Source organism: Lepidothrix coronata, unplaced genomic scaffold, assembly GCF_001604755.1.
Source record: "Lepidothrix coronata isolate B3197 unplaced genomic scaffold, Lepidothrix_coronata-1.0 Scaffold31, whole genome shotgun sequence".
In the NCBI taxonomy this organism is placed as follows: Eukaryota; Metazoa; Chordata; class Aves; order Passeriformes; family Pipridae; genus Lepidothrix; species Lepidothrix coronata.
In genome coordinates this window covers 8,519,341-8,643,942 of record NW_016690211.1, presented here as the reverse complement: position 1 = coordinate 8,643,942, position 124,602 = coordinate 8,519,341, and the positions used below count along the sequence as shown (strand labels likewise).

At 40.3% G+C, this 124,602-nt stretch overlaps 2 protein-coding genes and 2 long non-coding RNA genes across 4 annotated transcripts; 2 read left to right on the top strand and 2 right to left on the bottom strand.

Moving 5' to 3' along the window:
* Window positions 1-2,946: 2,946 nt before the first annotated feature.
* RNF180 (ring finger protein 180) lies at window positions 2,947-37,098 on the bottom strand. Its single transcript, XM_017811369.1, is given in 7 exon segments — window positions 2,947-6,641; window positions 10,780-10,995; window positions 24,090-25,003; window positions 29,753-29,833; window positions 31,635-31,761; window positions 32,412-32,550; window positions 36,850-37,098. Coding segments are annotated over 4 exon segments (1,290 nt in total). The 5' UTR covers window positions 31,737-31,761; window positions 32,412-32,550; window positions 36,850-37,098; the 3' UTR covers window positions 2,947-6,641; window positions 10,780-10,802.
* A 7,391-nt stretch (window positions 37,099-44,489) lies between these two features.
* HTR1A (5-hydroxytryptamine receptor 1A) lies at window positions 44,490-62,715 on the top strand. Its single transcript, XM_017811118.1, has 2 exons — window positions 44,490-44,552; window positions 61,393-62,715. The coding sequence occupies exon 2, from the start codon at window positions 61,459-61,461 to the stop codon at window positions 62,698-62,700; it is 1,242 nt and encodes a 413-aa protein (XP_017666607.1). The 5' UTR covers window positions 44,490-44,552; window positions 61,393-61,458; the 3' UTR covers window positions 62,701-62,715.
* Window positions 62,716-92,346: 29,631 nt separating this feature from the next.
* Window positions 92,347-102,464, top strand: LOC108495444. Its single transcript, XR_001874125.1, has 4 exons — window positions 92,347-92,436; window positions 99,376-99,420; window positions 100,111-100,302; window positions 102,356-102,464. It is a non-coding gene; the product is annotated as an uncharacterized LOC108495444 (long non-coding RNA).
* LOC108495443 lies at window positions 101,594-104,671 on the bottom strand. Its single transcript, XR_001874124.1, has 4 exons — window positions 104,642-104,671; window positions 104,290-104,336; window positions 103,294-103,501; window positions 101,594-102,508 (listed from the first exon to the last, which is right to left on the bottom strand). It is a non-coding gene; the product is annotated as an uncharacterized LOC108495443 (long non-coding RNA).
* Between the last annotated feature and the right edge of the window lie 19,931 nt (window positions 104,672-124,602).

Here is a 124,602-nt window from a genome sequence, read left to right as displayed (position 1 = left end):
TGATTTAATAAAAATTTGATCACCTTTTCTTGCTTATTCTCACATCACCTTGAATGCTTTTGAGCTTCCTGTTTTGACCTTCATCCAATTAAAATTTCAGTTTTGATTTTCAGTTTTAAGGTTTCCACAACTCTGCATTGACCAAAAAAAATGTTGCTTAACTTTTTATAATTATGCTACACAAGCACCATATTCCTCCAGAAATCCTGGCAGGTTTCTGGCCAATAAATGCTCTAGGATCAAACTAAACTTGTGTTCATGTCCAAATTTGGAATAGCACAGAGCTATCTGTGTCACTGGTACAGATCTATGAAATAGAAATCACACTCATGTTAGGTAGCAGAAACACTGTCCTACTTCCTTCTCAATTAACTCATTGATAGTGATGACGCTAACCAACACTTCTACAATGTATTATCAGTAAAAAATTCTTTGTTATTCTTATAGTAAACAGGATTTCTATGAGGCATCAGATCAAAGGACTGAACACCAGGCAAACTTAACTTTCAAGTTAAGATATGTTTATGCCAGCAGAGTTGAGAGTCTTTAGGAGCTACTTCAGTACAAACTGCTTTTCATTTCAGGGCTGAGTGGATCTGGGGAATGTGCTGGTGAAGTATGTCAGACGTAAACTTTACTAAACATAATAGTTCACAGCTAATTAAGAATATAACCATTTTTACTGCTCATTGCTAGTGACCATGATCTACCTTTTTGCCATTCTATTTGGCACGGCAGGCAAGGATCATTCCCCACTTCCACTATAACTCATAAAAAGACACTTGCTAATTCCTGCCAGTGATGAAGACAGAAGGCATCTTTGCTTCTAATTGTTCACAGAGACCAACCATAACCTGAAATAACCACAGGAGAATTTTACACAAAACATAAAAAATTAAGGGATATTTTATGCTCTAAACAAATTCTATGATGAAACTACCACTTCAAAAAGCTAGTAATTAAAAATTTACCTAGAGTGGTTTAACTAGGATTATGTATTGTTCTCAATTGTCTTTAGAGAGCAAATAGTAAATTTTTTTGTGATCTTATAAATGTAATAAAATCCTTTTATGATGCCTAGATTAAAATTGTAATGGAAGACACCATTGTAATCAAATTGTAGGACATCTCATAAGACATCTCAGGCATACTCAGGCATACTGAGTAGACTAAAGGTCTTCCTACCTGTCATTCTTCCTCTGACAAGTCAAATTACAGCTGTTGGACCATGGCTGCATAAGAGGTCCAAGATGTTCTTAGTTTGTCTTACTGACCAGTATGAACACTTGGTTCCCTAAGCAGAACTAAAGATGCCAATCTAATATCCATTCAGGGACATGTCAAGAAACATACAGGGAAAGGCTATAGTATGCTTTTTTGCCATGGCCATTCTATCACCAATCCTTGGTGTTACATAATTACAGCTATCAGCATCCCTGATACAGCAGTCTTACAATATCACAGCTTAATGGAAACAAGCAATCCTGATGACACATACAGATTAGCTAGAATTTGATTCACTTCAGTGCATTGATGAACCAATAGAGACAAGTAAGCAACCATAATTTCTGAGTAGTAAATTACTCTCCTACACAGGCTAGTGCTTCAGGACTGGGAAAAGGTTAGGGAACATCCTTTCCAATGAGAGTCTGACTCTGAAGAAGTCTCTAAAGAACAACCTCTGCAAAACAGCTTAAAAGATAAACAAGGCTATTGATACTTACACAGTGTTTTGTATTAGCACTCTTGGAAAATAGCAGGGACGGAAAGTGGCAGTCCTGAAGCTGAAGACATCTTTGTGTGGCATTGACCTTTGTACCTTAAAGTTGCCTTTCCATTTTATTTTCATTTCCTTTCAGATTGACTTCTGCTTGGTGAGGTGCAGAAGGAAAGGCATAAATGCTAGTTAGAGCTCGGCTGCTCCATGAGACCCAAGGGGGACCTTGGAATCAAGAAATCAGTCTTGCATTTTTTTACCGGTTGGAGCCAAAAGGACTTGTAGGCAAGGAAAATAGGTGGAAAAGTTAGGGTCTAAGTGCTGACAAATCAGCAAAATGACGAAGTTGCTATCAGTGCAGGTGACCTAAGAAACACTCAACCAGCCGTGCTTTTTATTAAGCCCCTAAACAAATGAGATCAATAAAGAACCTGCACAGATTTCATTGTATGGAACACTGGGGGAATGTTTTCTAGATTAAACATGTAAAAAAAAATGGCAGAAATAATTATTCTATTTTTAAATAGGCTTTCAATTTAATCCCCATATTTTAAATAAAAGCTTTAGCAACAATAAGAATTGGAAGGAATTTCCTACTAGCCTAGGAATAATTATAACTTTAAATAGTCACCAAAGGCTGCAACTCAGAGGTTTCATAAGCCCCTTCTCCCATTCTGAACACCTCACTATTTACTTATCTTGAGCCATATCTACAGCCTTCCTCTATATGCAGGCGGTCAGCACCTTTCTAGAACACTACCATCACTAGCTTAACTACTGTATCCTGTATCCCTTCAATGTGTTTCTATCTCAGATTTATGCAAAAGCTTTTGCATAACACTTTCAGGCCCACTGCACTAACTGTCTCAGTAATTTTTAATTTTTATAGTTGACTACATCACAGTCACTGTCAAGTATTGTATTTTCAATAATAAGACTTACCCTTAGTTTGTGAACTTCCTGTGACTGTATAGTGCTGAAAGAATGCAATTCTACTTAATGGCACACGAAGACTACACTTATGATGTTACTACACTACGAATATATGACAACAGGATCCAATTGAGCGTATTTGCTATTTAACTTTTCTATTCAAACTACACTATTTATCTATCTTAAAATCTATTCAAGGAAACCATTACTTAAGATATTTCTATTGTACAATTAAATCAAATAAAAAATCAAATAGTTTTTCCTTAAAATTGTAAACAAATCACCAAACCCATAAATATCTGTTTCTATTAAAAAAAAACAACCCAGGAATATTATGTCAGATTTTGCATTACTACAAATTTACAAGTCCAAATCTGTTTGATTTCCTACAGAACTTGTATTGCTTTCCTGGAGATTTTCTCTAAGTTGTAAAGGACACTTTTAAAAGTAAAAAATTATTTAATGTTAAGACTCTAAGAGCCATCAACAACAAGAAAAACAAGACTTCTTTCTCCATTTTGATAACACAATTATCTGACTCGGTAAAACTTGCAGTTTGTAGTCCATCTGTAGTAGACATTTTAATGCAAAGTTAAAACAATAAGCTACCAAGATACACACGTGTTTCAGATGTCTTCATGCAGCAATAGAAAAAAAGTCCCTGTTTTTGATTCTTTTCATGCAATCTTTGGAGACTGACATTGAAATCTGAACCTGCGCTGTTTAAAAATATAATCCAGGTGAAGCAGTAACAAAATGCAGTCCAAGTGTTCTCTATATTGTTTTTTCTGACAAATAATATCTGGATACCCAATTTGATTAATGAATCTCTTCTCAACTCCTTTTCTTTATGACACTTTATTGAAAATTTATCAGAAGTTTTATTATAAACTATGGTGCTTTATTGGCAGCTATCAGCAATAAGCACTACATTCTTTACTTGGTGTTTTATTCAGTCATATCCAAAGTCAACCAAATTGTGAAAAAGCTTTTTTTCCTCAAATTTAACTGTTCGATGCTTCAGTCTGGCACTACTGGACATGGATGTATTCAAAGGGGTCAGCTGTCAGTATTCTGACAGTATCTTTCCAGATACTTCATTTAAGCTGCTGTTATCCAAATCTTTTCTGTCTGATAAACAGAACAGAAACAAATGATGGCTTATTTTTTATTTCATAGTATAAGTAAAAAATTTTGTATGCATTCATGCATCTTTGGGTGATCATTAGTAATCTCCTGTATATTTCCATAAATATTTAATTTCACGCAGAGCAAACTACACTCCCTGAACAGGTATTAAAATATTCAGACTTTATTTTATGCAATACTTGAATTTTCTGTATTGTATAAGGAAGATATTGTACTGTACTTCATTTTCCCCAGAAGTTATTTATGAAGACGGTGAGGCTGTTTTAAATTTTAGGGTGGCAACATTTGTCATGAGCCTTCCTATAAAAATCTTGAGGGGTCTAAATAATGGCCTCTGGAGATTTCAATCTTTTTTCTCTGCTACAGTTTAATACTGCAGATTTTTATTCTAAGGAAGTATCTCACAGGGCCTCTCAGAAATTGAATATGAAAATCCACCCTCCCAGAAAAAAAAATAAATCAGTGTTTAAAGCTTTTCTTTGGAATTGCAGGAAGCTGTAATAGAAAAATCAAGCTGAACATCTGCTATTTCACATCCCTCTGCCTGGATTAAAAAAGTAGGATACAACTACTAATGTTGGTGCCACACATTCACCAACAGAAAATTGAATCTTAGCAGTAACTTATCTTTTGATGAAGACAATGTTACCATGAAGTACGATTTGTGATCCTTAGATGAAGGCAAACCTTTTGTTTAAGGGTTAAATTTTTTCAGAAAATAGCCTAGAAAAAAAAAATCCACCTTAAACATGATCATCCTCTCACATCCAAAATTAATCTGAAACTTTGGATTTAGCTTAGCACTGATAAACCTTTTCTAAAAAGTTTAACTTCTTGTGCAACAAACTAATATATTCATTATACATTAATTAAAATTCTCAAGATAGATGGATTTACTGAAGTGAATATATTGCCCTATACTTCACGTATTTGACCCAACCTAGATATATGACATAATGAATACTTGGATCTAACTATGATAGCCAACATACAAAGTAATTAATCATCAATAGACAAGGCATCTCAAAAATTTCACAGCTGACATCCTGAAAATAGGACAGGATGTCTGCAAGACAGACATTAAGAAGATATAAAACAGTTTGGAAATTTGTAGAAATATAAAGAAAACTGAAACACACAGCTTACAATGTTTTTATGTGACAAGCAGTTCAAAATAAACACAGGAAGAAAAGAACATCAGGAAGAGTTATTTCAGACTCATTGTTCTAAATGATGTAAAATGAGCTACAATTTATTTTTGTGGCAAAGTACTGTACTCAAGTTTGATACCAGAATATATATCCTCTTTTTGAAAAATTCAACAGATTTCTAACACTCTCCACTACTATTAACATGTTAGTTAAAAATGGTTTCATTTTTAATTATCTATACTGACAGGAGGAAAAGATACTATTTCTTACTTAGCATCTAGTGTAATAGTGAGGGAAAAATTGGAAAAACTATAAAAATAATCCTACTAGACTTCAGTAGAGAATAGATCTCACACAGGAGCATCCCTCATAATCCCAGGACTCTCAAGCGAGGTCTTGGAAACTTTCCAAAGTTAGCTACTAATTTTGATCTCCTTAATGTGGGCAGCATCCTATGTCCTAGTTTAGCAGAGCAGAAAAAGTCTTTTCTAATGAGGAAACATAACATGCAAAGACAAAAGACTCTATACAGTGAAGCACACAAAGGAAATCCATGCCATTTAATTTTATTGTGCTGTGTTGGTTGCCTCCTTAATGTGAGTTTGTAGCCGATAAACTGTGAGCATTTTTAGATGTATTATTTACGTCAGTTCTTCAGGCGAAAGCAGGGCATGTTTGGAGCAGCAAAGCTCACTTTTGCACTGTTCAAAGACCTGCCTATCTGAAAAAGAATGAAACTTGTTTGGCTACAAACTTCTTGTTTTACGACTTACACAAGTGGGAGGCTAGGACTTCATTTCGGATCTTAGAGGATGCAAGCTAAAGCCCTCAAGGACAAGATGTAACATAAAGTCTTTGTGAAGGGTACAACCAGCACAAATTCTTAAAGTGCACATGACAAATTCAAATCTTCTAGCATCCAGCATTTTGTTACTAAAAAGAAGTCTTAGTCCCCATTCTGCAGATAAACCTTTGAAATTAATAAAGTTTTACTGATGGAGACAACCAAAAAGAAAAACTCAGCGATGCGAACTGTGTCCTGCTTAAGCCTGAGTGCAGTCTTAACTCGGAAGTCCATCACTGTCAACTTTAGTTATTTAACCACGGATCACTTGGTGGATACATAGCATACGAAATGGCAATGAAACAGACTCAGATGGGAACTGGAGAGGCCGCTGGGGAGAAAATGCAGAGAAAAATCAGGAAGGTGTGCTATAGAACTACTACCAATGACAGGAATAAAAAAATTTCTTCATATGTAGTATGAAGATACATGGCATAGATATATGGGTTTGCTTTGTATTTGTAGCCAAAACAGTGCTGATAACACACCCGTGTTTTGGCTATTGCTGAACAGTACTTCCTTCCTTCAAATGCTTCCTTTTCTCCTTCACATAAGCTGGGGCTTGAGGCTGGGATCTGATAGAGTCAAGACAGGTGATCCATACCACAGCACTCAGCAATAGGTCCTCAGGGAGGTGCAGAGGAAGGGTGGATGTCTGTGATTATGATATTTCTCTGTGCAAGCATGTGCTTAGGTTCTGCTTCCCTGGAAGTGGTTGGACAACTGCTGATGAGAAAAGCAAATAAAGTCCTCTTTTTGCTCTGCTTGCACACAGAGCTTTTACTTTCCCTTGTTAAACTGTCTTGATCCACGAGTGTTCTCATTTTCTTCTATTTCCCATCCAAACCTGCAAGAGAGAGGACTGAGTGAGGGGCTGGGTGGGTGTTCAGCTGCCGGCTGGGCAGCCCATCACAGCCCTTAAGGTAGAGAGCAGATATTACTCATCATGGCTAGGCTTCGCGAACGAAGATTTGGGAAGGCTCTATCCACATTTGCTACAGGCACCCTGGTGGCTTATGAGGCCAATATGTGACAGACATATCCGATTGCAAAAGGCACAGCAGAAAGACTCCTTAGATGGTGTATTCTGCAATACACGGTTCTTTCTGCGTTGCCTTTTTTCCTCAAGAGTGATCCTGCGTGTGTTCTCGAAGGAGACAGCTGTGTTATAGATGGTGTGTCTCCAGGCCTCCCGACTGGAGGCCAGAGTAGACCAGTTATGGTGATAGATATTACTAAGTAAGTGTTTAATTATTCTTTCAAAGACTGTATCTTGTCAGGAATAAAGAGGCATATATAAATAATTTTATTTTAAAAATCCAGGAATTTTTGGGAATACAGTAATTATCTCTGCTCTCCCAGAGTATATCTGTTTTAACTTCAGTTTTCAGTGCAGCAAAAGAAATGTATGTTACCATGATGAGTAATTATGCTTACAGACAGCTAGTGTTAAGTGTGAATCCATTTAACCCACTTGACAAAGATTATTTGCCAAATGTTCAAATAAAATTACTTATTCCAAAGTGATTTGCAACAGTTAGCCAGCAAACAACTCATATCTTAAAACTTGAAATCTATTACCTAAACTAGAGCCTCTTAAGCACTTCTGATAGTATTTTTAGTTTCAGATTATACTTTGTTTTTGAGCATACTAGTTTATGCATACTTAACATTTCACAGATATCTTTCAAATGTAGGTAACAGCTTTGTGAAAGCATGTATCATCATTTATAGTACAATCAATTAAAAACTAATTTACCTGCCAAATGTAACTAAATCAATAATTCAAACTGTTCCATATTACCACAATCAATGCAGCACCTTTTAATGCAGCTGAGAAAAACACTACTACATAAAATTATGATCTTTCAAATCAGAGATGATTTGTGGTTTGCACCAGGCATATACTTACATATTTATATACCTACATATTTATATACAACAGAAAGTTTTTGCAACTGGGTAAGATGGTCATGCAAGAAAACAAAAACCCTCCAATATTTGAGTTTTTCATCATTTTCATCCCTTAAAACACCCCATGATTCCTAGTGCTCCAGATGAAGTACCTACGCTGTACTTAGTACTCTCAAAGAAAAAATTGCCTGGAAAATGTGACATGGTTAGTTTTGCATTAATTCAAAATCAAATTTGAATTAGGATACCTATTGGTCTTATCTCACAGTCCCTGGTCTGCTAATGTTCTAGCCTCACCATAGCATGTTATTTTTCTCACACAAATCTCTAAAATCTTTTTCTCCCACTGTAACCTCACTGAACTATCTAACCACTGGTCTCCATAGTACCTATTTCAGAGACAGTGAGTAAAGTATACACTATTTATTTCTAATTTTGTTAAGTAAATTCAGGTCATCATATGCTTCTCCATACACACAATATTTTTGAGCGCTTAATTTTTGTTTTACTTCATCTGATCTTCGCCATTCTAGCTGGTTGTTCTCTCCCACTGAATAATTACTGAAAGTAAACTGCATGCCCTTGAGGCAGGGATTATTGAGTTCACCTACACTGAAAAAGCACCTAACACTTCTGAAGTTCTCTGAAACAAATAAAGATGCTAGAATACTCTACCACCTAAAGCTTTCATTGTCAATGCTGCAAATTACTTCTACATAAAAGCTACTAAACAAAATGTTGCTTACAAAGCAAATGTTTAGTATGAACTTAGCAATATTTAAAACAAATGGTATTGCAGTTTTTATGGGGAGCTCTTATGGGTTTTATGTTCTTAGACACCATCACTGTGTATTTAGTGTTACTGTACACTATACACTGGTACACTTCTATATTTAACATCAATCATTCCTGTCCTTCCAGTATGTGACGTTCTTCCTTCCAATTTTTCACTAATGAAAGCAATCTCATGTACCTCAAGAAGTAATATAATGTATAGGCTGCAAATAATCTGTGATGATGGCTACTGCTTAGACAGAGAGCAGTCTTTTCCAAAACAACTCTACCACAAAAAAGAATATGAAATGGTTTTTATATGCTTTGTAAGGACTGTTTAATGCTGTATGATGAAACTCCTCCTCATGGCAACAATGAATCAAGCAAAAAAATGAGCCTTCAAGTACTGGCATGCCTTTTGCTTTCATTTATATAGTTATTGGTACCGATATATTCGGCATAATTATAATATGCCATTATTGCTAGAGCAATACTCTATGGCAACTCTGCAGCATAGAAGTAAGTTTGCTGTATAGCTTTTGCTCATTTATCAATGTGTTTACTGCAATGGACCATACTTCCAAAATTTTTTATTCCTAAGAAAAAAAAAAAACAGGGCAAACACTCTGATTGCCTGACAGAATACGTGAGTACAGCACGCTAATATGAAATATAATTATTAATGAGGCAGTGAAATACGTTAAGCTATGCTAGTCTACCCAACCTGGAGTATGGTGTTCAGCTTTGGGGCCCTTAGCATAAGAAAGACATGGATCTGCTGGAGCAATTCCAGAGAAGGGTCACTTAAGCTGATCATAAGGCTGGAGCACCTCTCCTTTAAGGACAGGCTGAGAGAGCTGGAGTTCAACCCGGAGAAGACAATGTTCCAGGAGACCTTACAGCACCTAATGAGGGTCTACAAGAAAGAGAGAGAGGCACATTTTACAAGTGCATGTAGTGATAGGACAAGGGGGAAACAGCTTTAAATTGAAAGAGGATAGATTAAGATTAGATATTTGGCAGAAACTGTTTACTGTGGGGGTGGTGAGGCACTGGAACAGGTTACCCAGAGAAGCTGTGGCTGCCCCATCCCTGGAAGCGTTCAAGGCCAGGTTGGATGGGGTTCTGAGCGACCTGGTCTATCGGAAGGTGCCACAGCCCATGGCAAAGGGTTTGGAAATATATGATCTTTAAGGTCTCTTCCAAGCCCAAGCATTCTATGATTCTATGATGATCCACAGAACACAGTCTCTTTTTCAGAGTGTATTTTTAATTTTCAGAAATTCAGACGTGACATTAAAAATTTTCTACAGAGATAAAATTAAAATGCCACTGGACTTTTAGGTCATTTAAGTTCTCTAAAATATGGCTGGACAATTTTTCTGCTATCAGATGATAGAAATATAATTACTTCTGTCATTTTGATTCAGTTTTAAAAATACATGTAGAGAGTAGTTAATTCTGTAGTTAACATGCTTATGATGTACTGTCAGGTCCACTCTGGCCAAATTTAGTACAAAAGCAAGGAGCCAAACACAAGAGTAAAAAAACTGTCTTCCCTAGAATCAACAGAGGACTAAATTCAATCTTAGAGTATATTTTCAGATTTTGGTTATCCAATGTCATCAGCATGCAGGTCACCCAGGCACAACTACTAGGTAGGATGCTCCTTTTCATTGTTCTTGCATTACTGAGGGGAAATTAAAATGTGGCCCCCTTTGCCTCCACCTCAAATTAGATATGTTAGTTTCTTAGGTCAGAACAACTAATAATTTAAGTATGGATTATTACATTGTCTCAGTCTGATGAGACTAGAATGTTTGCTAAAGAGGATGAGTTATGAGATAGACCAAACTTCTCTCTCTCAGCAATTGTAAATTCAAAATTAAGGGGCTTTAATCGAGAAACTGTGGAAAAAACAGAAGAAATAACAACCCTTTATTAAAAGATATATGTATGTTGGCAAGAACAGTGACAGAACACAAAAAAAACCTAGACAATAGTCCTGTACCCAAAAGTCCCCTTCAAACAAAAGAAAAAGTCTGAATACTTCTCTGTCCTTTAGCGCAGTTCTAATCACGGTTGGTGGGGGCACTGTTGGATCGCCGGAGGTGCAGAGTCTGCAGTTCTCTGTGGTGACCTGCAGGGGGTACTGTTGGGCTCTGGCGGTCACTGTGCAGGAAGGGGGTCTGTGGGTGGTCTTGGGTCACGGGAGAAGCCAAAAAAGAAAATGGGGGACCCTTCCCTCAGTGGAAGAAAGGGGGAAAAGAAAGCAGTCCACCCCCAACGGAACTCACTGTTGTTCCCAGGTGACGGTGTCTCAAGACTTCTCTTCTCTCTCCCTCAGTGGGCACAGAGCTCTCCGATGAAAACACAGTAGGTCCTGGCTGGAGTCACGAGGCAGTGTGCAAAGCCAGCTGAGACCAGTGATCGGCTTCACCAGGACGAGAAGCCAGAAAAGCCCGGCTTCCTGGCTTTTTTCTTCAAAGAATGCCCGCACACAGACTCTGTATCTGTTCAAGAGAGAGAACTCAGCAGTCTGCCCCTCTCCCGTCCAAGCAGAGCCAGCCACCCCCTCCCAAAACTCCTCCCTTCTCCCCCCAGTCTCTGATGGGGCATCAGCTAGGAATGTGGTCCAGCAAGCTAGACCCTTTGTAAGGCAAATTGACCCCTTCCTCCTTTCCATTCAAACTCCTTCTTTCCTACAGTGGGGGGGGCAGGCGGAAGAAAAATTCCACTCTTAAATTTACAACCTATAACATACATACATTAAATACGTAAGGCTACAAAAGCTCAAAAGCAGATACAAAAGTCCATCTTCAAAATTTATGGAGACAAAAGCTGGATCAGTTTTTATATTCACACTAGGAAGTCAGGGTATCAATACATGGTGATTATGTTCTAGCCCTCAACTTAATTCTATCTGCAGCAAATCAGTTCTTGATAATGTCTCAGACATTTCCACCTAGAGTAATTACATTTTTATAGCCATCATAAGAAACATCCATCAAGTGAAAATGATTTGCTGGTAGGAAACAGTCTGACTGCAAACAACCAAAAATCTAACACAAGAACATTTTTCCAGCAGGATTGTTAGACTATGGAACAAACTAATAGTTAGCAAAAATCATAAGTATAAAGCCATGTTTTCATGTTATACCTCATCTGATCTATCAGCTAACATTTGTTTATCTCCAATGACACAGTTTCAACTATACTCTTATGCTGGCTACAGTAAACTAGTGAACCCAGCATGACCTGACATGGCACAAAAAACAACAGAGAGGTATTTAGTTTTAGTCTTTTTTCCTCTCTGAATTAGGGCACTGTGTAGTCAGATGAGACAAGAGAAGTAGACAGTTCTGGTCAGAACTGTATGTGGATGCCTTTTCACTCACATGAAACCACCAACTATGTTGCCTACTCACACTATCATTTAAACTAAAAAGGTAATCAGGTACCGGTATATTTTGGCACTGCCAAGTGGTTCTGTCTATGTCAGTATTTTTAACAAAGAACTGCAAATTGCCCAGAACATAATTCATAAAACTAAGTTGCAATAGCATATCACTGACACGGTGAGTCATATACATTTCCTTGATGTTCACATTTGGCAAAAGCAAAACATAATTCCTGAAAAGTTCTGATTCAGTCACAAATGCACTGTGCCCATCCACAATTATGACAGGCTGGTGCTGTTCAGAGAGTCACTAGTAGGAACCCTGCAGATGGACACATAATTCATACCTTCTTTTATTTGTTTTGTTATTTGTTACGCCAAAAATCTAGTTTCATTTGTAAGCTTTCCAAAAGGGCTATCCCATAAACTAGCAGGTACCTTGAACTTCTAGTGATCTTCTAGAAGAACGTCTCATAAAACATGCATCTCGCACTAACAGGCTCTAAATCAGGAAAGATGAACCATTGGTGTTGATAAGAAGTTTGTACTCAGCACAATTTTTTGTTGAAACAAAAATTTAAACAGAGCACTGGGTTTTTCTGAATAAATTTGACACTAACCACAAAAAATTTCATAAATACAAAGAATTTAAACATTATTGCTCTACACTAAGTTAGGGAGGTGGGTCCTTAGAACAACTCCTTAGATCAGAGATAAAAAATGGATGAAGTTCTTTGGCAAATGATGGAAATGGCAGCACTTTGTTTTCTACTAATATGTCTTATCTTACTTCTTTCTTAAAAGTAAAAACACAGAGCCAAATGAATAAAAGGTGCTCTCCATCTTGTGTGTTTCACGTATAGTCACAAGTCCTGATCTCTTACTTCAACATTCAAATACATATGAGTTGACAGTCACCACTCTGTCTCTGTTTTCCACTTAGATTGCACTTGTGTCATAGTCTCCTGAGACTCTGATCTGTTTCCCCCCACTCCCTTTTCTTCTCTAATCCAGCTTCAAAACAAAGAACAGGAGGAGCAGGGAAGGTATGTGCATTTGCACTCCAACTCCACTACCCTTTGTTCCTTCAACCTCCATCTGCAACCCTATCCAACATAGTGGGAGCATGACAAGAGACAACTGCAAAAAACCCCCTGTATTTACTTTCTTAGGCTAAGTGGTCTCACTCTTGGAATTGTGATGCATGGTTTGTCAATCACCTTCCAGGCAGCTCTGTCTGTGCCAGGTTTCCTCCCTCTGCACACAGGTTTCCTCCCTCTGTCTGTAAGGACCCCTTACACACTACTATCTGAGACACAAAGGAGAGCAGAAGGTGACATGAGCTACGTTTGGGCCATAGTTTACTAGTTGAGGGGTCTTGCTGCATAGTTTTCAATACCTATGTTACTAAAATGTACCTTTTCAGTTCATGTTCCATACATCATGTATAGGGCTAGGAAAATACTGGCAAGCTTTTTTAGAGTAACCAGCTTGAGGTATAAGAATTATTTTCTTCCACTGTGCTCAAAATCTCACTTTCTGTCTGCTTTTCCTGAAGAATTGCTTGAAAAATTGAGCTCTCCCCACAATAAAAGATGACAAGAACCACACTGCATGCAAAAAAAAAGCAAGTCTGTTGCCATAGAACATTCACACCCATATTTGAAAAACAACAGAAGACAAGTGGAAAAACTCCTTGTATTTTAAAGTACTAATAAGAAATTGAAGATAAGATGCTGAGGAGACACATGCAAGTTCAAAAAAGCAGCTCCAGTGGTTCAAGGTCTTTTGATACAGTACCATGTTAGTATGGCCAGTCTTTGTGAGCGAAGATTTGGGAAAGGTCTTTACCCTTTGAGCCTGCGCAATGGATTTTTTAGGTGAGACACAGCGTGCACTGAAGTGAGCCCACCCTTTAATCCTGAGGTTCATCTGCCGGGGCCGAACGAGCTTGGACAGTGGCAGTGAGGTCCTCAGGACGTAGGTTTGTTTAGAGTGACCTTCTCTTTGATGGATGGCCTTACAGGGCTGACGAGCTCCATCTGCCCGGGGGAGTTTCCCTGACTGGGAATCGAACCCGCGCCACAGCGGTGACAGTGCCGCATCCTAACCTCTAGACCACCAGGGGTCCCTGCAGTACCATGTACAAAAGGGCAAAAAGGCAAACTGCTGTTAAGAACATAGGTAGAATATTAGGTAGAGACATTTAAGACAGATAAACTGATACTCTGAATCTTATCTAACCAGATCACTGGATTTGTTGAGATTCAAAATGTTGAACAAAATCTGTGCTAAAAGCAAGAGAAAAACCTATCTTTGTAGCTGAAATTGATGAAATAGTAGTATAGATAAAGAGAAACAGAGAATACAGATAATGTGCTGCTACAGACAAATTTCTGTAAGATGTTACACTACTACTGCCACTTACGGGTCTTACAGAAGTTTGATCTAGAGAAAATGCAGAGAACAACTGAGAGGCCATCTCTGCACTCCGGTTAAGCAACTACCTTCTAATGCATCTCTCCATTATAAAGTAAGATTATAGTTTACTAATAGTGGCTCAAGTTAAGCCCAGGAGATCCTCATAACATTTTGTTACCCACTGTGGTGGGTCACATACTGTACTTTTCAGCATATATCCCAAAAATCCAGTACTGCTCACACATTTGCATTAAAACAGTTTCCCTGCACTAGTCAATGCTACATTTATACTTAAACTAAAGGGAATTGGGTTACTTTCAGAACAAAAGGAATCCAAAAGACAGACATCCACACAGTGGTTAACACCATTCTAAATATGGATATATTCCATAGATTAAGAGATTTAAATCCAGAAAGATTAATCTAATAGTAATTCTAATGTATTATTTCTAACCTCCTAACACATCTTACTTTTAGAAACCAGATTGGTCTGTTGTGCTGTGCTGCAGATGGAAACAGCAGCATATTGTCACAGCAACTACAAAAATGGTGTTCTGCCTTTCAGTTTAGTAGTTCCTTGATGAAGAGAATTGATCATCTAGAAGAAATCTCTTTCTGCTCAGCATTTTTTCTAAGGCATAAATCTCAATTTCAGTTTGCTAATATACTAAAACCAGTATTACTCTTTACTGTAACATAATTAACATGCTCACTTCAACTGGATTTTGGACCCAGCTCAAAAGAAGCACTACTTAACAGTACAAGATGCGTCATTATGCAGCCAAGAGGAACCACCAGGTCTGTCTGTATGTACTTTTTAAACAACCTCTCATGTATCTTTTCCTACAACCTTGTCTATCTTGTAGAAAGATGGAGCACCAAACCCAATTAACAGCTGTAAAAAATGCAAATAATATAAACCATACACATTTGTCCATATGCAATGCTACATTTTTCTCTTTACTATTCTAGAATCCTATTTTCTAATGTTGTCAATAAAACAAACAAGTAATTCTCTAAACCATTGATAAGTGTCTTTGGTATGCACCAGACTTTAAGAATAAAAGAAAATTAATCTGACAGAAGAACGGCAGCTTCTATCTAGGACATGCTCTTCTGGATGTGCCAGTGCTGGTTGGTCTGCTACAGTGGGGTTGGTTTCTACAGATTTTTGCCCTGTGAATGGTATCTTTTCCTTTTGCAAAGTTCAAGTACAGCATTTCATACATTAGAGCATTTAAGAGTCTCCTATGTGTACCTGACTTCTTCAAATTTCCTAAAGATTAGAAGTTACCTGAATAAAATTTGCCACATCATCAATTGTGGCTGAAATGCATTTTTCTTCCTTCACTATGTATGAACCTTTTCATGGTTTAATGAATGTTCTTTGCTCTGTTTTTTATTAATTAAGTGCTTTCTATGACTTATTTTCTTAAGTAGATTGCTTGGCATGAAAATTAATATGACAAGAAAAACAGCAGAGTAAGCACACAGATGGGAGTGGCACAGCAAAATGCACAGTAAAATGCATTTCAGAGTTGCACTGCAATTCTAGCTCTCCTCTTCCTGAGACATACTAATTTTAATCTGAAAATGGAAGCTGAGATATTGTAAATTACATCTATTTTCATCTTTTAATTAGACTTTTAAAAAAGTCCACGGAATTCTTTTTTCTTACTCTGTTTTTGGTTAGACATTTCTTCATTTTCTATACAGCTTTTACCAAAACATGAATTAAAATTTTTGCATTTATGGAAGAAATTGAGAATCATCTTTCTTCACCAGTTGCTTCCGCTCAGTCTCCCTTAGATAAGATCACATTCTAGTTCTCAAGCTGCTAGCTAATTATTTTCAATTTGCTTCAGAATTTGTATTAGGAGTGCACTTTAGCAAAAACTCTTAAATCCAAATCGAAACTCAAAATAGCTTTTAAAAGCCATTGAAGAGCATACAAATGAAATAAATAATGTCATTAAAAGTTGGGAGAACTATGAAATTATTTATTTCTTTGAGTGTTCATAACATCATTTGATGCTGCATACTTTTACTAATCATACAAAATTGATTAGTCCAAGTAATGCAAGCTCTCCTCACTCTGTACACAAAAGAAAATGAGATATATGAAATATGAAAATGAGATCACTTCAAATTCAACTTTTTGAGCTACAAAATATTAAGATTTTATTAACCTTTTGTCAAACTGCAGGATTTCTTTTATAAAGACTATAGGGAGAAAGCCTTGTGTAATGAATATGTTTCTTCTGACTGACAGCATTTTCAAAAATTACTAACAGTGGGAACTGGCAGATTTCTATCATTCTCTCATAAAGCAGACATACTCTTGAAAGCAAATGAAAAAAAAAACGCAAACCAACCAACCCCACACTCCACCCCCCCCCCAGTTCTGAACTGTATTAAATGTGAAGTATGTTTTTAGCTAAGTCATCCATAAGGGAATCCTTCTGATGTGTAATCATTTTAATTTAGCTGCTGATATAAAGTATTTGGGAATCACATGATATCAGAAAAAGCGCTGTACTGAATAAAGTCTTGGCAGTAACTAGCTTAAAAAAATTATGTGGTCGCAGCTTTACAGTTGTAAGGATGCAGGTCATAACACAGAAAACTTTTGCTTTACCTAACTTATACTTTGTATGTGAAAAAGACATTCATATGCCCAAAAGACTGCCAGCTTCTTCAGCTGTAACAGTAGGTGCTATCTGTCCTTACTTTTGAGTTATTTCCTTAATTCTGAAATTCAATTACCATACAACACCTCCAGTATTTTACAGTACTATACATAATAATTCATTTCACTAATTTGCTACTTTAACTTTGCCATTTCCTACTAGAATCATTGGTTCCTTATCAACTTCAAAAATAGTGTTTGCATGAAATCTAATCTGTTCTGTTAGCATGACATCTTTTGAATGTGTACAGTGATTTCTCAGTGACTACCTGCAGTTTCACCTAATACAGTGAAAGAAGGATAAAAAAAAATATTTTCAGATAGCATTATTTTTTCTCAAAAGCAGACGAGGAAAAAGTGCTTAGGAGCTAGATACCATAAAAGTTAATGGGGGGTCATGGATTAGAAACATTCATAGATACATTGTCTGCTACAAAGCATGAAGAAGTAGTTGTGGTTTCCTCATCCCTGGAAGTGTTCAAGGCCAGGTTAGATGGGGCTTTGAGCAACCTGGTCTAGTGGAAGGTGTCCCTGCCCATGGCAGAAGAGTTGGAACCAGATGATTTTAATTTCCCTTCCAATTCAAACCATTCTATGATTCTGATTCTATGAAATAATAGAGAGCTGTAATGGTCTCATATTATTTTCCCGAAAAAAATTGATTTTTTAATTTTAAGAACCAAGACCAACATTTAACATAAATCTTCATGCAAGTCACATTTAATTTATCTCAGTTTATACGTATTCAGAGAGTTTGGTACCATGAAAATCAAAGAGAAATAGTCACTGAGACAATAATAATTTGTAAAAATTTAGAACTAGGGGCAAAAAATTCTGTCAAATTTATAACAATACATTATTTTCTTTTGTAAAATTCTATCTTAAATTTTCTCCTTGCTGTGTATTTGATGTTGTTCTTCTGGTAATACACAGTAACACTCATAAATATGAAAATACTCTTGTAGTTTTGTTCATGCCATTGTTGAACTTTGATTTTCGTCTGCCACAAGGTATCTTTATAACTGCAATTTAGTCGGCTCTTCACTCTACCTTTCTAATAAAAATCCCTGCTAAAATTAGGGGATTGACCTAACTGCACAATACTGCAACCCACCTCCACAAACAGGTCATTGTCTTTCTCAGCTGAGGGACTGCAAGTCTCATAAATTCTTATGATTTAAGTGGTCTGTGAGCTTCTAGAAAACTAAAATAATAGTTTCTAAACCTTACCCTTTATATATAAAAAAAAGCATACAGTGTTTCTATAATTTTAGGCTAATCATCAATATTTTCTTGGAATAGCAATCAATATAGCCTTGGAACAGCAACAATCATTCTGTGGTTATTTATTAAAGAACATTTTTTTTTTTTGGCAAACAGTCAACAATAAAATATGTAATTCACTTAAATGGGCTTAGTTTCTTTCTTTTGGGGTTTTCGTCCAGTAAGATACATTACCACAACTATTGATCTTTTGGTTGTAGGACTATTAGTAAAATATTACTATTTAAAGTAGAGGTGGCTGCAATGTGGAGACTTCGTGCGTCCCTCTTGAGAAAAACTACACATTACCAAGAAGCAGGAAAAGCAAAAATATGTCAGTGAACACTACTGTCTTTTCTTAGCACACTAACCACCAAAGGTGGCCTGGAACAGGAAGGAGCAGATGATCCTCTCCCTCTTTTGCAAGACAGGCACAAAATGCATAACAGCTCATGGAATTCTGCTATGTTGAGATCATTCTATAAAATCAGTACATTCTAAAAGCAGTTATAGACAAGGAACTTATTAACATTTATTTCACTTGAATGAAGGAATATGATCACAGCACAGCCAGCTATTTTGGCCTTCAGTAAAGCTATTATCACAGTGCAGTTACACTGTAGTCTAGTCTGTATAATCTAGCTTCAAGATGATCATAAATATATTAGATTACATACAGATACACTGAGACAATCCTGATACAATGTATTTATCCAGTAGCATCCTGAACAATTTTTGCTCCTTTCCAACACATGAGTTAAGGGTTAAGTAATTTACAACACAATTCAAAACACAATGCAAGCAAAGTTTCTTCCTGACGAATCCCTAGCAAATTTGCAAAGCTCTCTATCCCACTGGTTATTATTAGCACCAAATTGTGTAAAAGACCTATTAAACACTATAAGAGGTCAGGTCAGACAACAGCTTTAAAGCTGAAATCTCAAATAACAGCATAAAAAGACTGCAGCTAAAAGTAATTAAACTCAAAAGTGTTGGAGTTTAAAGACTTGCAACAGGAGCTCCAGACACATCTCAGAAACCAGCAGATGTGCTTTTTTACTCAGATACAATTGCTACAGAAACCACAACTGCAATTTAACAAAGGTAAGTCATGCATTTGGATATGAATCCATTACTCTTAATACCTTCTTCTTAATCCAGTTTATAATAAGTGACAGAATTAATGTGGTAAGTACAAAATCACCATGCAGTAACAATAGTTACAGCCAGAGCAAAAGCAAAGATAAGACAAACTCATGGCCAAAATTTCTCCCCTCCTTTTATCAGCAAGTCAAGAAAGATACTGCTCCTTGTAACTACATAGCCCTGTAATGCTACGTTCTGGGAACAGCTACAAGCTCAACACTGAACTTCTGAGGCATCAGGGCTGATGCTGGTCATGCTTGCTCTGGCTGAACTCCCTCTGCCCTACCTGCTGCTTGGCTTTAATTCATTTAGCTGTGACAGCAATTTTTCTAACTGACCAGATGTCTCTGGCCAATTTGTTTTACCTTTGCTATCTTTGTATGGTGCAACCACTGACAGCAGTTGTTCCATGTATAATTAGATAGCTGCATCTGTAATACAGTGATGTAAAGAAATGCAGGCCTGCTAAAGACAGCAGAGGTCTTAAGAAATGGAGACCCAGGATGCAACATGGAGGAGTACAAGCCTAGGATCACATGAAAAGGGGCACTGGCTTGGCACTGGAGACTACAACAGCTCTGAGAAAATTCTCAGAAACTTCTCTGTTAAAGAAATGCAGACTTGGCCCTGCACAGAATGGTTTCAAGGATAACCAACAGAAAAAAGTAACTGTATCTCACATGAAAGGAACTGCATACAGTAATTTGGATGTAGCACAAAGCTGGAGATCAGTAAACAGAGAGTGAAGGTAAAGAAATTTGTAACCAAACGCACAAAAATGACCACAAATAGATTCTGGGGTAAATAGAAAGAAACAATCAGCTGCTCTCAGTGAAGGATTTAAACATAAGAATGCCTTAAACATAAGAGCAGGAGTGGTTCTCAAACTCTGAAATTAGAGTTTCCCTCTTTCACAGGTTGAAAAGCTTTATATTAATATTTAATCTTCTTTTCTCTTTAAGTCACTTAAGGAAGATATAGTATTCCTCCAGGTCCTCATATTTCCCTAAGAAAAGTCTCAACTGAAACTTTGTAGATACTGCTTGCCTACTCTAGCTGTGATTTTATTTCAACTCATTCCCTTCCTGATTTACTTTGGTGCTGGCACTAAATAATGCTTTTAGCCCTTCAGCAGCCAGTTGAGAAATCCATAAATAGTTTGAGGATAATTCTTGTAATGAGTATCATCACAGAATGAGTGACTGAAATCCAAGTGCATAAATGCAAAACTAAACTCTTGAAGCATTTACAGTTTTAATACAAACATGACAATGCAAGAAAAAGAATTGTACACCAATTTATACATGAAAAAGAGACTTGCATAGATTAAGTGAACTTTGGTCAGAAATTAAGCCTTTGAAGCCTAACACCTTCACTACAAGACTGTCAGTTGCTAGAGGACATGATTACGGACATGAAAACTCAAGGCTGCAGGCTGAGATAACAGAACCTGACAGTGTGGATAAACTATGCAGTAAATCTTACCTGTCTGTTTCTCCTAAGTTCAGATTAACACTGCGAGCATGAACACAAACTCACTTCTTGGAAACTGAGTTTCCAAGAAAGCATTAGTCACCTTTGTAAGACAAACATTGATGTTTTCAAAAGATACAAAAGAACCGGTGAAGTGTCATTAAGAAATGACGCAAAAAATGCCAATATTTTTTTCCCCAATGAATCAGGATCATTTCCAAGAGGATATTGCAGTTTTGAAGCTGACTATATAGCCTTCCTCTACGTAAAATGACTGTGAGGAGAAAGGAAATATAACTGGAAGAGACACAAATGGTATTTTTGTCTGAGATCTTTCAGAAAATTAATACAAGCTTCATGCATTAACAAACAATGTAATATATAACAAGATATACCCAAAATGGAATTTTTAAAAGAAATACTTCATCTTCCTAGTTATAGCAACAATAACAAGAACCATTACTAATACTGGCAATTCCTAGACTTAAGTAGTTATTGTCATACCCTAAGAATTTATATAATTATCATGCACCAACAATATGATCATACCCTAACAGAAACCTAAAAATCCCCTGTGAACACAGATGTGCACACGCACACAAAATGCAAGCATCCCCCTCACAGGCATTAAGAGTAGTCCTTGCAGAACAGACAGAGGAAGCTTGGGTCCCTCTGCTGTTGGATAGCTGCTCAGGTCTGTACCTACACCTCAGAATCTGCACCAGTGCAAGCCTCTGGAGACAAGTGCATTTCAGGAGCTCACAGAATTGCTCCTATTTACAATGCAAGGTGTATATACTTGAATTTAATAAAATAGTTGCAGTCTGCCACAACACAACATTTATGGCCACACTTTGGCTTTCTGAAGGACAGAAAAAAACCCTTTAGCAGATAAGTTATCTCATAACAAAATAAACTTAGAAGAGCAGCCCATGCATTTAACAAAGAAATTCCAGAGGCTGAACAGGTCTGCTTTCTTCGACTTGCTTTCCAAAAAAACTTTAATTAAAGATAAAAATGAGATGCACAATACCTTTAATAGCATAGAAGATATTCACCTCAAATCACTACGTCTTAAAGGAGTGCTTAAATTATATACTTCCAATTGTCATTTATCAAAATTCTTTCACTTCATATCCTCAGAGGTTTATGCGTTTTTCTCTTCATGAAGTTTTACTGATTGCTTAAGAATACATGGTAAGTATGTTAGAAATCATGGTTATGAAGTACCACAGATCAGCTTCCTATTGAAAGTACCACAGCAACAAAATGCACATTTTGACAATGAGGATTGCTAGAATGCTAAAGAAAAGCAACGGCAAGTAGAACTTACAAGAAAAGGGAGGATACTGACACCAGAGGTGAGCTGCTGTGAAATGGAGTGTGTGGTGGCAGAGGATCATCTCTATTTGCGACACGTCAGACTGTACAGAGGATGTGATTTTCTAGATTCACATATTCCTGGGAAGATATCTCAGTGATCAGAAACACAGCTGCACTATTCACACATGCTGCTTGACACAGTCTGAGAAGTAGACTCATTTAAATACTCCATGCCATGACTGCAGATTCTCACCAAGGTTAAAGAAATCAATGCAAATTCAAAATACCTTCTTTTCAAAACTACTATTCAAACCCAGATCATTTAGTTTACATACTAATTTTAATTATTTTTCCTTTGTAAACCGTACGCTTACTGATGAGTCTTATCAGATTTAACAACTCTATATAATTTGCTATGTAATGTAAATAACTGAAATAATGTAGCATTTGGTTAAGTAAGTTTTAACAAGAATAAGAGTTAAAAGTATTTTCTTTCTTACATATCACAAATTTGGAAATTTTGTATAACATTTTACTCTTGAAAGTAACATCTAACAAAGGTTAAAGTGTCTGGAGAGAATGCAGATGACACAACTTTGCAAATACTCGTACACTGTTCTTGTGCATCATCATTGAGGCCTGGACTTTTTAAAGCCATTTTAGGGACTCAGATACCTAAGAATCTTTAGACATATTAGAAAACCAGTATTCAGTATTAAGACATCCAAACCTTGGAAATGTTCTTTACTCTCAGCTTCAGAGATGCATTTTACAAAATAAGAACAAATTTTGTTCAAAAGGCCACAATGTCAATTTAAGTCTTTGGGCAAAACAAAAACCCTTCCAAAAAATGAAAGATGAAGACTCTTCAGTATGCATACCATATTGAAAAGTCTCATAGCATGTCCCAGCCCCATTACGTTTTCAAGCTAGTTCTCACATTTAACTGAGAGAGAGACAGCCTCAAACTCTCTCTCTCTCTTAATCTTGAATTCACAATGACAAACCTACCCAAAGCAGGAAAACTTTCTTGAACAGATACTACTTATCTGGTTAGTATGTTTGCTCTTGCTAATCACACAGTATTTATGATGACCACACAGAAATTTATGATGAGAAATCTTCTTTTAAAGGCATATATATCATTAGTCTTTCTACTAAGTTTCAGAGAAAACAAAAACTGTCTTAAGCATTTTGAGACATATTTCTGGCCTTTCTCCTTTGCCTTCCACCAAAAATTGCGTGACTATCTGTGGCCTTTAATTTTGTTCTGATTTAGATGGTTGAAAGAAGGAAACTATGGTTGTACAGTTGGTAAGAATACGTAATATTTTATGTTAGATTTGTAGACAAAATATTTACCTACTAAAGACTAATATTTTAAGTAGCAACAATCAATTCTTTACTCACAGAAAAATATTTGTGTTATGATAATAATAAATGCAAACATCTTTTAAAACATTCTTAACCGTGAAGTTAACTCAAAATGACATCAGTTAAAACTTTGGTAACACCGAAATGCTAGAGTTTCTCATTTAGAAGATTTAAATGTTTAGTTTTTCTTTAATCACTTAATCTGATTAAATTTCAATGTATTTCACTGCCTTTTCCCCCTCTTCAAATTTATTATTACATCATAAAACAATAAGAAGGCCAACTCACTGTTGTTGGATTTTGCACAGAAAAAAATGTGATTTAATTATCAAAAAAATACATGTAGGAAGGGGTCATAAATCCTTGTTTGCAGGATACCTGACTCTGGACAGTTCCACATTATACTAGTATTAAGAGATAGCATAAAAAGAACGCCAGATAAGTATATCAAACTTTACCAAAAAAAGTAGGATAATCAATTTTCATCACCTACTTGGTTCTGTAGCCATCGTTCTCACCTTCTTTGCTTTCTCCTCAGGCTTCTTTCTCTCTTTCTCAGCTTTTGGTTGAAGGAAATACTTGTAGGCTGCACAAGACCAACAGGTGTGAGGTACTCTTTGTCTTCTACAGTCCTCATAGGTGAAGAAAGTTTCAGCACAAATGGTGACTTATCAGCAACGATACTTGCAGAAGATTGTCCATGAGCTCCAAAATCACACTCACTTTCTGTTCCTCTGTGCAGTAATGTGGTAAAGGATGTAACTTGAAATTGGTTTTGTAGTTTGGCAGCACTAGAACTACACAGGTACTGAAAAGAACTACCATCTTTCCTACTGGACTCTAATTGCAAGCCACCCTGTGCGTAAACAGGTGGGTTTTCATTTTGGCCATGGTAAATTTTTCCCATACTGCAAGTTTCATATAACACAGGTGACAAAAACAGTCTCTTTCTGATATGTAAATCCAAACTACGTGATCTTCTGTGAAAAGGTTTTACAGTGCATGCATCATTTATAGGATAGGAAGAAGAGAGATTTCTATTCCGATTTAATGCCCTTAAGGGAAGCTTTTTACTTTTCATCTCATATCTTGGAGCTTTTACTTCTAGACAAAGCGCTTCTGTTAATCTTCCAGGACCATTATTATTTCTGGCCATGTAGGAAAGTCCTTGACTTTTGATTTGCAAAGTTGCAGTTAACACTTTGTGGCAGGTATCCTTACTAAAACCAGACTGATTTTTGAGGACAGGCAAATGTTTTCCTCATGATTTTGACAATTTAACAGACAAAGATGGTTGAGAGTCAGTCTGAGCTTTGCAGAAATGTATATTTACTAACTGTTCACAGAAATATCTTTTGTTGCAAACAAAGTTAAAGCCCACTAAGCAGGCCTCACAGAATGGACAGTGCGGTTTTCCAATTGTCCACTCTGCCTATTGGGGGCCCCTGGTGGTCTAGTGGTTAGGGTGCAGGACTCTCACCGCTGCGACCCGGGTTCGATTCCCAGCCCCCCGGGCAGATGGAGCTCGTCAGCCCTGTAAGGCAATCCATCTAAGAGAAGGTCACTCTAAACAAACCTACGTCCTGAGACCCTCACTGCCACTGTCCAAGCTTGCTCGGCCCCGGCAGATGAACCTCAGGATTAAAGGGTGGGCTCAGTTCAGCGCACGCTGGGTCTCACCTAAAAAATCCACTGCGCAGGCTCGAAGGGTTAATGACCTTTCCCAAATCTTCGCTCCCGAAGACTGGCCATTATTATTAGTCAAAGGGTGAGAGACTTCACTGTAGAAAGAAAATGCACCACAGATAATCTTCTGGTCAAAACTCTGCTTGCTACTGTTAACTAAGAAATCTGTAACACACATTTCAAAATGCAGGAGCTTTGAAATATGTTTAAAACTTGTCCAGAGATAGAATAATGCTGCAATACTAATGAAAACATTAGATTCTTAAAGCAGTGAAATCAATTTGCCATTTGTTAATCTGGAATTGGCAAGCACAGTTTCTCTGTTGAATTTTCTGAGTGCTGGAAATCCATAAACTTGCATACTAAGTAAGGTGGAAGGAGATAGCTTACAAAAAGAATATAGTTTTTAACTTTATTTACCCCACAAAAGCTTGAAATGCTACTTGTATCTTGGTATATGTAGCTTTACAACACAATCTCTGTGCAGAGACCATGACAAATCCTTAATACACTACATGGACACAGTTATTTTCATTATTTGTAATTTTATGAGTTTAATTTCAATCCTGAAGTCAACTTTTCAAAAGCAAATATATGTAAAAAATCTTTGAACTCCTACGTAATTACACAATTATTAGTACAACATATTTACACAACTATTAGTATTTTCAGTAAATATAGTAATCTGTCAAGAGAGACATTGTTGAGGATTAAAGTTGTGTAGGCGTTTTTAGGAGCAAAGACCAGATGAGAAACATTATCAACTCCAGTCACACTTTATTCACTAATGTTTCTAAAGTGAGGTTGAGCCATGAATACAGAAGCTGCCCAGCATTTCTGGTTTAAGCACTGCTTTCAGTTGCAAATGGCTTTCAAGGTAATTTGGGAAGATTGATGACTGGTACTTGTCTGATTGAAAGCTATACAAAATTTCAAAAATTTTGCAGTTTCAGGAAAAACCTCCCATCAACTTGTGTGAAAAAAAAGGTTATTTTTCACACACAGTGCTAGAAAATGTTCTGGAAACACTTATCAGAGAAACTTACTCCTGCCTTGTGAGTTAAAACCTCAAAATTACATGAAGCACCAAAGATGTGCCTTGCATCACACCTATGAGAATCTGTTTAAATCTGGACAGGTTTTTAACTTGGAGAAAAAAAAAAGATTAGTTAATATATAACCAAAGGCCAGTTTACATATGAGCAAAGGCTTTCAAATCCTTCAAAATTCCTTGAACATGCACAATCTGTCAGTTTATGAGGCTGACCAATGTATGCATATGCCATTACCAAAGACAAATTAGGCTCGTTCAGAGATTTACTCTCCAGAACTCCATTTTGAGATCACAGAGCACATAATCTCAGAATATGCTGAGTTGGGACTCACAAGGATCAAGTCCAACTCCTGCCCCTGTACATGGCCATCCTGAAGAGTCGCAACATGTGCCTGAGACTATCATCCAAATGCTTCTTGAACTCTGTCAGGCCTGGTTGCTGTGACCACTTTTTTGGGGAGCCTGCTCCAGTGCCCAACCACCCTCTGGGTGATGCCAAGGGCTAGGCACTAAAATTAAGGGAATAGCACTTTCTAGTGACTTTATTGAGGTTTATTGGCATGGAATAGTATCCTGGATTTTCAAATGGAGAGGAGGAGTGATTCCTGAAGATTAGGGAAGAAAGCTAGGAGCCTGGTAAAAATGGGAATGCAAGAGACAGTAAGGAAGAAGAAGGACATATCTATGTCCCTTATGCACAGAGACTGAGAGATGAGGTGTGGTACCAAGGAGCCTGAGACTGATTTAGCATGAATTTGGCAATGGACTGTGAAAGCATTGACTCAGTAAAAGAAGTAACAGCCTACCATTGGAGGAGGTGGCAGGGGAAAAATTAGCAAGATCTGAAAAGGAGCTGAAGGTACACAGATTTAATGTTGGACTGCATAAAGACGAAAAATTTGGAATGGTTAGAAAAAGAAGCCAAAACAAGTGATAAGTGATGGGGAAAAGAAAATACAATAAAGGCCACTAGCAGCACTAGGTATATATGTACAATTATTGAAGATTATCTATACACTAATATGTGCATGAAATCCAAGGAGATCAGTTAAGAACAGGGACAGATGGCGAAAGAGAACCGGCTGGGAACTAGTGGGTTTTTACAGCCTGCAAATAGACTTTGCGCTTATGTAAAATGATTTAGCTTTTGATTCAGGAGTCATACAGGAGAAAATAACACATGATCACAAAATTATTCAGAGCCCAGGAGGATCTGAAGATAACTCAGAATTGTTTAAAAACCGCACACATTTATCCATAAAATCACAGGATCTTGCCAGAGAAGCCAGAGTTTGAGGCACGAGTTTCTAGGATATTAAATGACAAAATGAAGACAAAGATGTTGGTGTTCACAGAGAATTATGTTCTCTGCCTTTTTCACCAGAGGAGCACTGCTCCTCTGCAACCTTGAGTAAATATGTCAAGTCTTTTCTGGGCAGTCTATGGGTTTTGTATTTCCCTGGTCTCCTAGCTGACCCTCTAAGTTTTCAAATGCAGAAGGTAGAGGTAAATAGAATTCCTTTACAGTTAAGTATGAAAAGAATAATACTACTATCAATATTGAATCTAATTTTACTGAAATAATATAACAGGCAAAGTACTGTCAAAAACTGCATCCTTTTGATTTAGGATTCATGATTAGGTAATTTTGTAAAGTGAGAAAATACCTCATGACCCATAATTTTCAATGCACCTCCAAGATCAATGTTTCTCAAACAGATACACCATTCTGTTATTCATCATAGAAGAAAAAAAGACTGCTAATTTTAAAAATAATTTAATTAATGTTTAACAAAATAAAATGTAGAGCAATACAATGAAGGAAGAGAAAATAATTTTTTTTTAATTTTTAAATGCTTAGTTTTACAGTCATAACATTTGTTTTTTCTTTGTGCATCAATTTCAGTGTGGATTTGTTAGAACAGAAGTTACTTAGAATATAGTAAAACTTAGACACTGAAGTCTAAGCAGAAAAGAATGCAGATGTCATTTCCTTATCACAATCAAAGACTCATCAAAGAAAATCTGTAGGGCAAAAGAAAAGCACTGTTTCTGCTTATTAATATCTATGCAAAAACATTAACTTCCAGACCTAAAACAACTTAGAGAAAATACTCAACTGAAGCAATCAGTACAACAGGAAAGTTATGAGATGGTTTGTAATCTCAAATGAGCAGTTAAAACTCAAAAGCAGTGACACTGGCTTGTCATCAGACCTTCGAGTTTGTAGGATGGTACCTATTCATATGACATAATAGCACATTAAGTATAAAAGACAACACATGAAATTCCAAAAACTGATCTCTTAACAAACCCTCAGTCCAGTTTTATGAGGAAACATGTTTCTTACTGATGCCAATTTTATGCCCCAAACAGGCGCGGAGAAACCACTCAGAGACAGAGTTTAGGTCTTTGAGTAGCGAGGCATTTATTGCAATACAACATTGGGGAGGCTCCCAGCTCACGCTGGACAAAAGAGCTCCAAAGTAGTAGTGAACATCTGGATCCTTTTATACAATTTTTGCTAAGCAATTGCATCATTATTCATGAATATTCACAATATTGCAACATCTAGTTTTAATGTTCATAACAGGAGAAGTTAAGATGGAGTTAGGGGCACGGTCTTCAGTTTGGGGAGAAACATGGTGGTAGTTCCTGTTCTTTGGTCTCCTGAAGGGTCTTTTTCCTCCTCTTCATTGCCATAAACTTTTGACCTTTCCCTACTTTGGATGGTTTCCTTGTGCATTTGGCAGAAGTTCCTGATATCTGGCAAGAGTACCTAGGCCTCGGCTCATCTCTTTTTCCTTATCTTCCTCTGTCTCCCCTCCATATGCCTATTTTATGTGTATGTTAGCATTTTTGGTTCTCTCTGTTTCCCTGTGTACTTACTTTATGTCCTTTGTGTCAGTGTCCTGCATTCCTTAATGAGTTATTATCTCTGCTGTTCCTAAGACTTAGTTCTCTATGCTTTCGCTCAGAGCATGGATTCTAAATTAACTCTCTAATTCTCATTCTGCTAATATCACATTCATTTCTCAGGCCTTGCTCTGCTTCATTACTGTCACTGTCAAGATATATGTTAGTACTACAAGATATAGCGAGCAAGACAAAGCAAACCCCAAAACCTAGATAATAAATATAATATTAAGCATTGACAAATATGCAGAGGTGCCCATGACAGTTTTTTGGACAAACAATACACTCATCTATAAAGGAGCAGGAAACACAATTTATCACTTGTAGCATTTCTGCATACATTAAAAACAAAACAAAAGAAATCAGCATTTAAGAGGGAGAAAAAAAAATCTGTAAATGGTAGTGATAGAAGTTACTGAGAAGAATTCCCTCAGCTATAGACCTTGGCAGAAAAGTGTTCTTGAAACTTGATCCCCTTAGTTATTTCACATTTTGAATGTAAAGATGCAAGAAAAAAAAATCTACCTTTTCAATGACACATTTCACCCACTCTGGAATGGCATCTAAATTGCAAGAGTCCTGAGCAGCAGCTGAAGTTTGTGATGTCTGTTAAAGAAAAAATTACTGTATTGATATTTAACATTAATGTGAGATCTTTTTCTTTGAATACAGCCAGAAGTCAGCTTCCCAAATTCAGTAAATATTAACAAAAGATTAAACTCAAATATGTTTATGTATTTTTTATTCTAAAAATCACGTAGATGCTGTCAATAATTCTCTATTTCTGAATCTAAGGACATTGGACAGACTCCACAGTGGAGATGTAGATGTCTGGAGGTGGTTTTGTCTTGTTTACAAGAACAGAGAGCATGCAATTACAGCTTTTCCAAGAATATTTGTAAAATGATTTCAGAAGCACTATCAATGGGCATAATTTTCCAGTTAAATCTGAAAAATGTAAGTTATAGTTTATAAGAAGACTGTGATCAGTACTGCACAAAGGACACACATAGTTTCACATTAATTTTCTAATGCTGTTTAGAATAACTAGCTGAGAAATCAGATAGTCTTATCAACTAGAGTTTTTACTGATACAATGTGATCAACTAAATAGAAAAAAAAATAAATCTAACACCCTATAGCATTTCACTAACTCATACTAAAATAAAAACAATTACCTAACTAAAGTAATAAAGATGGCTGAAAATATAAGGAAATTCTAGTGAGAAAGTCCTAAAAGCAGCTGTTAAATTTTATGAATATAGAAAATGTAGGCTCCTATATTATGGAATATAAGTTTCATTCTGATAAAAATTGAAAGTGGGACTATACACAGAAGATAGAAGCTTTTAGAAATTCTCCAAGTATTAACAGCAGACAGGTCCATTTACCATGTCTACGCTATTGTCTCCCTCCTATCTGTGGAGAGTACCTGTACTTCAATTTGGATATAATTCTAATTTAAAGTGCTTATACTATATTTGTAACTTCAAAATTTGTTTTAAAATCTGTTCTACAATTTTCTTTTTTACTCATATTTCAGCTGTGTCTTTGAGTGAAGGTCTAAAATTCATCAGGAAGTCAACATACTGAAAATATCATTCTTCTCATCATAGTACTATCTTTGCCTCCCAACACCTTCAGATATAGTGTTAAAACACACTTTTTTATCTTCTGTCTACATAATCAGAGAAAGAGCTACTTCAGTTAATGATGGTGGATCTCCACTCACAACTAAAAGCATCACCATGGGGCATGGACAAAGATACCTCCTTCTTTCCACTAGTAAAAAAGTGGATACATTTTTTTCATTAAATGAGTTGCAATTCCCACATCCCTCCCTAAAAATCACTTCAAACCATTCACAAAAAACACCCTCAAGTATAAAGCATGAAAATTATTCCAGGGCCTCAAGCTCTCTAAGTGGAGTGATTAAAACAAGGTTTATTAACAATACTAATTAAAAATGATCTTAAAAATAAGTTTGTTTCTGCATCTACTGGTTATAACCTTCTCCAGTGCCAAAAAGAATGTTGTAGCATTACTAATGTGTTAATAAAAAACACCAAGACCTTCTTTTCTATTTGCTTCTTCACTTTGATTCAAGATCACCAGATGTAAGCACAGTCTTTTTGGCATATTTGGAAAGACTCTAGGTCGTTTTGATTACTAACTTCCATCATAAAACAGTAGGAAATACTCTGTCATAGTTTTATTCTGTATAATTATATTTCTGTGTATTTTAATAAAGAAGATATAAATTACTAAATTGTATTTTAGCCTGGCAGGGCAAACCATACTTTGGACATACAAGATTAATTACAAAGTGAGGCTAATACTTCTCCTTCATTTAAAACAAACAGCACTGGAGAAACTTACAAACTCACTCTAAAGAAGGTATACTTACTTCAGATAGTTCTTTTCCATTGCATTTGGCAAGGCAAACAGAATTTGCTATGTATTTTCTACAACTCCAGCAACACAGAACATCAGCCTCTTGGTTATTCATTATTTCAGCTTCTGGTATCTTGGCTCTGCATGTCAATTTGTAAAGACCACAAAACATACAATTTGGTCACTTGCTGACACTACCACTTGTCTCTTGCTACCTTGAAGTCTATAAGCATTCTCATCACTGCAGAAGAGACTAATACTTTATTCACAAACATTCTTTGATCTTGTATAGCATACTACCTAGATGCTTTTAATAGTAAAGTGACACAGCTGGTTTTATTTCCAGGTTGCATAAAAGAATTAGAAAGCAACAACAACAAAACAACTAAAACCAAACCAAACAAAAGCAAACAAACAAACAAGCAAAAAACCTGTCCAATATTTAGACAAAAGACAAGGAACACCCTTTTTCACAGAATATGTCCATAGAAATAAATCATTGCTATCCTAAACATTAAATAAGCATACTCACATCTAATACCACATAACAAAACTGAATGCCAACATAAAACCATGCAAGACAAAGACTCCTTTTACAATATGCCCCTGGAGGCTTGCTCCTTAGAAGTTTTTTTGTGTGGACGGATCAACACTACTGGTGGCAACAGACTTTTTCACAGACCTGTATCGACCTCCCTGTGAATGACCTAAATTCACAGAATCAGAGAATATGCCAAGTTGGAAGGGGCCCACAAGGATTATCAAGGACAAAACAAATATTCTATTTTACTCTGTGTCTTGCTGTGTTCTCTGGTGTCTCTCTGGTCTTCTCTACCCTGTGTCCAAAGTCTTCCCTTTTTGTTATGCTTTCTTCAAAGGTCCTCCAGCTCTTCTTTCTACCCACTTCTGTTTTTATCCTCTTGTGCTAGCTACATGAAAAAAATAAGAAAATCTTTTTCATCTACATCTCAATTGAAGCCCTATACTAGTTATGCTTATTCACAGTGCTAAAGTGCGCAGTGCTCACTGATGGGGAAGCTGGAGTATAAAACTAAAAATCAGTATCAAGAGAATCTCTGTTCTACCAGTCCAAACATCTGATTTTGCAACTATTTTAACTTTTAATTTTTATTTAGTTTTCACTAAGGAAAGAAACTCTGAGGCCTTCACTATAGGCTGTCTGAAGAGCAGTTTGCCTTACTGAGTCATATAGACTTTTGCATTTTCCCTATTTCTACCTTTCTTTTTCTGCTTTGTTTTCTGAATCAAAGACTATGAAACACACAGAAAGGTTACTCATTATTTTTCATTTATGTCTGAGGTCTTCAATCAGCAGATTTTCTACATTTTCTACAAATTTAAAGAGTCTGGAATACTGGATGAACAGAAATGTGTGCATAATTTAGACTCCTGGCCCAGTGTACATGCAGCTTTTAACAACCAGATCCATTCTAGGCTTAAAAAGTGAAATTAAGGCAAACATCAAATATTTTCTTGCAATATCACAATAAATAAAAATAAATTTTTATTTAGAATCCATTAATGTATTTTAACATAAGGTGGCCAAGCAGAAGGCCAGGGAAGAGACACTTAGGTAAAAGGTAAGAATCTATACTAGTAACCCATCTTGTTCATGACAAAACATGATGATTCAAACGTTTTAACTTAAGCAGGATATCTCTCAAGTTTTTACTACCCTACTTGTGTCAGTGCTGCTTTCTGTACCAGACACATTTCAGAACTGGAATGCATAAAATTATGAACCCTTCTATGAATATTTTTTTTAAAAGTAAATCCACACTGATAAATTTTACAAGTACTTTGTATCACTTTGCTATGATAACATTAGGCATCATAGGGTAGTAAAAGAATGATTATCAGTTATGAATTTCTTTATATCACTCAAACACCTTAAACCAGTTCTAATTAATTCTTCATAGCTTCTTAACACAATTCTAGAATTAATTAATTTTACAACAGCCCAGTGAGAGCCCCAAATCTAAGTCCAACCAGAAAGGACTGAAAGACTTTATGCACAAGGTTAGCTCAGACATTCTTTTCAGGTACAGCTATATTCTCATCTATTCAAATATATTCTAGAAATGGTCTACACTTAGTGATATACACCTTACATATCTTTATATGCTGCATTTGTGTATTCAAATGGTATATTGAAGTCTCTACATACATTCTATTACCCTCAGAGAAAAAGATGCTTTGCTATCTGTTGAACAGCTGCTTCATTTGAGGCTGATGATGCTCACTGGAGCAGGGTAAAAACCACTTGGTGTTAGACCCCTCAACAATCAAATAAAGGACTGATGAATAAATGCACTTGCTATATTTAAAAGACAAGGTTAAAGTAATGCAAACAAAGGCTCTCTAAGGACGACTGGCATTTGAAGTGATTTGAACATCCCTCTTATCTATATATCTTCCAAGCATGCGTTTTTTACTGCAAAATAGTTTTTTTTTCTAATTTATTTTTATGGTTTGAAAGGTTCTTAGTTCAGCATATACTGTTGATTTAAAGCTACACTTACATAAGAGAAATTAGTCTATAGCACAGGTTGTAATTTGTGTAACCAAGAATGCTGATAGTGAACAACATGGGAAAAAATCCAGCTCAAGTGGATACTTTTTAACACTATGTTACAGGAGGCTGCAGTGTTTTTCTGGCCCAGCAGTAATTAAAAAGGAAAATTCCTGTAGATCTATTAAAATTCTGCATGCATGTGCCTTTTGCAGTTCTTACAAAGGACAGAAGAAACACTACAAATGCACGTTAACACATCGCAGAGGTTTCTGTTAGAGAACAGCAAATGAGATGTTTCTGATTTATCACATCAACATTTACTTCTATTTTTATTTGCACATAACTTCAATTGGAACTCAAATAAAAGCATATGAACATAGGATTTTGAAGTGGGTTTGTAGTTAAATGCAGTTCAAGTTATTTGTCTTTCAGCAAAAAGTGCCAGCATAAAGATAGAAGTTTTCAATTTGGAACTCAGAAAAGTGTCACCCTGACTGGGCCTTTTCAGCTTGGCACTGGGCCATGTGTGTTTTGTCTGTACTGCTTCCAGATCAGTTCCTTTGTGTGAGTTCATGTTTGCCTCCAAAATAGCATGTAGACATATCTGAGTGTTAAAAAGCCTGTGCTCCTTGATGGATTTTGTTTGATGACCTTTAAATCCTTTCCTGTGATTCAGGACCAGTAAAACCAGTACCAGAGTCCTAAGACTTCTTTTCCAAGTCACTCCCAGTTCCCTTTTTTGAAAATCATTTGTCTAGCCTTCTTTTAGAGATCTTTGATGAAGATTTCACAACTTTCCAAAACTATTTCATTACCTTCTTATCTTTTATTAACTTTTTCCCTTGCACCTAAACTATATTTTCCAGTAATTTCCATTATTTTCTGTGAATACAGAGAACAAAAAGGCTCCTTTTCTTCTGTGCAAGAACATTTAACAACTTTAAACACTTATTATATATTATCTCCCCTTCAAACTTGTCTTTGAGCTAAATAAATCTTTCTCACTTTCCTCATAGATCATGCTTTCTTGGTCTCCAACTGTCACTGTCATTTTGTGAACTCTTTCAAATGGGTCAGCCATTCTTGCTGAATACAAGATGGATGATGAACTCTGTGAAGCTTCACTAGCACTGAGGAAACGAAACAGATTATATAAATTTTCAAGGGAAAAAAAGAATGAAGGATGCCTATTTATATCTAAATTTCTTGTAAAATTCAAATTGCATAATGTATTAAGCTTTGGACATTTCTTCTTCAAAAACATTGCTAAAAAACTCCAATTAAAAATTTTTGAATGTTCAAAGCGAAGAACTAAAGAAAACCGTCTAAATTTGTGTTGAAATTTTATCTAGAATTTCAACTTTCTCGCCCTTCGTTACCAAATACATAAAAATGAGAGAATGAGTACAGTAGCATAAGTGGTTATCAAGGTGTTTTTGTTCAAAAATTACCTGTGATCCCTTCAGAACACTGCAGCCATCAAAATTACAATAATAATTGGGTTGCAGAGAGAAATTAGGGCACAGAAACTTAAGCATTAATTACTGAGAGTCTTGAAAAAGGTAGATGAGTGTCAGCTTTGAAGAAGCATGACAGAGAGAGGCTAGATGAGCTGTCCTAGCAAACAAGAGTCCATACCATAAGTTCCTGCTTACAGAAAAGGAGAAGCTGACACTCCACCAGATAGAGAAACCTTCACGGAAGACATTAAGGTACACATAAAAACTTGCTGCTGATTTCTCATCTCCAAATTATTCCTTCTTAAAGAAACACTTGAAAAAACCCTACTTAAACAGTGTTTCTCAATAAAGTAGCACTTATACGGGAAGACGGAAAAGAAAATGTAAAGAACTGTCTCCAGGCTGCCAAAGAAGAAAAGCAGCAAGATGCATGAAGAGCTGTGCCATCTGCTCCTGTGCCAGCTCCTTCTCGACTATGAACTGTTCTACCAGTTCTGCTACTGTTGTGTGATCAGCTTCCATATCATAGACCAGTAGTTGATTACAGAGGATGGACAGCGTGTGATACTCTTGTAGCAAGACTAACCCATGTAATTAAATGACAGTTAACAAAAAAAAAAAAAGGAAATAATGCTACTTGCAAGGTATTGCTTAACTTGCTAAAACTGCCTGCTGCATGATGCTGAAGTCAACAGGTCTTCAGGAACAGCTGGGATGTGGAACGTATAAACAGCTGTGACAGGGAACCGACCCAGCGGGTCTACAGACACAAGGGATGGGCGCCTAGCCGCTTTCTTCCATGAGATCCCATGAGACCAGCACTGCTTGTTTCATGCTCTTGCACGTACAAACATTACCCGTTTCACAAAACAAAGGATGAAACAAGCAGGAACACGGCGCCTTGTCCCAGCGTAACGCGAACTCCTGGCCGCAAGTCACCAGGGGGCACCGCCGCAGGTGCTGCAGCTGCCCACGGCCGCGCCCGCCGGTGCCCGGACACCCCTGAGCCCGCCAGGCCAGGGGCGGCGGTGCTGAGGGGCTCCGGGGGAGCGGCGTTGTTGCCGCCGCCGCGCCGGGCGCCCCCTCGGGCGGGCGCTGGGGTCTGCTCGACTCGGGCGCTCCGGGGAGGTGTCCCCACACCTCCGCGCTCACTCCGCAACCGCGCCCGCCCAGCCAGGGCCCGGCTCGGCCCCACGGGCAGCGGCGGCGCGTCCCGGCCCCACTCAGCTCACCGGGCAGCGCAGAAGAGGTGGCGGCGCTGGAGCGGGCGGGGATGGGGTTGCGCAGTAGCAGCTGCTCCTGCGAACGGGAAGAGACGGGAGACAAACGGCGTCGGAAAGCGCTCCGGGAGCGCGGCCCCCGCCCGGCCGAGGGAGTCACCCCGTCCTCCCCGGCAGCTGCCACGTCCCTCGTCTCCCGGGAGCCTGGGACTCCGCCGGCTGAGGGCCAGCCCTGCTGCCGCTGGGAGGAGGGCAGTGCCCGCGCCCTGCCGAGCCCTGAGGGGGCACGTCCCGTCGCCTCCTGAATGGCAGGGATGGAGCCGGGGTGGGGTCGGCCCTGGCGTCAGGCTGTGACCGTGGAGAAGAGGGATTTGGGAGAACTAAACCAAAACTTTTCAATAGACACTGGGACAAAAAAATGCTTTCTCTCAGGCCCGACATGGTACAGTCAAAGAGAGGGACTAAGGACATCAGAGACACCGGCAGGTGCGAGCCAGCCGGTAGTGCTGGGTATCGTCAGTAGCCCCTGACTGTTTTAATGGGCAGCAAGAAAAAGAAGGAAGCTTAAAATGAACTGAGGTGGGGGAACAAAGGAAACTTATGAATCGTTGTAGGGAATTTCTGCGCGTCACGGAGGACTGCGTGGAAGGAAAGGCAGCACGGCGGCCCTTTCGTGAGCGTCTGTACCGCGGCAGCGAAGGGACACGAGCTGGCGAGTCCCAGGGGCGGTTTTTGCACCTCCGTGGTGTTTTGCCCTCTTGCGTTTTGCCCTCTTGCGGCGATACTGTGACTAGAACGGGAGATAACATGTCCTCGTAGCTCACGGTCTGTTGATGTTTGCTGCACTTCAAACAGAGAGTAAGGAAGGCTGGATTACTGAGGAAAATAAAATTAGAGTCCGTTCACCTGTTGGCCTGTGGGGGTGACTGGGTACTCTGAAGCCTCCCTTTCACTCTTTCTCCTACATTTATGGTATATAATTTCTGTGATTTTCCTTGCATTTCAGTGTATAACCCCTGCATCTGCCTGATGCAGAAATTAAGTTCAAGGTAGGGTATATATGATATGCTTTTTACTGGGATAACCCCTTAAGTCACGGTGAGCATTTAAAGGATCAGCGCCAAACTGGCACACAGCAAGTCAGAAACCAGAGAGTATCTTTGCTGTTCTGTGACAGGGATTGTATATCAGGAACACTATACTGAAGGCTGTATGCAGGGCATAATTGAACACTGAAACACACTGCAGGGCTGTATTGATTTGTGCATATACTGTTTTCATGTTCATGGCACATGGACAGTATATCCAGTTCACAGGCACTCTATGAGCATCTCTAACAAGTGGTATGTTTTCCAGTATTCACACCAGGAATGCATTGTTTCCGTTTCAACAGTGTTGATGTAGCTGCCTAGGAAAAGGGATGACCTGATTGTCATTCCTGTAGAGCTCCTTTCTTTACCAAAATGTGTCACCTTCAATAGAAAAGGTTACATTTTCTGCAGCTATTCAGTAATGCACTAATGAATACCCCAGGCATTAACCCAGTTCTGTAATCCCTCATTCTTTGACCCATTAGGCTGCTCCACTAACTGGGATCATCTCCAAGACCTATTATATATTATATATTATATCTATTATATTATATATTATATATTATATCTATTATTTGGTCATCTGTTCTCGAGGAAAATATTTTAGAAAATGGCCAAAGAGGGAACATTAGAACAATTTACTGAAGAAACGGAAATTGTTGGGTAGAACTTTCGGGACTTGATACTGAGCACAGGAGGAAAATTATTGTTGCCACTACCCATTTTGTTTGTTTTTTTTTTTTCCCTAAGCAACTTGCACGCTTAAACAGATTTGTAATTTGGAGAAACCCAGTGAGCAACACCAGCCTGTTTCACCCTTCACTATGGGATTAGTTGCTGGATAAACTTTGGTAACAGTAGGCACTACAATAGCCATAAAGAACAATATTTTTACTGTATGGAAATTATCATATTTTTGTATTTCATTATCCTTTTGGAAATACAGCCTGACTTTCAATCCAGCACATCATTGAAAAGCTTTTCCAATTACAATGTAAACTGTAAGAAATGACATTTCATTCCCTTGCACTTGAAGATAATGGTTTATATTTGATTTGTATATATATTTGATTTGTAAACCCACTAATTTGAAGTACAGCGGTATGATAGGAAGTTTACAGAAGTTAGTGGTGGCACTTATTTCCTTTTTAATCTTACACTTTCTATGAAAAGAAGATTATCCTTGGTAATAAATTTGTAATGGTTTGTATTTCATTTGTGAATTCGTAAATTCGTACTTCTACAAGAAATCTAAAGCCTGTATAAAATATGCATCAATTAACTAAACATTTGCTTTCCTTTTACTTCTTTTTGAAAACCAATCAAATCCATCTGAAATTACTCTGTGTGGTGATAGGGTGGAATATAGTTAGGGAAAACATTTTTTAAGTCACTTAGGACTAGATCTAATAAAGGAATTTTTAATATAGTTTTAGCTTGTGATTGCTTATCCCCTGGAATGGAATCTAGAACTGTGTTAAATGTAGAGATCCTTTCTATGCTTCAGAACCCCACCGGTCAAGGAATCTTCCTGTCCTGAGAGAGGATAAAAGAAAACACCATAAAGAAGAAAAATAAAGTAAGTCAGTGAACCTGATTGTTTATCACCTTTGGGAGTTAGTTCCTAGAAGTAAAACTAAAATGGAAAAAAGACCTAAAGCCACTTCTCTCTTCAACTTGCTTATTTATCTCCCATTTTGCATAACTTGGGAGAACATGCTAGTTATCTAGCTAAAAATAAAAGCACATATTCTTTTTCTCCATGGTGGCATGGCTTCAAAGAATTTGTGATCTATGGGACTATATGGGATGGAAAAGATGCCCAAAGAATTGTGGAGCTCACATGGGAGAGGGAATTCCAGGGATTCTCAAGGATGAACTTAAGTGTTTTACACCAAATAGACATGTAAAATTACATTAACAACCCTTTGAAAAGAGTTTTTTACTATTTTATATTTAGTTGGTGTAAATAATAAGGACATTACAGTTAGGGCAATCATAGTAAATTTTAATCAGGACTTTTGAATAAGTTGATTCATTTTAGATTATTTTTAAAGAGAAACAAAAGTGTGTCTTCCAGTAAAGGGCTTGACTTGAAGACTGAGCTTAGATAAGCCAAAGAAATTCATGCAGTCTGAACTACTAAGGAATTTGGAGAGGATATCTGAAAGTGAAGTTAATTTTTGTTAAAGTAACAAGAATTTATATCCAAGCAGGGAAAATGCTTTCAGAAATAAAGCTAGAATGAAATGGATAGATAATTAAATAAGTATTTTAGACAGATCTTCAAGGAATAGAAAAGAACAAAAAGGAATTAAAAAAATTACTGATCAGCAAATATAATTTTTTTTTTTTTAGAGTGTGGAATGGCAATTAAAACTGCTCAAACTGAAGTTGGATTAGAACTTGTGAAGAATGTTAAGAAAGTGCTTTGTGTGATTTATGTGCTATATGAGTGTGCACTTGGAGACTGTTGGCAAGAATTTCTGTTATCAGCTGGGGACTCATCAAATGAAAACAATAAGGAGGTAAAGTATTAGAGTGTATTAATTGGTCACAGATTGTCTGTGCATTGGCTGTGTGATGTAGCTCTGAAAAGACAAGACTGTGCCCTGGACTGTGGGTATATTTCCAGTACATAAAGGAGAAAATCAATACTCTGGTAATTCCTTATTTGAAATAATGCAGGGAATGATAATAATATTTTTTTTAAGAGATAAATTTGGACTAGACTAGTGTGACAGTTTGAGCCACATTTAGAAATCCAAAATCCAATTTCCAGCCTTCCCCCCACCCCTTCCCACAATTTATCCTAACACTGGAGAGAAACTTTCAGACCAGAGGCTTCTGTAGGGAAAGAGGGAAGTATATACATTTATTTACACAAATAAATACTATACAAACTAAAGGCAACTATATATATATATTACATTTCTATCAATCAGTCCTTTCAAGCCCCTCCTTTAACTTTAGTCCAGGAGCAGCTTTTCAAGGCTGATATGTAACACAGTCTTTTGCTGTGGGACTGTTCTGGGCTCCTGAACACTCCCTCCTCACCAAGTTCCAGTTTGTTGCAGTTTCTCTCCTCACGAAGTCCAAGAAGATAGCTTTGAGTCCTTGCTCTTCTGCTGCTCGTGATTTCTCCCTCTCGGTCTCATACCTTGGTTCGTAGGCTGCTGCAGTGTATCTTATCAAGCGTACGCGTCCTGGAATCTTCATTCCTCCATGTCAGTTCTCGGCTGCCCCTGGTCAGCTTTGGCAGGCAACTCCGGAGCTCTTGGCTCGCCTCCAGTTTCGCCTGGGATTCTTCTCCCAAGCGCCAAGCTGATTTATCAGCCCGTCCACTTGGCTCTGCTCAAATGCTGAGCCTTAAAATCCACCCCCCACCAGGCTAAATGCAGTGGGGGGGAAAAAGCCCCCTAGCCTTGGCCACAGGCAGCTCGGTTCAGTTATGCACTGTCCCAAGCGTCCCGCAGCTGCAGGGCGGGGGAAAGAAGACCTAGCCTCCTCCCTCTTACCTCAGGTGCTGTGAAATTCTTCTTTCACAGCACACACTCCAAATGCTGACTCTAACTCTAGCCAAGGCTGAGTTGGGGGATCACAGGGCTCCCCTCCCCGCCCCCCCCGAGGGGAAGAGAGGGAGCCCAGCCACCCCCTGGCCTTGTCCACCTACACGCAGCAGACACCAACAGCAAAACAACCAAGACAGAACTTGCCAACCCCTTCCGGTGCTGTGATATATGATTTTGAGCAGAAGCGAACAACATGGACAGTGATTGGCCCTCCAGGGAACACTGCCCTGGCACCCAATCACCTCTGAGCCCCCCCAGCCTCTCAGGGGGGCCAATTTCAAACTATGACAACTAGGAATGAAAAAGTAATACTAAGATGATAAAACTGAATAGAGTCTGCCTTATGGAAAGACAGAAAGAGCTTTGCTTATTCAGTTCAGCAAAACAAATGCTGAGAAAGGTTTTCCTTGATAGGACATCAGTGAGGAAATAAAAGATTATTACAGCCTCATATAGCCAGGAATATGTGTATATGTGGATGGCTGTCTTTATATGATAAAGAATGATGTACGCTCTTCGTGAGGTGGAAATCAAAGAGATTTTATTTGAATTTCGTTCCTCCTTTTATCCCCTAAAACCATGTGACGTTCTAACCAACAGGGTTGTCTGTCCCTGTGCATGTCCCTTGGTTCCCCTGCCCCTTGAACACGCCTCCTACATGTATATATATAAAAAAATCAAATTAGGAATGAATTTGCCAATAAGAAATTTTGAGTGGAAATTGAAAAGTTGTAGTTGTGCTACCAGGGAGATTAATGAAAAAGCTTCCCAAGAAAAGTGTTGGGGAAAAACACCAACTAACTTGAAGTACAGCTCTATGATATGAAGTTTACAGAAGTTGGTGGTGGCACATTTTTTTTTGATCTTACACTTCCTGTGAAAATAAGATTATCCTTGGTGATTTGCTACTTTATGACTGTTTCTCTGTGTTCTTAGTCCTGATTTCTTGTCCCATGAGAGGTACTGCCTTGTCAGTGCTTAATATGTATGTAAAAATAATATTTCTTAACAAGAGTAAAAATATCTTTTATATCCTTCAGAGGGAATGTAAAAGAGTTTGTTTTTTTTTCCAGTGCTGCTGTCATTCAAACAGTCGGAACAGCTCAGCACAGTAATTTCTATTTGGTGAAATTTAATCTTTCATAACACTCTGGAATCATCTGCTGTTTTACCGTTGTCTAAATTAAATCTTTGCAAATTTTTTTTTATTCCAGTGTTATATAGTTTATGAGAGCAGTTTGAAATGCATTCCTTTTATAGATTTATCAATTTAACTTTTTTGGTAGGAATGGGTAGAAAGCAGTGAAAATTTCTTTCACTCATTAGTGCTAATCCCTGCCTGTACCAGGCTTGTTCTCCAGCTGAGATATAAATAAATTAATCATAGAATGGTTTGGGCTAACCTTAAAGATCACCTGGTTCCAAACCCCCCTGTCCCTTCTAGTAGGAAGGGACACTTCCTACTAGACCATGTTGCTCAAAGCACCATCCACCTGGCCTTGAACACTTCCAGGAATGGAGCATCCACAATTTCCCTCGGCAAACTGTTCCAGTGACTAATCACCCTCACATGATTTCTTTCTAATTCACGTAATTTCTTTCTAATATCCAATCTAAACCTGCCATCTTTTCAGTTTAAAGCTGTTACCTGTGTCCTTTTACTACATGTTCTGGTAAAAAGTCCCTCTCCAACTCTCTTTGAGGCCCCCTTTAGGCACTGGAAAGTGCACTAAGGTCTCCCTAAAGCCTTCTCTTCTCCAAGCTGAACAGCCCCGACTGTCTCAGCCTGTCTTCACAGCTGAGGTACTCCAGACATCTCATCATCTTGGTCTTCCTCCAAACTCATTACAACTGAATATCTTTCTTGTGTTGGGGACCCCAGAGCTGGGTGCAGCACTCCAAGTGGGGTCTGAGCAGAGGGACAGAACACTCTCCCTTGACCTGCTCCCCAAACTGCTTTTGATACGGCCCAGGACATGGCTGGCTTTCCGGGCTGTGAGTGCACATCACGAAGACATGTCCCACTTCTTGTCCTGTTACTATCCTGTTAAACTAAAAATTGCTTTCAAGTTTAACTTTTAAGTAGTGTTTTTCTTTTATATAAATATATAAACGCTATGCCCTTTTCACCGATGGCTCCTGGTGTATTGTAGGGAGGAGTCGGAAGTGGAAAGCAGCTGTATGGAGTCCCACCCGACGAGTGGCGGAAGCCACTGAAGGTAAAGGCGAATCGAGTCAGTTTGCAGAACTCAAAGCAGTCCAATTGGCCCTAGATGTCGCAGAGAGAGAAAGATAGCCAAGGCTCTATTTGTACACTGATTCGTGGATGATAGCCAATGCCCTATGGGGATGGCTAGATCGGTGGAAAGAGATGAATTGGAAGCGTAGAGGAAAATCCATCTGGGCTGCTGATCTGTGGCAAGACATCGCTGCCAGAGTGAAGAAATTGAATATGAGAGTCCGCCATGTAGATGCCCACGTGCCCAAGAAACGAGCTAATGAGGAACATGCTAATAACATACAGGCAGACCGAGCTGCACAGATCAAGGTATCACAAGTAGACCTAGACTGGCAGCAGAAGGGAGAGCTGTTTCTAGCTCGATGCGCCCATTACGCTTCCGGTCATCAGGGCCGAGATGCCACTCATAGATGGGCACGAGATCGAGGGGTGGATTTAGCCATGGATATCATCTCTCAAGTTATCTGTGACTGTGAAACCTGTGCTGCTATTAAGCAAGCAAAAAGGTTGAAGCCCCTATGGTATGGTGGACGCTGGGAGAAGTATAAATATGGGGAGGCCTGGCAGGTTGATTATATCATGTTGCCACAGACCCGCCAAGGTAAACGCTATGTGCTTACCATGGTGGAAGCAACCACCGGATGGTTGGAAACATATTCGGTACCGCATGCAACAGCCCGAAACACAATTCTAGGCCTCGAGAAGCAGGTCCTGTAGAGACATGGCACTCCAGAGCGGATTGAGTCAGACAACGGGACTCATTTCAAGAACAGTCTAGCGGCTACTTGGGCACAGGAGCATGGTATTGAATGGGTATATCACATTCCATATCATGCACCTGCTGCAGGAAAAGTAGAAAGGTGTAATGGACTGTTAAAGACAACACTAAAGGCACTAGAGAAGGGAAAAGGACGAAAAGGGATAAAGACCAAACAAGTCAACCAGCCAACTGAAGGTAAATTAGCAAAATCTCACCACTTCCCTTTGAACAAGCAGGATGGCTCGACACGGCCCAGGGCTCTCTCCTCACGCGTGATAACAGCAGTCACTGTAGGCCTCCGCTCCAGATAAGCCAGACCGAGACAGGGACCCACCATTCTCGAACCTCACCGGAAAGGAAGAGAGGGAGGTCTCTCCTGCTGGCTTTATTTATACCTCAAGTTACGTAAAGGAATAGCATGGAATACTTCTGTGATCACCTTCCTAGTTCCTTCCTGGTTACAAGCTGGTCTCCAGGAAGGCCTGAGTGAAACCATTACAATATAATATATTTAATCTTATGCCTTACAAATATTAAGTAGACAGGAATAGAGAGAATTAGTAATTTGTCTGACTGCTGAAGAAAACAATGTAATCTGTTTTTCATTTTAGAAGACACTAGCCTTACCTTTTTGAAAATTGTGTTAATTTATATTTCACAGTTTCCAAGTTGAGAATTGTGGTGTGACAGATTCTGTATTGAGCTTGGTATTTGTATTTGATGGCAGAGCAAAAAAAAATGGAGCACTTTGAAGCTTTATAATAGGATACTGTGTTTCAATACTCTTTTGTTGTAGTCAAAAGAACCTCCTACACTCATGCCTGATATGCATAATATTTTCATTATTACTGAAACATGATGAATATGAATTCTCCTGCCAGATCTCATAGAGATTCAAAATTCTTTTCTTATCATATAGTAATCTAAAATGTGTAATATAATACGATGCTACAATAAACAGTGTTTTCACTTTAGTTATTTATCTGTTACCATATTCTACATAAGTTGGTTACCTCACTGCTTTTGCCATGGAAGCCCTTCTCTAATTCTTAAATGTAAACTTTCATTTTTTCCCAACCAAGGGACCTGTTAAAGTGACCATTTCAACTGCAAAAACTAAGTGCTGATATGCTGAAAGGAAGCTCCCTGATTTAGCTACGTGTCTTGTAGAGTCAGTGCAGAGAGAGATTCCTTAGAGGGTGATTCTCCAGCATTGAGCAGGATGATGCCAGAGCTGTGAGTAAGAGCATACAACCATGTAACCATGACTGAGCTCTACGCAGGAGCACAAATGCCACAAACTAACACAGCAGTTGCTTTTACAGGTTTTGACATGGTTAAGTCACATCCTCACTTCAGGCTCAAGCCACAGAAGGACAAAGCTTAAGGTCAAAGCTATGTAACTACATTTTCTGAGCAAGACACCAGGCTTAAACATTTAGAAAATTTTGTAGTTTATATTGTATTTATATTGCAGTTTAAGACCTGCTTGGTTGTGGAAAGCTGGTATTCTGAGTCTTTCTAATGACTTTGATACAAAGCTTCGTTGAGATACCCACACATATGCCTTTAGTGCTACTTAAAATTCTCATGTGTGTTACAACCTGCCCCAGAAGGGGAGGGTAACACAGGTTCTTGTTAATAAATGCCTCGGGTGGATTAGAGTGAAAAGACACTAAATAATTGATGTTTGTAAATATACATATATATATATATGTGGAGTTTATTTTAGAACAATTTTTTTTTCAAAAGAAAACAGGTATGTAGCCCTTTTAGTTGTTGTCAGCAATATTAAAGCATAAAAATAACACTTAAGGAAATTTATAAGGAAAGGAAGAGAAATATAGGATAAAAGTGGAAAGATATACATACTCACTGTCTGCCGGATCCAGTGATGAAACTTGGTAGTTGCAGCTTTGAAGTCTGTTAATTGAAGTGATGATATTGATCCATTGTGGGTGGGAGAAGCCCTCGCCAAAACTGAAAGATTTAATGAGTTATTATACACTTCAAACTCAGGTGGGAACACCTGGTACCTCCCCTGGGGAGGGGAGTTTTACAATGGGTGATGTGACAGGACATCTTCGTTGTTCCCTGGAGGGGTTTTCACAGCAGAGTCATCATGAAGGAGGATATTGGCATGGTAAGAAGGATTATCCCACCTCACAGGATTTGCCTCTTACTAGCCTTTTCCCTTATCTGGAAATCCAGTTTGTAGCTTCAGGTATGCACACCCTTCTGCACCTAGGATACTTGGACAGTGGCACCTATTTTATCTGAAGGTCCTTTACTGGTAGGCATATTCAGAGAGGGTGAGCAGCTGTTTCTTTTCAGTTTGCTACAGTGGACAAAAGTCTTTTGGTGATCTTACAATGTTTAACCCATTAATTATTTCAGTTTCTGACAACGGTGTTTATGTTGGGAGATATGACATGACCTGCTAGAGCAGCACCTGCAACTTTGCAAACCTGTGAAAGTGGGATACGTGCTTCAGCTGAATCCAGGGCATTTTCTGCGCAAACTGTGCCTTTGCTTTTGTGATTCATAACATGACTTCTTAGGCCCCATAGACAAAGCCTGACCTGGTCTAAGTGGGATTGCTTGGGAAGTGCTTGAGCCATGGGAAGCTAGGAAGGCCTCCTTCCTGAGGGACCCAGGCTTTTCTTCCTCTGCTCCAAGGAGCAGTGAATGATGATAGCCTCCTCTGCTCTGCAGTGTGTGACAGTGCTGTTGTGGTGCTAGCAAGCGGGAGCAGTTCCATGTTCTCAGGTCTCCCTAGCCTGCTGCAACAAGCAAACACAGTTGTGCAAACAGAGAGGAGCTGTCAAATCTGTTGTGATGCTCATGATAATGCTCTGCTAGTTCTGCCTGGGATGCATTGTGTGGTGGCCAATTTGAGGAAACCAGCATTTCCCCCTTTTCAGACAGGCTGTCAACACTATCTTTTACTCCATGCGGTATATGGAATAAACAATTTTTGGAAATGGTTTTTCAAAACCCCTCATATTCATCTGTTGCCAGCCACCAGGACAAGCAGGGTGTTGCGCGGCCACAGCCCAGGACTTACGTGGGTGACTTCCAGTCTGAGGTCTAGGAAGGCATTCTCTGGGACTGGTCCTTGCTTCTGGGACTTAAGGCCCTGCTGCCCTGGCTGAAACAGTCACTGTGCTGATGGGAAGTGGCTTCAGCACAAGACACCATCTTAGTAAATCTGTGATTCTGTGGGCTGAATGAAGAGGCCTTGGTCTGGGAGCTGCAGCCCTGTCTGTAAAACCAGTCATTCACCTTTGTGCGTCAGCTCATCAAAATCACTGGAGACAAGTGCGCCCTAAAGAGGAGGGCCAGTGGCTCCCAGAACACTTTAGCCCTCAAGAGGTCATGCTGCTGGCAACACTTGAGTGCCCCAGAAGATAGCAAAACCATGGCCAGGCCAGCAGCTGGGGCATATGCTAGCCCTTAAGGAGACCTGGAGGCACTTGTAAAAGAAGAATATATACAACTATGAAAACTGGAAGATATTGCTATCCCGACCTATGAAGGTTTCTCCTTTTTCCCTTGGTGCTTCCCTTCCCCCCCCCTTTTGTCTGCTACAGCCTGAGGTTGATAGGGCCTGTGTGGTGTGATGGGGTGCAGCCATGTACACCATTGCCAGGGTGGGGAGATCTCCAGGTCCAACCTACATCTCATTGCTTGTTAGACCTGGCCTCTTCCATGCCCCACTCTGCTGATGTTTTGAAATCCTGCTCTCCTCCAGCCTTCACTGCTCACTAGTCATGGTATGGTTGCACCCAATACTTCACTTTGCACAGAAGCAGAGCTTTACGCTGGTCTCCAAGCAGAGCCATCGTTGTACTCTGACAAGGTCAGCAGGACTGCCATGGAAGCACTGGGGCTGCCTAGTCAGCAGAGGAAGTGCTGTGGCAGCTCAGACCAGTGACAGCCTATCTCCAGGCTGGCCAGACCACATCCTGGCAACTCATGCCTGAGCAGCCCTGTCTGTGAGGTCTTGAGCAGACTCTGCAGAGCCTGTGTCCTGCTGCCAGCAATGGCCGTGGGCTGTTCTTGTGTTATGGAGCTCAAGGGTTGGGGTGCCGGATCTCTCTCCCAACTCCAGGCATGCGGATGGCAGAAAGGGTGAGGCTCAGGTCCTGGGAGGAGCAGAGGCACATCCCATCTGCTTTGATTTTCTGGCAGAAGGTGGGAATTACTTAAACCAAACTCTTCCTCAGGAGTGCTCGGGCTTTAGCAAAAGCGCTCTTCACTGGAAACATCTTCATTGTGTGACCTGGGTGTGTTGCAAGCAATCTGAGGAAGTCTGTGCGGAACTCTGGTATAGAAGCACTTTGGGGTGTGTCAAATGAGAGCATTTGTAGCCAGGGATTTGGCAAGAGCTTCTGAACTTATAGGAACTCAGCAACTGCAATCAGTCCCTGCTGTCTTCTCCCCAGTCTTTGCAAGTGTTTGCGTGGCCTTTTATTGGGAGAGATCTGCTGTTTCCATTTTGTTTTTCAAAACCAATGCCTACATCCAGAAATCCCATGCTTGGGAGCTTGTTCTGTCTGATCTGGTGGTGGAAAAACTGCACAGCTCAAAAGCAATGGTAGTTGATCTGTGCTATTGTTTGGTCTGTCCCTTGTGCCACCCCCCAAAGGTCTGATGACTCTCCTACCTACCTTCTCATCAGGAGTGAGAACACAGGGACTCTGATCTCCCCACTTTGGAGCTATTGACTGTCTCAGTTTGAAGAGACTGGAATGTTTGCCAAAGAGGATGAGCTATGAGACAGACCAAACTCCTCTCTCTCAGCAATTGTAAATTCAAAATTATGGGCTTTAATTGAGGAAGTGTGGGGAAAAAAAGAAGAAATAACAACCCTTTATTAAACTCATTCATCACTGAACATGATTTCCAAGTAGAATCCTTGGTCCAGTTTTCCTGTGAGGGCTGGGAAGAGAATGATATGAGACTAGAAAACATATGTGAACTGAAACTTTCCTTCACTAATGCGTGAGACTCCTCTTTTGTGAATAATGTGAACAATAGTTATCTGAAAAAGATTACAGAATTCTTTATCACAGGATACAAAGAATCTGCCATTTGAATTCATGGTAAGAAAGGACGAAGAGTGGAGCAGGCCACTGTCCTGCTTACACAATCCCTAAATCAAAGAAAGATTCCAGTTTATTGGACAAAATCTGTTCTTGAGTAGAAAAAGGAGGGGGCATTGGAAGTACATACATATGTATACAGGAGAAAAGGTGACTTGATCACCTCCTTGCAGTCCTAAACTCTGTATAATGGGAACTTTTCCCAGACTTTCATGGCAATTCACATCAGATGTCAGAGTTAAAAAAACAGTGAGACAATTGTACCGCTGATATCTCTTTAATGGCTGTTGCTTTGAATTGTATCACTCCAGAGAGAGACTATAGTTTCAGTTATCAATACCAAAAAACCTCACATTATTGAATCATTCATTTGTAGAAAATTGATTCAAATCAAGCATACAGTTTATGTCTGTGTTTATATTGCTTTAGCTGAAGCACACTGTGAAATTCATGACTGGTTTTATGCCAAAAGCCAAACACAGGAGGTCAGATTATATTGGTTTTATGGTACAAAGCCCATCAAAAGGTGTGAAAATATCTCAAACTGCCAATAATTTGTGCTGTATCAGTGCTTTTGTGTCATTTGATGGTACTGATTTTGATCTAGTAATGGGAGCCCTAAAGCCAGACCCAGTGTGTCATGAAACTACAGATTGATGCATAGTTGCAGTTATTTTTGCAAGTACCTCACAACTGGTAAAAAAATCTCCCCCCTGTTTTGCCTGTGGATGTGTCACAGTTTAACCCCAGACCTAAGTACCATCCAGTTACTTGCTCACTCCCACACTGATTGCCTCCCACCCCAGTGGGAAGGAAAATTGGGAAAAAAGTGAAACTCACGGGTTGAGATAAGAACAGTCACATAACTGAAGCAAAGATAAATACTGTTATTATAATAACACTAATGATAATAATAAAAATAATAATAGTAATGACTGTAATGAAAAGGGGAGAGAGAGAGAGAGAGATTGAGAGGAATAAAATCCAAGAGAAACAAATGACGCACAATACAGTTTCTCACCATCCACTGATCAATGCCTAGTCCAGCCCAGACCACAGATGTGATCAGCCCCTCTTGGCCTAAATCCTCCCCTATTCCAGTTTATATACTGGGCATGACATCTATTGTATAGAATATGTCTTTTGCCTGTTTGGGTCAGCTCTCCTGGCCATGTTCCCTCCCAGAGTCTTGTGCACCTGCTCACTGGCAGAGCATAGGAAGATGAAAAGTCCTTAGTTTAGGGTAAATACAAATTAGCAACAACTAAAACATCAGTGTGTTATCAACATTATCCTCATATCGAATGCAACACTGTACCAGTTAGTAGGAAGTACATTATCATGTCCAAACCCAGGATACAATGCATGTTCTTATTTCTATATTGCAGTTTGTCGTCACCTCACTTTTGGCAGTGCCAGAATGCATGAGCTGTGCTGCACCCTGGGCCAGGGAAAGTAAGCATCCCCCAAAATGCTGTTATTTATTTATTCCTTTTTAGACTGGGCAATCTCAGTGATTTAGGGATTAAATTTGCAGATTCCACCAAGCTGTACAAAATCAACTGAGGATTGATACTTTGTGGTATGAGGTAGGAATGAGTAGTCACAGACAGAAGTCACTTGGGTTACCTTTGTCACTTAAGGAAATGTGCATAGCACATAACACAAAATAAAACTAAGAAGGTCTTCTGGACAAAACAAGGTTTATTCTGGAAGAAGGGGCAAACCAATACATAACGGCTAAAATTACCACTGAAATAAAAAAGGAACGGGGCAGTGAAACATACTACTGATTCTGACTGCAGCCAAATTCTTGGCTTTGCCCTGAGCTACCAGTTCGTGAATTGCCTCAAATGGCCAGTACTTTGCAGATGACCCATAAGCCTGTGCTTTGCAGGGGAATCAGCAGAAATGAATTACTGAACTTTGCAGATTTTTTTTTAAATATTCAGAGAAGTACTGTGTATTAAATATGTATTTATCATGCCCAGCCAGTGTGAATATAATTTATGAGTGATTATAGAATCACAGACTGGAAAAGGCTTAGTTAAGGTTGAAAATATACTATGTCTAGATTTGCCTTAAAAAAAAAGGTGATTTTGAATGTTTTTATTTTCAAAATGGGTACTTTAATGTTCAAGAAATGAATCGGGGAAGCAGCTGAGTGCTTATGAACAGATGTGAATATGATTCCTTATGGGGAAATATAGTAAAAATGTATCACAAACATTTAAAAAACTTTTCAAAACTAGCAGAGATGATTACTCTGAAAGTTACTGTTACAGGTTTACTTGTTCTAAAAAAAACAAGCAGGAATTATTCTTTCCCCTGTATCACTGTAAAAGAAATACACTGACTGAGGGAGGGGGAAGCAGTTTGCCTAGGGTAATTGACACACACAAAAGAACTAAATAGCAGGCCTGAATTCCATAGTGATGGCTGTCAGAAGACTGTGTGTGGCGGGGTGAGTTGTTTTTTCCCTCTCCTCGGAAATGTCAGGGACTTCACTTCTGCCCTGACGCAGGGAGGGGTGTGGGTGGAAAGGCTCCAAGGTCGCTTTTGGTTTTGGCCTGGTCATCTGGCTGTCTTCTGGCTCTGGTTTGCCTTTGTCTTCCTGAGCCCTGTTCTGCCCCCAGCCTGGACCTGCTCGGACTTCACCGCAGAGGTTTGACCCACCTGCAGAGGAACTTTCTGGGGAGGAGGTCGCCTTCTCCCTCCTCCGCTCCTGTGTTTGGCAGTGGCGTGTGTCCATTGATGAAAGGGGGGAATTCCCAGCCACAGCCAGTGAGTTTTGTGGGAAAGAGCCTCCTTTCATCCCTTTCCCCCTTCCCCTTCTCAGGATGTGTGTGGGGGGGGAGGAGATCTCCATTTTCGGCTTCTCCCACGTATTGGGGCCCCCATGCGGCAACCACCAGAGCCCAACAGCACCCCTGACTGACTACCACCAAGCACCTACAGGCTCTGCACCTCCAGCGATCGGACCCCTGCTGATTGTTGTTAGAATTGTGCCAAAAGGCAGAAAGTCCTGAACTGCTTCCTTTTTGGAGGGGATTGTTTGGTATAGGGTTATTGTTCGGTTGGTTTTGTGTTCTTTTGTTGTTCTGCCAATACACATATATCCTTTAATAAAGGGCTGTTATTTTTTCTTTCTCCATACTTCCTCAATTGGAGCCTCTTAATTTCAGGTTTACAATTGCTTAGAGGGTTTTCCTCATAACTCACCCTCCTTAACAAAACACTTCAGTCTCATTAAACTGAGACAGTTACTATAATCCTTTAATTTTCTTTCTGTGTAATATCCTACAGCTAAAAACTGCCTTCAGTATCTATAAAGAAAAAAGATATTAGAAGTGTAATTGATGTAAATTAGAACTGGAAGCTGAAATGAGACTAATTCAAACTGGATCTTAAGCATGGGCTTTAACAACAAAAGTTTGAAATATTGTAATAAACTACGAAAGTTTATTTGGTTTTTTAATGACCAAAGGCCTTCAAATGAAAATTGCATAATAAATTACCTGGATAAGTATTGGAGTAAATGGCAGAAATAAAATAGTCTGTGCCATGTAAAAGACCAGGCTAAATGACCTTCAGAACTTAATTTTAGAAATGTGAAATTTTTTTTTCAGTACTGCCAAACCTGCCATTTCACTAGCTGAGGGTCCTGTTTAACCACATGTTGCATATTTTCTCATTTTATGGATATTGCTGATTTCAGCAAGATCCTATTTCAGCAATCCTATTCTAAGCCTGCAGCGTAGTTTGGTGCCAATGTGAAACAAAATCAACAGAAGAAAATCTGGGTGTTGAAGCAAAGTAGATTAACAAAATTTAGAACTATATGGAATTTGTATCTTTTTAGATAGAAGAGCAATCCTTTTTCTTCTAGAGTCTGGGCAGTTTATCACAGAAGATTCTTAAAGTGTGCAATTGTTCAGATGTGCATGTGGGGGGGTGTGTGTGTATCAGACATGAAGTTAAAAGTGCAGCAATACGCTTGAATTATCTATCCCTGCAGTTTACAGCTTCCAAATTGCTAAACAGTAGCCAAAATGTGCCCAAGCGCTATTAGCTACTGTCTCTGAGATGCCTTCATCTCTGGTCATTTGCACTTCCAATCTATTCCTGTGCCTCCACTGGTACCATTACCAAAAGACATATTGTATCCATTACCACCTTCTGGGTGCTAAGAGAGTTTGTAGCATAGCTGTGGGCCTTTCCATGTATTTCATTTCGGTGCCCAAGAGCACTTCAATTTAATTGACTGTAACAGTGTACCTGCCTTGGTCTATACTGTATATGGTTACAGAACTGGGTGCTGTCAATGGCTGTTTAAATTATTAGCAGAAATTAATAACTGAAGTAGTAATTAAATAAATTAAAATGCCTACTTTTTCTGTTACTACTTTCTTTTGACTAGGTAAACATTTTTAAATGTACTCAGTGTTACTCTAATTTTTTCCTCTGATGTCCATGAAATTCCCAGTCCATAAAAATGTGTGTTTTGCTTTATATTAAGTGTGACCCCATATCTCAGAGTGATAGTGGATATGTGTAGCTAAAAATTGATCAGGCATATTTCTGTCCAATTTCTTATCATTTATCAAAACCAGTCTTGCTTCCTGAGGGAAGATGGTCCTGGAGAGTACATAAAGATGCAAACTTGCTGTTCCTTGGTCTTAGCACATAGCCAGACTCTACAATGTTTGACCTCTATGCCTATAGGAATGAGAAACTTACTAAGTATGAGCAGAAAGAGTTTCTGGAGAAGAGATGGTCTGTCTGTTTTTAACTCACAAGCTCCAATACTTGTATATATACCATATATGCAGCTATGACTCTTACAACCTAGATAGAGTAATTTTATAATTTGCTTTTAAAGGAAGGATTGTTTTTTAAACTGTAACTTTCTTTGATGCTGGATTATATTAATTCCAGCCAATATTTTTTATTGTATTTCATTCAGCCCTAGCTTTAAAATGCACATAACGTAAACCCTTGACGAGGGTATTACAAGTTGAGCTACCAGTAATTTAGTGACAAAGTTCTCTCCAACTTCATTATGTTATGCTCCACAAACCTATTTGCAAAAGAGATTAATGTCTTACTAGCTTTTATTTGTTCATTATTTTTTTTCAGTATTTCCACTCTGTGTACATGAGGGACATTTGGCAGGTTCCCAGCTAAACAATGACTTTTATCAGCTCAAGTCAGCCAGGACACTGACTTCTTTCATCAGAATGATGATGAGTTGTTTCTTCTACAATGGGAAAACTGCTCTTGCTCTTTCTATTGTCTTTGCACAATTGACTTCCTGAAGCCTGTAATCAATTGGTTATGTTCCTCTTAAAATATTTACTAAACTATATTCTCTTGGCTCCATATGCATTTATTTCAAATGTAATTGTTACTTCATCAACAGAAAAATCCCATCCCAAGCCCCAAATAAACAAGAGGTCCCTAGACAATATGATGTAAACTGAGCTGATTTGTTATTTAAAGTTATTGCAATGTATTTCACAGCTACTGTATTGCTTGGATTACTTATGTTAAAACAAAAGCAGTTTGTGAAAGTTCCTACATCGGTTTCAACCTGTTTTGGTGTTTTCAGGTGTACATGAGAGTATTGGCAGCATCTCTGGCAATTCTTTGTATTTCACTGCAGGCCAGGCAGCAGCTGAGATCTGGTTTAATTTTAGAATTGCCAACCTGAAAGGCAATGATGACTAAGACAGCAATCCCTATAGGAAGCTTATAAAATGCTATTTGCCAAGCTCAAAACTGAGTGGTTTCATCCTGGAACTGCTGAGGATTACGTATTATATATACTCTAAGGCTTCTTGTATTTTACCTATTAACTGATTTCTAATCACAGGTGGCTGAAAGAAAAAATTAGGGGTATCTGTCTGGAGTACCACTACATGTTGGTTCATTGTACATATATATTTAAAGAGCACTCTCACCTACTTATGTTTCAAGACTGCATGCTCTAGTAATTCCCTCTTGTGTCCATATCACCATTCAGTGTGTTGATCTGATTTAGAAATTTGACAGATTTATCTGCTTTCCTAAGGCAAAAACACTGCTGAAATGACTACAGTGTACTGCTCTGTAACCTCAAGCAAACATACAGCTATGTGATCTCATTCAGTAACACTGAAGAATGTAAATGCCTGCAGGTTCCAACACTTTTATAAGTATTTTGCTGAATCAGGAGTTAACTCTAAGCATTCAAATAGTCCCACTGATGTCCCTGGAATCACTAGAAGTTAAAGGATGTGTTTTGCTGCTGTAATTGTGGGCTTTAAACTCTTCACGAAAAGGTTTGATGGTGATTTATTTTGCAAACTTTGGTTGAGAAAAACTTTCTTGTGAGCTAGTGTTAATAATTAAATTGCCAATATCAGAATATAGTTTTTAAAAAACCATGCAGGCATATTCTGGTTTCTTGAGACTGTATTGCACTACACAGGTGATTCTTAACCAGCTACGAAATCTTTCTTCACAGAGACCAGCTCCTAATGCACCAGTTCTGTGTATTGCTCTCCTTTGTCTCTGACACAGATGTGCTGATAAAAACCCCAGCAGAACTGGTACATTGCTCTGTTCCCCCCAGTGTGCTTAGAGTCGAGTAAGCAGATTTTCCCAGAGTTTCTCTAGAGTCAAATCCATGCTTAGGAGCTTTAGTGTCAAGAAAATGCACAAATGGTTAAAAGACAATCTCCCAGCTCTTTCTTCATCACAGCTGCACTGTGTAACAGAAGGGGTAAGACAGAAAATATAGCCTAAAGTCAACTTTTTCCACAATGCCAAAATTCTGATAAGTTTCTGCAAACTTATGAAAACTTATGTTTGAACAACTATTCTTGAAAGTCTCTTTACTTCACAGAGGAAGAATATGAAAGCAAACATCTTTAAAAATTAATCTTAAACTTCTAGAGTCACATAAAAGCTGCCCCAGGATTTTGATAGCAGGCATCATTAGTAACAGTTTCACTTCAGTGATGTTCCTTGAATATACATAACACTTATTCATTCTTGATGAAATGTTCACATACTCTTCTATTACTTCTAACACTGTGAGGTGGAATGAATTATCTCCTTTTGTGAGTTCTGCTGAGTTCTGCTGTAATTTTACTACTGCAAGCTCTTGGCAGAGAAAGATAGAAGCAGCAAATAAAAATGTGTGTATTTTATAAATAATTAGTTTCTATCCTTAATAAAATTGACTAAAGTAAGAGTTGCGGTAAGACAACTGAATGGCATGAAAATAGGGCACTGAACTTGCCATTAGCTCACTGTTTTCTATGATGACAGTGTCAACTGGGATATATCAGGCAATGGAAACATGGTTAATACCATGGGAAACATAATAGACAGGCATTCCAGTTATTCCTGTTTCTTCCAGGAAGAACTTCCAGGGTTATCAGGCCCAGATTACTGATATGGTTCTAAATATGCAATGAAGAGGGAACAGAAATCTGACTGGGATAGGTGCAGAGCCACCAGAAGCTGATTTAGCAGCATGTGAACCTAGCTGTACCATTCCCAAGACCTCTTAAAGACATGCTTTTAAAGCACTGCTACCTTAGCATGTCTGGCATAGAACTGACAGATTTTTCCAGGCCTGATCTTGGGTGCAACTGTTCTGTGTTTGCAGAACTGGGAGTGTTAAGGAGAAGCTTGAGAGATATCTCAGTACCTTACAGGACCTAACTCAGCCCTAAAGCTGAGTAAAGTGCTCATGCTGTAGCCTCTGTTAACCCCCAGATGACTTGCAGAACTACAGGAATGTCTCAGTGCTGCACAGCTCCTAGTGGGTCATGGATAGCCAGCTCCTGGCTCTCTGGACAGGACAGCCTGGAGAACTACCCAGCCCACCTCCATGCCCCAAAAGAGAAAAAAAAGTATTGAAATGGCACAAAGGTGATTCAAAAGTAGGAAATTTAGGCTTCTTTGTTGTGCTATTGCACTGGATTTGTAGTGTATTTATTCTGAGTAGACTAACTGTAGGATTCAATTGAGAATTTTTTGTCCCTCTTCTTTAGTATGAGTTGGATGTCCAAGATTTCACAAACTGGCCATAACTAGAGATAGGACATGGGGAATAGTTCTGCTGCTGTTACTGAAAATCACTTAGTTTCCTGGTTGGTTCATCTTGTTCACAAAGTCATGACTAAACCCTTTGCCAAATTTGGACTCATTTTGATCCAGAACAGTTTGTTGAGAGCTATGCAGCTTCAATACTAGCAATGGCCTTAAACTTTTCTGTCACCTTCTTACATCTTTCAGTCTTTTATAGGATAAAGCTTATTTTTTTTTAAGTACTGTGAAACATTTTGTCTTTTATGAAAGGTGGAAGCAGATATCTTGAAGTGGATCTTGTACTGAAATGCATGTACTTGTGTGAAAGGAATGGGTTTCAATGATACAGTCACTTCAGCCATGAAATTCTTGTTTGCTTCTCTGTATTTTAAATTTATATGTGTTTTTCAGAAGGTTTCAAACAGTGTGGAGTAGTGCTAATTCCTCTTGACTGTACTTCGAAGATGCATCATGAGAAAATTCAAGGGGGCTGTAGTTGGATAGGTTGTGTCCTGGCACACCTGTTTGGAATTTCTCTGACAGAAAACTGTACATACTCTATTAGTTTCAGAAAACTGAAACAATTAATCTCCTTAGCTCCCTAGTCTTTAAACCCATTGGTTTTGAAACCAATACTGGAATATAAACTCCCGAATATCACAAATGCTGTATCTTATGGTGGTGAATAGCAAAAAAAAGCCCAAGACTCAAATCCTTTTCAAACCAAAGTGTAACATGCAACCACATGAACAAAATGCTGCCATCAAATTGTGACATTTCAGTTTTAAATTGACAAATAAATAATAATAATAATAATAATCTGAAAGCATCAAGAATATGTAGGTCTTTTCTTTTTTTGAAATGGGTGGAATGAAATTGCCAAGAAAAGCATCTTCTGCCACTGTTGTTAATGCCTTTTTTTTTGTACTTAATGAGGAGCTGCTTGTTTGCTGCAGCTGTATCATAACTAAATAATATTAATATTTTAATTTGACTTTTTCAGGTTGTGTGGTCTTAAGGATTCATTTACTCTCAAGTCAGGTTGGATTTTATGAGGGTATGGTTTTATTTAAGAATTTCCCTAAGTGCTTCACCTAGGTTATCTAAAGACATTAGCACATCATTTAGCTGCTAGAAAGTTTAACAGGAATTTCGGTCTTTAAATGCTTAGCAGGATTAAAGACACTATCACATCAAAAGAATGAATTTTAGCTTCATCTACATCTTTCACCTCCTACTCCCTCCTCTTCCTCCATGGTTGCCTAACTTACTTCTCAATTTAATTAAAAGTGAAATGACCTTCAATCTCTAAAAACAAACAAACAAATAAACAAACAAACAAAAACAACAAAAAAGGGCCAATTTAAAATATTTCAGTTGAAAAAGGACCCTGTCGACTTTTTCCGATTGGATTTCTCGAGAAAAAGTGTCTGGGATTGACTTCACTTGGCCCTGTCAGCGCAAAATCTTGGAAACGATTTTCCCAAGAGCCATTCTGGACTCCTAAACCCCCCATCCCCCGTGGCTTTGAAACGCTATTTTCAGGCTAATCTAATTAGCCTGATGGCTTGCCCACCACCATGCAAGTAAGATGGCACAATCTCCTTGATGTTTCCCTGCCTCCCAGACTTGTACCTTTTTTTTTTTGTTAATCAGGCTGACTCTAAACAACAAAAACAAACTCATATTCACTGAAGGAAAACCTTTTAAGAGGCAGCTGCTAAGAAGCTAACCGTTCCCTGCATTTGAGGAGACATTAAAAAGAAAATAGGTGTTGGTAGTGAAGCCGTACTGCATACTTAAATACCGATTACATTTAATCTGTATTAAGTCTTCATTCAGTAGCGTGTAAATGTTGATGCGATGGGCTGAGACAACGGGCATGCAGGGGTGAAGCTCTGATCTGCTTATCTAGCGCATCTCTACGTCCCGATCAGATAGAGGAAATCGCAAGCCTAGGGCTGGAGAAATGCAGTCTGGACCCGTCGTAAAGAGAAAGCGGCCGAAATCTGTACAAACGTTTTGAAGCTATGAACTCAACTTTAAGTGTTGACTGAGAGAAGATGAAGGAAACCTGAAGGTGTGCAAACCAGGCTCTGTGAACCTCATCTCAAGTTTGATTAAGTTAGAATCAGCAAATCTTCTTGTTAAGCAATCACTTATTCGGCTTTCTGCGTTTTCTGAGTTTGCAGAATTACAGAGCGGAATGAGAGAACTCCCATCGTTCAAAATACAGAGCCGCAATATAGCAGAAAACGTGTCACAGAAGTTGTGTTAGGGATTTTCCTTTGTCTTTCAGTGACAGACAGTTAGTAAACACCACCACTTTTTTTTTTTTTTAATGATAGATTCTTCCCAGGATTGTTAGTTCTATTTACTGGATAATAACTGATTTACTTATGATGTGTCAATTTGACACACTTTTTTATTCAAGATTGTTCCCAGTGATATTTTTCTCATTTCACTTTCAGACACAGCCTTTCACCCTCCTGTCGAAAGGAACCATAACGCTTTTTTTAATCTTTTTTTTTTTTAACCACTTTTTTATTGTTGCTGCCTCTGTTGCTACTTTTGTAAGAGAACAGTGATTTCAACAGCGTGCTGCACTGCAATTCCCGTCTCGGGAGGGCCGGGGGGCAATGCCGCCTTTAAGCGGGGAACCGCGGGGGCGAGGAGGCGCGCACTGGAGCTGAGCCCTCGACGGCAGGACGCTGGGCCGATGGCATGAATCATAACGAATCGGGCTTTCATCGCTACAGCACTCGTCAGCGGTGAGCGGGAGCCCTGTGCGTCTGTACAGCAGTCCCTGCCGAGACACGACGGACGCTGCTGCCCGTGCTCCCGCTGTCCCTGCACCCGCGGCACCTCGGCTGGTGCTGCTCCCCGGGCAGCCCCGGCAGCGCCCTGGGGAGGCTGGGCGTGGGGCGAGGGTGCCGACCCGCACGAAGTCTGCCCGGTCCCGTGTTCGCGGTTCTCGGCCGAACCTCGCCGAGCTCCAGGCACTCAGGCGGCCGCCGCCTGCCTGCAGGTGGCGATCGGCACCTCCGAAGCCACTCGCCTCGGCACTCCCGGCCCGTGGGCAGCCCGGGCGGTGCGGTGCCCTCCCGCCCCAGCCGGCACTGCCTGCTCACAGAATGCTATCCCCTCGCCTCCCTTCCCCTCCGTCCCGGCACCAGTCCCCAGGGGCAGCTAAGAGCACCGCTGCCGGGGCAGAGCTGCGGCGAGATTTGGAGAGGGCGAGGGCAGTCGTGGAGAGTTTCTCCGCGGTGTCCCCCCAAAGAAGAGGGGGCAGGAGGGAGTGACAGACACTTCCGCCCGCCCGTCGACGGCGACCGAGCGAGACCCCCCCGCAGGAGGGCGGGAGGGACAGGGGACGGAAGGGGAGGGGAAGGAGGGGAGGATGAATGGGAGGGAGAAAGCTAGGAGAGCGCGAAGAGGCAGAGCAGGGAGGAACGGCGCGGGAGAGCAGCAGAGCAAGGGGCAGCAGCTCGGCGAGCGGCGGCGGGAGGGCCGCCCCCACGGCCCGGGGCTGCGCGCTGGGCAGAGGCGGCGGGGATGGGCGGGAGCGGGGCGGCTCCGCCAGCCGCCGTCCTCCGAGCCTCGGCCGCCTCCCGCCGCGCTATATAGGGAAGGGAGGGGTGGTTGAGCGGGGGGTGCCCGGCGTGGCCAAAGCGCACGGGGCGGCGATGCCTCCTGCCAGGGAAGCGCACAAGTGACCGGCGCCTCTTCCCATGCCTGTCTCCTGAAGCGACCCCCCCCGCCCGGCATGGATGTGGCCAACAACACTACCTCCCCAGCGCGCTCCCCCGAGGGGACAGGTAGCCTTGGCCTCGCCGAGGTGACCCTGGGCTACCAGGTACTCACCTCCCTGCTCCTGGGAACGCTCATCCTGTGCGCTGTGAGCGGTAACGCCTGCGTGATCGCGGCCATCGCCCTGGAGCGCTCCCTGCAAACCGTGGCCAATTATTTGATCGGCTCGCTGGCCGTCACCGACCTCCTGGTATCCGTGCTGGTGCTGCCCATGGCGGCCCTGTATCAGGTGCTGAACAAGTGGACACTGGGGCAGGTCACTTGCGACATCTTCATCTCGCTGGACGTGCTTTGCTGCACCTCTTCCATTCTGCACCTGTGCGCCATCGCCTTGGACAGGTACTGGGCCATCACGGACCCCATCGACTATGTTAACAAGCGGACTCCCCGACGGGCGGCCGTGCTTATCAGCCTGACCTGGCTAATCGGCTTCTTGATATCCATCCCGCCCATGCTGGGCTGGAGAACGCCGGAGGACCGCTCGAACCCCGATGCCTGCACCATCAGTAAGGACCACGGGTACACCATCTACTCCACCTTCGGCGCCTTTTATATTCCGCTTCTCCTCATGCTGGTGCTCTACGGTCGCATCTTCAAGGCGGCCCGCTTTAGAATCCGCAAGACAGTGAAGAAAGCGGAGAAGAAGAAAATCGCCGACACCTGCCTCACCCTGTCTCCGGCCACCGTGCAGAAGAAAGGCAACGGGGAGCCCGACAAGGGCTGGAGGCGAACTGTAGAGCCCAAGCCTGGTGCCTGTGTTAACGGCGCTGTGCGGCAGGGCCAGGACGGGACTGCCCTGGAGATCATCGAGGTTCAGCGCTGCAACAGTTCCTCCAAGACTCACTTGCCGCTGCCCACCGAGGCGTGCGACTCCCCACCGCCCTCCTCCTTCGAGAGACGCAATGAGAAGAACACGGAGGCCAAACGGAGAATGGCTCTGTCCCGGGAGAGGAAGACTGTCAAGACCCTGGGCATCATTATGGGCACCTTCATCCTCTGCTGGCTGCCGTTTTTCATCGTGGCCCTAGTCCTGCCTTTTTGTGACAGTAAGTGCTACATGCCCGCGTGGCTAGGGGCAGTAATCAACTGGCTGGGCTACTCTAACTCCCTTCTCAACCCCATTATCTATGCCTATTTCAACAAAGACTTCCAAAGTGCTTTTAAGAAAATTATCAACTGCAAATTTTGCCGTCAGTGAAGCCCCCCGCTACGGGACGGGGCAAGCGGGGTCCTCCTACTCGCTCCACCCGCCTGCCGTGCGCCGCAGAGTGCCCCCCCCAGCTCCTCTCCACCGCCGTCCGAAGGGCGGGGGACCCCGCCATCTCCCCCGCAGCGCACCGTAGTCCGTCGCTCCTTCGCTCGCCGGACAAGCCCCGCGAGGCAGGACGGGGCTCCGCTGGGAAGGGCGCGGGACGCTCGGCCCAGGAGGGCTCCGCGGCCGCCTTCGTCTTGCATGGCCTCCGCTGCCGGGCGCCGGCGCTCCCGCCTCCTTCCGTCCCCTCCATCATTCTGGGTAGACTTAGGGTTTGCAGGTCGTTGCTCGTGGTAGCTGTAAGCCACTGTGTCTGCCCAAGTAGCATCGGTAAAAACAAACCACCCTATGCAGGAAACCTCCGTGTCGGGGATTATTCTTGGATTTACGAGGCGACGGCGGTGGACTCAAGAGTCCGACCTCGGTCTGGCAGTAGTGTGAGTATGGAGGCTGGAGGCGGAGGAAGGAGCTTTGGGCGCATTGCTTCCCGGGCTGTGAAACCTTCAAGTGGGTGTTCTTGGGAAAACCGACCGTGGTTTGTAATCTTGCAAAGTACTTAGAGCAATGTCCCTGTTTGCATTACCTGTGCCTGACAGCTCTACTGCTATGCTAGGACCTTCCAGTTCATCGGGCTTCCCTTTGTTACAGCACAGGGAAATGATGGGACTTAAACCCCAACCGCACGCCTCATTATATGGAGATTTATGGGGATTATTTTTTTTAAATGCCTTCGACCAAGTGTTTCCCAGCAAGGAAAGGCTTGGAGCTGTGCGACTATCTCTGAGTACACCCCGCTCGCAACGGCACAGCGAGTTTAAGCAGCCTGCGAAGTGGCGCTTCTTTCTTTTTTTTTTTTTTCTTTTCTTTTTTTTCCCTCCTCTTCCTTAAGCCGCTTGAAAGTTTCTCCCGAGACATTGCGGTTGCTTCGGAGGCAGCCAGATGAGGCACATTTTGCTCGGGGGAAAAAAAAGAAAAAAAAAAAAAGACAACAACACGATTCAAACTGATCAACCAAAACATTGCCATGTGCTCCGTAGCAGTAGGGGAGGGGCCGAGAGCATCTGCCGGCGGCAGTCGTAGGTGGGGAAAGCAGGTACTCTCCTCCCCCGGGACATCCCCGGCGGGGGTAAGCACGACCCTCCCCGCAAGCTGAGAGCCGCGGCCAGAGCCGCGGCCAGAGCACGCAGTGTCCGTGCAAGGAGAGCCTAGCTTGGCCAGGCCAGTTGTCGGGGCGGCTCTGCCAGCCTCTGCCCGCAGAGGGTCCCTGCTCTGCCACTGGCCCGGCTGCTTGGCCCCTCCTTCCCCGCGGGGCCCGGGGTTGGGGCGCAGGACTGCGTTGCCCTCCGCACAGCCCCTTTGCCCGCCCTGCCCCTGCCCCTCCCCTGCCTCCTCCGCCCCCTGCGGCCGGGACCCGAGGCCTCTTTCAGCCTTGGGAGGGGACGGCGCTCGATCGGATAATGGCAGTGGGCCGGCTGCCGCGTACCCTTGGAATGAATGCTTGACCAAATATATATATATATATACACACATATATATTTTTCCTGTTTATTTTTGTGTAATCTGTGTTACTTGTAAGTAAAAGGGAATGTGAAATATGTGTGTCACGTGTATGTAAGTGTCCAGTAATTTCTGAACTTCACCCTCTTACATTAAACGAAAATAGTGCTTTTAGCAACCTTGGATATGTAGCTGATTTTCTGAAAATCCTATTTGGCCTTATTTTCGCAATTAAAGTGATCTTTGATCTTATCTCTTCTTTGATCACTCGTAACCACGGTGTCCCAGATATTCATTAAGTGCCGCCGGAGTGTCAGAGAAGTAAGCCTGGAGCGATTAGGGAGTCGAAACTTCTCCTGAGCGCTCAGGTATCCGGTGACTTTGGGAACACCTGGGTAGAGCTGCCGGGCACCGCGGGGCAGGGACGCGAGCGGGGACGCGAGGGCCTGGATGCGCCGGCGGTGCGGCGGGATTGCTGCTGTGCAGCGGGGTTTGTTCTTCTCAATTCTTCCTTTCTATCATCCCGCTGACTTTGGCAAGTGCGTTTCTGCACGTTTTACCTTTTTCCAATTAGTTTTTTTTAATTTGTAAACCTTCCTGTAAACTCTTCGGCAACGATCCCAGCTGGGAAAGTGGGGGGCCCTGTGGTCTTGTACCATAGGCCGCGGGGGGTCCCCTCGCGCCCTGGGGGTTGGCGCCTGACTTCGGGGTGGGACGGGGCAGGGCCACCCGGCTCCTCCGACAGCCTCAAGACCTCGAAGCAGAGAACACCCGGAGCTGCATAAGACAGGGTGGCATAAGGGTTGCCCCTTCTGTGCTGCCTGTATGCATTTCGCCCGCCCGCACTGCACGGCAGGGATGGGAAGAATACGAGCGAGGGCAGCCCTCGGGCCGCCATGCCCCAGACCGGCTGGTGCGGGGTTGTTCCGGAGCTTGGGAGCGCAAATCCCTCCGTCTGGTACCGTGAGGCGAGACGCGCCGTTTCCCGTCCATGTCTGCGGCCTGTGTCCCTGTGCGGGCGTTCGCCTCCTCTTTCCAAGGGGAAGCGTGGCAGGGCCGCATGGGCCGGACTCCGGAGGCGCCAGCGCCGGGGCCGCAGCCACGGTGCCACTGGCGGCTCGCTCCGCATCCCTCTCCTTCATCCCGGTCTCGGGGCTCCGCACCGGCCACGACGGAGATACCGGCCCAGACCTCCGTGGGACTGTTTCTCTGAACAGTTTGACGTTTCTCACTCCCTCTGTTGTCTTTTCCTTTTTCTTTTTTTTTTCCGTTCCCTTGCAATAAATTATGGAATGTGGAGGAAACGGCCTGCTTTGAAAGATGGACCTTTTTTCCACATACAGTAGTTTTCAAATTCTTAATTTGATTTCCACTAAAATTTAAAACAAAAAAACCCCCAACCCCAAAATCCCCCCGCTAACGAAATAACCGCCCCCCCAAAAACAACAAATGTTTTTAAGGGAGAAATCAATTCTGTATTAAATCAGTATTTGTGGTTAGTTGCAATATTGTATTTGCTCCACTAACGAGCAGTCTCCTCACAGTGTAGAGAGCTTCATTTCAGTTTTAAAGTTCCTATGGAAGTTCAAGCAATGAATAAAGAAAAATCCGAAAAGAAAGCAGAAGATTTTATGTTTTAAACCGAGCCACAGAAAATTGGGTTTTAACAACTTGAGTCAGTTATAACTATCAAAGATAGGCACAGATATAACATCTTCCTTTAAAAATGCCTCTTTCGGCTGCTGTAAAACGAGAAGAAAGTTTAATAACTTTGAATTTTCTCTGTGTTTCCAGTCAAGGCTGAATTTGGGACTGAATCACACATCTAACAAGAATGCTGGTAGAGCAATAGAAATATACTTACACTGGCGCACTGTACTTATGGTTGAGGATGGGAGGATGAAGAGGTAGGAAAAAGGGAAAGACATGCAGGCTTAAGATGTATTGGTTCAAACTGCAAAATAGATTTAAATGGAAATCTTCCACGTAAAATATTTAAGACTTCCTTTCTTTCATGTGTCAGTCCCATTCTGATAGAAACATGCTGTAGGTCTGGTAAAAGCAACATTGGCCAAATAGATTTTGTACATAACAGTGAATATTACACAGCATATGCTATATAATTTCAGGCATATCGTCACTAGTGAATGCCAGGTGCAATCCAATCTTTAAAGTGAAATCTGTTTGGTAAGATGGAGTAGGCTTATACTGGAGTCTTTTGTTCAAGTGGCTCAGAAGGAAAATGTCCTTTTTCAGTTTGATATTATAGAGACTGGTTATGATTTTTAATGATCCAGTGTAAAAAGAAAATATATACAATGGTCATCTGCTTGAACTACTGTAATCCAAACATAAGGCTTTTGAACCAAAGTGAGTTGTGAAATATTTGGGAAGCTGTTAAATTTTGCATCTAAATGTTATGTCTCTAAAGTCAGGATCCCAGTAGATGTCAATTTCTGGTTGGCCTTTGGAAGAATTATTCCAGATGAAGTGAAGGTGGCTTGGATTTGAAGACAACCAAACCATCAGAAAAAACACCTGGACCACACTGAGAGGTGTTGCCTGTACTCAAGTTTGGCTAGTTGTCTGTCATCCAGACACCTATCCTAGGCAGAGATTGTAGAAAAGTCGGGTTTCATGCAGCCGAAGTGCTTGGCTGGGTGTTGCCTTCAAATCTTTGATCCTTCAGTTTCTATAATCTTCCAGCCTCTTTGTCTGTCTTCCCATATGTGGTGAAAAACGTGGGTAAAATGCAGGTAAAAGCCCTGGGGGAGAGCTCCTGGTGATAGTCTTTGGGGTTTGCCCTGGATGAGTTTTTGGCAGTTTCCATGTCTACAAGGCAAGAAAGGAGCAGTCAGAAAGGTATTCAGGACAGAGAATCAGCTAAGCTTGCTTTCATGGAAGAGGCTTGACTCTGAAAAGCAGTCTCAGAAACTTCTGCTCCTGAAATGAAGATGTCTGCTCTCTCCCACTGAGCAGATTATTGTAAACCTCAGGCCAGGCCAGCACTGAGCCAAAGAGGGTCTGATCTGGCCAAACTGGCCATTGAAAACTATCTCCAGCAAACTGTCTGTACTGTGCCCAGTGCTAAGAGCTACTGCCAACTTAGTGCACACCAGGCAGAGGGGCTTTTCCACCTGCCTTTGAATTCATGGTCTCTCTCCCAGCCTTGAGAAAAAAAAATTAAGGAAACTCATTGGATTGAATCTGTCCCTTAAAGAATAGTGCTGTCTTCAGAAGAATCACAGACTGCATGAATGTAGTTTATTATTTCTTGAGCCAGCTGACATGCCACCTTATTTTGACATAGTTTAGTGCATGCGCATTTAATCAAAATACCCATATGCATCAAAGAGGCAGTTCCCTCCACTGTACTTCAATTACAGACTATTCTGAAAATCCTTGGGCTAGTTGCCTGAAAACGTCATTTTCAGTAGCCCTCAGAATTTATTTTCCCCATTTCCTATGAGCAAGTCAGTTAGTTGCTCATAAATGGTGGGTAAAAGGTCTCTAGATTTCTGAATGAATACTGTTAAATTATTCTGAGATCTGTCTTTGAAGACTCATTTTCATCTGCAGTTCTGTAGAATTTCTAAAATAATCAGATTTGTGTAGATTTCTAGCCTGGCTTCAGGAAGGGAGACAGAAGGTAACAAGCTCTCTCTCTCTCTCTCTCTCTTCATCAACCCCCTTACTACTACTAAAAAGCAGTGGCTTTTTTAGTAGACATGGGCAAAACAATGCTTCCTATGGAATTCAAGTAAATGGGTGTGAAATGTTTTTGAGCACATTGCAAGTTTTCACAGCACCACAACAGAATGTGATTTGTTGTAAAAATTTACTGTAACAATATAAAAAGAATATTTAAGTTATTAAAATGAAAGACAGGTAACATCTACTTTTACCTAGAGTAAATCATCTCCTTTATGAGCCACTCAGAGGAGAAAAAATATTTCAAGCAATACTAAGTGGCAGCTGTGTTTAGTGACTTACGACAAAGACATAGTATATGTCACATTGCTAATAATTGACATCATGAAATTATGTGAAAATAGCCATGTAGAAGGCACTAGCCATATTCATAATTGAAATAATTTACCAATGTTGTAGAATTTTACAGAATCTTATTAAAAATGTCATGTGTTTTGTACAAAGGTGGTGTTTTGGCTAAAGTGTTTTTCTCCCAATCAAATTACTGCCGAGGCACAGTAGTTTCTGAGGTAACAGTGTCATTTACAGGAGAGATGAGGACTTTTAGATGTGCCTCTCTACCACCAACCCTGAAGTGCACAGGGGCTCAAGCCCTGCCTTTGCAGGATACTGCCTTTGGTGTCAGTGGCTGTGTAAGGGACAATTTCTTGAGGAGGTTCCAGGTGCCAGCGTGATACCACAGTACCTACCCACTACTAAGCATTGGTGTTGTGATGTTGTCTACAGAAAACTGCACCACTCCCACTGAAAAATAAGAGATTTAAATATATGGACATGTAATTTGATAGTATTTAAGAAATAGATAAATTACAAGTGGAATTGAAGCCTTTTGTAAATCAATGGTTTTTACAAGTTTTGTATTTACTTGCAACAGCCAAATCAGTCCAGTGCTGACCTAGGAAGCTTTATTGTTCTCCTGAAGACAAGGGTGATAAGTTGCTAAGAGAGAAAACTAGCAGTGGGTTATGAGGTAATCATAAACACACCTGCATGGCAACAAGCAGAGAATTTCAATAGACATGGACTGCTTTTTATTTCTCTTTAGCACCTAAGTTCCAGTCATGACTTACCTTTTTGGTATGGAAACATTTTAATTTTCAGTCTCTGCATTTCACTAAAAAAAGAAAAAATAAAGAATAGTAACACATGCCTTGGAAGGAGAAACAATTACATTTTTTCCTATGAACTCCCTTCAGATTTTTCTAAATAAAGAGAGAAAAAAAGGGATGTTATCATCATGGCTAGGCTTCGTGAACGAAGATTTGGGAAGGCTCTATCCACATTTGTTACAGGCACGCTGGTGGCTTATGAGGCCAATACGTGACAGACATATCCGATTGCAAAAGGCACAGCAGAAAGATTCCTTAGATGGTATCTTCTGCAAGACACAGTTCTTTCTGCGTTGTCTTTTCTCCTCAAGAGTGATCCTGCGTGTGTTCTCGAAGGAGACAGCTGCGTTATAGATGGTGTGTCTCCAGGCCTCCCAATTGGAGGTCAGAGTAGACCAGTTATGTTGATCAATATGGCCAAGGCTGAGATATTGTTTCAGGGAGTCCTTGTATCTTTTCTTTGGGCTCCTCTCTTGCAGCAGCCAGTGGCAAGTTCACCGTAAAGCAAGATCTTAGGGAGGTGGTGGTCCTTCATCCTGGAGGCGTGCCCTGCCCAGCACAGCTGTGTTCTCATCAATACGGCCTCTATACTTGTGACTGCTAAAGGGATGTAATTTCATTCATAATTCAGTCAACTTTTTCCACTGTCTTTCAACAAGTAAGGATGATTACGGTCAGCTTTCTCCTTAAGTGGAAAGCTTGCTGTTTATGTAGCAATTGAATTTTTTCTTTCCTTTTCTTGGTGGATTTTAGATTTTATTGAAATTGTAATTTGAAATTTTAGAAGTGCATTTAGTTTGGGAATATTTATATACGTATTCAAAATATTTACATTACTTAAAAAATAAACCAGACAGTTGTAATTAGACAACCTCTAATCTAGACAAGGTGGTGATTGCTTAAAGGTTGGACTCGATCTTGGAGGTCTTTTCCAACCTTAATGATTCTGTAATTCTGTGATTCTGTAACTGAAATATTACTTCACCAGAACCATGGTAGCACTTCGAAACTGTGATTTGACTGTGCGACTGCTTAGATGCTCATCAGGAGATAGTCAGAAGGGCAAGAGATCTGCAGCAGGTACTGTAGGAAATGAGCTTTAGCTGGAACTTCTTGAAAGCCTAAAAGACTGATGAAAAGAGTGCTGTTCCCAAAGCTTGAAGATATTCTTGTGATTGGAATCACAAGATGCAGCAAACAAGTAATATTTAATCCTTTGATGTCAGTAATGGCCAGGACAGTCCATGCAACCTTCTTCCTTTCCTTATATTTCCTTATGAAACAGGAAAATTGACAGGAATCTCATTTTTTTTTTCTTTTTTTCTTTTCAGTGTGTACAAGGGCAGAATGCAGAAGAACATTAGCATTTAATTGCTGTCCTCAACCAGACAAAATTTATTAAAAAATGTATTGCAGTACACTGAAATTTAAATGTTAAACAACCCTGGGATACAGTCAGTTTCTGGAAGAAGGAATGAATTGCATGCAGCACTAGCACTGGATGAAGTTAGCATCAGTTTTCAGACACATCATTCATGCTGGTATTTTAAAAAATCAGATAGAATTACTTCTTTACAGTCTTCTTATTCTATTGTTTTTATATGTTAAGGATATAATTTAATAAAAATTGTGAAGTTAATCATAGTGTGCATGAAACAGGTTTCAATAGTAATGCCTGAGGTATAAAATTCTTGTGGCTCAGTTCACTTGTTGATATACAATTTTGCTACAAGAATTTTTGGTGAGAAATCTCAGGGGTGTAGATGGAGCAGGATACACTGGGAAAAAAAGTACCAAATTCTTTCCCTAGAGAAAAATTTTTCATCTTAACATTTATGGCCATAAAATACCTGGAGGAAGGAAGGCTGTTCTTAGTCTGCTGCTAAATGTTAGGAAAGTAATCATTCAGATAAAGTGTCCAATCCAAGCAAGAGAGAATCACCTAGTTTAGATAAGTGCCAACTAAACACCAAGAGCTGGGCTGTGTGCCTGCACTGAACCAGAAGCCTGCAGCTCTTTAGGTTCTTCTCTTTGTACTTGTCAGCCTCATCCTTGTAACATCAGTTTTACAGAACTTTTTTTACCAACAGACCTTGGCTATCCCTCAAGCACCATGTTTGTGAAGAAGAAGCATTGTAAAATCATATATATGTGTGTATATATAGACATATATATATGCATTTCAGCTTACTGTATATGACAGTTTTTAGAGTTCATATTTCAGTTCTCCACGGGTGTGATATCCCACAGGTTGGAATACATCCCTTAAGAGAGAAATGATTTTTATCTGGAGCTGAATCCAGTTAGTATTTTCAGAGAATAATAGAATCTCAGACTGGTTTTGGCTGGAAGGGACCTTTAAACGTCATCTAGTCCTAGCCCCCTGCCCTGGGCAGGGACATTTTCAGCTAGATCAAGTTGCTTGTTCAAAGCCCCATCCAACCTGACTTTGAATGCGCTCCAGGGACGGGGCATCTACCATCTCTCTGGGTGACCTGTTACAGTGTTTCACCACCCTCATCTTAAAAAATTTTTCTTTCTGTCTAGTCTAACTCGACCCTCTTTTAGTCTAAAACAATTGTCCCTTGTCCTATTGCAAGAGACCCTGTTAAACTCTTTGTCCCCATCTTCTGTATAAGCCCCCATCAAGTACTGAAAAGTCCACAATAAGTTTCCCCAGAACCTTCTCTTCCCCAGGCTGAACAACTCACTCTGTCATTATAGGAGAGGTGTTCCATCCCTCTGATCATCTTCATGGCCCTGCTCTGAACTCACTCCAACAAGTTCGTGTGTTCCTGTGCCCTCCAGAGCTGCATGTTGTGTTCAAGGTGGGCTGTCACAAGAGCAGAGCAGAGGGGCAGAATCACCTCTCTAGACCTGCTGGCCATACTACTTTTGATGCCGTCCAGGGTGTGATTTGCTTTCTGGGCTGTGAGTGACCACAACTGGATTATGTGCAGTTTTTCATCACCAGCACCCCCAGGTCCCTCTTGTCAGGGCTGTTCTCAATCGCTTCATCCCCCAACCTGTATTGATACTGGGGATTGCTCTGAACAAGGCGCAGGACTTTGCACTTGGCCTCATTGAACCCCCTGAGGTTCACATGTCCCCGCTTCTCAATGGCTCTGGATGGCCCCATCACTCTGGATGGCATCCTGTTCCTCAGGCCACTGCTCCACTCAGCTTCATGTCATCTAAAAACTTGCAGAATGAATGCTTATGACTGCAAGACTTGGCAGACAGGCAGTCAGACCACATTATCTCAAATGGGGTCAATATAAGTTTGGCTGAACTGCATGTCTAGCTGTACACCAGCAGATGCAGACTCTGATGGATGTGAGACACTTTCCAGCTTTGTAGTCTTATGTTCTTAGTCCAAAACAGTTCGTTCGCGAAGCCCAGCCATGAATAAGTTGTATAGATCAGAAGCCAACTCTAAGGGATGTGTCTGAAAAAAAAAAACAGCCAAGGGGAGTGTTTTTCTACCTAGAATGGCAGCTGAACATAGATCTCCCTAGGTTGTATTTTATCATTTGTTTGCCTGGGAAGTCAAGACACCACCTTCAAATAGCTGCTTCACACTGCTGTATCCAGATGTACTCTAATGTCTGTCAACTGCAAAACTTAAAGGTTTAATGTTAATTTAAAGCTCCATGTCCCTCTGTTTTAATCTTTGGTAAGGCTGTTTACAGTTCAGTGAACTTTCTTTGCATGGGATTTGCAATGCCATGTAATGAGGAGTTTTTTGCGAACAGCACTCATTCTACTGGATGGCTGGTATATGGCCCAACACTACTTTCTCCAGGAACGCTCTGTCAAACCTGGGCTAGGTAGTGGTGTATCAAAAGTACCTTTCTACAAAAACATAAGAGAGGTCAGTTAAAATGAGCCAACTTCAGGGAAAGCTGATCAGATTGCAGATCTCTTCAGCTACTATTTACTACTACCAGCTCTGGGGTGGAGGAGTAGTCTCCAGAAGAGGAAGGTATGGAAAATGAACTGTTGCTGTATTTGCTCTTGTTACACACTTTCATACAGCAGTTGAAGTGAAGATACATGTATTATTGAGAAGCAAAGCTGAAATTATTATTGTGAACAAATTACTGAGAAATAATCAGGTTTGGTTTCTTTTTTTGTGTTTACAAGCTATTAATTAACATACTCCATTCTAATTTAACACCCACGTCTCCCTGGTGTGGTAGCATTGCCATTGGCTTTGGAAAAGTCCCATTGGGCAGTTTCTCCCAAGTGCTTGGTGAGTGGCATATTCTGGTTTTGGGTGTTCATGAGTAGTGACATTGCTCATCTCCCATTCCTCACCTCTGGGTGCAGCTGATTTCCCATGTCACTTAGTACAGACTCTGCTTCAGGATTAGAGGAGATTCTTTTTAACAGCAGCAGAGTGGTGGCAGCAGCAGTTTGGCCATTGTGGATGGCACAAACTTTCTCTGAACATTCTCATTAACTAGATCTTATTGATGTTACTAGCAATTTAAAAATAAATAAGAAAAGGCAACAGAACTTTCTCTTACTCTTACTTATTTGAGTGTTAGTGTTTTTTTTTCTCACAATGTAGTTCAAGTGCATACTATGTTTGCCCAACCACTCCATCCTTTTCTGTTGGTATTGCTGAAAGCTCTTAACAGCCATTTCAGTCAGCCAAAATAAACTGTGCCATGAGGGTAGACCATTCCAGCGAACAAGTAAATTCAGCAGCTCTATCTTTAGCAGTCTGTCCTTTAATGCATGCCTCTTACACCAACATCAAGCCTCTGCGGCAGGTGCAGCAAGAACTGAATGGAGCAAGCACCTGAGCATACCTGGTCAGAGTTACTTTTTGTATGTTTCTGCTGCTCTCCTTGAGCCTGTGATATCTCCTGGCACTCTACAGTCTTTAATAACCAAAGGATAACCTCAGAATTTTAAAACATCACCTGAGATGCTCTTATTATTTTGAAAATAATCCACATGCTCTTTTCCCAATGCTCCTAGAATATTGTTCATTTTCGATGAAATATAAGCTGGCATGCTTTCAATATTTATTACTTTTCTTCTTCCCCAGTTTTATTTCCTTCCCATTCACAGGGACGTTTGTGTGTTTTCATAATGTTCTGCAGTTGTAGCATTTCATAATTTATGGCCCACCAGTGATTCACTGCATACTGATAAATTGTGAGTCTTGGATTTTTTTGGGAGGGCTTTTATGTAGTCTTGTGAATGTATTACTTTGGCTTTCAGAAATGTGTGGCCATCAGGATTAATTATTAAAAAACTAATAGCATCTACTCTCTCTGTAGGTTTCTAGATACAGAGGTATTTTGACTTGTTTTTCCTGAACAAATTCAACTGCTTTTTGTCACAAGTATTAGCTGACAAAATGAAGCAATTTACCTGATGTGAAAGAAAGTGTGGAACAAATAGTAAAATCAGTGGTGTTTAATATAGCAGAATAAACTCATCTAGCAGCATAGTTTCAGTCCCTGATGTCAGAGGAGATCGTCGTTGATATGAAGACAATGAGGCTTATTTATTTGTGCCAGTCTACTTTCATTTTGTTGTAAGAAGGTTAGGTACAGTGTGGAAGCTTACTCATTTTGTATAATACAAACAAAAGAGGCTATTGTCAGGAAAAATCTGACAAAAATTAACCAGTGAAAAGCATGTAATTCTCATGGTACAGGTATTTAGTGATGTGAACAAACACATTAGCTTCATACACTGGCTGCAGCTGCTGTAAAATTGGTGACCAAGGTGATTCATGACTGTTAAAAGAACTGCTCAAGAAAAATGACCTTTTTTCACCCTCCTTCTTACCTATTTCCCTTTTAGAAGAACTTTGTGCAGTGACAGCAGTTCATGGGCTGGCTGTGTGTGACCCTAGGCATATGCTGGCTGTCCCCCAGCAACTGGTGATCCTTTCTGTGGCTGCTTGGGTTAGTGGATGGGCTGTTTTTGGGAAAGGCAGAGAGCCTGGGAAGGCCAGGGATTTTACCTGGCTTTCAGCAATTGTGTTGATATGCATTGCTGTAAGACAGCAAACATGAGGAGACAACATTAAGACAGTGTTGCCAATGGACAAACAGATTTAGAGATAGACATTTCTCTTGTCTTAGATTGGAGTGGGTTATCTTTATATAATTTTGTTATTTAAACAGAACCAAAAAAGTGAGCAGATATTGTTCAGATGAGTTAGACTTTATTGTAGCTGGTTAGAAATGGTCAGGTCATTGATGTGAGCCACATTAACCTGCTTGAACCAAACCAGGGCTATAAATGGCCATTTGCATCCGTGCCTGTTATTTGTTCCTGTTAGCATTTGTATTTTCAGGCATCTCATACAACTATAAAATATCGGCAAATCTTGCATGAGTCCAATGGGAGAAGTAGAAACTTTTTCCCAGGTTTTGTGACCCAGAAATTAAACAAATTTTCTGCTTGAGGTTTTGTAGCATAATTTCTCTGTTTATTGAAAACACAGCTAATGGAAGTAAAGCAAAGATCTGCAGTTTACATATCCGATATTTTAAAATGACAAATGTTTATTTTAAAATATCTTGTCTGAAATGTTTTTTACTTACATCTACTGCTGCTTATCTCCTTCAATATTTTCTATGGAAGGATTAGTTTAATTTTCTTATCCCCTTGCTACTCCTTTTTCTCTTGCCAAATCCATAAGAATTCTGTTGTTTGGATGCAGGCCAATAGACCAGGTTAAAGAGAACTTTTGCAAAGCGTTTAACTGGAATTGTCTGACCTACCCCTTGGCAAGTGCAGACACACATTTGCTCTCCAGCTGGGCATTCTTTGCACAGAGAAATGTGGGTGTATTACTTTGACTGTATACAGTATTCACAGATTCACAGAATGGATCTGCTTGTGAGGGACTGCAGTGGGTCAACTGGTTCAACCTCCCTGCTCATACAGGGTCATCCTAGAGCACATTGCACAGGATTGCATCCAGAGGATTCTTGAACATCTCCAGTGAGAGAGACTCCACAGCCTCTCTTGAGCAATTTGTTCCAGTGTGCGGTCATTCACATAGTAAAGAAATTCTTCCTCATGTTCAGGTAGAACTTCCTGTGCCTCAGTTTCTGTCTGTTGCCTCCCAAGTTTCTGCCTGCTCACTTTAATCAGCAACCTGGACTTCATCAGTTACAAGTTTTAATAGAAAGAAAGACTTCCAAACAATACAGTAAATTTTAGCTGTATTTTTGATATAGCTATCTAGCAGACTCCTAATTATTTTTCTTTCAGAAAACTAAGGTTAGTTTTATTCCCACTCTCCCAATGAATCTATAAAACTTATAGATTATATAAAAATAAATTGAAAATTCTCTCTGGTTAAACAGTTATAATGCTATGGTAGCATCTTCTCTACTAGTTTTTGACAAGCCATCTATAAAGCATAATTGTACCTGCAGGAGTGGGACTAGATAGAAGCAAATCTTAATTTAGGCTAGCAGCTTTCATTTGTTTATCTACCAAAAGGAGGACATGCTTGTTATTAAATGGCTATAACTGACACCTCCAGTTATATCTGTCTAAAATATCTATGGTTGCTTTAGCACCACTGAAATAATTTAGAAAAGACCTTAGCAGTAGATGGATAATAAATCAGGAAATGGATATGAATACTTAGGTAATTTTGGTTTTGTTTTGAAAGGTTGAAATGAAGAAGGGAGATATGCCAAAAGAAAAAAAAAAGGTGCACTTAATATTTAGTGCAAAGCTTGTAAATATAAGGACAATTTATGGTTAACAACCATCTATTTGCAGAGGATTAAGGACATAGTACAGTAGCTTTTGAAATAAGGCTTAAAAAAAATCAAGCAGAAAAATGATACGTGACCTCATTTTTTCTTTATAAAATCAGGTTCTTAGCAATCTCCTCTGTGTCACAGAAATAGCATACCCAAAACCTTTTTTTTCTGACAAAAATGAAGAACTTAGAAAATTTAGAGTTGAGGTGGAGCTTTGGTGGCATAAATTTAAAGAAGAATGAGCCTCCTCTCACCTCTTCTTACAGTCTGAAAGCCAGAGTTCTGTTGACTCATCTTGTCAGGATGAAAGTTCCTGAGGTCTGTGAAGAAGATAACAGCTCCTCCCTTAATCGGATATTGTTGGAAACAGAGCAAGATGTTGCATGCTACAGTACCTATGATTCTTGTCCATTAAAGATTGAATGTATCTCTGCTCAATAGTCTCTATTCAGAGTAGTTTTAGTTTTTCAACTTTAATGACTCTTTAAAACATTTACTTAGCATTTACTCATTCTCCTGGCTGCCCTGTAATACTGATATCTTACTTTTTAATGCCTTTGCCTGCAAATGTAGCTTAGATAATTTTTTTTATCTGTGTAATAGAATAAAAGGTTAAATATGTGAAGTGTATTTACTTTTCAGAGTAAAGAAATCCAAAATAAGCATAATGCTGCTTATTTATTAATTATTTCCATGTGTGTTTACTTTTGGAGTTTTTTAGCCCACTATGTGAAACAAAGATGACAAGATTATAACTTTAATTATCAGTTACCTGTGAGCTTCAGTTTGTGTTTTGGTATTTTCCATACTTACAAATATTCAAAATGAAATGGTCCTAAATGCTGTTCTTCAGTTTAAACCATAAAAGTCGTGGTTTCAGGCTGATCAGTGAATTTGAGATGTTCTGCATTTTAATGCAAATTTAAAAAACCCTCCAAAACCAACCAGCAAACCAGGGATGATACTTTGGTTCAAATTTTTTAGTTTCTTTCAAAATAAAAATAATGAGTCCTAAAGAGTCACAAAAGATGTCTCATCTTTCTTGCCAACTTAGTTACTATTTGTACTTACAAATTCACACAACTCTATTCAAAAGTAGTTGCTATTTACAAATAATGTTTTTCCCAAAAGTGGTGTTTCACTTAAAATAAATTTTTTTTTTTAACCTGTGATTGCCTAGCGAATTCATGCCATTTTAATATGACTAATAAATTGTTAGTGCCATCATTTTGCTTTTTTTTAGATTGCTCTAATAAGTATTTCTTCATTTGCCATGGAAGCTGGTATGCAAAATTTGTTTCCTCTTAGCACTTGCTTTTTCCTGTTTCATTAAGAAATGTTACAAAAGGAAGCCAGTTGATATAATCTTATTGGATTTTGGTAAAGCTTTCAACACTGTCTCTCACAGGATCCTTCTGGACAAGATGTCCAGCACACAGCTGGTGAAACATGTCATGTAGTGGATGAGCAATTGGTTCGTGGATTGAGCACAGAGGGTAATAGTGAATGGAGTGACATCAGACTGGTGACCTGTCACTAGTGGGGTTCCACAGTGCTCCATCTTGGGCCCTGTGCTCTTCAACATCTTTATAAAAATTTGGACACAGGACTGGAAGGGATACTAAGTAAGTTTGCAGATGACACAAAACTGGGAGGAGCTGTTGACTCCCTCAAAGGCAGGGAGGCCCTGCAGAGAGACCTTGATAAATTAAAGGGCTGGGAAATCACCAACCGTATGAAGTTCAACAATGGGAAATTCTGGATTCTGCAAGTGGGATGGGGCAACACGAGATATATGTACAGACTAGGGAATGAGATGCTGGAAAGCAGTGCTGTGGAAAGGGACCCGGGGATCTTGGTCAATGGCAAGTTGAATAGGAGTCAGCAGTGCCCTGACAGCCAGGAGGGGCTGGGGGGCATCAGGCAAAGCATCGCCAGCTGGTTGAGGGAGGGGATTGTCCTGCTCTGCTCTGCACTGGGGTGGCCTCACCTTGAATATTGTGTGCAGTTTTGGGCACCACAATATAAGAAAAATATTAAGCCGTTAGAGAGCATGCAAAGGAGGGCAATGAAGGTGTTCAGCCTGGAGAAAAGGAGACTGAGGGGAAACCTCATTACAGTCTACAGCTTCCTCCTGAGGGTAAAAGGAGGGGTAGACATTGATCTCTTCTCTCTGGTGATCAGTTAAAAGACTTAGGAGAATGGCCTGAAGTTGTGTCAGGGGAGATTTATGTTGGATATTAAAATAAAGTTCTTCACCCTGAGAGTGGTTGGGCACTGGAACAGGCTCCCTAGGGAAGTGGTCAGGCACCAAGCCTGACAGAGTTCAAAAAGTGTTTGGATTATACTCTCAGGCACAGGTCCTGTGCAGGACCAGGAGCTGGACTCAGTGATCCTTGTGGATCCCTTCCAACTTGCGTATTCAGTGATTCTGTGATTCTTGAATATTGGGTGGGTTATCCATGAAGGAAATTACTTACAGGTAAATGGAGGAGGAATAATAGCAATTTTTTTAGGTACAAACATGTTCAAAAGGAAACAAATATAAACAGATCCTCTCAGAAATTATTCCACTAAGTGAGATTTTTCTGGAGAAAAAGGTGTTAAAGAGGAAGGGACTTTTGGAAAATTGTTTCTGTCACAACTGTTTCACTTTTGATGTGTCTATACATTTCTGAAGTCTAAGCTCAGTTATGAGCTAATTAAGAGCAAATAAGACATTCATAGGACATTCAAGGTGACTCAATTCAATTAATTTAAGTCATGACTGAAAAATAAACAAGTATAAACCCTAAAATGGATATGATTTTTCATCTTTAAAATACGTATTTCAATATTTTTAATTAATAAATGAAAATTTTGAGAAAATAATCCTTTTAAGCATGTTTATTTAATACAATTTATATGCAGTTTGATATTTATGAAATAATCAAAATATTTTGCTTTTAAAATAAATCAACTTACTCTACAAGGAAAATTACATATGTGAAATAAGCAATTTCAGTCATTCTATCTTTCCAGATTTTAGATTTGAAAATATACTTCCCTATCATCTTATTCCTGCAGCCTAGGAGGTAAGTGTGTTGTATGTTCTTTCCTCAGCTCCTAAGTCCTCAATTTTAAATAACTGAGCTCTCAAGATGGACTTTAAAACAAATGAAATCAAAAAAACATCTGTTTTGAACTTGTGGAACTAGGTGTTGATGCCCTCAAAGCCATAGAATTTAACATTTCAACAACCTGGTGCTGTAGCCTTTCGGCAAGAAATTTCCATCAATCTAGTAATACTGAATTTTTCAAGTCTTCTTTGATAATGTTTTTTAATTAGGTTTAGTAAGAGGTAGGTGGTTTACGTCTCATAGTAGGGGATCAATATATTTAATTTAAGATATTAATAGTGTGCAGGAAATTACTTTTTCAAAGCCAACAGGGCACTGTTACTGGAATGTGCTATCAAAGTACTCAGTGGTTTGTCTGGAACATGACATTAAAACTCTGTAAAAGAAGAAAAAGAATGACTTTCTATATTCAAGGTAAAATAAGGAAATAATGGAAATCCTGCTGTTCTAGTTACAATGTAATATCTATCATTATTCCTTGTGGGATACCCAAACCAAAAGACCTCAAGGCCTTTGGAGGCATGGGGGCATGGAGTAAATAAAAAATCAGAGGTCATACAGGCAGGGAAATGAAGTACTGGCTTCATTGGGGACTTCAAAGAAGAAGTGAATATGAACACAAGAAATGGAAGTTATACAAGGTGAATTTCCACGTGAGGCTAAGGAAAGGGTAAGAAAGCAAAAAGTGGAAAAAGCAGGAGCTCTGTGCACCATGGCTTTCACATCCCAGCAGACTGAAAGGTGTTCATGGTAGGGCAGTGCTTTTCTCAAGCAGCTGAAACTTTGTCCTTCCCAAGGTCTACATATTTCTGCTTGTGCCTTATTGTGTCTTGCAGGTGTTAATTTCCGACTCTGCCTTTTTAGGCACAAGAGGAAGACCATATATTTTTTCAAAGATATGTGCCAGAGCTGGGCACAGCTCTGTGCTCTCTGTGGTCGCCACAGAGCCCTTTATAATCTGTGCTCAGCTCTGTGCTAACAAAGAGAGCCACAACGTCCTGGAGAAGAGTAACTGACCATCCTTTGGAAGATGGTTAGGAGGAAGGTTCCTGGAGCTACCTGTCTTGCCAGATGCATCCCACTGAGCCCAAGGGGCCACGGTCAGCCCCACGTGCCTGCCCAGGAGGGACTCCTTTCCTTCCCTACCAGACCAGCCACTGCAGACTGCACTTCCTAAGGCAACTTTGTATTATGAAAAGTCTGTATCTGGTATTTTTAATGCTTGATCTAATGAACACAGCAGGAAACAGTTACATTTTTAGGTTCTTCAAAAGCGGAATATTCCCAGGTCTCTGAGCTGTTCTGGGCTTCTTTCATCCCTGCCTGCACCTGCTGAAAAAAACTCTTCACAGTCGTGAAGAGTTTTCACTTTCTAAATCAATACTTACTCAGCAGAAGCCAGACTTAACCTTTGTGGTTTATCTGCATTTTTTGTCTTTTAGACCAGTGCTTGCTCATATGGCAGGCCTTCAGCTTGGATAAGTAACAGCAATTCCCTGCTGCTTTCCAGGATTACATTTATCTGGCTCTTCTCCCCTCACTTACTTCAGATATCTTTTTTTCAATGGGTGAAGCAAGAGGAAGGATTTGAAGGCTGGTGGAGGAGAAACAAGGAAGAAAAGGCATGGCCCAGGTGTGCAGCAAGGAGTTAGGTAGTCACTGGTGCTGATACTACCCAAGGAGTAAGGGGTGCCCCATGAAATACCTGGCCCCAGTCTGCCACACTGTTCTGCAGTCTCTCCATCACCTGAAGTGGTCATGTACTGAGAAAAATGAATCTTGAGTCTGGCTCAATTTGGGACCTTTCTAAGCCTCTAAGTAAAATTCTCATGGACTGTGAAGAGTCAGAACAGACGAAAAATACAATTTTCCCTTACAAAAGTCAAGGGCACAGTTGCCATGAGGATCTGTGGTGTGCATGGCTTCCCTGACGTGTAAATGTGCTGTGAAATGGAGCGCTCTTCCGAGCTGCCATGCAGTAAGCAGTGCATGTTCCTCCCCAGCACCATTGCCAAGGAAGGTTTTAAAGCCTCTTCTATATATTGGTGGATGATTTTTCCTCAGTCAGAAGTGAAAAGCATGCAGCTCAAAATTAGTCACGTTTTTGTTTTGTGTGATCAGTGAAGTATTGCTGCCTGCATTGTTGTGGCTGCTTTCATTTAACTGCAGCTGCAATCATTATGTTAACAAATCAGCTCTCTGCTCTCATTGAATTTGCTCTCTACAGCCCTATAGTTCAGGGAAAGGTGTACAAAAATACGTGTAACACTCAAAAGCAAGAAGCCATTTAGAACAGAAACAACAATAGAAAAAAAAAATCACCAGAGCCAGCAAAGCTCTGTATTAAATTATCAGTGATAGATCAAAGGACAGCTGCAAAGCTTTGAGTAATGGAGCTTTGCAACTTTCTCTGACATTCAGACCAAGATTTGATTTAAAAACTGAGGTGTCTGATCCCTGCTAATGGCACCTTTGAAAAACTCCAGCTGCATTAACTCTACAGTCCAGGGGAATAAAGCCCTCTTCTTTTTCCTAAAACCAAGGGAGGTCAGCATGACCATTTACATGGAAAATTCAAAATACTCAATCTTAGCATTGCTGAGTATTGCAGAAGGAATGAAACACAATTTCTTCTTTGCTACAACAATGAAAAATAGGTAAAAAAACAGAGAAAAAATTACAATAATCTCAGATGTCTCATCTCTTTACCATCCAGTGGTGGTGGTGGTGGGGCTGTTCCCTTTCAGATACAACAGCACAAATACTCATAACAGTCAAAGAGAGTGGTGTCAAATTGGCAGTTTTCATTTTAAGAAGAAAATTCAGACCACTTACTGGATTCAAAGTGCTGGAAGGAGCCTACTCTACCCTTTGTGACCAGAGGAAGAGTTAGGAAATCCCGATGTCAAGGACAGTATAGCAGTTGTTTCCCTCTAAGCCTGAGGGAGGGGCAGTATATTGAGTAGGGGAAACTTCAAATTAAGGGTCAGTGAGCATATTCTCCACCTAGAAGAGGAATTAGGTATTACCAGGAAAAAAAGGAGTCCATTTTGAACCATGCCTACAGTTCTTTCAGAAAAAGTATAAAATACAAACTTGACAGAGGCCTTTAACTTGCTAGTTTTAGCTCCTCATTTTCCCTACATAAAAAACCAGAAGAGATCCTTGGGCTGATGGAATTTGGTACATTCCATTAATTTCAGCAGAGTTGTGATAGTTCATGCCAGAGGAAGACCTGTGCTCAGGACTAATAAATGCTGTTCACATTGCTGTAGGATCTGAATGTTGAAGCTTCCTCCTGGCCCATGAGATGCTGAACACTGTAGAATTTAGAAAATTGTACCAGCATCCTTCCTGAGATCCTGGCTTCTGCTTGAGAACTGATAGATAGCCCCTGGCATCAAGTGCCTTCATTGCTGTGCTCACAAGACTGCCTGTCAGTGAACATTTCAGCTGGGACTTTTTTATTTATATTCTAGATGTTCTCTGTTTCTAGAAAAATTGCAGCCATTATGGTCACAGAATCAGAGAATATTTGAGGTTGGGAAGGCTGGTATTATTAATCATTAGAAGCAGTTTCTCTCTTGCACACAGACAGGAACAGATGCTGAAGTAAACTTCAAGTCACTGAACTAATTCCTTTCCTAAAAGCCTTTTTTTCTCCCCCTTAGATACCTGCAAGATGTGCAGAAAGGAAACCTTAAAATAATACTATATTTTAGACCATATAGGTTTATAGAATAATCCACAGTACATTATATTCTGCAAGTATAAATTTCAATCTATTATATACATGGCATAGGTTTATATAAAACAAAACCCATTTTCCTTTTTTTGCATACACATATTTAAATAATGACTATATGCATGTATATACTTACATGAAGCATGCCTGCAACATCAGTTAGCTAAGTAAATAGACTTTTTTGGGGGGGCCTCTACTTCATTACTTTAAGTAGATAATTCAGACCTATGGGGTGTGCACTGAGAGAAAAAACCCCTTTTATTACTGAAGTCTCTAAATCAAAATCTGTAGTCTTTCTTTTATACTTTGTACTCTTGCTGGAGTGTGTTCCTGTCAGTTATGTGTAACTGCATGACAATAGGATAAAGCAGGGTAAAATATTTTCTACTGCTTGGGCAATCACCAGCTGAAATATTTGGGTTTTTTTGATTACTGAGGTAGACTTTGGCTAATGTGAGATTAACAGATAAAATAAAGCTTTTCTGCATCTGAATAGTAGTGATTTTGCTACTTTTGTCACTTTCATTTCAAAAGAAATAAGGATATTTATACTAAACCATAACCTGTTCTTACCTCATAGGCTTTAAAATCATTTTAGGAAGGGGGAAAAGGAATTAAGTTTATTTAGGCAGCAAAACATTTTTAGAGAAATATTCAGCAAAGTAGACAGACATACTAGAGTATCTGAGTTCACAGTGTATTCAGGAGAAAAGTTTTGCTGTGTCAAGTTTCACAGTTTTCACAGGATCACAGATTATGCTGAGTTGGAAAGGACACCCAAGGATCATCGAGTCCAGGTCTTAGCCCTGCACAGGACCATCCCCAAGAGTCACACCAAGTGCCTCAGAGTATCATCCAAATGCCCCTTGAACTCAGTCAGGCTTGATGCTGTGATCACTTCCCTGGGGAGTCTGTTCCAGTATCCAGCCACCCTCTGGGGAAGAACCTTTTTCTGATATCCAACCTAAACCTCCCCTGACACAACTTCAAGCCATGCCCTTGGGTCCTGTCACCCCAGAGAAGAGATCAGTGTCTGCCCCTCCTCTTCCCCTCACGAGAAAGTTGTAGACTGCGATGAGTTTTAGCAAAGTTTGGAAGGGTTTAGCTTTCAAAATATGACATATTCATCACAGAATAAACTGATCTGTCAAGGGAAAAAAGTTAGGTAAATCTTTGAATAAAGCTAAAAGAATAAAGCTTCAGTTTTTGCTTGAAACTTAAAATAAACAAACAATCAAAGTATTTCTCATTGCCTGGATATTTTGATACTTGTTTCTCATTTAAAGAAACTTATAATCTTAAAAAGAAGCAGACAGATCAGACAGATAAACTGTTCCAAGGGAACTAAATACCAAGGGCTATTTATTAGATATGGAGTACAAGTCTCATATGGCTGTATGCATAGAGATCCAGTTGTAATGAAACTCATTTCTGATATGCTCTCTTGCTGATAAACTGTAATTGGGGGGTGACTGAGTATGAGGAGACTGTCATTCTTTTCTATCCAGTCTGACCTAACAGCCCTGGTCACTTCCTGCCAGAGACTGGAATAGGCTTTCTCAATCACCAGCAAAATACATTTGGCTTGCTGAGAAAAAGCACTTGAACAGTATCTTGAAACACTTCTCATTTATTAAGCAAAATGGAATGCAGCACACGAGGGAAGCATTTGAAAAGTGGACCAGCATTTTAAACAGGATTCAGCAGCAGATCATCAGCTAATCAGTGCTGCATATTTCATTATTTTTCCAATCTCTTGTGTTAATGCTATTGCAAAGTCCTCCGACACCATAGATGGATCCTTCACTACCACTTCTCCCACTGTCAAGGCATACCAAGCAGCTCTGCACAGGCTTCTTGTATCATGCAAATAAAGATAAATGAAATAAGCAGTAAAAGTGCAGGTTTTATGTGGGTTTGCTCCTCGCTTTTGCTTTGGTTTAAAGGCTGATGGAAAATTTCAGCTCTGAGTCACCAACTGAGACCTGCTCTGGTTTCAGGAAGGCCTCTGCAGAAGATCCCAGTGCCTGAGGGTGGTCCTGGACACGTTACAGGCCCACTCTCCATAGGCTCTTCATCTCGAGGTGTGACTGTCAGTGCTTAACTTTCTTTTCGTGTTTCATGACTGTGCCTTCACTCCCATGTCATAACATGAGAATAATACTTTTGTCCTTTGGAAGAGAAATGTGACTGAAAATATTTTACAGTGTTTTAAACCCTTTCGGAAAGTACACGGAAATTTCCTATGACATCCAGTTCAACATGAAAAACAACATGGTGAAGACAGCAGAGACAAGTGGCTTTAGAGGCTCAGGACACACAGCAGTGTGCACTGGCACTACCACAAAAGGTAATTGTGGGAACCTTTGTCTACAGCTCTGGAGAATGCACCTGACATCAAGATCTCCCATGCTATTTTTCAGTTTCCAAGACCTAATACAGCAGTTTAATTTTTACTATCCTAAGAATCTGTTTCTCCACATAGACATGGTTGGATTACACAAGGTCTCCTGCTTCCTCTTCACTCTCCTTTGTTTTTTTGAGCACATTCTAATACCTGGTAAACCCATGACACTATTTCTCTTTACTTCACATAGCTTTGCACCAAACCTTTCATGAGCTCTTAACTGCTTCACTCATGCCTTTCTTATGGTTGGGACTTCCTGCCCTGTAAAACACCCTGCTGTTCCATCAAAAACACTTGTGAAAATCTGTCTGTTTTGTAAAGAAACACATCATCATTAAACACTGTACTTTTTTGCTCTGCCCTGTTATTAGGGAGACTGTATTATGCAAGGTTTATCCTTAAATTGAAGGGAAAAGCTTATTGAATTTACCTTCTCTACCTACAGCAAAGCCTTGTGTACTTATGATGCCCATAAATAACATGTAATACAGTTGTCTTTAGCAGTACTGTATAGTGACTTATTGGAAAAGTAATTACGCAAACATAGTGAGAGGAGGTTCAGCTGTGGAAATTTATTCACATTTTTAAGCATAGCAGATAACACTTGAGCTTCCATTAGCTGCAGGAGCACAAAGAATTTAGAAATTCAGTATTGTGTGTTTTGTTCGCTTAGACTTGATGCTGAGGCATAAAAACATGAATTTTGAAGAAGGGGTATTTGATTAGAGCTGGAGGGATGATCAATATGTTTAATCAACTTGCTCAATTCTAATAAATGTCAAGTTGAAGTGTACAATAATGTGCAAATTTTATTCAAAGATATAAGCAAGCTGGAAGAGATGAACCTAGATTCCCTTGTTATTGATATATGTGGAGTTTAGGATTAAGAATGCATTTAGATACCTCAAAAGAAAACAGAATAAATATGTACTGATGCTGAAGAGCATATCATCTGTTTACAGCTGAAGATCTATAGTATGCATGGAGGGGGGGAGTCAGAGAAGACGAAAAGGGCACTGGGAGCCTGTCTCCTAATTTGTGTTTTATAAATTAGACAGATCAAACTATTTCCTTGAAATAGCTGATAGGGAGAACATTTACAGTTTGTCAACATTGTCTTGCAATGAAGATTTGATAAGAAATTTTGTTCTCTTAAAATTGCAAGCTTGTTTTCTTATACTTGCTAAGATGTGCATGTTAAAAACAAACCATAGTTCAAACATGACCATTAAGTCAAGAATAGAAATATATATCTGTCATTCAAAGTTATTTGTGTATGCATATGACTGTTTGGCTCTTCAAGTCAGCCTGATTGTCCCTGTGCTGCTCTTCAAATAATTAACACTTGATAATGCTGTCTTCTGTGTGTGAATAATTTAGATAAGGAAACATGCAGGGGCAGCAAAATCAGAAGTAATTAAAATGCTTATTTTCACTATCAGTAGCTCCATGGGAGATCAAGCTGCAGGTTGACCTCATCACCTCTGAAGTTTTAACTAATTTCAGCAGAAAACATGTATACTTACCCACTTTGAAATATCGTTATATGAAAACACTCAAGGCTTTATCACGCACACACAAAATGCAGGACAAAAAAACCAAAACCAACAAAAAAACTCTCAAAACCCAAACAAACAAACCCCCCCCCCATCAGTACTTTGTTTGGACAAAAAATACTTTCATTGGAGCTAAAAAAAGGGATAAAAACAGTGTAGCTGTCATGTAACTACACCAATATGTGAAGAAAGAAAACTATGAAAAGAGGAATAAAGAGAAAGGCTGTAGGTACTTGGTAACTGCAGAAAGTGCTGAGAATTATGTGCATAAAACTAAGACTACCTCCCAAAGCAGCACAGCTATCGAAAACACAATACCAATTAAACAAAATTGCCTGTACAGGCAACAAAGCAAGATTAAAAGCACAGCTCCTCTCTAGACAAGAAAATGAATAAACATACATCTCAGGAGGCCAGGTGTGTGGATAAAACCTAGTCTGTCCTCAAGACACACTTCGGAACTATTCAGCTCCAACCTTAAGCCTTTTTCTGAGCAGCTCCCCCCTTGTCCTGATGATCTTTTTTTCCAAGGAAATCCTTTATATGTTCTAATCCAAGAAGTTAATCTTACTTATTGTTCTGACAATGAATTGTGAGCATTGTGTTTTCATAAAAAGGATGTGAGGTACCTTGCTGTTTAAGACTTTTATCTTGTTTGGCATTAAGGCTGTTCCAATCCAACTGCTTCTTGGTGGCTGACTGCCCTTTGTTGTGGTGGAACAATAGATCAAGACAGCCACACATCTACAGTTGAATTTTTTCAACCAAAAAGTTTTAGTTTATGAAAAAATGATACTGCTGTTATTTAATGCCTCGCATCCCTTCATATAAAACATATTCTGCAGCTGCCAGAACTGTGGTCTAAAACAGATTAACAACAGCAAAAATATTTTGAGTTCTTCCCACTTTTCTTGCTATAGAAACCTGACTTTGAAGTGGAGCTTTTTGGTACATGGAAAATGCCAGGAAAGCAAGCCATTTTTAGCCAGTGATTTTCCATTTGGTTCTATCGTTTATTTTTTAGCTTTTAATTTCACACACTACTATAGAGAAAGTCACCATTAAAACTTAGGTTAACCTAAATGTTAGTTATGTTACTACTGTACTGCTTAACTGAAACCAGTATTTGGCTTGTACATATTTCCTGCTGTTGAATCTTGTTATCAAAGGAGCCTCTGGCCCATCATTCATGAGTCATGCTCATGTTTCTGCATAACCAGGAATGCAGTGCAACAAACTACAGGCAGTTTCTGAGATTTATGTTGTATTCTCCTTGCTATAGCCAGCATAAGCTAGATCCACAAGCCTGTTACTCTAATATTATGTGTGATGCTTTAACCAGACTGGTGGGTGATTCTTTTCTATACCACTCCTGAGAGGAAGGGAATGATAGGAAAAGTGGTGGCTCCAAAATTGATATATGTATTAGTAGAATTAGTAGAATTAGTAGAATTATGTTTACATAATATAGAATTAGTAGAATTATGTATTAGTAGAATTAGTAGAATTAGTAGAATATATATATTTCTTCACAAACATGTTTCATAAGATATGGGGGGTTTTGTACGTACAGCATACCTTACTGTACACATAAGAAGTTTTTTTGGTTGGAAGAGTATGATGGAAGGCTCTCTGCACATTAACTGTCATTTCAGAATGATGCTAGAAAGCAATCCCTTAAATCTCCAATGATATTTTTCTGACAGACTTATAATCTCTGCAAATGGTTGGTATAAGCAGTGAACAAATCTGTCAGGAATTCTGGCTCTCACAGCTCTAAACTGAAGGAGCATGCAAAGTGCTCCAGGAAACGAGGAAACTGCAAATAGCTTGTTAATTGCAACAAAAAAATACAGACCGTAGGAATGCACAAGTGTCTGCCGGAGCTTAATACTGCCTGTGCCTAAGAAGGTTAGACAATTTTGTTACTAGAAGTGCCTCGCTGTCTTATGAAAATTGAAAGTCACTGCAGAAGGAATGGAGGACCTGTGCAAAAACCAGCAACACGTGCTGCTGACCTTTGAGCCCTGACAAATTCTCTCGGTCCTACTATTTGAAGGGGCAGTGACAGCACGTTGCTGTGGGTGGAAGCTGTATTGGCTATAAGAGCTTCTCTGCACCCAAGGCTCTACAGTGTGCCATGCTCCTTGCCTCCCACATGTTAGACCCTGTCGTGATCCCTGGCAGGATGTCAGTGAAGCAAGGGAACTGGAGATGTGTCTTAAGGTCCTATATGGAGGCCACTGCACTACACTGTATTAAAGGTCTGAGAAATGCAGATTTCCTGGCACAGGACCAAGTAATCAAGACAAAACCAAATACAGTAGATCTGACAGGCTCACAGTAATCTGCCTAGATGTCACAAGAAATCTGTCCATTTAATACCCCTGTGTAAGGTTCAAAATTTAGAGAAACCTGGAGTATATTTTTATCCCAATATGAGGGTTCTAAGGCATTTTTTAATTTATTTATTTTTTAAGTTGATAGGACAAAACTTAATGTCCTTTTGAAGCTCCATATAAGCACAAAGAAGGAGTAGGCTCTAATGCCTGGGACCTGAGGGTTCCAGTATGTGCTAACGGCCCTGATGGGAGCCTTGCCTGAACCTCTACCATATAGCTTGCTCCATCTCCTGGGGTATGGGAGTCCCATTTGGGCTCAGCCTGGGCTCAGTCTGTGCCTGAGCTGGGTTAGGGATGTCCCCATCTCCAGCTCTCTCTGGCATGGGTCTTGGACATGCTTGTGGTTAGTGTGTTTCCTGGGTGGATCCCAGGTATATACTGTAGCTTGTCTCCGGTCCTGCCTTTGGTCATGTTGGCAGGATGGACTTTGGACCCATGTTGTAGCTTTGCTTTCAGTTTTATGTGTGGTATCATCTCTTTTGCTCCTGACTGAGCTCCCTGTTGTGTCTGGGACTGTTGAAGGACCCTGTCACTAAACCTAGCTCTGCATGATGTGCACAGCCTCTGTGGGACTATGCCCCATGGATGAAGGTGTGTGTTATGCAGGGGTTGCTGTAGGCTCCTTGCTTGCCTGCAGTAGCCATTGCTGTTCCTCAACATGCAGCTTCAAAGCTTTGTGTACAGTGTAAGTGCTGCACACACAGCAATGCTGCTGTTTGCACATACATCTAGTCTGATAGCATACACAAATTATATTTTGACTATCCAAAAGCCAGGTAGAAATGTAAGCCAGCCATTTGAGTGCCCGTAACCAATCATTGTATACAACATTCAGTAGTTTGCAGGAGATTTGCCAATGTCCTTGAGAGTTGAACAGTGGAGGCCAGGACTGTTGTCTCTGCTGGACATGGAAGATGGAATACTTCCTTTCAGTAGCGATATTTTTCTCCTTGCAGTGTTTCATCCTGTTGTCAGTTCTGTGTTGGAACACTGCAAGGCCTGGTGTACTGGCTGTAGTTCCCACAATACCCAGGCTCTACCCCGATATTTGCAATTAGCAGGCATTATTATAATCAGGTGAGCTGTTTGAACTAAAAAGCTTCTTATAAACAGAGTGAGCTTGTCTGCTGCTTAAGTCAGTCATGGGCTCCAGACTGTGTCAGGATTTATTCATGCAAATTAAGAGATCATACCACAGCGGGTAGTAGAAAACATGAGGATAGTCTCTTTAAATTTTGAGAACCAAAACCGAGCAAGGAAGAGCTATAGATGGAAACTCTAGAAAGACTTATAGGAATGAATTATTTTCTTTAACTTTTTAAGTGTTTTACCTAATTTCAGGCTGAAGTGACACTCCCTGCAGCTTCTTGGCACCCTCACATGACAATGTTTGAGTGTTTGATATTTCAAGAACTGAAAGAGGCCTTCAAGAAATACACTGAATGTCTGGAACCTTCCCTCTACATGTGCTTTTGTGACACAAAATTAAGTGTCTAATCATACTTTTTCCTTCTGTGAGCCTCCAACCTGGAAAATTTCAAGAGTTTCATCTCTGCTGTCAAGAGTTTCATCTCTCTATTATAAATTTTTTTCTATTATAAAAATACTGAAACAAAGCTCAGTTTTGAGAAACTTTTGGTTGAGTCAGAATAGTTTCCTGCAGAAGACCCTTATTTGGGCTTAGTCTGTAACCACCACTGATTGCAGTCTCCATCTCAGTGCAGCAGGGGTCTGGGCTGTCAAATTTACCCAGCTTCTTGGCATTGGTTCTTGTCTTCCTCTGTCCCCTTGCGAGTGGAGTTCCCCAAATCTTCACTGACTAGGTTATCTGCTGCAGCCCCATGGACTAGCTCCCAGACTGGTTTTGAAGGACAGCTCCACCTTGGCTGGCCAAAGGCAAATAGTTGGGCTGCAGTGCCCTGCTCAGGGGTGATCCTTTGCAGGTGCATGAGACCGGACTTTGCTTGAGATCAAAGTTTGGCAACTTTTTCTGAACATCCTCAGAAACCTTTCATCCTGGACAAAAAAGTTAATAAATACATGAAATCCACATGCTCTGTGTTTGCCTGTACTTCACCAATTTTCAGGGACTGAATCTAACAAGTCTAGTTGTCTCCAACATGCCTAGGTGTAACACCATTAAGAACAATTTTAGTTAAGTGTGTAATGACAGATCATTATTTTAAGCAGTTAGATCATTATTTTAAGCAGGGTTGGAAAATCTGGAGCAAGTGTTAGCTCTCTTGATCTTTTTATGCTGTCTCAACTCATCACTGACATTTGCATTGCAGGAATGAGGAGTGAACTGGGGAAATCCAGTATATGAACACTCAGAGCTTGATTTCAAAGGATTCATGAAGAATCACTACTGACAAGGTATTATAACTTACACTATTACTTCATTCTTTTTTACCAGTGATTTTTTCATCAGACAGATGTCTGAGATGGCTCATAATACTGAAGCAAGTCAACAGGAAGGGGCAAGTATTCTGCAGTAATCTGTTCCTTTTGTGGGGAGAAAATTCTCTTGGCATAGCACATTCCAAGATCCATTCTACCCCCTTCCTTCCCACTTCCCTTTTGATATTGTTTGAAGGATTAATAAAGCTTCTTTTATAAAACTTCTCTTTTTAAAGGGGACTGGGGGAACAAGTCAAGCTAAAGATGACATTAAATTGTCCCTGTTAACTCTTGGAAAGATACTACCTGTGCCATAGATTGCAAGCCAGTTATGTAGGAACATCAGGTCTTGAGTCCTGTAAAACTCCAACATTGGTGTCTGCAGAGTAATACAGCTGACAAACTGACATGCTATGGAAATCACTGGAAATTTGTTTCTTATCTAGGTTGTTGTTTTGTACTGAAGAGTTATTCCACTATTACAAATGATGTTCTGAGAAGCAAAATTATTAATTAATGTCCTTAGAGCCAACATTTTCTTGTTTTCCTGGGAAATACAGGAATCCTTCTACAAGAGGATTTTTTTTAGTTAGCAGTCACTTGCCTGATCTGGTGTTTGGGGTTACACTTGAGTAGCGACTGACTTTGCTGACCTTCAGAGGTCCTTCCTTAATGTTTGTATGATATTATGCTATAGTCCAGTTTTAAAATGAGTTTACTACATCTCTTCAGTGGAACTCAGTCAGTCTTATTTCCTGCACCATCCCAGCTGTCTCCCTCTCACATCTCATGTCACATGTTTTCATAGAATTATAGATTGGTTTGGTTGGAAGCAACCTTTAAAGGACATTTAGTTGAATAACCCTGCAATAAGCAGGGTCATCTTCAGAATCACAGAATGGGTAAAGTTGGAAGGCACCACAGTGGGTCATCTGGATGACCCTGTTCAAGCAGGGTCATCCTACAGCACATTGCACAGGATTGCATCCAGATAGTTCTTGAATATCTCCAGTGAGGGAGACTCTACAACCTCTCTGGGCAATCTGTTCCAGTGCTCAGTCACCCACACTGTAAAAAAGTTCTTCGTTATGTCCAGTGGAACTTTCTGTGCTCCAGTTTCTGCCTGCTGCCTCTTGCTCAATTGCTCAGCACCACCAAGGAGAGCCTGGATCCATCCTTTTGGCACTCTCCCTTCAGATACTTATTGTCCTGGTTCCAGCCAGGACGGGGTTAATTTTTACAGTAGCTAGGAGAGGGCATGACTAGGACACAGAGGTTATTCTGTACCACCTTACATCATTGCCAGAGGCAGGGGAAAGGGACTCTCGCTTCCAAGGAGAAGGTTCTTTCTGGTTGAGAAAACATAATGGGGGAAGCCATCTGGTATTTTTTGTTGCTGGGGGCTTTCCATATTAAATGTTTCTTTCTCTTATACCTTCTGTTATTAATATTGTTGCTGTTACTGTTTGTTTTCTTATCTCATTGCTGTTTCCAGTAAGTTGTTTTTACCTCAACCTGTGATCTTTGCCTTTGCGCCTCCAGTTGGAGGAGAAGCAATGCATGGTTTTTGCAGGAGTACTAAATTGAAGAATACCATTCCTAAACCACAACACTTATATAGAGTGAAAAGGTCCCTTCTCAGCTGTCTCTTCTTGAGGCTGAACAGGCCTTGATCCCTCATCCTTTTCTCATAAGAGAGATGTCCAGTCCCCTAGTCATCTTTGTTGCCCTCTGCTGGACTTGCTCAAGGAGCTTCATGTCTCTCTTGTCCTGAGGAGGCCGGAATTGGACACAGCACTCCAGATGCAGCCTCACTAGAGCTGAGTAGATGGGCAGGATCACCTCCCTTGACTCCTGGCAATACTCTTCTAATGCAGCCCAAGGTACCATTGGCCTTCACAGAATCATAGAATCACAAAATCATTTAGGTTTGAAAAGAATGCTAAGATAATGAAGTCCAAACTTTGATCAATCACCACCTTGTCAACTAGACCACAGCACTAAGTGCTACGTCCAGTTGTTTCAGGAACACCTCCAGAGATGGTGCCTCCAACACCTGTGCTTGGCAGCCCATTCCAGTGCTTAACAGCCCATGAATAAATACTACCTGATGTCCAACCTGAACCTCACCTGACACAGCTTGAGGCCATTTCCTCTAGTCCCGTCCCTAGTTGCCTGTGAGAAGAGGTCAACCCCCACCTGGCTACAATCTCCTTTTAAGTAGTTCTAGAGAGTGATTAGGTCTCCTCTCAGCCACCTTTTCTCCAGGATAAAAAACCCCAGATCCCTCAGCTGCTTCTCATAGGATTTACCCTCTAGATCCTTCAGCTTTGTCGCATTTCTCTGAACTTGCTCCAGCACCTCAATGTCTTTAATAAGTGAGGGACCCAGAACTGAACACAGGAGGTGCAGCCTCACCAGTGCCAAGTACAGTGGGACAATCACTGCCCTGGTCCTGCTGACCACACTATTGTTGATCCAAACCAGGAGACCATTTGCCTTCTTGGTCACCTGGGCACAATGCTGGCTAATGTTCAGCTGCTGTCGACCAGCACCCCCAGGTCCTTTTCTGACAGGCAGCTTTCCAGCCACTCTGCCCCAGCCTGTAGTGCTGCCTGGTGTTAATTGTGACTCAAGAGCAGGACCCAGTGCTTGGCCTTGTTGAACTTCATACAACTGACCTCCACCCATGGATCCTGCCTGTCCAGATCCCTCTGCAGAGCCATCCTCCACTCCAGCAGATCAACACTCTCCCCTAACTTAGCATCATCTGCAAACTTTCTGAAGGTACACTCAATCCCCTTATCCAGATCATCAGTAAATATACTAAAGAGGACTGGCCCCACTAGTTGCTGCAAGAGCACACTGCTGACTCATGGACAGCTTGCTGTACACCAGGTTATTCTCTGCAGAGCTATCAGGTTGGTCAGAGCCTGGTCCAGCCTGACCTTGAATGCTTCCAGAGATGTGGTATCTATCACCTCTCTGAGAAAACTTTTTCAGTCTTTCCCTACCCTCATAAATAAAAAATGTCTTCCTTGTATCTAGTCTACCCCCTTTTACTTTAAAACCATTAGCCCTTGTCCTATCACAATAGACCAAGATAAAAAGTTTATCTCCCCACATCTGTCTTATAAGCCCCCTTTAAGCAATAAGGTCTCCCTGGAGCCTTCCCTTTGCCGAGCTGAACAACTCCAACTGCCTCATTCTGTCCTCATAGGAGAGGAGTTTCATCCCTCTGATCATTTTTGTGGTTGTCCTCTGGACCCTCTTCCATAGGTCCACGTGTTTCCTATGCTGAGGAACCAAGATCTGGACACAGCACTACAGGTGGGGTCTCAACAGAGCTGAAGTAAGGGGCAGAATCACCTCCTACCTGCTGGCCTTCTTTTGATGCAGCTCAGGACATAGCTGGCTTTCTGGGCTGTGAACACACATTATTGGGTCATGTCCAGCTTTTCATCCACCAGTACCCCAAGTCCCTCTTAGCAGGGCTGTTCTTGATCCCTTCAACCCCCAAACTATATTGTGCAACCAGGGGTTGCACTGACTCAGGTGCAACACCTTGCAGTTGGCCTTGTTGGACCTCCTGAGGTACACATGTCCCCATTTCTCAAGCTTGTCTTGGTCCCTCTGAACGGCATCCCATCCTTCAGGTCTGTTAACCACAATAATCAGCTTGGTGTCATCTTCAGACTTGCTGAGGGTGCACTTGATCCCACTGACTATTAAACAGTACTGGTCCCAGTATGGACACCTGAGGGACAACATATGTCACTGATCTCCATCTGGACATTGAGCCATTGATGACTACTCTCTGGATGTGACCATCCAACCAATTTCTCATCCACCAAACAGTCCACTCATCAAATCCAAGTCTCTAATTTAAAGAGAAGGATGCTGTGGGGGGCTATGTCAAAGGCTTTACAGAAGTCAAGATAAGTAACATCTGTAACCCTTCGCTTGTCCACTGCGGTAGTCACTCCATTATAGAAGGCCACTAGAATGGTCAGGCAGGACTTGCCTTTGGTGAAGCCGTGCTGGCTGTCACCAGTCACTTCCCTGTCCTCCATGTATCTTAGCACGGCTTCTAGGAGGATCTCTTTCATGATCTTCCCAGGCACAGGGGGGAGTGAGGCTGACAGGCTTGCAGCTCCGAGGGTCCTCCTTTGTACCCTTTTTAAAGATGGGTACAGTATTTCCCCTTTTCCAGTCACTAGGAACTTCATCTGACTGCCATGACTTTTTGCTGGTATCAAGATGCTTGCTCACACATTGCACTTGGTGCAGTTTTCCAACCTCCCAGAGGTGAAATTGCATTTATCCATGATATCTTCATCTTCCCTCTCAAATAGCTCTTCTCTTTCACTTTTTTTCATCAAGCTATTGACAGACTGCTACACTCCAGATTTTAAGTCACAAGCTGCCCAGAATTTATACATTTATTTAAGACTTTTCAAAAGCCTTTTGGTTCGTTTTGACCTTGAGTTTGCATCTAGAGAAAATGCTGCTATGCTTTCTCTAAGAGAATTTCTTTTAATTTGGTGAGAGAAATAAGACATTTTGGCAAAAGAGTTTTACATATAACAGGTAACATATAACTGAAGAAAGGCATTTTACTAAAACATCCAGCACAGAGACCCATTCCACAAAAAACACCCACCACAAACAATCAATATACCAGCTTTAGTAAAACACAATTCATTGGTTTTAAGTTACCCACAAGATAAGTAAAAGAGTAAAAGAAGAAAACAGATTAAGAGAGTAAAGAAAGAAGAGAGAAAAAAGGAGAGAGAGGACAGAAAAATAGTTACTGGCAAGATTTGATGGTTTACAGGGTGCTGACTGGAAGACAGGAGAGGAAGAGACAGCTCACGTGGAGCCTCATGCATTTATATAAATTGGTTTTGCCTCCCAGGCAGGATATCTGGTCATTGACCACTCAGTGTCTTCCTGGCCAGAGTGAGGTGTGCTATAGCCAACCAGAGTCTCCAGGGGCTGTGGTGTGGGTGGGCTACCAGGCAAGTCTGCCTTGACTGACAGCTCAGCTACATGGCCGTCAGCCCTGCCATGTGCTCTGTGTGGGTGCAGCCTGTTGGCTGCAGGCCTTCTGGCTCTGCCACGAGCTCTCAGGGGTCCTGGCCCTCTTTGCTGCAGGCCATGTGCTCTCCGCAGGCCTTAACTCACCTCTTCTCCCCCCCAGCCCCCAGTTTCCCCCTTCCCCCTGCAGTGAATTGGCTCTGACCCATATCAATATATAATTCAGTGTGATTCAAATCCAGTATCTCACACAGACATCAGTTGTCTTTTTTTCTCAGCCTTTGTTCTAGCAGATCTATTGGTCCAGACTCATTTAGTCTTATCTGCATGCCGATGGCCTTTCGCAGTACCTTTCCTAGGTTGAGTTAATCTTCACATTCATGACAATACTCTTGGCAGAATTCAAGAAGTGCTGCAGCTCAATTCTTCTACAATGGCACCAATGATTCTATCATTAAATACTTCCTGTTATATCCTAAAAGAGCATTTACCTTGTTTTGTGGTTGTGTTTCGCTGATGGCATTAGCTAACATGCCTTGTGAATTCTAAATGATCTTCTGTGACGTTATAGAAGAAGTTCTAGGAATTTCTTACATTTACATTATTTTGTACCTTGTATGAATTCATTTAATCAGCCTGAATTATCCCTGATCTTAAGGTCATATAGTAATTTCTACATGATATTTCAATCTTCCTGCATTGATAATGATTTCTACTATTATACCATGTGTACTTTTCATCAACATATCTATGCACTCAGATGAGTTCTATAATGACCTTATATTTTCTAGTTGTTTTCACTCATTTTCTACTGAGTATTTTTTGCAAACACTTTGCTGGACACTTTTTTCACCTAATTTCCAGCACGCACCTTTCTCCCTTCTATTTGCAAATAAATTATCTTTATGTTCCTCTGCTGGTTGCTACCAGCTATTCGAATATATCCTCCAGACAATTTCCAATGAAGGAAATAGTGCTAATAAGGAAGAAAAGTTGAGAAAGCAAGAAGCAGCCTTCCCTTCCCATTCTTCCACTCAAAAAACAACCAAGCAAGAAATACTAAAGTGTCAGAGTCGGTTTTGTGGTCATGCACTCATTTATGCTCAGAGTCCTGTTTGGGAACCGAAATGAGAAAATGATACTAGTGAGCTGCTGTTCTGTTTTCCTGCTTGTTTGCTATGTCCTCCAACACTCATCCTAAGCTGTATGATTCACAGGCTTCTTGAGATATGAACGTCTTTACTGTTAGTGTCTGTGTTTCTGTATTTTTTTAGCATAGTCTTGAGAACTCTCTTCTGAAGATCCCCACCTCCCAATTTTTAAAAAATATTTTCCTTAGAGCAGGTTGCAGCATTTGCAGTAGCTGCGGAGTGCTTGGAGCAGGAAATCTGATTTGATTCTGGTATGTAGCCTGAAGGTGATCCTCCAGAGTCAGCATGTCAAAACGTTGTGTAGGGAGGTCTTCTCTTCCTTAGGGCCTAACTGTGGTTAAGTGATGAAGAGATGAATGTAATTTAATATATATCTATGTATCAAAATGCATCAATTGCCTTTTACAGATGGGAATTAATTGCATGACACAAGCTAGAAACAAGAGGGGTTTTTCTCTGTTTATTGGTGGAGGACCTTCTAGCAGCATATTAGCATTGACAAACAGTACACTAAATCAGAATCCTGGGACGTGTCATGTGGCAATTGATGTACTTACATGAAACCTTTCATTCTATATGGGAAAATTCACGTTATAAATTTTGAAAAGTTTAGTCTGTCTCCCTTAAGGATAAAATATATCTTCTTTATTAGAATGGAATCTTTTGCTGCAGGGATAGTTGAGGAAACTGCTGCTAACCTTCTTGATTTTGGTTCTGTTGAAAGGAAATATCTCTGGCTTCGGTGGAGCTGTCACTGAGCTATATAAAGGTAATGACATGAACGTCAGTCCTTCTATAAGTTTCAAACTTGGGCTATCATGTTAAATAGTTCAATGAAAGAACATGGGTTCTATTAGACTTCTGCAGGGAATAACTGTGAAACATGCCTAGTATTATTTGAAGTATTGTGGGGGTCAGCTCTGCCTGCTGTCCTGGAAGGAGCAGGGAGCAGGGAGCCCTGAGTCCAGGGCAAGACAGACAAGGCTGTCCAGGAACTTTTCTGCTCCTTACAAACCTTGACCGGTCTCACTGCACTGTTGCTGAGCTTTTGTCACTTTGGAAGCAATGCTCACTGCTTCCCCATCAGCAGAATGGCACAGGGAACTTACAAGGAACTTGTAAATAGTCCAAGTGAAGCATGGTTACCATGCAGCCAAACCAGCAGCTTCTTCTTGAAGGAGAAAAGAGGGTGTTTGCTCCTACTGCACTGGCCTGTGAAAGAAATACACTGCTTTTCGTAAAGGGACACATCAGTTCCATGCCAGCTTTCATACCTGTAGTGTATTACTCACTGATTGCTGATACAACCCAGGGTCTCTAATTGCACAACTGATTTTTCTTCCTTCCACACCCCCGCCCCCCCAGTCTGTTATATAGACTGGAAGCTGCTGACCTTCACCATGTTGAGCAGTACTTGTTATTTATCAACAGAACTGAATTTTCTTTGAACTTCTTGCAGGATTCAACTCTTAAAAAATTGATAAATAGGGATCTGATGTGGAGGAGCTAGACCAGCCAGACGACTTGCAGGAAGATGTGGAGTACTGTGGGGAATCATAAAAGGGCATGACAGATGGGCCACTTCCCACTGCTTCATCTGAGGAGTCTAACCCTGATTTGTAAAACAGAAGGTCTGAATACCCCTGCCCAGGTACTTGCTGAATAAGATTTTCTCAAGGACTAAAGTGTGATGTTGTATTGGTAAATGTTTAGGAGCCTGAATCCTACGGAGATGTCTAAATGGTGGGCTGCTGCTATGCCACATCCACTGTTGCTGAAGAATTCTTGTGTATATCCTTCAATTTCATTAACTCAAGACACAGAGGAGTGATGTAACTGTCATGATTTGTTTTAAAGAGTAGGATTATCCTAAGATAAGAGTAATTACAACTTTTCCCTTCAGCTACTTATGTGAAAGCAATTTGGATAAAGCTTGGAAAAAAAAGAAAGCAGTATAGAACAGAAGGAACAGAAGAAGGTTATGTACATAATCACTAAACAGTTCAAATAAAAATTTCAAAGAGGTTAATGCATCTAGTCAAAGTCAATCTTCTATCTTCCATATTTTCTTCCACTGCTGAGAATTAGAATATAGGGTGAATTCAGAATTCGGGTGAGATGAACTTTAATATACTGTGTAACTAAACATGGCTTAATGGATAAAACTGCTTTGAGGAACCAATGTGTATTTGGATGGATAATTCATACACTATAAAACTATTCATCTGTCTAACAGAATCTACAGTTAAAAAGATCCAGGACCTCATCCTACTTGTATTAAATCAATTATAAAGCTGTCCTGAACTTCAGTGGGAGCAGAATCAGGGCATAAGTCATGCGTATTGCAGCCTAAAATGGAAGATTTTTAAAACTAGGAATGAGGCAGCACAAGGCAGGCAATTGGCAGCTCCTAGTCTGTGGACTGGGCCATTAAACATGTTGCTCTGCATCATTCCCATCCAAAGGTGACTGGCTTTGTGCTGGAAAGCAGAGTTTGCAATATGCTTCGTGACCAGCCTTTCTAATGGCTGAGATATGTTCTATGAAGTGTTAAATAATGAGTTTATGCCCTTTCCTTTAAGGGGTCACTCAACTTTTAGGTAAAAGGTGAAACAGGTTAAAAGAGTGTCTTTCAGACTTTAAATCTAGATGTCTATACTTTGTAAAGGAATTTTTAAAAGTATATGTCTCAGACACAGAATTACTGTGAAATTGGTTACCTATATGCAGTTAAAAGAGCTGACAGACACTTGTTGCATAAATATCCAAGCACCTCTGTCAGGGATGCAGAGAGGTGCACAGGAGTGTGTGTTTGTTAGAGATGGGAACCCTGGCATATGGCCCTTCATACTTGCTTCAAAATGCCTGCAGACTTGTCCGTCTCCATGAGGCTGAAAAACAAGTCTGCAAACTGGTTGTTATTTGATTCTCTTGTTTTATCTGTGAGCCATTCCTCAGGAAAAAGGCAGAAGAAGACGACTTTTATACACCTGGAATAAAAACTCCTGTGTATAGCAACTCTTTCTGTCCATTTCTCTAATTGTTTTATTTAAAGCCCTCCCTGGACCAAGAATGTTTTTTAAACATCTCACATACCCTATCAAAATTAATTTCTCTGAGGTTCAGGGCACTGTCTGTGTAGGACAATGGAAAAAGTGCCAGCAGAAATAAATGTACAATCTTGACTTTCAGACAGCTGAAGGCAAAAAAATCCCAATGGATTTTGTTTAAAAATATTTTCAAAAAATAATGAGAAATAGGAAAAGTGCACCAAAAGACACAGAGTGCCAAGTAATTTAATAGGTTTTTGCAAGCTTAGTTTACAGTAAATGTCACTTGCATGCTAAAAACTGCTCAGAGGGATTGGTTACTTTAATCTTGATGTACGAGAGAAAGCCTCTGTGTTTTAAAAGAGTAAATGGTCCAAGAGTTTACATCTCTCACCAAAGTGAACAGAGAAGGCAAAGTAAGGTGGTTTTCCTTATAAACAATTTCGAACTAGAGGGGCAATTAAAAGAATAAATAGGAGCTGTTGAAAATGTAATCTAAAACTTAAGCAGCCCTTCCATGACAAGGGTTTTTAAAAACCTTTTCACTAAACTAGTGCTAAGAGGAAAAGTCAATTACAGCAATAGTGTAAAAGAGCAGATTGTCAAAGAATAAGTTTCTAGCAAAGAAATGATCAAAATTTGTAAATTTTTCAGGCAGATCCCAAGGACGCATCATAATGGCTTGAAGCAAATGAATCATCTCTCAGCTGTAGTATTGGGTGGTATTTGAAAGCTCCATCTCTGAAATCCAGGAAAAAACCCCACACTGAAATAGACTCCTGCAGAACACTTCTTCTGGAAAAGTCCCTGCAAAGCAAGCACAGAAGTTCAATGTAATACATTAGGAAAATAAGACAACTTTATGGCCAGTTTTGGAGGATTTTCTGGGAGAAAGAAAAAGCTCTTGAGAAAGCTCAGTACCACACTGTGCAAAAGACCCAGCTTATTTTGTTCCATGAGAATTGAAACAGGAGGCTAGGCCCAAAAGAGTTAACTAAGAAATTTGGGCCTGCAAACAAGTTACCAACATCCAAGACGATCTGTGCTCGTTCTGTTCTACTTACTGGACCAAAGCTTAAGAGAATAGTACAGGAACATGTAATAGGCCTAGAAGCAATAAATTAGAAATACAGCAGGATCAGGTAGACATTTGAATAGGAGAAATAGGCCTGGAGCCAGGGCTTTTTCCAAGCTTCAGTGAGTGGGTCAAGAACAATAGAAGAGAAGAAGGGTCAGGCTGAGGAAGATGAGTTAGAGACCCCTGCCCTATGGAGGAAGATGGGAACGACCCCTCGAAATGGGGTGCCAAGAGAAGCACCGCCCCAAGCTCCACCTATACTCCGCTTGTTATTAATATGCATAGATAGATGTTGTAATCACTTGAATATGCATTTAATCACATATGAAGATTGTATAAAAATGCTGATTTTGTGTGAAGCCTTTGAGCAAGTTTGTCCAGCACGAGCTGGCTTGCTCCCAACGTTGAATAAACAAATACCTTGCTGCTTAAAGATAAAAAAGTCTCTGAGCAGTTTCTCAGATCGATTTTTCGGATTCAGAATCTCGGGAGATGGAAACAATTCAGATCTTACCATCTGTGTTTTGTTTTGTGACAGGGATTCCTTATGACAGGAGGACAAGATTTGACAAAAAAGTCCTGGGTCCAAGACCTCTCTCCTCCATGGCCTGGGCCCAGGGGAGGAGTTCTAGACCGAATGTAGGGGAGGAGGCACTGTGGATCCTGCTTCCTCACATGAAGCTTTTGTCTCTGTCCTTAAATCCCTTGTTCTATTGTTAATGCTGTAAAATGAGAACAAAATTTGAGCTTCAATTCTTACTGCAGTGGAAATGGGTAGGCAATAGCATTTACGAATATAGATGAACAATGTCAACATGCATGATTTTGAATTGGCCTCAATTCATCTTAATATTTGACTGTCCCACAGTACTACTGAGAAATAGCAACATGTATCCACTTTAAAAATACTTTCTGTATTATGTAGCTATCCCATTTTTTCAGTGTGAATAAGTCTCTTAAATTTCTTCTGTAAATTCTGAGTCTTGTTGCAGTTGCAGGTCAAGAAGAATTAATCTCCTACATACGGATCACAGCTCTCAATTCAGCTCTATAATAGAAATGTTTATAGGTATAATGTATAGCATGTTTTCCTTAGCAGCCTGAAAAATTTAAATCCACATACTAAATACTTCTATGTCTCTCCAAATGCTTATTAGTTTTGTGTTGTTTACTAGGTCAGCTTCTTGTCATTTTCTTGGTAGGATTGCAGGTTATTAAAATTTCTTTCTGCTTAGTGATGTTTGGAATCTTTTCTTCTTTATTGCAAAAGCAGTTTTAACACTTGTTATTTCACTTAGAAGGGACTTAAAAGTCCAACAGTGATTTTACATTTTATTACATATTTTAATAGAATATGTCATGTAAATGTAAGATAATCAACAGAGACCAATGAAGTACAACAGAGCCTAAAGGCACAGATCACAGTGCATATTAACCAAGAAAGAAAATTATGAGCTACAAAGAAAACAAAGCCTTTATGACAACTGTACTTTACAGAAAGATGGAAAACCTGATTACAGTCTTGCTTCTTCCAGTAGAATAATAATATCCCTGAATCTGAAAAAGATGTGAAACTAATGCAAGACCACAATCACATCAAAAGGACAGTTCAATATGCACCGATAATAAAACCAAAAACAAGTCAGAGAAAGTCATATAAAGTGATTATCACATCTAGCAGATTATTTCATTTCTGTTCATTATCTACTTTCCTGTGCAAAAAGCATCAACTCAAACATTTTAATAATAATAAAAAGAGATGCTGTAATTCTGCAGAACACTTCCAGTGAAGCTGGACAATAGTTTAAGCTTATGTCTACTGAAACTATTATGGTCCCCAGTAAATAAATACATAATTTTACCTCAAGTGAATATTTTCTTTTGCAGGCTGTTATCTTGGAGACCAGAAGAAGACAAACATACATATCTAAAATTATATGAATGGGCTAGAAAGTACTGCTGTTAAATCTCCTGTAGAGCCTCACCCATTGCCATGTCCCATAGCACCCTCTTGTTGAGAAAGGAGATGGCAGATGAGGGCTTGGAGGTATTTTGCTCTAAGTCACATTTGCTGTGTTCTATGTGAATGGTCACTGTGGGCATCCAGTTCCTTTCTCTTGGCTTAGCAAAACCACTCCAAAATGATACCATAGAGCCCCAAATTTTCCAAAATGTGCTCCATAGGATAGGGAGGGGTGAGTGAAAACATTTTGGAATGAAGGGAAAACTGGCCAGGAGGAAGAGACATTTTAGTCCCTCATTGTAAATTAGCTGTTGGTGTTAAAGATTTCAGGACATACTTTTCAGGTCTAAAAGACAATAAAAAATATTTCTACTTACATTTGCTCAGGCAAAGTTGTGGTCCTTTATGTTACAATATAAGGTTCTTTTGGTAGGCTCCTGATTACTGTGACGCTTGGCCTATCTTTGGTTTTATGACTGCATGACCCATTTGTATTGTCATAATCATGCAAAGAATTTTGAAATGAACAATTGTTACTTGCTTTCTTTTCTATTTCTGGACTACGAATCTAGGGCCAAGACAGTAAATTTACATATAATGTACAATGCAAGGGAATGTAATGAAATTTATGCAAGGAGAATGCCAATCAGCTCAACAGTCACTAACTTTTCACCCATCAATGCACCTTAGATGTAATCGAGAAGCTGGAATGTCCTCTTTTGGAATGAGAAAACCTGCTTATTTGTGGGAGGAAGATTCAGCACAGTAATATCACCCTTCTGCATTTTCAGACTTGTGTAGTCTTTAGAGAAATCTTTGCTCCACAACTTGCCTCGATTTCCAGTTAAAATATCCTGTAGGATGTGCTAATTATGTGTTTCTACAGACTAGTTGGAAGTTAGTTATCGTACTCAAATGGCAAGATACTACTGAAAATATTTTCAAGAGTTTACACAGGCCAGGCTGGCAGGATGCTGCTCTGTGATGCCTGACTATGCTCTCTGTAGGCCAGCATCCAGGTGAGGTAACAAGCTGCATAACACTGCACACAGTTCTGAAGGAGTGTGCCTTTAAATACATTCCCTGAAAGGGCCAAACAAGCACCTTTTGAATAGCAATTGCAAATGAGAAAATTTTTCGGAGGAGAAAGAACCCCTTCTGTCATGGAAAGCTTCCCTCTGCCTCCTAATAAGAAATCCAGTTTATGATCAGTGTGCCCCCTCACTCAGAATCCTTTTCTTTGTACAGTCTTAATGACTTACCATGGGTTTCCTGGTCAATCAGTCAATTCCCACGCCCCCTCCCCCCCAGATTCCCTTGAGCTCCTTGTTAAACTGTGGTCTTACAGTAAGGAATTCCAAACTGAAGGACTTTATTTTCTCTGCAGGATGTGACCCTGTGCATGAATAGGCACTATTTCTACTGCTGGAAGAGCCTACAGTATTTCAGCTCATGACAGCAAGTACTTAGTGAGCCTGGTCCTCTGGAGTTCTAAATGTGGTTCCTTGAATTGCCCTACAAATTAGAGGTCTCCAGTTTTCTCCTGCAGAGTAGCAGATGTTAAGTGAGCTCACAGAGCTGCTCTTTGTGACATGAACCAAGGAGAAGAAGGGATATTATTGGGGAGTACCAGGCAGATAAACCAGGAGGCAGAAGTCAGCTCCCACTGAGTGATCTTCTAAGCCAGGATAACATAAAGATTTCCCAGCACTGAGGGGAAGATACGGACTCTGTTACTAGCTTGCCTTTTTTTTTGAAAATGGCTACAGGTGGAGGGGCTGCTGCCATGCTGCACAGTTCTCATCAATGTAGGCAGACTGAGACTGCTTTCTGTCATCTTTTTTCAAGGCAAGTTATTAATACTTTTTGCTCTTATTAAGCTCTAATACCATAGTGCTGAACAAAATAGCAGGAGACTTTTTTCACAAAATGCTTGTTTCCTGTCAGTTATTAGGTCCTTTGCAGGCAAATGTTGCCATTACTTATAGAAATCCCTCACACAACCCAAAATTTGATCTAAATTGTAAATGAAGAAAAAAAAAAAGGTGAGGGGGAGGGAAATACCCTCATACATAAATCAGTCTTGTTACCAAAGTTTTATTCCTGTGAATATTGGTCATTCTTTTGTTATGGATGTGGATGTTTTTCTCTCTTGGGGAGAAGGAAAGGTCATCTCTAAGCCAAACTGCTGAACCTATACGGAGTCCTGACTGTAAAATATAGTCTGTCTGGTTTGCTTTATTTTCTCTGTCTGTGAATCAATATACCTGCATTGATTAATAATGTTCTTATATGTCTCACACAGCTCTCTCTATAAAGAGTAGTTCCACTGAATTATGTCTTATAGTGTATATTAATTTGCTTATCTCTGTATACTGTCTTATAGTTAGCTCCTTTGTAGCTTGTCTTACAAATGTTAAATGGATAATTTTTCAAGCAGTTGCTTACCTCTCCTCTCTCCACTACCACACTCATATTTACAATGTAATAAAGTAATGGCATAAATATTGAGGAATTATTTTTACTGAGGGTTTTTTCTGTTTACTTAGCATTTTAAAATGGCTTGCCCACCTGCCTTCAGTTTATACATAGTCATTTTGGCTGATTATTTCATATACTGTACTACATTTAGAAAAAAACTTGCCTGTAACCATAGTAACTGTTTGATTAGGCACAGTTGAGCACATGGGTTCATTTTAATATAGCTGGAAAAAATAGACAAATGATCTTGAAAGCTCCTGAAATCATTTGGGTTATTATTGGCTTTTATTTTAGGTTCAACAGAGAAAGAATTGCTCATAGCCTCTCTTTCTTGCTTTCAATGTGTTTTTTTCTCCTTCTTATTTCAACGTAGTAGATGTGGGCTGTAAAACATTTATGTAAAAGTATTTGGAGGTTTTCCATGGGCAGCTTGTCTTCCTGAAGATGAAAAGCTACATATGATAAGATTTGCCGAACCAGGAGCAACAGTGCAACATTCTTGTCTTCTCTATTATACCAGAGAGAATGTGGCACCCTCTAACCCAATTTCCCTTATACTGTGTTATGGCTTGGCCCAAAATCTTTGCAAGCCAGGTGGAATTGGGCTGTAATAACTTGAAGAAGGGCAAAGAGGGCCAGAGGAAGAAGTTTTGATCCCACTCAGCTGTCCCTTTACCTTCATGGAGACTTTGAAGAGTATTTCCTCATGTCCAGATGTGCAAAGTATTTTCTGGGACAGGTATATCCAGAAAGCAGTCCTGAAAGGATTTCCTTTGCAAATGTTTCTGTGTTGTTGATGCTGTGGTAACTCAGCCATCATAATGAGCAGAGAGAGAACAGAAAGTACCTACTTCCTTCTGAGATGATTGATTCAGCATGCAACCATTAACTGACGTAATCTCATTCTGATCTGAAGTCCATAAAAAACTGTGGAAGAGAGAGGAAACTGAATTGCAAAGATAATTTTTGTTGCAGAAGAATAAGAGACATCTCCTGGTAACATCCTCAGTTAGTGTGCATGCCCAGCACTCTAGCACTCATTCAGGACAAAGTTCCAGGAATTCATGGTACAGCTCACAGCCACTTTTTTTTTTTCTGTGTGTCAGAGGCCACAGTGCGAGCTAATCCACATCCAACTAATCATAGCCTGCCAGCTGGGCAACAAACAAATCTGAAGTGCACCTGGCTGGTGGTGAGCCCATAGCATGAGACTGGATATCATCAGAGAAATAAGGCTTGAGTTCCCATGGGTTTCTCCTCAGTAATTATGTGATAAAATGTTGGTATCATTACCCTAATTAGCTGCAAAACATTTTGGACATTTGTGAATATTTCTTGCTCACAAATTGACAAAGCATGTATAGTGATGTGACTGCTTCTGCAGATGATTTTATAGCACGTTTTACAAATGTCCTGTTTTTTTGAGATTTTTGTCTGTCAGAGCATTAAACAGTCTTTTCAGTATTCAGATGAATCCAGTTATTATTCCAAGAGTTAATAACAATATCTGTGCCTTGCCATCTGTTGCAAAGGACAGTGTTCCATATCAACCTCTGTAAATGCCTAATGTTGAGCTTTTCATATCAGTAGAGAAAAATGCACTTCCCTGCAGAAAGATGGTGTCTTGAGACAGCCCAAGGCTACTTTGCCTCATGTTCTGATTATCAGTGACCAGCTGCAGTCTCTAATCAGTAGTTCAGAATTTCTACTGTCCCATTGTCTGTGCTGCCTGTAAGGGCCTGGCTGCCTGAGAAGTCCTTCCTCTGCCTCTTGCCTTTGGAATACTTCAGATAGTTGTCTTGAAAAGAGTTGGGAAGAAATCAACAACCCTTAACTCAGTTGTGGCTGTGTTATAGGTTAGAAATCCGAGGGGGGGAATTTTTCTTCCCACTGCCCCCACTGTAGGAAAGACGGAGTTTGAATGGAAAGGGAGGGCAATTAGCTTTACAGAAGAACCTAGCTGGCTGAACCGCATTCCTAATGGATGGCCCATCAGAGGCTGGGGGGAGAGGGGAGGAGTTTTGTGGGGGGTTGCTGGATTTCCTCACAAGGGAGAAGTCAGATTGCTGGGTTCTCTCTCTGGAATGGGGATGGGGTTTGCATGTGTGCTTTTGGAGAAAAAGCCTGGACGATGGGTTTTCTGGCTTTCGTCCTGGTGAGGCCTGACCACCGGCCTTGGCTGGCTTTGCACACTGCCTCGTGATTCCAGCTGGAACCTACTGTGTTTTCATTGGAGAGCTCTGTGCTCACTGGGAGAAAAAAGGAGGAGCCTTGAGACACCGTCATCTGAGAACAACAGTGAGTCCCGTGGGGGTGGACTGCTTTTTCTTTTGCCCTTCTTCCATTGGGGGAAGAGTCCCCGTTTTTCTTTTCAGCTTCTCCCGCGATCCGAGACCACCCGCCAGATCTGCTCCCCGTGTAGTGACCACCAGAGCCCGACAGCACCCCCTGCAGGCCAACACAGAGAACTGCAGGCCCTGCACCTCCAGTGACCCAACAGCGCCCCCGCCAACCGTGATTAGAACTGCGCTAAAGGACAGAGAAGTATTCAGACTTTTTCTTTTTCCTTTCTTTGAAGGGGACTTTTGGGCACAGGACTATGGTCTCGTTGTTTTTTTTTTTTTCTGTTACTGTTCTTGCCAACATACATATATTGTTTAATAAAGGGTTGTTATTTCTTCTTTTTTCCACACTTCCTTGATTAGAGCCCCCTTAATTTTGGATTTACAATTGCTGAGAGAGAGGAATTTGGTTTGTCTCATAACTCATCCTCTTTAGCAAACATTCCAGTCTCATCAAACTGAGACAGACTGCTTTTCTTCTGCTGAGTGAAAAGTGATTGGTTTGCTTCATCTTCCACTCAAAGACAGCCACAACTTTTTTATTCATACTGTACAAAAGTAAAAGTAGATTGAAAAATATATAAGAGGCAAATCTGAGGTAGATGTTAATCTGCATAGTTCATTGCTCAAATTGGCTGCTGCTTTAATGAGGTGTGGGGTCCTCCATGGGCTACAGGGAGACAGCCTGCCTCACCATGGTCTTCACCATGGGCTGCAAAGGTGCTCTGGCACCTGGAGCACCTCTTTCCCCTCCTTCTTCACTGGCCTTGGTGTCTGCAGTTCTCGCTCTCACACATTTCTTATTCCTCTCCTCTTGTCCGCAATTGCTTCTGCACAATAACATTTTCCCTTTCTTAAATATGTTATCCCAGAGGTGCTACCACTGTTGTTGATGGGGTTGGCCTTGGCCAGCAGCAGGTCTGTCTTGGAGCCAGCAGGCATGGGCTCAGCTGGTGTGGTGGTGCATCCTCTGCCCCCCAGGCTGCACTGTGATCTAAGAAATGCTCATTAGGCCTCTACACTGATGAACAGCACCTGGCTAAGCCCCCTTTGAGCTTCTCAGAAACAGTGTCTGTTGCTGGGAACTAGTCCTGTCTAATGAGCTCCTGTTTTTTAATGAACAGCCCTGTAAAGTTATTTTTCTTGCCTGAATAACAACCCAAGAGGAATTATACTTTTTTCATCAAGCTTACAAAGCCAGGATGGAAAATTACCATGACTAAAGCTCACTCTCTTGTGACCCTATAAACAGCAGTCCAAAGTGAGACCCTTTGAGTTCTCCTGGACTGCAGCAGGCTGTGACCAGCAATCTGCTTCTCAAAGCTAGAGAACTCAGAGGATCACTGAGTGATGATGATGGATCCTGGAGTGATACCCCCAACTCCTCAAGGCTCAACCCTTCCCCTGTTGCAGAATTTGAGCTTATTTTAATGCTGCGTGAAGGTTTTTTTAATTATCCTTTAATTGAACGGTCGAGTAGAGTATTATTATTAGAAATATACAGAAGAACAACTAGAGATAATTTTTGGCTGGATCTAAAAAGACAGGAAAATGTCTTTACAGGTTGGAGTATGGCTTAATCAGTTTATTATTATAGTTTATCAGAGACTGACATTGTCCATAAAACCAACAGCAACTTGTTGTACTTGTTTTTAATATTCTAGCACTATCTATCTCTATAATGGTACGTATTTTAAAAAAAGGGAAGTTAAATCTGTTAATATGGTTCTAGGTATTAGGGCAGAAAATAATAAAAAAATAAAACTTACTAGCAGAGCTAAAGAAAAGGGTATTTTTTTATTCTAAAAACAACCAAAAGGGACTGTAAAAAATCAGATGCAAATATTGTGAGATTATATTAGTTTTCATAGGACTCTAAAGAGTCAATATGTAATTTTGTAGGAAGTGAAACTTTCCAAAACAAGACAGTGTAATTTTGTTAGAGATGATTGGACTATTCATAATTATGTATAGTGAATCAGTTACTGGAATATTTTTAGAATTGTCTTAAATTGTTTGTAAATAGAATGTAAGCAGAGAAAGTTTCAAGCATACTAATTTTAGGCTAAGATTTTTCTTGTGTGGTGTTCCTATGACTTTCAGCGCTATATTTTTATGGCCATAGCTGTTGATGGCTAGTGTTTTAAGCAGGCTGTGCTCCTGCTGCAGGACAACAGGCCATGTACTAGGGAGCTCAGATCATAAACATGTAGTGAGACCAGAGGTGCAAACTGTTCATTGTTTTCATGATGTTCGTGATGCTTCCATTTTCTGCTGGCACAGTGGTGACTGAACCAGAGAAATACTCTTCAACATAGTGACCCTTCCTTGTTGCATACACCTAAGTGCACTGTAGTCTTCTGTCATTCTCTCACACTTTCTATTCAATAAGCAGAGATATGTGTGTTGTTTCTGTCCCTTCTTGCCTTCATCTCTTCTAAACTGGTTAGGTTAGGTTGTCCATACTCTCCTGAACAGGGTCTGAGGATGCTCCTAGTAATGACCCAGGGGTATATCAGAGACCATCCACTGCTCAGAGACTAATTATCAGCATGGCCTTCCTCATTTCAGAAAGGCTGGGTTAAGGCCTTACTGCATTGGATACATAGGGCAAGTGACGCCCAGGTCCATCTCCCTGTTTTTGCCACGGGGTGAGAGACTGGCCACAACAACCATCCTTGCATCAGCCTGATTGCTCTGTGGGGCCCTCTGTAGCTTTGGGTGGTGCAGAACTTTCTTTAACTGCAACAGAAAACACTCCTTTTGCCTCCTTGCTTTTAGCAGCCTGATGTATTCTGTGGATTGGGCTGAGACAAGGATGTATTAGCACAGTTCTAAGTATGCTCCAAAGAAACTGTTCCAATCCCACTCCCAGCAAAGAGCAGCACTTAAGTGAAAGCATACATTTTATGTGTTGATCTTAGTGTTTAGCTTCTCGTGTTACTCAGCCATCTCTGCAGGCTGTAAAATACAAGCGGTACAGACAGAGGGTAAAAATGCATCTGCAAGACAGTTTTGTTTCCTTGTTTACCCACAGTCTTCATAACTCCTTTTTAATACCTTCAGTTCTCATTGTTTTTAGTCTTTGGAAAGATATTGTGAGAATAAATACTATGGAATATTTGGAAACTAAAATTCATGGCAAAAATATTAATGCCTGAAAGACATTATTATTTACTTCTGATTTTTTTTTTTTTAATAGTCATCATATTGATATGAGTGATGCTGTGATTTTTAAGAGGGGGGAAAGAATCCCATAGGAATTCAACAATAATTTATTAGTCATTACTAATATGCTTTTCATTACATCACTGCTTTTCAAAAGTTACCACTTAGGGATTTGGGTAGGCTTCTTGGGATTTGTCTTGTTTAATTGCAGTGGAAACCACTCTTTCAACACCCTACTGAAAAATTTGTTTATTCAACATGACTAATTCTTTTGTTTACAGGGGTCACTGAAAGAGGCCTTTGGGAAGAGATATCAGGTATTAATAAATGTTGATATTGAAAACTTATTTACCAGGCATGAGTTTTATGAATGCATAAGATCAATATGGATAGCTGGTTGTCTCGGTCTATACTAATAAACCTTGGTGGCCAAAATGCTGCCTCCAACTTCTCCTGCTCACCTCAGGTGGGCTGACAGCAGCCCACAGGGGATGGTACAGCATGGGTAACAAATATCAGCTGGCATTCCTGACTCCTCCACCTGCAGGATCATCTGCTGAGCCTCAAGAGAAATGAAATTAAACTTGGCTGGAATCAGCTGCTAATACTTACTGCCTTTGGCTCTTCTCTTGTTTCTCTTGAAAATTCAGTAGTTTTTAATCCTGTGACCTATGGAGCCCATCAGAGGAAGCATCCCTGGAGCGGTGCTAATGAGACAGGGAAAAGCAATTAAAGAAAGTGTCTGTTGGCATTGCCTATGTGAGCTCCTGGCACTTGCTAAGTGGTGGCTTCCAGTTGACAGGAAAACTTTAAGGTGTCAACAATAGATGTTGGAAACATGCTGTAAATCACTTGCCAAGCCCTCCCAGGTCACAGTGTGCTGTGTCAGGTTCTCTTTCTGATGAGCCAGAACATTATTTTTTTTGTATTCTACAAAGTTTTTTCTGCTGTAAGAGAAAACTCCTGACAGTGCTTGGAGTCACAATGTGGAGCCAGCTACCAGCTTGCTGTGAGCTTAGAGTGTTTCCAGACTTGGAACTGGTTTCCTCTTTTGATTCTCCTCTATATGGGCATATCTTTATGGTCAAGGTGACACCAAAAACTGTCTATTTAGACAATCTGTATGAGTGGATTGGATCCCATTTAATTCAGTGTATTGGTCTTTATTCCACTTTATGCTGTAACAGCTGGTAACATAAAACTATGTTTCTGGTGCTGTATGTATTTTATGAATATTTAATAATGAAAGTAATCCCTTCTCATTAGCAAGAATAAGGGAAATAGTGTGATCTTCTTTTTGAGAAGTAGCTTTTCTGAGTGCCAATTTAAATTTCATCTACTTTGTAAAGTACTGCTCAAAGGCAGCAGATTCAGCAGTTTAATATTACATGTATAATAAAGTGGAGAGTATCTTCTTGTTGAATTGGGATAGCTATGCACCTAATAACTTTAAAAAAATCATGGTTTGATATGATTACAGACTGGATCACAAGGAATACAGGATTTAAGATCATGAGACTGTGAGTATTTGCTTGGATCATGACAGTGCATATTTGTTTCAGAAGTCTTATATTCAAAACATGGAGAAATAGTCCTTGGCAATTCCCATCAGTGTCAGGTTTGAGGCTGCCTCTGTAATAAAATTCTGCTGTTTGACCTTCTTTGTGTTTGACCTTCTTTCCTGAGAAAGAAGGGAACTTTCTCTTTCAGAGAACTTCCTCTGAAACATGTCACTTTTTCCTGCAAATGCATATCTCCAGAAAAGAACTGACCAAGCTTTTGTATTTTGTCATCAGAAAAGATATTACCCTGCCTCAGAAATTCCTACTTGGTTGAATTGTAGTTAGGATAAGCTGTGAATGCTGTATTTTAGCAGGAACTGACTAGGTTAGGGCCTATGAGACAGCAGTGCAGCTGAGCTGGGGCAGAGTAAAATGTCTGTTTGTAGTTCTTAAACTTTCCTAAAGAAATCTGTCAGTGTGAAAAGACTGGCTTTCTCTGTCTCATAAAATTATTTTTTTTTACAATCAAAGGATGGCACAGACACTTTAAGATGAAACATGTCTCCTTTCCAACAGTGTCTCATGCTGTCTCTTAAGGGAGAAAACCCATCACCCTTATTGCATATTTATAATGCAATGTTTCCAATGGTGCAGCTAGGAAAAGTTATTTTCTTCTCATCGAAACACATACATTAGCAGCATGTATATCATAATTTGGTACCTTTTATACACTTTAATTAAGTATGCTAAATAACAAGTGATGAACACTTGAATTTTATGTAAAAAGTTTTAAGAGAATGACATGAGTTCTAGTACACAGACTTTGGCCAGGGACTCCATGTGCTGGTGCAGATCTGATTTATTATGCTTGACCTTTCAACTAATTATGTTCAGATGAATGAGTGTCATGGTTTAGGAATGGTATTCCGAAATTTAATGTTCCCATTGAAACACTCCAAATCATGTGCTGCTTTCTTACTCCCTCTCCCATGGCAGCAGGATGGAGAGGAGAATTGGAGGGTCAAAAGATAATGAAGACAAGTTGAGATAAGAACAATTTACTAAAAAGAGCAATGGCGTAAGAAATGAAGGGTAATAGCAACAATGTTAATAAAAGAGTGTACAAGAGAGGCGAATCACTCACACGTGAAGGCTCACCATGCAGAGCCTGGCACTACCCCAACTGCTTATCCAACACTAGCCCCACTGAAAGGGACCACTTCTCTTCCCACCCCCTGTGTATGGTGTGCGGTGGTATAGAACAACCTCAGGGTCCTGACCGTGTGCATCCTGGCTACTGCAAAAATTAACTCTGTCATGCCTGGAACCAGGACAATTGAATATCACAAGGATCTTGCTCATAAGTACGTTAGGAATCTAGGAACTGGTAAACATTATATTATATTTAGTAGAGTACTTTCATTTATGGAAGTAGAGCTCTTCAGTCTTTGCTAATTCAATGAAGAATCACGCTCAGTTATACACTTCCTCACAAATAAGTTTGGATCTTTCTAAACTCTTCATATCTTATTCTTCCCTATAACAATTCTGATCAGAGAAAAAAAAAAAAGTGACAGCCAGGATGAAACAAGTGCTTCTAGGGCCTTCACAAACTTCTTTAGGTTCTTAAGTCTAGGCTTTTTTCAGTTCTGTGACTGTTCTTAAATTTTAGTTTTCGGTCTAAGGCCCCACATGAAGGACAGGTAATTTTTTTTCTTCTGTGTATTGAAATACATTTTTATTGTATCTCGACCTAGATTTTAGTTAAAGTACTATCTTGTACAAAGTTTGCTGAGATTTTTGCACAGACAATATAGCAGGAAGAGAACATGCTTTGTTACGTAAATGTGCACACACTCAAAAGAGGCAGACTAGCTTCAACAAAGATATGTTTGCAGGAGCACTGTCCAAAGCTTTTGCTTAATAAGAGATTTATTAGCAAAAAATACTGATTCCAGGCAGTAAAGAAAGATCAGATTTTAAATGGCAGAAATTTTAGGCATTATGTAAGAATTTCAGTTTAATTTATACAGGGAAGTTAAAATTGTTAAGGATTTTTGTCAGGTGTGATCACCTAGCTAGTGGCTTGTTGAGCCACTTTTTCTCTGATTAACTGTGAGATCAGGAATTTATGGGGGGCTTTTAAACTCTGCTCTGAACAGAATCTGCTAAGCAATGAGGAAGATTGCCTTTCTGCTATTGCAAGTGTTGAAAAGAGATGATGCTGGTGTGTCAATTAATAGGACAAATTGAATAGTGAAGAAAAGAAATCCTTTCCACCAAGTAGGTAGCTTAGTTTCAGGTATCCTGAGTTCCTTCATATGGGACTTCGCTTTTACTCAAAGCTGCAAGCAAAACTATCTCATTGCAACTTCTGGATTGAACCACAGCTAACTCCCAGACAGATTCAGAATTCAGCTGAGATGTCTCTCAACACAAAGAATCTGGATGCATCTGAGGAGCCAAGACTACGCTGGCTGGATTTGGATCTCAGTGTGCTCTGCACAACTTTTTCAACAGCCGTTCTGGCACCTGTGCCACATTTGGAAACAGCAGGCCAACAGTGGGTCTTAAAGCATCTGCAAGTCTTTGCATTTCTCAGACGTCCTGTGTTGAGTCTTTTGAGGAGGTAGGGGAAGAAGCATTACTTTTCTGAAATATGTTCCAGCAGATGTATTGGCGAATAATGCTAGTTGTACAGCTGGCATTTTGGAGCTACAGGGAGAACACATAAAGCCTCTTTGCTTTCCAACCACCTGCCTAAAAGCGCTTTTACAAGATTTTTTTTTTCACCCTGGTCTTATTATGTGCATTATGCAGACCCCAGCCTGCGTTTGATGCATTCTGACAGAAGAAAAATTATCAATGCCGAAAATAAACAATGGAAAGTTCTTCTGTGGAGTTGACTCACAATAGTGTCATACCTTTTTCTGTGAGCCTGCCCCTTTTGAACGCAAATCCTGGTGGTTTGTTTTTTTTTTTTTGGTGCTGTTGTTGTGGTTCATGTACGTGCATACATACAGACACATTGCAAAGAATGGTTCTGGAGTAACCTGCAAATACTAGCAGCCATGTTTCATATTAACACCCTTGCAGTGGGAGGCAGAAGTGGCTTATATGTTAAGACAAACAAAATGGTGTGAACTAAGAGAGCTTTTTCCAGAAAGCTTAAAAGGGAATAATGTTATTCTTGCTCCTCCCCACCCCAGTGTGGGATGTTCCTCCAAACCACCTCTCAGGGTGGTCTGTGTGCTTTTGGATGGAGGAGAGTGTTGACTGACTCAGTGGTGAGTGTGTTGTCCCTTTCTCCCCAAGGTGACATCTGGGGCTCTTTTCTTACACTTTAGGAAAGTGAAAGGCAAGGGACAAATGGAGAAGCAGCAGTAGCATCCAGCTCAGATGACCACATTGCTAAAATCTGGACAGCTTTGGTCCGGTAGTGCCAAAACTGAAGGCATCTGTTCTGAAGGGAATCCCACAGAGGAGATGCAGACCAAAGAGGAGGGGCAATGATGTGGAAGGAAGAAAATTGGTTGAACTAGAGGGAAGACAGAGCATGAGCAGTAGAATTCACATCTTGTAGGAGAATCAGTGAAGGGGAACAGCAGGAAGGATTATGAATGTGTCAGCAAGAGAGAGGTGTATACTTCCATTTTAACTTGTTCCAATCTTCAATCTTGATCACTGGTGATTTTCTGCACCTAGACGCCAAAACTTGATTGTTTTGTCATATTATAATTATCTATTTTATCTCATTCATGCCTGAAGTGATCTGTTTGTATTTACCAAAACATTTGCTGCAGCCTCAACTCTAGGATATTCACACAAGATAGGCTTTAAAGTTATTATTTAAGTCCTTAGTCAAATAATAGTACAATACTCTGAGAACTTTAGCCATGGATGGTGCTGAGGAAATATTTCACAATGAATAATTTATCTGTCAGACAAAAGTAATGTTCCCAGCAAGTTCATGAACAGATCATGACATTATTTTTTATTTAAAATTATTCATTATTATGTTTTCCAGCAAGTGGTCCTCTGCATCTGGTACATTACCAGTTTCTGCCAGTAATTCTGATATTTGTTTTTTGGCTCCGTTGTGAGTTTCATAAAGTACTTACTGCTTTTTCTACTCTCAGTCAGTTGGGTGCTTTAGTTACTGCCTTGAAAAACACTGTATTGCAAACCTGTCTACATGATATGGCCAGCTGAAAGGAATCTTAGATAGGTATGTCTGCAAAGAGGAAATGAAAGAAAAACCCACAATAGAAGTGCTGAGAGTACTTCCTAAAATACTAGGTAAGCATGATTTTGAAAATAGATCCTGTTTCAATAATGCTCCGTGTAAGAAATATCTGTAGCTCTGGTCTTTTCAAAATGAGGAGCATTTTTGAAGCAGATCATTATTTATTAAGACAGATAACCTCTGTTTCCAGAAACTGACTTGATAGGCTCTAAGTAATGCTATGCAAGTCTGTCTTTCTTAAGGGAAATATATTCAGAGTTAAAGATTTATTTCAAGGAGTTTTCCCAGGAGGATGGTTTGTATTCTAAGAATAATATTCTATTTCACTGACTACAATAGTACTAATCTGTTAACCTCTGAGGCAACACAGCAGTGGGGCCTCATAAATAAAGCTGCAAAAATTGATGAAAACATAAAAAAAAAAAACCTCACAGACATTGCTGAATAATTTGTTCAGGAAATGGAAAGCTCTTTTCAAGGTATGTGAAGAGGCAGATAATGAAGTTTGATGTTTTTATATAAATACGAAATAAACCCATGCATTGAAAATGAATTGGTGAAAGCTATAAACCAACATACCCTAAATGATGCCTGGGATTATGCTTTAGTAATCTATGGCAACTTCGGTCTGCCTTTGTTAGAGAATCTGTCAGATTACTTAGCAAGACCAAAGTGTGCACTTTTGCATTGGCATCTTGTCGCTTTAACATTATCTCACTCTCTTTTTGGACAGTGCTGTAATGAACTGCATCTTCCATCATGCAAATTCATTGGCTGTGATATTATTATACAACTGTTTGAGCTTGTTTCAGATTTTAATCACAGCTGCTAAGCTTCAAGTGCTAGGTAGCGCACTTTCTTGGCTAGGTTACCTAGAAATTACCCTTCTGCTTTAGTTTACCTGGTTGCACCAGGTGCCAAAGAATGGAGTTTGACTGTGGCTAGAGGGGCTTTGCTTCACACCACTGTGGAGGTACAGCCAAGGAAATTCTCGTGTCTCGTGAGTGTGAGAGTCCTCTGGGTACTTCTGCACCCAGGTAAGTTGTGCAATAAAAGCACGTCCCTTGAAGTCAATGTTTCTTTCAGAGGATTTGTTCTACCTCACTGATGGAAACTGAACCCTCCTAGATGATGCCACAAGGAGAGTCTTGTGTTTGATTGTGGTGGTGAGAATCTACCAGCTGTTTTCCACATCAGCTGCTGTGTCCAGCTAGAAACAAGCTCTGTGAGCTGAGGAAGATCCCAGTCAAGTGGTGATAGCATCAACAGACACATTCATATTCAGAATGCAAAGGAAGCTATTTAAAATGAGAAGGACTTAAGCCTCATGATGGATGATAGTCATGTTTGGCACATAGAGGCCAAATTGTTTGCTCAACTGGTTTCTAAGAAAGATTTTAATAAGGTAGAATTAGGAGAGGGCTCTAGCCAATTACTGTCTTTTCTAGCCACATTACAGACATGAAAGATTATAATTTGTAAAGTCTTCCGTGGAGAACATTTCCAAAGTAAATCAGACAGTTTTTGTAATGTTTGGATTACATGAACTGAAATTTAATAGGTAAGAGAAAAAATTTTTTTAAATAATTTTGGTTTTGTTTTTGTTTTAATTTATTCCTTTTCAAAAAAAAAACTGGGTCTGGGACGTTGCATCTCTTGGCATGTCCTTTGAAAAAAGTTTTATTCCTGAATCCCCCTCCCCCAAATTTTTGGAAGAACCCCCCCAAATTCTCATGCAAAAGGTTGTCTACCTGCTTCTTTGTGCTTCAGAATATGTGTTTATGGGCTAGCTGTATTAAAAAACAATTCCAGAGCAAGTGTGTCTATAAGAAATATGAAGAAACAATGCCTAGTAGACTAGGGCAGTAGGTCATAGTTCAAAGCATCCAGGTCTGTCACTGTGTCTGATTTTGATCTAAGGAGGTAGGAGGAGATACTCTTAGAAAAGGGAAAAAAAGAAAAGGCAGTTCCCAAGTGGGTAGGTTTTTAAAGCAGAAAAGAACAGTGCTGAGTACAAAATGTTCATAAATGGGGTAGAGCAGAAATGACACAGGACTACAAAAGAAAATAGTAGTTCTAATTTGGGGAAAGAACACTTGCCATTAGGCAGTTCAATTATGATTTCTAACAAAACTGCTGAGCTCTGGTCTGTTTGAAAGCCCAGCATGGGTCAACCACAAGCATGTTAGGATGAGACTGGTATTTCATCACTGGTATGACATGGGACACAACTGTACACAAAAGGCAATAACCCTGTAGTCTTTGGCAATTTAGAACTGATTCCACTCTCTGGATGAGGAATATTATGTGTGTATGCAACTGGACATACAAGTGCACTCCAGGATTGACCTAGTTTGGACATGCAACTGCAATCCAGTATTGGCCTAGTTGTAGCCTTATAGCCTGGTAAATGTGGAATTACTATTACTAGTAAAGAGACAGCAGGTTAAGCTGACCCAACAAGGTCACAGAACTTGTCAGGTTCTGTCTGAACTTGGACTGATTGGAGCTTTGCTTGAGCCTGTTTAGTTATTGCTGCAGTTGTTTTTTTTCTAACAGTTGGGTGGCTAGTGCTTAATTTTTTACTTTTGCTTTTAATCGTGTGATATACCATACATTTTATATAGTTAGTAACAAAAAAGTGTTCTGTGTAGAACAAAATATTTGCCGTAGAATACCTTGTGTTGGAAAAAACCTTTAAAAGTCATTGTGTCTAATCCTCCTGAAACAGACCGGGACATCTTCAACTTTATAAGTTTGCTCAGAGCCCTGTCCAACCTGACTTTAAATGTTTCCAGGGATGATCCATTTGCCACCTCTCTGAGCAACTTGTTCCAGTGTTTCACCACGCCATTGTGAAAAGCTGCATCCATATATTTAGACTAAATCTACCTCTTTTAGCTTAAAACCTTCACCCCTTATTCTGCCACAACAGGCCCTGTTAAAATGTTTGTACCAGTCGTTCCCTGGCAGGAAATAAGACCAACCTGACTGAACAAGGAAAAGTAAAAAAACGCTGATCTTTGGAAGAAGGGGCAGGCAACTCAGGAACAGTACAAGTATGTTGCTAGGTCATGTAGAGAGAAAATTTGAAAGGCAGATTCTCAGCTAGAACTCGATCTGTTCACTGCTCTGAAAGACAATAAAAAACGTTTTCATAGAAACATTAACAACAAAAGGAGAGCCAAGGAAAATCTCCATTGTTTATTGGATACATGGAGGAACACTGTCACCAACGATGAGGAAAAGGCTGAGGTAATTCATTCCTTCATTGCATCAGTCTTTAACGGTTAGATTGGATATCCTCAGGGCAACCAGTTCCCTAGAGCTGGTAGACAGGGATGGGGAGCAGAATAGACTGCCTGTAATTCAGAAGGAAGTAATTAGTGATATGCTGTGTCACTCAGACCCTCACAAGTCTATTGGGACTTGTGGGATTCATCCAAGGGTACTGAGGGAGGTAGCAGAAGAGCTCGCCAAGCCACTCTCCATCATTGATCATCATCCCTGATAAACCAGGGAGGACCCAAGTGACTAGAAGTTAGCCAGTGATCACATCCACAAGAAGGGTCAGAAGGAGAATCCAGAGAAGTACAGACCTATCGGCCTGACCTTGGTGGAAAGGTCATGGAACAGATCATCTTGAATGTGGTCACATGGCATATACAGGACAACTAATGGATCAGACCCAGCAAGCACAGGTTTGCAAAAGGCATGTTCTGCCTGCCCGACAGCCCTGATCTCCATTTATGACCAGGTGACCTGCCTGATGGGGTGACATCAGACTGGTGACCTGTCACTAGTGGGGTTCCAGAGGGCCCTCTGCTCTTCAACATCTTCATAAATGACTTGGACACAGGACTGGAAGGGATACTAAGCAAGTCTGCAGACGACACAAAACTCAGAGTTTTTGCTGTTGACTCCCTTGAAGGCAGGGAGACCCTGCAGAGAGACCTTGGTAAATTAAAGGGTAGGGAAATCACCAACCATATGAAGTTCAACAATGGGAAATTCTGGATTCTGCACCTGGGATGGGGTAACCCTAGATGTTCGTACATACTGGGGAATGAGATGCTGGAAAGGGACTGTGGTGGGGACCTGCTGCTCTGGAAAGGGACCCGGAGGTCCTGGTTGATGGCAAGTTGAATATGATTCAGTGGTGCCCTGGCAGCCAGGAGGGCCAGTTGTGTCCTGGCGATCATCAGGCAAAGCATCGCCAGCCTGTCAAGGGAGGAGATGGTTCTGCTCTGCTCTGCTCTGCTCTGCACCAGTGTGGCTTCACCTTGAATATTGTGTGCAGTTCTGCCTTTCAACCTGCAAGAGACCTTGACTGTTCACCTTCTGCATGTGGGAAGGACACATGCTTCTCCTGACCTCTGCAAATAACACATTTATGTTCCTGGCTATGAAAACAGATTTTATTTACCACTATCTTTTACTGTCTTTAGGATGTTCAGATAGATGGCAGATTTATTTATCACACGTAAACCCCCTAGCATCAACAGCTGTGCAGGTAAGTGATTTGAACAAATCTGAACCCTTGAAATACCTCGTAAGTCAACCTGCAGGCTAAATCTTAGCTTATCAGAAGGAATGAGCTTTGCCATCACTTTAAACACCTGACAGCCCTCTTTTTGGGAGTCAAACAACCAGTCTGGAGTCCTAGGAGCACAGCAATATCCCGCTTGGCCTGGTCCTCCTCTCTTCTTCTCTGCGTGGCTCCCCACAAAATGAAGGTCCTAGGCAGTCTCTCAGATTTGCCCAGATAGCACATGTTCTGTCTGGGGGATCCTGGATATGCGTCTAATCTATATTGCTTACATGGGAAAAGATTTTTTCTCTTTGCTTTCACTACCACTTTTACCTGGGCCAGCAAGATTGATCTGGCACAGGAAAGTAGTACAGGCAGCTTACTTTTCCAGGGTGCACATAACTTTGGGCATGAGGCTGCCTAGTGCAGGGTTTACTAGGCTCTGTATCCTGAAGGAGTCGGACCAAAGAGCAAAATGAGGAATATTTACATCCTTTGTGGTGAACCAAGACCCCATCTGGCAAAGGACAAATCATTACCAGGGCCTGATTTTCAGCAGTAAATGCTTAGTGCTGCCTGAAGGCAGGTGTTTCTACAGTGCCTCAAAATGGGCAAGGAAAAAATTAAGATAACCTGCTTTCATAATTTTACCCTATCATGGTTCAGCACATTTGATCAGGGATTAGGCTGCTTCGCAATCTCTACTGTTACCGTTTCTGAGTTAGTAGTTTCACTTCCATGGGCACTGTGCAATTGCTTGTAAAGTAATTACGGTAGTGGGTATGTTTTTATGGCTTCCATTTTTACATCTGGACTGTGGACAGACTGACAGCACTAAAAAGTCCCAGTGGTATTCCAGCATTCACAATGTGATCAGCAGACTGGGTTACAGATGGAGTCAGGTTTGGCCTCATGGACAGCTCTAGTTTCCTTAGAACAGGCACAGCTTTTCACCTAGAGCCCACATTCAGCTTTACAGTTCAATATTTATTCTATTTTGGCAGTGTTTTTGAGCAACCATTCTGGAACAAGAACTTGTTTTGTTGTTACACAAACGAAGAAGACAATTCTGATTCTATTGCACTCCAAAAGTTGAAATAGCAGATGAGATAACAGATGAAGACCAGATAGTTGTGAGTACAAGGATGCAAAGAAACAATGTAGGCTTCACAATAAACAGCCTAATCGTTAAAGGGCTTTTGTGAGGAAATAATGGAAAAGAGCGTATGTGTGTGAAGAAGGTTAATGAGTTAATTTTAACATCTGTTTATAGAAGCTTCTCCTACATACATGCAGAAGTGTTGGAGAAAACACAAAGGACTCCTGAAAGCACAGAATAGACACATAGAAGTGTCAGGTTAAGGCTGATATTTTTGGCCCTGGGGTAGAAATGAGGAGGGAGATGACCTTGTGTTATCAAAGAGGAGAAAGTTAGGAGATTAACTAACTGAAAAAGGACTTGAACACAAAGCAGAAACACAATTAATTTGACAAAAAAAAAAAAAAAGAAGATAAGGGAGAGATGCTAGGACATGAAAAGTACAGTCAAGGCAACTGACCATCACAACAGTATTCAGAGTAGGCATGAGA

What these genes read in the sequence shown, in the direction of transcription:
- HTR1A (XM_017811118.1), top strand. Translation starts at nt 61,459, where the DNA reads ATGGATGTGGCCAACAACACTACCTCCCCAGCGCGCTCCCCCGAGGGG.